At 44.4% G+C, this 144179-nt stretch overlaps 2 protein-coding genes across 3 annotated transcripts; one reads left to right on the top strand and one right to left on the bottom strand.

The window, feature by feature from the left end:
* Window positions 1-55607: 55607 nt before the first annotated feature.
* On the top strand, window positions 55608-94929 carry ATF7IP2 (activating transcription factor 7 interacting protein 2; the record flags this gene model as incomplete). The annotated part of the gene is made up of 10 exons (XM_080830689.1): window positions 55608-56448; window positions 57394-57518; window positions 61260-61394; window positions 62178-62276; window positions 65906-66066; window positions 83691-83764; window positions 84886-84951; window positions 85533-85595; window positions 93849-93934; window positions 94516-94929. 10 exons carry the CDS (start codon window positions 55608-55610, stop codon window positions 94927-94929), a joined length of 2064 nt encoding a protein of 687 aa, XP_080686815.1.
* An 18074-nt stretch (window positions 94930-113003) lies between these two features.
* Window positions 113004-143119, bottom strand: EMP2 (epithelial membrane protein 2). 2 transcript variants are annotated; one of them, XM_080829734.1, is made up of 5 exons: window positions 142985-143119; window positions 121781-121917; window positions 119636-119726; window positions 117148-117294; window positions 113004-115934 (listed from the first exon to the last, which is right to left on the bottom strand). In XM_080829734.1, the coding sequence occupies exons 2-5, from the start codon at window positions 121856-121858 to the stop codon at window positions 115747-115749; spliced, it is 504 nt and encodes a 167-aa protein (XP_080685860.1). In that variant the 5' UTR covers window positions 121859-121917; window positions 142985-143119; the 3' UTR covers window positions 113004-115746. The 2 variants fall into 2 exon arrangements, with proteins under 2 accessions (XP_080685860.1, XP_080685861.1); XM_080829735.1 differs by lacking the exon at window positions 142985-143119 and adding an exon at window positions 141383-141443.
* Window positions 143120-144179: the final 1060 nt, after the last annotated feature.

The raw sequence follows: 144179 nt of genomic DNA, 5'->3' as shown, positions 1-144179 counted from the left end.
TTTCTATAGAAACTAACTGGACAGAGAAATTGTTACAGATAGCAACAGAAAATTTATTTACCATTTTAGCCAATCAGCTCAAACAGATCACAAAGCACAAATAACTAGATAAAGGAGGCAAACAGATACTCAAACTAATTAAAATCATCAAAATACCTGTAATGGATTTTTTGGATTCTATTCTTTCTAATTCTTTATCTACTCCCCATTGTTTGCTCCAAATATTATTAATTGGATTTTTACTACTATTTCTATATTTATGCTAGAAATGTGTTGTTGGGTAAACTGGGGAGACCCCAGGAGCCCTGAGGCCTCGACCCAGCCAGTTGCAAAGACATGACCAAAGGCACTTGGTCTTGTCACAAGAAAGAACTCAAGGGCGGTGGAGACAAGGCAGGGGAAGGACACAGCAGGGAGGTACGCACTTGAGGTGTGAGAGCAGGGGCCTCAGGAGAGAGGGAGAGACAGCTGTATGCCCTGGGGGTTGGGTTTCTATCTTTTACGGACAGTTGTTAAGAAGGGGATGGAATATTCGTTACTTAGGGTGAGGATTTCTTGGAAGCAGAGTTTAGTGCTTTTTCTTCTTTATTTGGTCAGGGGCTTCCGTCTATTTTGTTAGCCATCTTGGGCCTGTCCGGTTTCATCTGGCTACTTACGGTTTTATTTCAGAGTGCTACCAGGACAAGCCTCCGACTTTCCCGGATAGCCGGCCCTGACTTCTTTTTTGGCCTCCAGGCATCCTGTGAGAACCGAACTAACTGCCTCAAACATATGTTACAAAAATGCAAAGGCAAAAACTCACCGCAAAGCACACAAAAGTTTGCACGACAATTCAGTCTCACTGAAAAAAATATATCATCAATTGCATAGCCTATGAAAGACCACACTGTTGACTCCCCAACGTACTCCTGGGCAATCTACGCCGGGCCTAGTGGGGAGAGCAAGATAGAGTCACTCATGTCAAGCAGTGACTTCAGTCAAGCAATGACGCGAGTAACCAAGGGCACTGCAGCTAAGACCAGATGTGGTGTTCGAACTACCATCAGCCAAGGACACACTGAGAACCGATAAACCAACAGAATCTAGGGGAGGTCTGCAAAGCCCAGGACTGATTAAATCCCTTTGAAAAAGGGAGGATTTATGCAGAAAACTGGCAAACACTCTAGACACTGACCCTTTCGCATCTGACCACATCAAAAAGGCAGCTGCAGGTTGTGCCCAGGTGATCTCTGAACACACCAGAGATCCTCTGTTGCCGGACCACCCAGACCAGCCGAGGCTCCAGCTCAATTACGTGCTCACAGACCCACTTGGAATTTGGTTCGTTACCTTCTTATCCACCCACCCCGTTCCACCTTATCTTCTTTGTTCTGTGACTTGCCGTTTGCTTTGCTTTGTATGAGGCGTAAGAAGTCAAGTGAAAACACCCGGCGAGAGTCACTGAGTTTGGAATCCTGAACCTACTTTATAATCATGTTAACCTTGCTATAGGACTTAATAAAGCTGATGTTGTGGACACATACAATGTGCGTGTGTACGCACGCGCGCGTGTGTGTGCACCTTCCTAGATAGCATGCTCATGACAGCTAGCATCAAGGGACACGATGCAACCAGGGCAGAAAAGCCATCATCTCGGCATCCAGGGACAAAATAATGATCATCAATGCTTTCCAGCGAAAAAAAAAAATTTTTTAAGATGTTAATTTTTTTTTAAGATTTTTTATTTATTTATTTGACAGACAGAGATCACAGATAGGCAGGGAGGTAGGTAGACAGAGAGAGAGAGGAGGAAGCAGGCCCTGCCAAGCAGAGAGCCCGACGCGGGGCTTGATCCCAGGACCCTGGGATCATGACCTGAGCCGAAGGCAGAGGCGTTAACCCACTGAGCCACCCAGGCGCCCCAAGATGTTATTTTTAAGTAATCTCTGCACCCAGTGTGGGGCTGGAACTTACAACCCTGAGATCAAGAACTGCATACCATACTGACTTGAGCCGGCCAAGAGCCCCTCGATCAAAAGATTATTGATCAGAAAGGGGGAAATGAGAAAAAAAGACTTTCTAAAGGCCTGATATATAAGGGAAGCCATTTTAGATTTCTTCCTAAGTTAACACGATTGTATATAAACTTTGTTTCACCTAAAACCCTGATTTATGGCTGGTCAAGCATGCGCTGTACATCTGCTTTGCAAACGAGTAGCCCAAGGGGGACATCCTGTCCTTCGGATACTGATCGTCGCCCCTGCTCCTTGCATTCCATCACATTAAAACTCGTGGTTCCTGCCTACATGTTAATCTGTAATCCTTTTGAACTTTTACAATGCACCTCTGACATACTGATTTATGGCTCTTTATGTTAAAAAAAAAAAAAAAAAAGAAACAAAACATATAACCCCATAAAAGGTGTTCCTTCTTTCTTCCCTCTGAAGATCCTAATGTGAGAGTGGGTTAGCATAAGTACAGCCATCTTAGCTTGGGCAGCCATCTCAGGCCCAAGAGCTGAACTTTCCCCTACTTTACTTTAGTTCCAGGGACCCCCACCCTGCTTTAAGTTCCAAGAAAGTACCCCATCCCGCAACACCCCGGCAGCAGCTAATCAACGTAAACCACCAGGGCGGCTAGGCCATTATGCCAAGGGGACCAGATGTTGAAAAGAGCTTATCTTACTAAACTACCAGGGGGGCGCAAGCCAAAAGTATGTATGGTCTCTGAAGTGATGGAAAATTACTGTGAGTTGGATGTTTTTAAAAAAAAAAAAAAAAAAAAGGCTATATAAACCCTTGGCTTTGAGTGCTCGGGGTCCTTGTTGAAACCCGCTGCGCCAGGCGGATTCTTGGACCCCAGCTAGCTGGAAATAAACCTTGCTGTGTGACTTGCATTATCGTGAGTGTCCTCTGTCCATTTGAGGGGTGGTCGACTCCGGACATAACACTATTTTCGGGCAGCTGTCCTATCTGGACTCAAATAAAACTCTGTATTTTCTTCTTCTTCTTCTTTTTAAAATTTATTTGATGGACAGAGATCACAAGTAGGCAGAGAGAGAGAGGAGGAAGCAGGCTCCCCGCTGAGCAGAGAACCCCGATGCGGGTTCGATCCCAGGACCCTGAGATCATGACCTGAGCCGAAGGCAGAGGCTTTAACCCACTGAGCCACCCAAGCGCCCCTGTATTTTCTTCTTATACTGGAGTTCTTTCCAGCCAATTTGCATCGATACATCCTAATGCGGAACGGTGAGGCGGTTTAAGAGAGGTAAGAGTTTTCTTAGACCTTCTTAGTGATGAAGTTTTGGAATGCAAGTGAGGTTCAGTGGGGTAGAGTCCGGAGCCAACGACCAAGAAAGAATTCTTGAGACGTCTTTGGTACAAAATAGTTTATTAAAAAGGCGACAGGACCCCTGGGGAAAAAGACCTGCCACCTGGGGGTTGTAAGGGGCAGCTGGATATATACTGTGGGTTGGGGGAGGTAAAGAAAAGGGAGGGTTTGAAAGAACTTTCATATGCTAAAGAGGACCTAAAGATACCAGAGGCCTTGCCATTGTCAGGTTAAGGTTGTTTTTCCCCTCTCTAGCAAGGAATTGACATTAAAATAGTTGGGACATTCCTGGAAGAATGTTACACTTGTGGCGGGCGGTCTCAGGGGGAACAGCTTCTGCTTTGTCCTCACCTAGCCTTCTGTTCCCTCATCATCAGAGCCGTTGTCTGGCTGGATCTAAAAATGTCCTCAACACAGTGACAGCATACAAACTGCTGTAACGTCTGTTTTACCCGAGGCGGGAGACTTCATAGGGAAATGAGGACCCCAAGAAACAGACCTGAGCACCTTTATGCTAAGCTTGATGAAGAGTGGGCTTCACGGAGGAACAGGACAGGTTAGGGATCAGGAGGAGAGTATAATAAACGGAGGGAAATGAACAAGACCTGTTTGTTAGGATTCTTCTCTGTGTCCCTTGACTTCAGAGAAGGATGCTGCTTTCCTCCAGATAGAAGGAGGGTGTCTCTCACAGGAAAATGTTATGGCCTGCTTTAGGGAACAAGGGCAGGAGGGAGAAGATGAGACTGACCTTCCTGTTCCGCAGTTCTCTCAAACTCCTCCAGCTTAAAATATTCAGCACATGAAGGGGCCATGTTTTGGGGGTAGCGCGTCCTGAACTCCATCAGCCGTGATCACCTCCCTGGTCTTCATTAAGCAGAGAAAGTCTGATCGCCTTACCCCGAAGTCCCTCGCCTTGGCCTCTACTTTCCCAAACCCTGATCAAGAAACTCACTCCAGGCAACTCTCTGTGCAGAAAATCTGAAAGGGGAACTGAGGAGGAAATCCTACATTTCCTCAGTGGGCCAGGAGTCAAAATACAGCAACAGTTATTGCTAAAGCGACTGCTACTCATCATGTTGTAAGACAAATCGTAAGAAAATTGCCAGAACCTATTTTATATAGTGCATTTTTTTAATACATATTTTCAGAATACACGCAAACACAACACTGTGGAGGCCAAGAAAAACAAGAAAAACCACCCCGAGTCCAGCCCTGACATAAGTGCAGCCATCTTGATGTTCCAGATTATCACGAAATAGTTCTTGGGTTCTGACCTACTCAAGTTAACACTTTCAACAGTCCCTCTCTCCTTTAATGATTGATTTAAATTCCTGGACTGGAAAAGGGTTTTTTGTCAAATAGCAAAAAAACTTATTTGAGCTTCATTTTCTTTTTGTTACACTAACCATGTTTTGCTATCTTCTCCCACGCCTCCTCACCTGACTTCAACTCCTTCGCTGTCATAACTTCCACAGATGATCCTTTCCACTTGGGAAGATCACCTGAGCAGTCTCCCCTGGACTCAGCTGCCTTTGGCTTTCATAACTCCCCTACACATTCCCCAACTGACCAGTGTTGACCCGAGGAGGTAGGGACAACTCTACGCCCCTGTTCAGCAGGAAGAAGTTACAGAAGATGAGACCTTCCACCTTCAACTACCTTAAAGATTTAAGAGTCAAAATTGTTCAGGGGGGAATGATGAGGGAGCAGGAGGCTGGCTGAGGACAAAACAAAAGCTGGCACCTTGCACCCCCCTCTCCACCCGCTCCCCTCGGTAATAGGTGTGACATTCCTCAGGCACCCCTGGCTGAGGGGTTAACAAATAGTTAACTTGCAAAGATCACAATCCTGCAAGACAGGAGTCTCCCTTGGTTTACAAATGTCCTAGTCATTTACGACAAAGAAGCTATCTTATCAATAGCCCAACTTCCAGGGACAAATACCTCAGTTCCTCAAGCCCTAATGTCGCCCTCCCCTCCATAAAACTGAAGGAGGCTGAGGCAGAAGGAAATGTAAATAAAGTTAAATTTCTTCTAAACCTAAAACTCACTGACAAGGATGTTTGATATGTGACATTCCACCAGGAAACTCCCAATTGTCTTATGTTAGTGCCTCATTAGAGGGAAAAACGGCCTTGGCTTGACAATAACTGGGCCTCCAATATCCTGACAGTCTCTTTACCGTGACAGCCCTTCTGAACACCCCCTTTGTCCTCACCTACCCAACTCATTTACCCCTGGTTCAAGGAAGGCTGACCAAAGATTTCGAAAACAACACGCCATACCAAAGATCAATCAGGAATAGGATAGCTTAACGTTGTAATAAATCATGTCAGAAAAAAAAACAGGAACACGGGGCTAGCAGTCGTGGCCCAATCACCTACTGCCGAGTCCACCCCTACTCTGCCTGTAATCTGGTTCAGGGTCCAAGTCCCTATGCCGCTGGGTCGGGTATACTTGGGCCCAAGCTTAAGCTTGTCGAATAAACCCTCGTGTGATTGCATCGGTGTTGGCTCCTTGGTGGTCTCTCGGACGCGAAAACTTGGGCACAACAAATATACTCCTGTAAAGTTTTTCTAAAAATACATAAATACGTAGAATTACAAGATAGAGTATCTTTTCTCCCCCCAACCCCCATCTGCAGCCCCCCATCCCCACTTCTACTTCTCCCTTCAGAAGAGACTCAGGGCCTTTTTTATGCATAGCAAGAAACAAAGGCCAAAGTGGTCTGACAGGTTGGGTAGAATCCTCTGGATTCCTGGATCTTTTGCACCTCAAATCTGGTCTTTGCCCTCAAATCAAAGCCCTCAGGGCACTGAGGACTGCTTCTGATGTAAGGATTTTTATTTATTTATAAGGAACTTGACCTGAAAGGCAGACCTGGCCAGACACAAACCTCCACTCTTTGACCAATGACTCACTGTCTGTGGTGCGAGGATGGGGAGGGCAGTGGGGGGAAGGGGGTCTGGTCAGGATTCGGGGCTTGTTCAGATGAACTGTGATGAACCCAAAGACACTCAGGATGCCTCTTTTCTTCCTCTTCTTTATTTTCTAACTCTTTCTCTCCCTTCTTTCTGGAGACCTAACTGACCAATCTCACACATTCCAGAGATTTCAATTACCACCTTCATGCTATGACCCCAAACCTCTGCCCTGTGATCTGGCCAAACAGCCAAGAGTGACCGTGATGTGTTTTACCAAGAGTGGCGCCACCATCTACCCTACTGTCCAAACAGAAGCCTGAGCGTCACTCCCATCTCCCTCTTCCATGGCTCCCAATCAAAGCAGCTATCAAGCCCACAGGCTTCTTCCTCCCTGACAGCTCTCACATCCAGAGCTCCCCATCCAGCGGGCCCGCACACTGGTATCCCCTGACCTGGGTGACGGTTACTGATGGGACAGCTGGAGGGGAGGGGCAGAGTCCTAGGGCCAGTGGGGAAGGTGGCATCCATCTTGTTAGTTAGGATGGAAGAATGAACACTAGAGGTTGATGTGGGAAACAAAGGCAGAAGAAAAATGATTAAATTTCCTTACTACCTACAACCCATTGACAAGTCCCTGAAACAGGCAGGGTGACATTCCTCTAGGGACTCAACTGCCTCGATGTTAATACATTGCTAAGGCAAAAGGCAACCTTGGGCCAACCTCCAGGATCCTGTAAGTCTACTTGAACATATAAAAATTCCTTTGGGAACTTCCTTCATCTCTAAACTCCCAAGATACATGTTGGCAATCATCGCCCAAGCATAAGACCCACCAGTATACACCTGAAGGATCTCATGACTCAGGTTTTATTAGACGGTGATAAACGTGATAAACGACCTTTTCCCATAACAATATATATAACAATATAACAATAGTTAGCCCCCTCAAGGTCCTCAGAAACCTCGCTTCCAGAATTCCTTAGCAACTTAGGCTCTCCCCATCCTCTCCTAACTTGCAAGTATATACTGGGCCACTCCTCATGATCCCAGGGCAGCTCTTTCTGCCCACAGTCTGGTCCCTGTGCTTTCATAAAACCACCTTTTTGCACCAAAGACGTCTCAAGAATTTTCTTGGCCATCAGCTCAGAACCCTCGGGTCTTTCCTCCATGAAGGTCACATCATAACCCAGGCCCAGCCAGACCTGCCAAGGAACACAGAGGCCTAGGCTCAGGTAGGGGGTTTCTTGCTTATCGTTGAAAGGAACACATGGGAGGCATGAAACCTCACTAGCTTACAAGTGGTCAGCACCACCCTGAAGATATGATCACCAGATGCACCTAATGAAATCTCAAACGTATGGAACAAACATATTTTTCAGATTCCAAGTCTCTCAAGATGAAACAGAGCTCCTGATCAGAGGTGAAGCCATGCTAGAAGTTACTGAGTAACAGCTGAGGGCATGACCTGACCCCTGCCCCAAGTTTTGCCTTTAAAAACCCTCACTTGCAGGGCACCTGGCTGGCTCAGTCAGTAGAGTGTGTGACTCTTGATCTTGGGGGTTGTACGTAGGAGACCCATGCTGGGTGGAGAGATTATTTAAAAATAAAATCTTTTTTAAAAATAATAAAATAAATAAATATGAATAAATTAATTATGAATGAATAAATTAATTAATTAAAACCCCTCACTTGCAAGTCCTCAGGAAGTTTGGGACTTCGGAGCATTAGCTCCTGCTTCTCCTGGGTGATACCATGCCAGTAAATAGCCCACCCTTCTTGGCTGCAAAAGCTCAATGTCTGTTCTTTATTGGCTTCCTCTGCATTGAGGGAAGGAACCCTCCTTTGCTTTTGTTACAGTGACCTCAGCCTGTGAGCTGTGACCCCCAAGTACCCCAAACATATAGGATAGATATTGCAATTTTTCTATGTGCTCTGCCACTTAAAAAGATGTGTCCAAGGGGGGCCTGGGTGGCTCAGTGGGTTAAAGCCTCTGCCTTCAGCTCAGGTCATGATCCCAGGGTACTGGGATCGAGCCCTGCATCAGGCTCTCTGCTCAGTGGGGAGCCTGCTTCCTCCTCTCTCTCTGCTTGCTTCTCTGCCTACTTGTGATCTCTGTCAAATAAATAAATAAAATCTTAAAAAAAAAAAAAAAAAAAGGTGTCCTCTCTTCTCTCTCCACGGCTACTGTGACTTTGGTCCCCACCATGTGACATCTCTGCTTTAGGATGTCTGGCAACCTATGCTCTCCACCAGAGCCAGTGGTCCTTCCCCTGACCCTGATGGCCACAGGACTAAACTTCAAAGTCACAGGCCACTAAATCAGGTTACCCGTTAACCTTTCCTGCTCACCCCCTTTCTCTCCCTACACACTATTTCCCTGCTTTCTAGGTGGCCAAACTACAGGCCCGTCAATCATCCCATAAGTGCAATTTTGAAATTAAAATCCAAAATAGTCGTAAGAACTAAAAATTTTCTTTTCTTTTTTTTTTTTTTTTTTTTTTTTTTTTTTTTTTTAAATTTTCTTTTCTTTCACAGCAAATTCATTTGGTAGCAAAGCCTGACTTGGGACTATTTATGGTCTTAATTGTCGTATACAGTGTGAATATTTATACATTTTTCTACGGGTAAGTTAGCATTTTGCATTACTCATGTTAAAATGAACATCACAGGCTCAAAATGGAGACATTTATGCTAAGACACATAATCAAAGTGGGGCTTAATAACTAAACAAATGACACTTTCACCTCCCCTAGAAATGTAGTCATGACCAGTCAGTAAGGAATTTCCTGGTCAGAAACAATAAGGTAAATTTAAAAATTTTTAAAAATAAAAAGGAAGAAAGAAAGAAACAATAAAGTAATCTGTCACACAGGCACTCCCTATTCCCCCAAAGAAAGCTGAGGCAATCAACCTACTAAGACCTTTTGTCCCTAAAGAAAGGTGACCTCCCTTGAAATAATCTTTTTTTTTTTCCTGTTTATGACTTCCCTATCCTGCCTTTTATTTTTTATTTTATTTTTTTTTTTTAAGATTTATTTATATATTTATTTGACAGACAGAGATCACAAGTAAGCAGAGAGACAGTCACAGAGAGGGGGGAAGAGGCTCCGAGCAGAGGAGAGAGCCCAGTGCGGGGCTCGATCCCAGGACCCTGGGATCATGACCTGAGCCAAAGGCAGAGGCTTTAACCCACTGAGCCACCCAGGTGCCCCTTATTTTTTTATTTTTTATTGTTATTTTTTTTAAGATTTTATTTATTTGACAGAGAGAGACACAGCGAGAAAGCCTGATGCAGGTCTCAATCCCAGGACGCTGGGATCATGACCTCAGTGGAAGGCAGAGGCTTTAACCCACTAAGCCATCCAGGCGCCCCTATCCTGCCTTTTAAAACCCTTCCCTTTCTGTGACCCTTTGGACCTCTCATCTACTTGTGAGATGGGATGCTGCTTGATTCAGGAATTGTTTAATAAAGCCAATTAGAGCCTTAAAATTTCAGTTGACTTTTTTTTTAATACATAGTGGGGATATTATGAAAATACAGTATAAGGACCACATCAAAAATTCCGAATCCTAAAGTCAAAAATCCTGAATTCTGAAATACAGCTTACCCTAAGGGTTTTGGGTAAGTGTGTCCGGGTCTGTACCAGCTATTAGAACTTTTGGGGCCCAGAATCTCCTTTTTATCCGGTTAACCAATCAGCAGTTACTGCTGCAGGACAAACCACCCTAAAGCTTAGGGCGTTGAAACAATCATCATTTCTTCAGCTCACACAACTGCAGTTGGGTCAGGATTCAGCAGAAAGCTTGCCTCTGCTCCAGACAGCATCAGCTCGGGCAGTGGGTACGGGGACTGGAACACCCATTTCCAGGATGGCAAGTGGGACTGGCTGCCGGCTGGGAACTCAGCTGAGGCTGAGGGGTGGGGGGACCCTCAGCACCCTTCCATGGGAGTCTCTCCACCCAGCCTTCTCCACGGACTGCACGGCACAGGCTTCCTCACAGCATGGCAGTTGGGTTTTAAGAGAGAGTGTCTGAGGGACAGGAATTAGAAGCTACGCACTTTTAAAGCTGTGCCCAGAAACTTCCAGCTTATTCTGGTGGTCAGGGCGTACACGGTACGTGCTGGCTGGCAGGTTTCTGCAAGCACACCCCGAGCGCCCCTGTTAATCACTGTTTCGCGAAGGTATGGATCCCATCCTTCCTCTATATTCCTGTCAAGCAGGATATGTAGAAAAACGTGTTTTTCCTCGTTCAAGGTCAAGGACTCTAGGGGTGGCCAACCTGGACCATCTTCGCACCAAAGAGTGCCTGCATGGCAGGTCTTGATCTCCTTGGAGGGCTGGCCGTGCAAGGAAGGAGAGGCTACAGGTAGTTGCTGACTATAAAAGCTTGCTGCGTGTAGATCCCAGCTGTGGAAACTGGGTCCAGTCTACTATTTCCAGACCCCCGTGTCCGTAAGCTCCCCCAATAAACCTCTGTCTCGGTCACCATCTCCAGGCCATTTCTTCGGTCTTGCCGAGTCCTTGACCACCCATGGTTTGGTGTCTGTGGGGGGTGTGGCTGCACACTAGTCACAGGTCTTCAGGGGAGGAGTGTCCCAGAATTTTGAAATCTTACTTGAAATGGCCACACTACTCCCCTCATTCTTCAATAAGCAGCTCCAACATCATCATGTCTGAGATGTCGCTGGCACTCTTGAAACAGAACAGAGCACCCCTCCTTTCTATTTGCCTACAGTGTTCAGAGAATTTCCTTTTTTACATCAACTTTAATGAGGTATAATTTACATACAATAAAATTTCCCTATTGTAAGTCTAGAGTTTGATGGGTTTTGACAAATTGTATACACCTGCGTAATCACTACCACAATCAAGATACAAAATATTTCCATTACTTTGAAAAGTCCCCTCGAGCCCTACAGATTTCTTAAAGAGCTCTGTTGAGACTCTCCTTCCTGTCTGTTTGCTTGTTTGTTTGTTTCTGGTTAGGAAAGGAAGAAGTGAGTGTTAAAGAAAAACTGATTAGAAATTACATTTCTGAATCATGGAAGTAGATGTAACCACGTGTTTGTGAGCTACAGCTAACCACAGGAGTCTGGTGGTTCTGAGCGTTGCTATACTTTGCCTCAATTAGGGAGTTGGGTAAAGCAAGCAATGACAAACGAGGCCCTCCTCTGTGGGCACAGTGCAAGTCAGAACTAATCTCTGCTTACAGTACTCCGATGGTTTCCCATTGCCTTTAAAATGAAATCTAATCACCTAGCCCCAGATCATACCACTGTGATCTGGCCTGTAGGACTCATGATGCTGTGGTCACATGGCCTTGTTCCCCGTCCTCTAAATGCAGACTGGTAGCTGCAAGGAAAGGACTTTTGGGCAGCCCCCCAGACTGATACCTGGAGCTGCGGGGTCGTGAGTGCGAACTGGGGGCAGCCCACAGTTTTAGGAACCCAAAGGGCAGAAACCTGCCTGGACCTGGAAGTGAGGCTGGGAGTGCTGCTGTGGGGCACACAACCCAGGACGCTCCAGTTCTTAGCAGCACAGACAAAAATGGAGTCAGTGTGGCTTGGAGGGCTCTCTGGAGAACAGACTGCGATCTGTCCATTGTGAGACAGAAGATTGGATATGGTCACTTCTGCTCTGACTCTTCAAACAGACGTGGAAAGCTGCCAGGGAAAGGCCCAAGACAACAAAAGCTCCCTAAAACCAGTTTTCACTGAACCCACCTCCCCCCAACAGGTGGCAGGGCAACTGTGCCCAAAAAGGGTTGCCTGAGTAACAGCACGACAGGCCCTTCCCCAGAAGACAGGCTGGAAAAACAAGAGGCCGACAATCCTAAGGTCCCTATAAAGCAGGTGCGTCTTGCTTCCGTTGTGGTCAATAATCTGGACTCTGTACATTCCTTCAACCACCCCTCAACAGAATGACTAAGAGGAGGAACCCCCAACTCAAGAGAAATTCAGAGACTGACCTCTGCCATAGAACTAATGGATATGGATACAAGTAAGATGTTGGAAATAGACTTCAGGGTAACAGTTATACAAATAGCTAGGATGGAGAACACCATTAATGGCAACATAGATTCTCTAAGGGCAGGACTGAGAGTTGATCTGGCAGAACATAAAAATGCTACCAATGAGATCCAATCTAATCTAGATACTCTAACAGCTCGGGTAAATGATGCACAAGAACAAATTAGTGATCTAGAAGACAAACTGATAGAAAAGAAGGAATAGGAGGAGGCCTAGAACAAACAGCTTAAAATCCATGAAAACAGAATTAGAGAAATAAATGACACCATGAAATGTTCCAATGTCAGAATTATTGGGATCCCTGAGGGGGGTGGGGAGAGAGAGAGGACTAGAAGATATATTTGAGCAAATAGTAGCTGAGAATTTCCCTAATCTGGGAAATGAAACAAGCATTTGTGTCCTAGAGGCAGAGAGGACCCCTCCCAAGATCAAAGAGAACAGACTGATGCCCAGGCATGTAACAGTAAAACCTGCAAACCTTAAATCCAAGGAAACCATCTTAAGGGCAGTTAGGGGGAAGAAATTCCTTACGTGCAGAGGGAGGAACATTAGAATAACGTCAGACTTGTCCACAGAGATCTGGCAAGCTAGAAGGGGCTGGCAAGAAATATTCAGGGTACTAAATGATAAGAACATGCCGCCAAGAACACTTTATCTGGCAAGGTTGTCATTTAGAATGGATGGAGAGATAAAGAGCTTCCAAGACCTACAAAAACTGAAAGAATATGTGACCACTAAGCTGGCCCTGCAAGAAATATTAAGGCAGATTCTTAAAAAGGAGAAAGCCCCCAGGACTGATATAGAACAGAAATTTACAGAGACAATCTATAGAAACAAGGACTTCACAGGCAACATGATGATAATAAAATAATATCTTTCTATAATCACTCTCATCATGAACAGCCTAAATGCTCCCATAAAACAGCACAGGGTTGTAGATTAGATAAAAAGACAGGACCCATCCTAATGCTGCCTACAAGTGACTCATTTTGAAGTGAAAGATACATCCAGACTGAAAGTGAGAACCATTTTTCATGCCAACCGACCTCAAAAGAAAGCTAGGGTAGCAAGTCTCATATCAGACAAATTATATTTTAAGCCAAAAACTGTAGTTAGAGACACAGAAGGACACTATATCATTCTTTTTTTTTTTTGACACTATATCATTCTTAAAGGGTCTATGCAACAAGTAGATCTAACAATTGTAAATATCTATGCCCCCAACATGAGAGCAGCCAACCACATAAGCCAACTGTTAACCAAAATAGAGACATATTGATAATAACATGTTAATAGTAGGGGACCTCAACACTCCACTCTCAGCAAAAGACAGATCATCTAAGCAGAAAATCAACAAAGAAACAAAAGCTTCGAACGACACACTGGACCAGATGAACCTCAGATATATACAGAACATTCCACCCTAAAACAACAGAATACTCATTCTTTTTGAGCACACATGGAACTTTCTCCAGAATAGACCACCTACTGGGTCACAAATCAGGTCTCAACCGATACCAAAAGACTGAGATTATTCCTTACACTTCTCAGACCACAGTGCTTTGAAACTGGAACTCAATCACAAGAAAAAGTTTGGAAGAAATTCAAACACTTGGAAGCTAAGGACATCCTGCTCAAGAATGTTTGGGTCGGGGTGCCTGGGTGGCTCAGTGGGTTAAAGCCTCTGCCTTCGGCTCGGGTCATGATCCCAGGGTCCTGGGATCGAGCTCTGCATCGGGCTCTCTGCTCAGCAGAGAGCCTGCTTCCCTTCCTCTCTCGCTGCCTGATTTTATTTATTTATTTGACAGACAGAGATCATAAGTAGGCAGAGAGGCAGGCAGAGAGGCAGGCAGTGAGAGAGGAGGTGAAGCAGGCTCTCTGCTGAGCAGAGAGCCCGATGCAGAGCTCGATCCCAGGACCCTGGGATCATGACCCGAGCCGAAGGCAGAGGCTTTAACCCACTGAGCCACCCAGGTGCCCCAATAAATAAAATCTTTAAAAAAAAAAAAAGAATGTTTGGGTCAACCAGGAAATCAAAGAAAAACTTAAACAATTCATGGAAGCCAAGGAGAACAAAAACACTTTGGTCCAAAACCTATGGGATATGAAAAAAGTGGTCCTAAGAGGGAAATACATAGCCATCCAAGCCTCACTCAAAAAAATGGAAAATTCCCAAATACACAAACTGTCTTTACACATTAAAGAACTGAAGAATCAACAAGTTAAGCCTAATCCATGCACAAGGAGGAAAATAATTAAGATTAGAATAGAGATCAATGAATTAGAAACCAGAAATAAAGTAGAACACACCAACAAAGCTGGTTCTTTGAAAGAATTAATAAGATTGATAAACCACTGGCCAGACTTACCCAAAAGGAAAGAGAAAGGACCCAAATTAATAAAATTATGAATGAAAGGGGAGAGATCACGACTAACACCAAGGAAATAGAAACAATCATCAGAAATTATTATCAACAGTTATATGCCAATGAGTTAAGAAACCTAGAAGAAATGGATCCATTGCTGGAAACCTATAAACTACCAAGACTGAAACAGGAAGAAATTGATAACCTGAATAGACCAATAACTAGTAACGAGACTGAAGGAGAGATCCAAAACTTCCCAAAAAACAAGAGTCCAGGACCTGATGGATTCCCTGGGGAATGTTACTAAACATTCAAAGAAGAAAAAAGACCTATTCTCCTGATGCTGTTTCAATAAAAAGAAACAGAAAGAAACCTTCCAAATTCTTTCTATGAGGCCAGAATTACACCTTGATCCCAAAACCAGGCAAAGACCCCATCAAAAAGGAGAATTTCAGACCAATATCCCTGATGAATATGAATGCCAAAATACTCAACAAGATCCTACCCAATAGGGTCCAACAGTACATTAAAAGAACTATCCATCATGACTAGGTGGGATTTATCCCTGGGATGCAAGGATGGTTCAGCATTCGCAAATCAATCAATGTGATAGAACACATTAATAAGAGAGAGAAGAACCACCTGGTCCTCTTGATTGATACGGAAAAAGCATTTGATAAACTACAGCATCCTTTCCTGATTAAAACTCTTCAGAGTATAGGGATAGAGGGAACATCCCTCAACTTCACAAAATCTATCTATGAAAAACCCACAGCAAATATCATTCTCAATGGGGAAAAGCTGAGAACCTTTCCCTTAACATCAGGAACATGACAAAGATGCCCACTCTCACCACTACTGTTCAACATAGTACTAGAAGTCCTAGCAACAGCAAACAGACAACAAAAATAAATCAAAGTATTCAAACTGGTAAAGAAGAAATCAAACTCTCTTCTCTTCACAGATGACATGATACTTTATGTGGCAAACCCAAAAGACTCCACCCCCAAATTACAAGAACTCATAAAGCAATTCAGTAATGTGGCAGGATACAAAATCAATGCACAGAATTCATTGCTTTCTTATACACTAACAATGTAACTGTAGAAAGAGAAAATAAGGAATAGATTCCATTTATAATAGCACCCAAAACCATAAGATACGTTGGAATAAACTTAACCAAAGAGGTAAAAGATCTATACTCTAGAAACTACAGAACACTCATGAAAGAAATAGAAGTAGACACAAAAATATGGAAAAACATTCCATGCTCATGGATTGGAAGAATAAACATTGTTAAAATGTCTCTGCTGCCCAGAGCAATCTCTACTTTCAACACCATCCCAATCAAAATACCAACAACATTTTTCAAAGTGCTGGAATACACAATCCTAAAATTTGTATGAACCAGAAAAGACCCCAAATGGCCAAGGAAATTTTGAAAAAGAAAAGCAAAGCTGGGGGCATCACATTCCCTGATTTCAAGCTATATTACAAAGCTGTGATCACCAAGACAGCATGGTACTGGCACAAAAACAGACACATAGACCAGTGGAACAGAGGAGAGAGCCCAGATACAGACCTGCAGCTCAACAATCAACTAATCTTTGACAAATCAGGATAAAATATCTAATGGAAAAAAGACAATTTCTTCAATAAATGGTGCTGGGAAAATTGAACAGCTATATACAGAAGAATGAAACTGGACCATTCCCTTACACCCCACACAAAGATAAACTCTAAATAGATGAAAGACCTCAATGTGAGACAGGAATCCATCAAAATCCTAAAGGAGAACATAGGTGGTAACCACTTCGACATCGGCCACAGCCGATAAAGATATGTCTTTATTCAAGACTTGGCTCCAAAGGCAATGGAAACAAAAGCGAAAATGAACTTCTGGTATTTCATCAAGATAAAAACCTTCTGCACAGCAAAGGAAACAGTCAATGAAACAAAGAGGCAACCCACAGAATGGGAGAAGATATTTGAAAATGACACTACAGACAAAGGGCTGATATCCAAAATCTATAAAGAACTACTCAAACTCAACACCCAAAAAACAGATAATCATGTCAAAAAATGGGCAAAAGACATGAACAGACACTTCTCCAGAGAAGGCTAACAGACACATGAAAAAATGTTCATCATCAGCCATCAGTGAGATTCAAATCAAAACCACATTGAGATACCACCTTACAACAGTTAGAATGGCAAAAACTGACAAGGCAAGAAACAACAAATGATGGAGAGGATGTGGAGAAAAGGGAACCCTCTTACACTGTTGGTGGGAATGCAAGTTGGTACAGCTACTTTGGAAAACATTGCAGAGGTTCCTCAAAGAATTAATAATAGAGCTACCCTATGGCCCTGCAATTGTACTACTGGGTATTTACCCCAAAGATAGAGATGTCGTGAGAAGAAGGGCCATATGGACCCAAATTTTCGTAGCAGCAATGTCCACAATAGCCAAACTGTGGAAAGAGCCAAGATATCCTTCAACAAATGAATGGGAAAGAAGATGTGGTCCATATATACAATGGAATATTACTCAGCTATCAGAAAGAATGAATATGCAACATCTGCATCAACATGGATGGGACTGGAGGGGATTATGCTAAGTGAAATATGTCAAGCAAATAAAGTCAATTAGCATATGGTTTCACTTATTTGTGTAACATAAGGAATAGTATGGATGGACGACTTTAGAAGAAGGAAGGGAAAAATGAAAGGGGGGTGGGAAACAGATAGGGAGATGAACCATGAGAGACCATGGACTCCAAGAAACAAATGGAGGATTGTATGGGGGTGGAGGGATGGGTTTGCCTGGTGATGGGTATTAAGGCGGGCACGTATTGAATGGAGCACTGGGTGTTACACGCAAACAATGAATCACAGAATACTACATCAAAAACTAATGATGTACGGTATGGTGACTAACATAGCATAACTAAAAAAAAAAAGCATCTGATTCTTGGTTTCGACCCAGGTCATGATCTTAGAGTCCTGAGATCAACCCCCACATTGGGCTTCACGGCCCTCCCTGAGAGTATGCTTGAGATTCTCTCTCTCCCTTTCCATCTGCCCTTCCCCACACTGGCTTACACTCTCTTGCTATTTCTAAAATAAGTAAATAAATTAAAATAAAATAATAAGAGAGAACGCAGAGAGACACATGACAGAGGCCATATGACAATGCAGGCAGAGATCCAAGTGCTACAGCTACAGCTAAAAACTTCAGTGACTGCCAGCAACCATCAGAAGCTAGGAAAGGAGCGGACCTCAGTTCCTCCAGAAGACACCAACACAACCAACACTTTGGTTTTGAACTCCAGCCTCCAGAACTGTGAGAGAACAAATTTGCTGGTTAGCTACCCAGTTTGTGGTACTTGGTTATGGCAGCTCTGGGAAACTAATCGACCAGCCAAGGCCAGCATGAGCAAGTGAGTGATTAGTTTTTGTTGTTGATCACTGAGATGTTGGTATCCTATTTTAAGTTGTTAAAAAGTTCATGGATGCATTATAGGAAACTGAAAAACCCGGGAAAGAAAGAACACAAACCCCACCAACAATCATAAGCACTTGAGACTCTGATGTGTCCTGCTAGGTCCTACGTGTATATACACAGAACTAAGCAAATGATTCTTTGTGGTTAAGGTTATACAGTATGTGTCTGCATTTTCACACATCACGATCATGAATAGTTACCAATACCAAGTCAAAAAGCCATGAGGGGGTGCCTGGGTGGCTCAGTTGGTTAAGTGACTGCCTTTGGCTTGGGTCATGATACTGGAGTCCCGGGATTGAGTCCCGCTTCAGACTCCCTGATTAGCCGGGAGTCTGCTTCTCCCTCTGACTCTCTCCCCTCTCATGCTCTCTCACTCTTTCCTCTCTCAAGTAAATAAATAAAGTCTTAAAAAAAAATCCATGAGTATTTTGATAGCCAAGGGAATATTATACCAATTGAATCAGGAAAAAAAAAAGAAAGAGGGGCACCTGGTGGCTTACTTGGTTAAGCCTCCGACTCTTGATCTCAACTCAGGTCTTGATCTCAGGGTCATGAGTTCAAGTCCTGCACTTTAAAAAAAAAAAGGAAGAAATAAAGAAATCCTGATTTTCTTGGTATGATGGCTTATTTTATGTGTTAACTTGACTAGTAATAGGGTTCCCAGAATAAACATTATTTCTGGGTATTTACAGAACCAATTCCAATCATTCAAACAATCAGTCAGTCCTGGTTCTCTTCCTCTGGAGTAACACTACTACTAACAGTTGTCATTAGTAATTCCCTAATACACTTGGGAACAACAATGTCATAAAATATGTATTTTTTAAAAAGTCAACAGGCCTCTATTCTCCAAAGAAGACATACAGATGGCTAACAGACACAAGAAAAGATGTTCATTGTCACTTATCATCATGGAAATGCAAATAAAAACTACAATTCGAATCACCTCACACCTGTCGGAATGGGTAAACCCAGCAACACAGGGGAACAGCCAGTGTCAGAGAGGATGTGGAGAAAGGGAGTTCCCAGTGTTGGTGGGAATGCGGACCGGGGCAGCCACTGTGGAAAACAGTATGGAGGTTCCTCAAGAAGTTAAAAATAGAGCTACCCTATGACCCAGCAATCACACTTCTGGGTATTTAGCCAAAGAATACAAAAACAGTCATTCAAAGGGATACACACACCCCGATGTTTATTGCAGCATTATTTATGATCGCTGAGATACGGAAGCAGCCCAAGTGTCCACTGACTGAGGAATGGATAAAAAAGATGTGGTATGAATACACAATGGAATATTAGTCGGCCATAAAAAAAGAATGAGATCTTACCATTTGCAACAACATGGTTGGAACTAGAACACATAATGCTAAGTGAAATAAGACAGCCAGAAAAAGACAAATGTCGTATGATTTCACTCATATGTGGGACTGAAGAAACAAATGAGCAAAGGGGACAAAGAGAGAGAGAGACAAAACAAGAAACAGACTCTTAACTATAGAGAACAAACTGATGGTCATCGGGGGTGGGTGGGGCATGAGTAAAATAGGTGATGGAGATTAAGGAGGGCAATTTTCATGAAGCGTGCTCAGTAATCTATGGGACTGCGGAATCACTAAATTGTACCCTTGAAACTAATTTAACACTGCATCTTAACTAACTGGAATTAAAATAAAAACTTTAAAAATGGGAACAAGCCTTTAGATAAGTATATTAACAGAATTACAATGAAAATACCGCATTCCCAATGCTCAGTATTACGTGAGATGTAAAGCAATAGAGTACAATGACTTTAAGAGAATTAACTATCAGATATTTTATTAAAATACTATCAAGAAAGTACATTTCCATTTAATTATTTAACAATATATTCCTGCTATATAGCTGAAGGAGTTATACACATGCACTAATGGCTATCATCCAAGTGTAAACATGATGAACACACATGCCTACATTTCTCCCTGCCACGGACCTAATGCACAAGTCCCAGCATTCCCTGCCTAGAGGGGGCTCCACAATTTCATGTCCAAGATGGTTCTGTTCCAGTAGTTATTTTAAAAAGATATTTACAAATTGGTTAATTTACTAGTCCTACTTTTTCTCATACATTGTCACCTTGAGACATCCAAAAAGCTGCAAAGTTGCGAAATAAAGACTGAACTTTGTCCCCAGTAGCCACAGGCACTTTATAAAAGACACACATACAGAACGACAGACCTAATCCAAAACTGTCCTCCAGATGCAGAGACAGTAGCAAAGCGCCCCTCTCAGCATCCCTCCTCTTTGCCCTCTCCCACCACTGCAATGACTCAAGGACAGAAACTCATCTAGTGCCAAGGGGTGGGTTAACCTGGAATCCAACTCATAACTCCACTTTTGTCACACACTTTAACACCTAGAAAGACCAGACGTTATAAATCGGAACGTGTTGATCCTTTACGTATATGACGTACACGACAAATTAAAACAATGCACAGAACAAGAGGATGATGATTACTCCCGTCTAACTATAAGCAGACTGACATCGAGCTCTTGGCACTTTCCTCTCTTCCCTCTTCCCTGGATGGGCACGAACACAATGTGTTCTGCTCAGAGAGGTAGTCTGACCGTTACATTTCCAAAATATACCATTTCGTGTGAATTTTAACAAAAGGATATTTATAAAATGTGTTATTTCACTACCTCTGCTTTTAACATACTTTATGTACTTCTAAGCATCTAGAAAAGCTACATGTCTCAAATAAGGACATAAATTTATCCACTGTGTACACAGTAGTGTTGGATAAACTACACTCCAGTGACTATGGTTAGATCTGAAGGTGACTTCTGATTAGGGATGCTATGGCCTGGAATCCTTTAATTCCTTTTCTCCAAAAACGACCCAATGAACGAGATGTGGTTTTACAATTTCACTCCCAAAACCCTTTCAGAAGACAATCTTTCTATGGACTCCTAACAACACAGTGAATAAAATGTGTTAGGTTACTAACTCTACTGTTGTCACTGTTGGGGAAACAGAATTACAAACAAAATTTCCTCCCAACCCAGAAATCCTCTCCACGAAAGTTTTAGAGAAAGAAAAGAGTTTTATGACACAATAAGGATGAACCTAGGATGTGATGCTCGTCACAGACAATCCACGGAGAGCCTGAAAAGACAGGAATAAATCCTACCCTGTCTTCCTGGCATCCCTTCTCACACTGAGCAGATACAACCCATGACTTACATGTTCTAAAGATAAACGATAATTATGCTCAAGCAAGAGGACCTGACAGCACCATTTGTCACACACAGTCCATCCTAGATTCACCTGTAATTGAGGTGGCCATCTGGGTGTGCTAATTGGCTTTATCCAGAGGAAAAATAAACTTATTTTGAGCATTTATGACAGAAGGTAGTTTTGCAACTTGGTAGGCGCCCACTGAAGCTAGGCTCCTACCCTCCCACAGAAACTGGGAGATGTGGTGTGAAATCATAGAAAAAATATATATTGGTCTCTGCCCCCAGTTCCTGGTACAGAGCTCCTAAAACCTTTTCGTTTCTTAAAGTGGTGAGAACATAAGAACATCCCTTATTCTAAGATTTGTCTTTAACCCTGTCCTTGACACAGACCTCCTAAAACCCTTGTAAATTCCTAAGTGACTCTGGGTGCCCTCCCGGAATGCTCCTGCATGGGGCTGGTCACCAGAAAGACAAAGCCAAGATCAGAAGCTTGGAAGACCCAGGCCTATCCGCTATCCTTCAGAGAGGGAAGAGGGGTGGAAATGGAGTTAATCATTGATCATGCCTATGTGAGGCAGCCTCCATGAGATCCCGCTAGTGTAGGGTTTGGGGAACTTCCAGTTTGGTGAAAAAATCCACATACTGGGAGGATAAGGCAACCCAACTCCATGGAGGCAGAAGCTCCTGCTCTTAGGACCCTCCCAGACCTGGCCCTTTGTATCTAATCACCTAGTTATTCACCTGTAGCTTTTATCGTATCCTTCAATGAACTGGTGAACATTAATACAGTAATCCCCCCTTATCTGCAGGATGTATGTTCCAAGATCCCCACTGGGTGCCTGAAACCCAGAGAACACAGAACCTTAAATATATTATGCTTTTTCCTATACATATGTACTTATAGTAAAGTTTAATTTATGTATTGGGCACAGTAAGAAATTAATAACAATAACTAATATCATAGCACATAGCACATATCCATAACAGTAATACAAGTTATGTGAATGTGGTCTTTCTCTCCAAATATCTTAATGCACGGTATTCGGCCTTTTTCTTGTGGTGTGAGAGGATAAAATGCCTACGTGAGGAGATGAAGTGAGGGGATGGCTGCAGACATTGTGGTGTAGCCTTAGGCTACCACTGAGCTTCTGGCCATCCCTCAGAAGGATCCTCTGCTTGCCAACAGTGGTTGACCATGGGTCACTGAAACTGCTGAAAACAAGGGGAGGGTTCCTGAAAATGCTTCCCTGAATTCTGTGAGCTACTCCGGCAACTATCAGAACCCGAGGGGGAGGAGGTCACGGGAACCTCCAATTTGTAGCCAGCTTGCGCTGAATTTGTAGGTAACCTGGGGACCTATCACTTGCCATTGGGATCTTAATTCTGGGGCAGTCTCATAAGCCTGAACCCTTAACCTGTGTGATCTGATGCTGACTCTAGGTAGACAGTGTCAGAACAGGAGTGAATTGTAGGACACCAAGCTGGTGTTGCAGAATTGCTTAGTGTGGTGGGGGACCCACAATTTGGTGACCAGAAGTGTCTCGACAGAAGAGTTCTTTGTGAAGTAAAGGAAAGAGACAGAGCAGGAGAGCTGGGAGGTTTTCTGATATATTGGGCCTACCACCCTTGAAGGTTACGTTTCGGATGGTTCCCAGGCCCTTGAGGAAGATATTCCTGGATGTACACACAGTACAGCAAAGTTAAATGGAATGTACATAACATACTGGGCAATATGAAATATGAAATCTTCTAGTACATTCCAGGAAAACACCTCTTGCAATTTCTTCTCTTCCACGACCCTCAACCCAATAAATAAGTACAAAGAGTCTATGGTTCACAGAGGTAGTGTAAGAATCCCATTTGCAAAGATGATGTTTCCCAACAATTTTTAAAAACTGCTTCTTGTGGTAAAATATACATGACATAAAATTTGCCACATCTTAAAAAAAAGTCTGGAGCACATGCTGACTCAATGGAGCATGCAACTCTTTTTTTTTTTTTTTTAAGATTTTATTTATTTATTTGAGAAAGAGATCATGTGAGAGAGCACAAGCCGGGGAACTGCATAGGAAGAGGAAGAAGCAGGCTCCCCACTGAGCAGGGAGCCCGATGTGGGGCTTGATCCCAGGACCCTGAGATCATGACCCAAGCCGAAGGCAGAGGCTTAACCCACTGAGCCACCCAGGTGCCTCATGGAGCATTCAACTCTTGATCTTGGGGTTGTAAGTTTGAGTCCCACACTGGGTATGCAGATCATTTAAAAAAAAAATCTTTTAAAAGAATTTACTGTGTAAACATTTTTAATTCTCCAGTCCAGTAGCCTAAGGTGAATTCATGTTCTTGGGCAACCATCACACCACCCATTTCAGAACTTTTAACCATCCCAAACTGAAGTGTTATACCCATTAAGCAAGAATTCCCAGTAGCACACACGCCCAGCCCCCGATTACCACCATTCTACCTTCTGTCTCTATGAATCTGATTATTCTAAGTACCTCATACAACCAGGGTCATCTAATGTTCCATCAACATTTAAAAGCTATTTATGGGGGGGGGGGGCTATTTATAGGCGCTCCTGAGTGGCTCAGTTGGGTAAGCATCTGACTTTCGAATTTGACTCAGGTCTTGATCTCAGGGCTATGAGTTCAAGCCCTGAGTTGAGTCCCACACTGGGCATGGAGATGAAATTACATGAAATGATGAAATGAAATGAAATGAATTAATGAAATGAAATGAAATGAAATAGCATAAAATAAATTTTTGAGTGCCTGGGTGGCCTGGTCAGTTAAACATCTGCTTTTGGCTCAGGTCATGATCCCAGGGTTCTGGGATCAAGCCCTGCATCGGGCTCCCTGCTCAGTGGGGAGCCTGCTTCTCCCTCTCCCTATGCAGCTCCCCTTGCTTGTGCTCTCTCACACGATCTCTCTCTCAAATAAATAAATAAATCTTAAAAATAAAATAAATTTTTAGGGACACCTGGGTGGCTCAGTTGGTTAAGTCATTGCCTTTGGCTCAGGTCATGGTCCCAGGGGCCTGGGATCGACACCCCCATTGGGTTCCATGCTCCGCGAGGAGCCTGCTTCTCCCTCTCCCTCTGCCTGCTGCTCTGCCTACTTGTTCTCTCTCTTTCTATTTCTCTGCGAAATAAATAAATAAACAAAATCTTTTAATAAAACAAATTTTTTAAAAAGCTATTTACAAATATTATTCTACTACTTCTAATTTTAGATCAAGTATTTCTAAACATCCAGAAACATTAGATATTTCAAATAAGGACTTAATTATACACTATATATACATAGTACTATTAAATAGAAGTGCACACACATAGCAATGCTCACAACTGAGGTATCTTCTAAATACGACCATTCGGGCCTTGAACCATCATTCCCTCCTGACTTCCTTCTCTTCACCTCAATCCAGTGGACAAGTACAAGCTTAGAAGTGGTTGAACAAACTCATATCCAAAAGTTATTTACAGAAGGTAAACTTTCCTATAAATTCCAACACAAACTGTATAAAATGTGCTAATTTTACTAAGTGTACTTTGTCATACATTGGTAACCTCTTTATATCGAAAGACTAGACGGCACAGAATTAGGACTCATTTGTCTATTACACACACTTTGTACACAGCAAAACAAGATACATACGACATATAAAAAATGGTTTTGTCTGAAACTATCCAAATATGGACATATTTGCATATGTCATATGCATATTACTTTTTTTTCTTTCCCTCCTCAAAACTACGAAACAAGGATAAACAGTAATACACTACTCACAGAGGTAGTCTGGCAATTAAATTTCTAAAAGACAGCATTTCCTATGAATTTTAGCACAAAGATATTTACAGAGTGATATTTCACTACTTCTACTTTAAGCATATGGCATTGGACACTGCAAACCATTCACATAGGCTAGCTGTTTCAAAGAAGGGTGCTATCTGGCCACTACATAAAGCAGTTCTGAGTAAAGTGCACACATATAACAACCTTTATAATCTGAAAGTATCTTCTAGGTTCTGACCTAGAGCCCTTTGTTTTTCTCCCTCTCCCCACCCACCCAGCGTATGGTAAAAGCTAGATGGCTGGTTTGTACAAGCCCACCCTGGACGCCCCTCTTAATTACTGTCTTGAGAATGTAAGTATCCTGTGCCCCATCTATATTCCCATCAAGCAGATTATGTAGAAGAACGTGTCATTCACGGTTCAAGGTCAGGAGCACTGGGTGTAGCCAACCCAGAGCATCTCCTTTGTAACAAAGAATGCCCAGATGGCAGGGCTTGATCTCACTGGAATGCTGGCTGGCCGGGCAATGAGGAAATGGATATAGATAACCTGCAAAGCTAGTTGTTATAGTTTAAAACTTGCTGCGTGTAGATCCCAGCAGCAGATTTTTTTTTTCCAGTCTGCCATCCCTGGACTCCCTGTACGTAAATCCCCCCAATAAACCTGTCTTCATGGCTGTCTCCAGGTCACTTCTTAGGTCTGGCTGGGTCATCACTCACTCCTGACTTAGAGGACACTGGAGTGTGCCTCTAAGTGGGCTATAATGTTCAAAATCTCAGGAGATAATCTTTCCGAGGAATTTTAACACAAAGCATACAAAATGTATTAGTCTAACATCTACACTCTTGTCATGAACTGCCAACCTCTTTAACAGCCTCAAAGACTAGACGCTGTCAATGAGGACTCGTTTGTCTGTTATAGGCACCGTTACATATACGGCAATGCAGAACATAATGTCTGAACCGCAGGGATGATGGTTAATCTTGCCTAAGGATAAAGACACTTGCATAGAGCACTTTATATTTGCTTCTCTCTCGTCCGACAAACCAGTGCGCAAACACAGTGTGCACTCAAGGAAGCGTTTTGGCCATTCCAAAACAACCAACCAATATTTCTTATTGTTAACTCTAACAACAACAACAAAAAGCCAGCCAGGTTTTTTTTTTTTTTTCCTTTTCTTTTACCAGCAAAACAGGTTTATTCAGGAATAGCAAAGAATTACAATCCAGGACACAGAAAAACCATAGGCAAGTCTGACAAAAAAAGGAGAGGAACTTTATTCTCTGGAGAAGAAAGGGCAATTGGGAAGGGTTGTTTTGAAAAAGTCCATTGGAGAAAAGCACGAGTTCTGGGTGAGGACAGTTTCTCATTGGTTGAGTGGTTGTGGTAGTCTATTTCTTTTTTTTTTTTCTTTTTTTTTCTTTTTTTAATTTATTTGACACAGAGAGAGATCACAAGTAGGCAGAGAGGAAGGTGGAGGGAGAGAGGGAAGCAGGCTCAGAGAGCCCGATGCAGGACTCGAGCCCAAGACCCTGAGATCATGACCTGAGCCGAAGGCAGAGGCTTAACCCACTGAGCCACCCAGGCGCCCTCATGGTAATCTATCTCTTATAGGAGAAGAAATGACATCTTTTCCTGTTGGGGCCTCGAACTGATGATTCTTTTGTGTTGACAATTTTTCTGTCGGCTTGTATAATTGACAATTCTTCCTCTAATCAACCTGGAGTAATACTGAACCCAACATCGTCTTGTTAGTTCAGCCCCTAGAGGTCTGTTGTCCCTAGGCATAGCTAGACTAGCCAAGGAACCTGTAGGCCTAGGCTCATGAGGCAGGAGTGCTTGTTTAGAATGGAAAGGAACATGAAGGAATGCAACCCCACTAGCTTATGGATGTAATCAACGCTACCCTAAAGATATAATCACCACATGTACCTAACAAAATCTCTAATCTAAAGAACAAAGATATTTTTCAGATTCCAAACCTCTTTCATTTTTATTTTTTAATTTTTATTTTGAGAGGGAGAGAGAGAGAAAGTACAGAAGGGGTGGGGAGGGGCAGAGGGTGTGGGAGAGAATCTTAAGCAGACTCCACACTGAGTGCAGAGCACAACTCCGGTCATGATCTCAGGATCTGAGCTGAAGTCAAGTGTCAGGTGCCTAACCGACTGAGCCACCCAGGCACGCCCAGATTCCAAGCCTCTTGAGATGTAACAGACGTCTCTGTGACCAGACGGAAGCGGCACAAGGAGTTACGAAGTCACATCTGTTAACATGACTTCCTGAGCCCCCAGTTGACATGGGCCTCAGGAGACCGCTACCCCAAATGGTGCCTTTAAAATCCTCACAAACCACTAGGGAGCTTAGGACTTTGACCACTAAATCCCCATTCTTCTGGAAGGCTCCACACCGATAAATAGCTTTTCCTTGCGGCCAAAGCTCAGTGTCGGTTTCCTTTTTTTTGGCTTGCCGTGTGTCAGGCGGAAGAATGCTCCTTTTCTTCAGCCACGGTATGAGCCCCCCCTGGCTAGCTTCTTGTCTCCCTTTTAGTGAGGTTTCATTTTATTGTCGTATTATAAATCTGAACCAGAAAAACTGACATAATGAATTATTGCACAAACTTTAGTCTTAACCTATATTAGGCACTTCCAGACATCTAGAAAGAAAAGATATCTCAAAAAAAAAAATAATAAACTACTTAGTGCTGTCAGTTGTATACAGTGAGGAATGAAATGCACTACATACAGAACAATGGCTTTAATGTGACAATGTTTCCTGAATATAGCCTGCCTGACCTAGAATTGTCTTCTCTTTCTCCTCGCGGCCTTTAGCTCCCTGTCCTCCAACCAGGGAGTGACGTGGAGGAGTGTCCCAAGGGATGTCACTTCTAGAGATGGTCTAACAAGGCCTAGAGGCAGCGGAAGCTTTCTTTTAAAAGGTGGGGAGAGGGGAGGGGAACAGGAAGAGCTGGTTTTCCCTGTTTCAGGCACCAGCCTTCTGCACTCAGCCAGGAGACCTCCCCGAGGACAGCCACCCTCCCCATGGGCCCAGCGTGCTGCCTTCTTCTGCCACCTGATGCTACCAATGGTTCCAACTGCTGTTGCCATGCACCTGTTTGCCTCCCGCCGGAAGGCATCTATCCACGCTATCTATAAAGAGGTTTGTTTTGTCTGAATGGGACCAAGGCATCAGGCCAAACCTGTTGGCCTGACCCAGCTGGCCCAGCTAGTGGCCCAGACCTGCCCTCTCCTCTGTCCTGCATTCCCGTGTCTCCTTTACACTTCCCGCCACGCACGCCATCCAAAGACCCCGCATCCCAAGCGGCCCGATCCACACGAGCGGCCTGTGGGGGGGCCGTGGGGTGGAGGGTTGGCCACCGCAGGCGCAGGCCTCACATCCCACCGTGCTGTGAGCCCAAAATCGGCATCCTTACTGTTCCTTTTTTTCAACTGCAACAGAGCAAACAACACTCCGCTGAAATTATTAGCATTAAATGACCTTGTGTGTCTACCCCTACGTTTTAGAGTTACTCTGAGTCCGCAGGATCTGAGTTACTACACTGGGGAAGTGAAAGGAAGTGAAACTGGCATCCATGTGGTCAGACCGGAGGAAGGAATGAACACTAAAGGTCACGTTGTCCTCAGACTCAACAGGACCTGCCAAGGAACATGTAGGCCTTGGTTCACCAGACAGGAATGCCTGCTTATTTAAAGGAACATTTAGGAACACAACCCCACTAGCTCAGGCATGTATAAATAGTTAGTTAGCTTACCCACTTAAGTAATCAGCACTACCCTAAAGATAATCTGCACATGTACCTAATAAAACTTCTAACCTAAAGAACAAAGATATTTTTCAGATTCCAAGTCTCTTGTAATGGAACAGACCTATGACCAGATGAAGTGGCACCAGAAGTTATTAATTAATATCTACTAACACAACTTCAGGAGCCTCCAATCAATAACGTTCACTTTCTCAGGAGACCCCTGCCCCAAATGATGCCCTTAACTCTCACTTGTATCCTTTGCCTTTGGAGACATGTCTTGAAAGAAGGGAAACAAAAGTGAAAATGAACTTTTGGGATTTCATCAAGATAAAAAGCTTCTACAGAGCAAAGGAAACAGTCAACAAAACAAAGAGGCAACCCAGGGAATGGGAGAAGATATTCGCAAATGAAACCACAGACAAAGGGCTGATATCCAACATCTATAAAGAACTCCTCAAACTCAACACCCAAAAAACAGAAATCCCGTCAAAAAATGGGCAGAAGACATGAACAGACACTACTCCAAAGAAGACATACAAATGGCTAACAGACACATGAAAAAATGTTCATCATCATCAGCCATCAGGGAGATTCAAATCAAAACCACATTGAGATGCCACCTTTCACCAGATAGAATGGCCAAAATTAACAAGACAGTAAACAAGTGTTGGAGAGGATATGGAGAGAGGGGAACCCTCTTACACTATTGGTGGGAACGCAAGCTGGTCCAGCCACTTTGGAAAACAGTGTGGAGATTCCTTAAGAAATTAAAAATAGAGCTTCCCTATGACCCTGCAATTGCACTATTGGGTATTTGCCCCAAAGAAACAGATGTAGGGAAAAAAAGGACCATCTGTACCCAAGTGTTCATAGCAGCAATGGCCACAGTCGCCAAACTGTGGAAAGTGCCAAGATGCCCTTCAACAGATGAATGGATAAAGAAGATATGGTCCATATATACAATGGAATATTATACCTCCATCACAAAGAATGAATACCCAACTTTTGCATCAACATGGATGGGACTGGAGAAGATTATGCTGAGTGAAATAAGTCAAGCAGAGAGAATCAATTATCATATGATTTCACTTACTTGTGGAGCATCAGGAATAACACGGAGGACATGGGGAGAAGGAAAGGAGAAGTGAACTGGGGGAAATCGGAGAGGGAGACGAAGCATTAGAGACTGTGGACTCTGAGAAACAAACTGAGGGTTTTGGATGGGAGGGGGAGAGGAGGGATGAGTGAGTCCGGTGGTGGGTATTAAGGAGGGCACAGATTGCATGGAGCACTGGGTGTGGTGCATACACAATGAATCTCGGAGCACTGAAAAAATAAAACTAAATTTTTAAAAACCTCTCACTTGTAAATCATTGGGGAGTTTGTGACTTTTAAGTCCTAGCTCCCATTGGCATGGTACCACAGCAATAAATAACCTACCTTTCTTACTGTGAAAGCTCAGTTTTCAATTTTTATTGGTGTACTGAACAACATGGGGCAGGGGGAGGGAGGTCTTATTTGGTTCAATTACAGGAACACTATTTTGTAATTACTAAGTTTTTCTAGATTTCGGGTACTTTGGGTTGTTCTTTGTTACTAGCAAAACATCCCAACTGATAAAAACCTGTCTTTTTTCCTGGAACAACTTCCCTTTTAGAACAACTTCCCTTTTAGAGCAACTTCCCATGAACCCATCATTTGGCAATTACTGTCAAAATTTGACGCACAGATAACATTTCACTGAACACTTATCACTCCTAGGTCCTTAATTTCCAGAACTAGGACAAGACTGAAAAGATATTTATTATAATAGAAAAAAAGAGTGAGAGGGTATCATTTCATGTCCTCCAGTTTTGGTATCATTTCATGTCCTCCAGTAATTGGTTAAGTAAATTATGCCAACAAAATAGAACAGAACACAATGCATTTTTTAAGAAGAATGAGCTACCTCTACACTCTGACTTGGAAGGAGCTTCAAAATATTGCTTTTTTTTTTTTTTTCTCAGCAAGTGAGATAGAGAGTGAGAGCGAAAGAAAGAGAGTACAAGCAGGGGGACTGGCAGACAGAGACAAAGCAGACTCCCCGCTGAGCAGGGAGCCTGACTTGGGACTCAATCACAGGGCCCTGGGGTCATGAACTGAGCCAAAGGCAGATGCTTAACAGACTAAGCTACCCAGGTGTCCCAGTCTTTTTTTTTTTTTCTTTTAATATTTTGTCTTGATTGATAAATAAAAGGTAAGATGAGCCCTTCCATGGAATAATAAATACTCTAAATTTGTATGTGTCTATGTATAGAAGCGTGTGCATGTATGTAAACAGCAAAAAGTCTGGAAAATCATACACTATTTTGCAATTCCTAACTTTTTCTAAATTTGGGGCACCTTGGGGTTTTTTCTGTTACTTGCAAAACATCCCAACTGATAAAAATCTGTCTTTCTTCCTGGAAAAACTTCCTTTTTAGAGCAACTTCCCATGAATCCCATCATTTGGCAATTACTGTCAAAATTTGAAGTACAGATAACATTTAACTGAACAATTTTTTTACCCATAGGTCCTTAATTTCTAGAACTAGGAGGAGAAGACTGAAAAGATATTTATTATAATAGAAAAAAAGAGGGCATTATTTCATGTCCTCCAGTTAGTAACTGGTTAAGTAAATTATGTCAACACAATAGAACACAATGCAGTTTTTAAGAAGAATGAGCTAGCTCTACATTGACGTGGAAAGAGCTTCGAAACATATTATGTCTCGACTGATAAATAAATGGTATGATGAGCCCATTCACGCAATAATAAAAACTCTAAATTTGCATGTGTCTACGTATAGAAGTGTATGCATGTTTGTAAATAGAAAAAAGCCTGGAAAGTCATGTTAGGAAGGTTAGAGTAGGGGTGTGGGTAAGTTCAGTGGTGAAGAAGAAATTTCAATGTTTTATCGTATAGAGTGCTATTTGGCTTGCATTTCATAAGGATGCATATGAATAATATCTGGGTACTTTTAAAAAATCAAAGGTATAGGGCGCCTGGGTGGCTCAGTGGGTTAGAGCCTCTGTCTTCAGCTCAGGTCATGATCCCAGGGTCCTGGGATAGAGCCCCGCATCGGGCTCTCTGCTCAGCAGGGAGCCTGCTTCCCTCTCTCTCTCTCTGCCTGCCTCTCTGCTTACTTGTGATCTCTGTCTGTCAAATAAGAAAATAAAATCTTTAAAAAAAAAATTCAAAGGTATAAAACAGACTTGTAGTGGTTTTAAAATAAGCCTATGGGGTGCCTGGGAGGCACAGTTGATTAAGTGCTCAACTCCTGATTTCAGATCAGGTCACAATCTCCTGGCTGCTGAGATCAAGCCCTGCATCGTCTCTGTGCTGGGTGTGGAGCCTGTTTGGGATTCTTTCTCTCCCTGTCACTCTCTGCCCCTCTCCACGCTCACTCCCTCTCTCTCCCTTACTCTCTCTCTAAAGAAAAAGAAAAGAAGCCTACAAATGCTAGAATATTCCACTTAAGAAGAAAATTTCATTTCCATCATGAATATCAGATGATTCGGGTTAAAACATACTCTCCTGCATAGACCTGGAATCAGCTATTCCTCCAAGAAGCTCTGGTTTCTTGCAGTAGGAAATTATAGAATGAACACTGGATTGATGATGTTCGTTCTAGAATGCCACCGGATTGGTCATTGTTTCTTGGCTTTTCTATGGGGAAATTTAGAAATACATTATTTCTTTTGTTTTCAAAAGAAAACATTATGAACTCATAGTGTACAAAAAGCTATTTGGATGAAGGTGCTTTAATGAGGTAGATGAATAGGCAGTTCCCCATTTTTTTCAATGGTATTTTTAAAGTTTAGTTGCTAAGGACACACCATCAAATAATTTTTTCTTGTGGTAATGAATCTTCTATTTTAGTTGGAAAGACAGAAACAATTATCCTCTCTTTTTCTAATATAGTTACTTGTCTCTGAATCATTCAAATTAAATTGAGCTGTTGCATAACCAAAATTAGTATCTTTTTTTGGTCTAGCTAAATATTTTTAAAATAATATTTTTGAGACAGAAAAGTAAAAAGAACAAAAGTATTCTATAATCCTGGCACTCAGAGGACCACTATTACTATTTTTAATAAAAATTATACATATACATGATAAACAGTACTTGTCAAAGCATTAACTACTTATGGTTGGAAAGACTCAATATGGTTAAGATGTCAATTTTCCCATATTTGCTTATGTATTCAATACAATCAAAATCAAAATCACTGCAGTTTTGTTTTTTGTTTTTTGTTTTTAACATAAAGTAACAAGTGGATCCTATAATGTTTATGGACCCAGAATAGGCAAACGATTTTGAAAAAGAAGAACAGATTTTTCAGGATTTATACCCTCTAAATTTGAGGCCTATTATAAAGTCATAGCAATCAAAGCTGTGGGATATTGGCAGGAGAATAAATAATTTAATCAATAGAAACACGGAGTCCACAAATAGATCCATATACATATAATCAATTGCATTTGATAAAGTTGCCAAGTAATTCAAAGAAGGAAAGAACAGTGTTTTCAACAAATGTTACCGAAACACGAAAAAACAGTCTGAACAAAAAAAATGACCCTTGATCCTAATCTCACACCAACCACAAAAATTAACGGAAAATTATCTAGATCTAAATACAAAGCTACAGCTATAAAATGTCTAAAAGAAAAAGAGGAGTGTATCTTTGCAACCTTGATTGCCAGGGTTCAGCAAACTATGGACTACAGACCAAATCTGACCCACTACCCATTTTTGTTAATAAAGTTTTATTGGAACACAGTCATGTGCATTAAATTCTTTACTATAGTTGTTTGTTGCTATAGTTTACTATAGTTGTTTTCACATTACAATAGCTGACTTGAACAGTTGTAAAAGAGACCATACGACCCACAAAGCCTAAAAATATTTGCTTTCTGGCCCTTAGAAAAAACTTTTGCTGACCTTTGAAGTTAAGCATATATTTATTATATGACCTAAGAGTTCCACTCCCAGACAGGAAAAAAACAAAAAACATATTCCCTGAAAGACCTGTATGCAAATGTTCAGGGCAACTGTATTCATAATAGACGAAACTGGAAACAACCCAAATGCCCATCAGCAGGTAACTGGATAAACAAAGCGCAGTTCATCCATACAACAAATGCTATACCCCATTAAAAGAGAAAAAAAATATTAAACACGAACAATGTGAATGAATCTCAAAAACATTATGCTGAATGATATAAAAGAGTATATACTACATAATTCCATTTATATGAAGTTCTAGAATAGGAACAACTAATATATTTTTTATTGAAAGCAAATCAGGGGTTTCTTGGGACTGGGGATCAGAGTTAGGGTGTGACTGCAAAGGGCACAAGGGAATTCAGGGGAGTAGAGTATTCTTGACCATGGAGGTAGTTACATTTCTCAGAACTCACTGTAACTTAAAATATATGTATTTTATTTTGTTATTTTTATACCCATAAAGTTGATTTTAAAAGTAAAAAAAGGGGCGTCTGAGTGGCTCAGTGGGTTAAAACCTCTGCCTTCAGTTCAGGTCATGATCCCAGGGTCCTTGGATCGAGCCCCGCATCGTGCTCTCTGCTCAGCGGGGAGCCTACTTCCTTCTCTCTCTCTCTCTCTCTCTCTCTCTCTGCCTGCCTCTCTGCCTAGTTGTGATCTCTGTCTGTCAAATAAATAAATAATCTTTTAAAAAAAAAAGTAAAAAAAAAAAACCATTGTGAATGACTCAAACTTGAACTCACACAACAGATATAAATATTAAAGCAAGGTCGCACTTTAGTACAACACTTGCAATCATCTATGCAGAAATGGATTTTGGTTCTGAAACCTACGTGTGATATAAGCACTTTGGAGATTAACCTTCGATCACATTAAGAAACTGGTCAGGAATGCTGAGTTGGTTTGTGCCAGTTACCAGCTGACAAGCATAAAATAACGTAAATGTTTCGGGTTTTGCTGTATAGATTTCTCATCAAACACACCGGAGATCAGAGATAGAAGCAGCAAATGGTAAACAGGCAGACGTATAATGTAAGTCTTCCTTCCGGGGAGGGCCATAAGGGTGTAAAAAGTCTCTCAGGTCAGGAGAGGGGTAAAGAAAAGCCTGGCAGAATCCTCATTCTAGTGGGACCTTATCATTCACAGCCATCCAAAACCACAGGAAGGCCAGGGAACCAACTCGTGGTATCTTTGCCTGTTTGCGTGTGTTTCCATAAACTTTGTCATCAAAGATACCTTACATTCTGTAACACTATCTGTGGACATCTTTTAATCCCATCACCCTCCCTAACTCTGATACCCATGTGTGGTGAATCCCCCCCCCCAAAAAATGAGAACTTTGACAGGAATGGAATAATTTCGGAATTGGCAGGCTGAATGCATCCTAAACATATCTAAGCTCGTTCTATTTTGGTTGCTAAACGGATCATCCTTGATCAAGATTAGACTTGAAATATGTATGCTTTGTTGTCTGGGAAGTCAGTAGAAAAGCGTAAGAGTAAGACAATTCTACAGCCCCAATACCCTTGTATAATTCTATTTTCTGTTCTCTATTTCATCTATCTCTGCTCCAATTGTTATTATTTCTTTCCTTCTGCTGGCTCTTCATTTTAGTTTAGGAAATTCCTCCAGTTCTTTAAGGTGTAAAGTTTGGTTATTTATTTGAGATCTTTCTTCTCTTTTCATGTAGGCATTTAGAGCTCTAGATTTTTCTCAAAGCCCTGTTTTTGCTGCATCCCCTAAGTCTTGGTTTATTGTGTTTTCACTATTACTCATCCCACAGTGTTTTCTGATTTCTTCTTTGGTCCATTGGTTGTTTAAGAACATGCTGGTTAAGTTCCACATATGTGTGTGTTTTTCCAGTTTTCCCTCTGTTACTGATTTCTAGTTTTTTTCCACTGTTGCCAGAAGAGATACTTTTGTGATATCAATCTTCTTAAATGTTTTTGAGGCTTGTATTGTGGCTTAACATCTGGTCTGTTCTGCAGAACTGTTCCACGTGCACTTGAAAATGCTTATTTTGCTGTATTGGTATGGGATACCCTTCATAGGTCTGGATTAGGTCTGGTTGGTTCATACTGTTGCTCAAGCCCTCTAATTACTTACTGACCTTCTTTTGGTTGTTCTATCCGTTGTTGAAAATGGTGTAATAAAGTCTACAATGATTCTTGCAGCACTGTCTATTTCTCCCTTCTGTACTGCTCATTTTTGCTTCATATATTTTTTAGCTCTGTTGTGAGGTAAGAATATGTATATGACTATTCCATCATCTGGATGGATTGACCCTTTTATCAATATATAATGTCCTCCTCTGTCTCTTGCAACAGTTCTTGACTACGAATCTATTTTGTCTGATATTATTAAAGCTATCCGACTTCTCTGTCGGTTGCTGTTTGCCTAGAATATCTATTTTTATCTATTTTCAATCTACTTGTGTCTTTAGATCTCAGCTCTATCTCTTAGACAGCATATAGTGGGATCATGGTTGTTATTTTCTAACCTGTTCTGTCAAACTAGCTCTGCTTTTTTTAAAAAAGGCTTTATTTATTTATTTGTTTAGAGAGAAAGGGGGGAGAAGCCAAGTGAGAGGAAGAGGGAGAGAGTCCCAAGCAGACTCTCTACTGAGCACAGAGCCCAACTTGGGACTCGATCCTGTGCCCTGTGATCATGACCTGAGCTGAAACCAAGAGTTGGACACTCAACCGACTGAGCCCCCAGTCACCCCAATCTACCACTACTTTTAAAGACAGTTTAATCCATTTACATTTAAAGTAGCTACTGACAAGGAAAATCTTATTGCTCTCAATTTGCTATTCTTCTCAGCTTGCTATTTTTTCTTTTTTTTTTTTTCCTTGTTCTTCAATATCTCTATTTCCTTCTTCTGTGTTTATATGATTTTATGGTGGACCATTTTTATTCCTTTTTCATTTCTTTTCTCTGGAAATGTTAAAAGTTATTTTCTTACTGGTTACCCTAGGGGGATTACAATTAGACTCTTACACCTATTACAATCTACTTTGTATTATTATCATCTTAACTTCAATAGTATACAGAAACCTTGCTCTTACACAGCTCCTTCCTTCCCCCTGTATGTTAACACAAATTTCATCCTTACACATTGACTTTACCTAAAGTCAACTGATTCATAGCTGTCTTTAAATCTAAAAACATATTTACAGAAACATCTAGAATAGTATTTGACAAAACAACTGGGCACACAGCCTTGCTAAGATGACACATAAAATTTAACAATCATAATAATCATACTAAAGAAAAAAACTTCAAGATAGTAAGAGATTGTCTAACTCCAGAGACATTTTTCACAATTGACAGTGCTGAGAACTATACATAATCCTGACTTCTTTTTTTTTTTTTAAGATTTACTTGTTTATTTTAGAGAGAGAATAAGAGAGAGTGATAGAGCGAGGGCATGCAAGAGTGGCGGTAGGGACAGAGGAAGAAGAGATTCTCAAGTAGACTCCCCGCTGAGAGTGGACCCTGATGTAGGGCTTGATCTCACCACCCTGAGATCATAACCTGAGCTGAAATTACCAGTCCAGCATTTAGCCAACTGAGCCATCTGGGTGCCCCTATAATCTTGGCTTCTAATGTTGTACTTTATGCCTGCTAAAACTCCCCAAAACACAAAGTAGTGACAATGTGTTTATGTCTTTTTTTAATCTTTTTTTTTTAAATTAAGTAGGCTCTACACTCAACATGGGGCTCAAACCCACAACTCAGAAACCAAGAGTTGAACGCTCTACTAACTGAACAGCTAGGAGCCCCAATGTGTATGTGTTTTTAAGGTAGGAATGTTGATGGTAGGTTAGGAAAAAGAATAAACTGGTTTTGGTAGTACCCGTTTGGTAATCACCTGAATAGCCCTTTACAAAAAAACAGAAATAAACATTTATTGAGCACCTACTGTGTGTTAAATGCTTTATTAAACACTATACATGGACTCAATTCACATAATTTGATCCATGCAATAATTCTGAGATTACCTTTTTTTTCTTTTTCTAAGAGGTTACTTTTTACCATGTTTGTGTTATTGGTAATTTCCACTCTACAGATAAGGAAACTGAGATATTGGTTAGGGTACAATCATGAAAATAGAAACCAATGTAGATCTTTCGAGCATAATGTTATTTAGTACAGAGAATTAGGGTCTTAAAAGCCTTTTGGGCGGGGGCGAGGCGGTGGAAACCCTATGGAAGGGCTGGAGGAGCTGTTGTCACAATGGTTTTCATTTGTGCCATGGCTTCTGCGGTCCAAAAAGTAGGGAAGTTGCTGCTGCTGTCAAAAAAGTTCAGAAAAAACACTGTTGATTGTCACAGCTGCCTTATATCACTGAAGCAGGGACGGGCAGGGAAGAGAGCCAAAGCTCAAACAAAATACACAGAACAATAATTTATGTCTTTCTTCTTCCAAACCTCAGGAAGTACATCCGACTTGGCAAAATATCAATGAATCTAAAACACTGGCCATAGGGCATCTGGGAAATGTAGCTCCCAGGATTCCAGGCCAGCCTTGGGAATTGCTAAGAGGAGTATGAGAAAGAATGCTAGGATTCATTTTCTACTTTTCCACAACGAGTTTCTACAAACTTAGCAGCTTAAAACAACACTCAGTTGTGTCATACTTTTATAAGTCCAAAGCTCAACGGACTCAGCCCATAGAGCATGCAGCTCCTGACCTTGGGGTTGTGAGTTCAAGTCCAACGTTAGGCATGGAGCTTACTTTAAAGGGAAGGAAAAAAAAAAGCCACGCAAGATATACTATTACCCTAAATGAAAATGACATTTCTAAAGTCTAAACTTCTCACTGGTATTAAGTCTAAATTCTCATCTGACTCCAATTCACTTGCCTCCTACACCCTTTTTTTTTTTTTTAAGATTTTATTTATTTGACAGAGAGAGAGATCACAAGTAGGCAGAGAGGTAGGCGGGGGGGGGGGGGGGGGGGAGGGGAAGCAGGCTCCCCGCTGAGCAGAGAGCCCGATCCGGGGCTCAATCCCAGGACCCTGGGATCATGACCTGAGCCGAAGGCAGAGGCTTTAACCCACTGGGCCACCCCGGCGCCCCTCCTACACCCTTTCTCTCAGCAACTCTATGTACACCCTTCAACCATGTTAGAAATTATTTTCCAAGCAAAAAAAACTTGTGTAAATACTGGCATTTACATTTTTTGCCAATTTCCTTAGTGTTTGACTTCATACAGTTGGATTCGTGTATCTGTTTCTGCATTTGACATGTTGCAATAGCACAATGACACTTTTCAAGAAGTTTCTTGAAAATTCCACTGAACGCACCTGAGACCAACAGAATGAAAAAGGCAAATAACATCTATTATTAAAATAATATTAACTGTGCGGACCCCTCAAAATCCCCGGACCACAGTCCGGGAACCCACTGGGTACGTTATTGTGTTCATGGCCGAGTTTTCTGGAATGTGTGGCCTCGTCTCATTCTTCTCATAGCCAACAGCTCTTACAAGGCCCGCAGCGCTGCCCTCAGCAACCAGAAGGGCTTTACCTCAAAACTGACGGTTGAGTTCGTTCCCTGCCTTGAGCACAGAGAGGGCACTCAGAACTGACTCAACACACGGCCATCACTACGCGGGCCATTATTTGCCTCACGAAATCTGACGCAGCCCAAGGTGACAGGATCCCAGGACCATTTAGGAAAACTCAAGAAAACACAACTGGGCAAGGCCCACTCGCCTGGGTCGCAAAATTTAAGGAGTCGCCCCCAAACTCCGTACTCCAGGTAACAGATTTTAAAGGCAGTATTCTGAAAATCCAAGTCGGTTTTTGCAAACAAAGTTTCCCTGGTCACGACTTTCGGAAAACTTTCCACCGCGTCGCGCGAGTCCCTCAGAGCAACGGACCCGGCGCGCGGCGCCACCACCGGGCGAGCGCGGGCGACAGCCGGACAAAGAGGCAGCGAAACCGCCAGCGAGATCTCCGCACCCCGCAGCCGACTGCCACTTACCGGTCGCTTTTCCCCGCCCCCGCCCGGCCGACTCCACCAGGGCGCCCCTGATTGGCTGGGCCGCCTCAGGTTCACGCTGCCATTGGCCGAGAGGCCGGCGGGGGCGGGCGCGGGCAGACTTAACCTCCACAGGCCCTCGCAGGAGCGTCATTGTGCGCGGCGGTTGCTGTTCGTTGAGCTTCTGTTGAGAGAAGCGGCCGGCGCGGCACCGCCGGAGGTACGTTGGGGCCGGGCGAGAGCCCCGCGCGAGCGGCGGTTGGTCGAGTCGGCGGTTGCGCTGCGCCGCGCGCCTGAGGGCCGAAGCTCGGGGACGCCGCGCGAGCAAAGCGGTCGCGGCGGCGGGGCCGACCGAGAGGCGCCCGCAGAGTGGCTCCGGGGCTGCGGCCGGGAAGACGCCCGCGACGGGCGAGAGCACGCGTCCGCGGCGCTTCCCAAGGGGGGCGGTGCGGGGAGCGGCGGCGGCGGCGTGCGACCCGCGTGGGGGTCGCAGCTGCGGAGGGACACGGCGGCGACCGCCGCAGGGTTTTGTCCTTCCGAGTAAGTACGGGATCGGGGCCCGGCCGGACTACTTTTAGCGGCTCCGGGGTTAAAGTGGGACCCCGCGCGGCGCTGAGCGGCTGGATGAAGAGGCGGGGTGGGGGGGGGGCGGGAAGGCTGTCATGGTGCGGGGTGCCCGGGCATAGAGCGGGTCCCCAGAGATCCAGCGGCCCAGGTCCTGGGGGGAGAGGGGGCGGCGCGCAGACGTGGGCCGGACACCTGTTGGCGCTTAGGGGCGCTGGGGATGCTGTCGCCTAGTCATGCCGGAGGTGGCTTTTCCTCTCCGGCCCAAGCTTGAATATACGTGTGTATCTACTTATGAGACCCTTTTCTCCTTCTGACCGGCTTTCCCTCCCATTTGGGCAAAGTTGGAGGATGTGTGCGGTAGAGGAAGCGTTTAGTTTGCTTTTGTCTCTGACTCCAGTCCGACTGTACTTGGAAAATTGACCTCTTCCAGCTTTGCCTGATACGGGGCCTGAAGACCAAGCTGCGGACGTGGTGAGCTGGCATCTGCCGTGGGCTCCAGGACGAGCTAGCTTTCACTGCCCTAAAGACGTCGCGGGGTCAAGGAGGAGGAGGGTGCTCGGTGGCCCCGTAAAGGAAAACGCTGGACGAATTTGCGTCTTCTCCACTGTAAACGGACTTCGTTTGCGCCAGCCTGGGATTCCATACACTTACCGTGAGGATTTTGTCCTGTGTTTACCGGTAGCCAGGAACCGATCCGAGACATGGGTATTTGCAAAACGCGGTGAAGAACAGTCAAGACAAAGGCAACTTGTGTCCCAGGAGAGCTATTGAAAAATGCAAAAATGAAGCCTCCGAATCAAGGAGCAATTACGTGGAGTTCAGCTTTTGTCAAGTATGCCTTGTAGTTTATCCTTCAGTCCGGCCTTTAGAGACGCTGAGTCTGACCGTAATCAAACTAATCTACTTAATTCTCAGTCTTACCTGCAGATTTGTACAGACCACATCCTAAGACTGACTTCTGCCTCAACAGAAATGCAAGAACAGTGCCGTATTGGAAATGACTTAGTCTCTTAAGAACTGGTGTGTCTAAGTACATCTTGAATTTTCTGCTGTTTGACTCTTGTACCTCACTTCAGCTCTCAGTTCACTGTATTTCCTTGATCCTTGTATCTTGAATTCCGGTATGAAAATACTGTGTGACCCTCCCATCTTTGTGCATATCCTGTAATTCTCTGCATTTCATTTCATGTAATCAAATTTTAAGTAATATACTGGGCAGTTGTTACCAATAAAAATAAACTTTATAACTTTAAATGTGCAAGAGTGTTCTCATTGAATTGAGATTACATTAAATATAAAACACTATCTTATTTTGTCACATATTATTGCACCATTTAAATGCTCTGCTGAGTCTTTTTTTTTTAAGATTTCATTTGAGAGAAAGAGCACATGAGCAGGTAGGGGAGGAGGGGAAGAGGGAGGGTGACAAGCAGACTCCCCACCTAATGCTTGATCCTATGACACAGAGATCATGACCTGAGCCAGAGTTAAGACTCTTTAACTGACTGAGCCACTCAGGCAGCCCTGTTCTCTGAGTCTTAAACCTTGATAGATACCTTTAAAGTGCATTACAGTAGACTCAGGTACCTAATTTTTTATCATTCTTCAGCTTTACCAATCTCAGTAAGCCAGAAAAATTGTAGTCAGGCAGTATTTGGAAAGAAATAACTGACTCTCTAAGTAGGGCAGATAATCAGATATAGTTGGCATTTTTGAACTTATGATTAAATTTCTTGGGATGTAAGGGATGTTGCTATGAACAGATCTTACTAAATTTAACAATTATGTAGATGCACTAAATGTATCTACCAAATGCAGTACCATTAATGTACCTCTGTGACACTGTGTTTAGTGCTGCTGATACGAAATAGCTTAGAGATAACTATGGCAAAAATTGCTGAGGCCTGTTTTGGTACTTTTTTTTTTTTTTAAAGATTTTATTTATTTATTTGAGAGAGAGAGATCACAAGTAGGCAGAGAGGCAGTCAGAGAGAGAGGAGGAAGCAGGCCCCCTGCTGAGCAGAGAGCCCAATGCGGGGCTTGATCCCAAGACCCTGGGATCATGACCTGAGCTGAAGGCAGAGGCTTTAACCCACCGAGCCACCCAGGTGCCCCCTGTTTTGATACTTTAAGGAAAAAATGACCCTGACTGGCTTTCCAGAAGTTAATTTTTTTAAGTTGGGTATACATTTAAGCAGCATCTTATATAGCTATATGAAAGTCCTCTTCTGAGGATATAAAAGTAAACACACCTCTCTGCCCTTAAAGCTCATCATGAAAATATATGTTTGTAATAGGGTATTTAGATAAAGTTATTCTCTTGAGGGAAAGTTTTTTTAAAGAGGTGATCTTTATTTTTTTTTTTTTTTAAAGATTTTATTTATTTATTTGACAGAGAGAGATCAGAGTAGATAGAGAGGCAGGCAGAGAGAAAGGGAGAGAGGGAAGCAGGCTCCCTGCTGAGCAGAGAGCCCGATGTGGGACTCGATCCCAGGACCCTGAGATCATGACCTGAGCTGAAGGCAGCGGCTTAACCCACTGAGCCACCCAGGCGCCCCAAAGAGGTGATCTTTAAACATGACCTTGAAGGAATGAGGAAAAAGGGAAAACATCGATAGATGACAGTTCTGGTGAATCTGAAAACAGTGAAAGGTTTATAGGAAATGATGAGATAAAATTCAATAGCTTCAGGAAAAAGAAAATAGGAAAGATAATCCAATCATGATAGTCTGATTATGTAGAAAATACTTGCCTGTAACAAGTTAAATACTGATTTAGCTACAAATCTGATAAAAAGTTGTAGAGAGCTAAATCTGATCTGTAAGTATAGAAATTTGATAATGGTTAGAATTTGTAACAACTAGTGTGAACATATGCTGAGCTATTAAAAAAAACAAGTTGCTAAATTAGTTAAAATTGACTGCCACTGAACATTAAGGAGTGCTGACAAGCATCTACTTCATTTCATTATGAGCACTTTATAATGTTTCATTTTATGGTATTACACTGATAAAAATGTTTAAAAGCAAAATTGTACTAGCACTTAGAAGGTGGCTGATGGCAGCTGGTCTGTGGACCACTTAGAGGAGTAAAAATTAGTTCATGCTCATTATGAGATTATCATCTGGCACACGATCAAGTTTTATCATTTTCTTGATCATTTATGTACCCCTGAAGATAACCCTGTCTCTTCATAATTGCTTACCTGATTTGTACTTGTGGTACAAGATTTCTTCGTGTCTTAAGATCCTGAGTTTAAATGCTGGCTCCAAACTGTGTTTCCTGGAACAAGTTATATAACCTAGTTCAGGTTGGTTTGTTTTTAAGTTTCACTTACTGGTAAAGATTTGGTTCATTGGATTTTTAAAAAATATAACAAGAATTGCCATTTATTTTAGTGCTTACATGTATTAAGATAACTGTCTCAACAAGAAGCATTATGAGAGATTTCATAATGAAGAAAACCAGTCCATCACTAGGAATAGAGAAACTCAAATCAGTATCTACTCAAAGCTTCAAACTATATAAAGAAAAAAGCACAATGATTAAATCAAAAGAAATAGACAAACCCATAATCAGTGTTTTGAGTAGCTGGAAGACTGTGAACAGCACAGCTAAAAACCATCTGAACTAGTTGGCATTTTTGTATAACACCTCCCCACCCAACAGTGTTGAAAGACATGTCCTGCTCAAGCATACGTGGAGCTTTTGGATCAACTGGCCATGAAGCTAGCCTCAACAAATAAAAGACCGAAATCATTTTGGAGGATATTCTCTGACTGCAGTGCAATTAAGCCAACTTCCAACGAAAATATAAATGGGAATCTGCAATTGCCTGGATATTAATGTTTTAAATAATTCACAAGTCATAGAAGGAATTGTAATGGAAATTGGAAAATAGTTTGAACCAAATACTAAAATTGAGGTAGGATTTATCAAAAGGTATAGAATTCAACTAAAGCAGAACTAGAGGAAAATTTTGTAGCTTTAAATGCAAAGTGAGAAGGGGAAATGAACTGAAAGTTAAAGATCTGAGTTTTCATCTCAAGCTGGAAAAAGAACAAATCAAGCCTGAAGAAAATGGAATTAAAATGCCAAAAGGAAATAATGAACACTAAGTACAACAGAAAGAAAAGCCAAAAGTCAGTGCTTTGAAAACACTGCTTAAATGGATAAATTTCTAGTAAGAATGATGAAGAAATCACTAACATCAATATTAAAAAGAGCACTACACAAGGCTCAGTGAAGCCTGGCTGGCTACAAGGGCAAAGAAGGAGCAGTGGTGGCAGCAACAGCTGACAGAGTCCCTGTGCCAGGCAGCCATGGGCCAGAGTGACTTTAGCCTCCTGGACCACTGGTGCCAGGCTTGCTGCAAAACCAACTTCCAGGGCCAGTGGGTGCCAATATACTTCACTCACTGTTCTCACATCTGCCCAGATGTGCTAAGAAGCTGGTGCAGGTGGTAAGACAGCTGGAGGCTGAGCCTGGCCTGAGCTGCCATCACCCCCATACATTTTTTAAAAAGAAAAGTACTACAGATCTTGCAAGTGTTGCAAATATAATTAGAGAATACAATGAAGAACTTCATAAATTTGAAATTCTTTTGAAAGAGAAAAACCTAAACTAAAGGTAACAAAGAGATGTAGAAAATATGAATGGTCCTGTGTCTATTTTTAAAAATTCAATTATTACTGAAAAGCTTTATCATCACTAAGTTAACTCCAAACCCAGATGGCATTATGGTGAATTATTTCTAACCTTTAAGGAAGAAGTAATACAATTTGCAAACAAACTGAAAGAATTTCCAGTTTTATGGGGCCACCATACATAACGTTGGTGTCAAAACATGATAAAGGAAAATTATAGGCTCTTCTCTCATAATACTGATACAAGATTCCAAACAAAATTCAATTGAATTGAACTCAAAATTGAATCCAGAACATGGGAGAATATCTAGGAATAAGCTACATTAATATTTTAAAATATCAACATGATGCAAATTAATAGAAGAAATGAGATTATGTGCTCTTCTGAATACATGTGAAAAGACATTTGATTGACTTGAAAACACAATCATGGTAAAATCTTAACTGGGAATGAACGGATAATTATTAATCTAATAAAGTATATCTCTAAAAATTATTACAAAAATCATATTTAGTGGTGATATAATGAAATACCACACCTTACCCAAGTTTGGTAATGAGAGAAGCATGTGCACTAACAGCATACCTATTCATATACTGGAGGTTCTAAATGTAGTAAGACAAGAAAAGACAAAAAATAAGGATTAGCAAGAAAAATCATGACATTGCCTTCATAGAAAATTCAAACAAGTGAATCTGATGACTTAATTGGAGATGTGATCAGTTAAAACAGTGCTTATATTTCTCTAATAGGCAGATGTGAAATTTTAAAAATGTTTTATTCATTTGAGAGAATGAATTTGTAAGTAAGAGTACAAGTAGGGGGGGTAAAGGGAGAGGAAGAGGCAGACTCTGCGCTGAGCGGGAAATCTCAGTCCAGTGCGTGATTTGATCCCAGGACCCCAGAATCATGACCTGAGCCCAAGGCAGATGCTAAACCAAGTGAGTCACCCAGGTACCCCATAAGTATGAAATTTTTAAATGCCACTTATAAAGCATTTTAAGCTGATATCTAGGGCATTAAAGGAAGGAATAGAGGATCAAAAGATGCGAGGCATATAAAGTAAAATGTAGACCTAAATTGAACTATCAATAATGTCAAATGTGAATGGCTTAAACGACCTAGTCACATAGAGATTTTCAGACTGGAGGAAAAACAGCATCCAAGTATGTGCTGTCTACAGGAGATACACCTTAGTTTGAAAAATACAAATATGTTGAAAGTGAGAGAATAGAAAAAGATCTGTCGTACAAAGAGCAACCATAAGAAAGAGTGGTTATACTGATGTCAAACAAAATAGACTTAGAATAAAAATTTTACTAAAGGTAAAGAGGGATGTTTTATAATAAAAGGACTAGTCCCTGAGGAAGTTGTAATAATTACATATATGTCCATATATGTGTATGTATGTATATATTATATACACCCAGTAACAGTGCCAAAATACATAAAGCAAATATTGACAAGAATTGAAAGGAGAAATAAACAATTCAGTAATAATGGTTGGTGACTTCAATACAACACTTTCATAATGGATAGAAAACTAGGCAGGAGATCAGTAAAGACTTGAGTAACGCTGCGAACCAAGTAGACCTAGGAGACATCATGCAGTCAAAATAACAGCAGAAAACAAATTCTTCTCATGTATGCAGAACATTCTCCGATATAGACATACTGAGCCGTAAAACAAACCTCAGCAAATTTAAAAGGATTGAAATCAATGAAGAACATTCTCTGATTACAGTGGAATGAAATTAAGATTCAGTGCCAAGAAGAAATTTGAGAAATTCACAACTGTACCTAAATTAAAGAACTTCTAAGTAACCTATGGGTCAAAGAAACTCCTCAAGAGAAATTAGAAAATACTTAATGACATAACATTCCAAGACTTTGAAGTGAAATTAAAGCAACTGCTTGAATGAAATTTGTAGTCAGGGAGCCAGGGTGGCTCAGTCGGTTGAACGTCCAATTCTTGGTTTCAGCTTAGATCTTAATCTCAGGATCCTGAGAGTGGGGCTCAGCAGCAGGCTCCACATTCAGCAGGGAGTCTGCTTGAGATGCTCTTTCTCCCTCTCCCCTACTTGTGTGCACTCGCTCGCTTTCTCTTGCTCTCAGATATTTTTTTTTTTCTTAAACAGGAAACTTGTAGTGACGGATACCTATTTTAAAAAAGAAAGTCTCGGGGTACCTGGGTGGTTGAGTGTCCAACTCCGTCTCAGCTCTGGTATTGATCTCAGGGTTTTGAATTCAAGCCTAGCATGGGGCTCCTACTTTAAAAAGGATAAATAACAAAGAAATAAGAACTCAAGTCAATAATATGACCTTTAGTCTTAATACAAAAAGAAGAGCAAACTAAACCTAAGTCAGAAGAATGAAGGAAATAATAAAGATTACAGCAGAAAGTAATAAGATTAAGAAAGAAAAAAAAAACCCAGAAAATCAAGGAACCCAAAAGTTGTTTTTCAAAAAGACTGACAAACCTTTACCTAGACTGAATATGAAAGAGACTCAAATAACTGAAATCAGGAATGAAAGAGGGAGCATTAGTACCATCCTTCCAGAAGTCTAAAAAAATAAATTGATGAGAATATTATAGAACAATTCACTTCATACCAATCAAATAAATGGTTGAAATAGACAAATTTCTAAAAAGACCCAAATGAACAAAACTGACTCAAGAAGAAATAGAAAATCTGAACAGGCCTATAACAAGTATAGGGACTGAATTAGAACATAGAAAAGGCCAGTATCAGATGGCTATATTGTTGAATTCTACAAAACATATTAAAAATAGCAATTTTTTTAAAGATTTTATTTATTTATTTGACAGACAGTGAGAGAGATCACAAGTAGGCAGAGAGGCAGGCGGTGGGGGGGGGGGCAGGGGGGAAAAGTAGGCTCCCCACTGACAGAGAGCCTGATGGGCTCAATCCCAGGACCCTGAGATCATGACCTGAGCTGAAGGCAGAGGCTTAACTCACTGAGCCACCTAGGTGCCCCCAAAATACCAATTCTTTGCAAATTTTTTTTAAGAAACAAGAGGAAGAAACACTTCCCTAATCATTCTGTGAGGCCAGTATTCTTCTGAAAACAAAATCAAAGACCTCACAAGAAAACTGCAGAACAGTATCTCTTTTGATGCAAGAATCCCCAGCAAAATACTAAAAAATTCAATCCAGCAACCCAGAGAAAGGATTATACACCATGACTATGTGATATTTATCCCAGGAATATGTATATGGCTGTTCTATCTTCTGGATGGATTGACCCTTTTATCAATATATAATGTCCTCCTCTGTCACTTGCAAAAGTTCTTGACTACAAATCTGTTTTGTCTGATATTATTATAGCTACCCCACTTCTCTTCCAGTTGCTGTTTGCCTGGAATATCTATTTTTATCTATTTTCAATCTACTATTTTATCTATTTTCAATCTCAGCTGAGTCTCTTAGACAGCATATAGTGGGATCATGGTTGTTGTTTTCTAATCTGTTCTGTCAAACTAGCTCTGCTTTTTTAAAAAAAGATTTTATTTATTTATTTAGAGAGAAAGGGGGGAGGAGCCAAGTGAGAGGAAAAGGGAGAGAGTCCCAAGCAGACTCTCTGCTGAGCACAGAGCCCAACCTGGGTCTCGATCCCATGACCCTGTGATCATGACCTTATCCCAGGAATGCAAGGCTGATTTCATATCCAAAAATATATTAATGTAATCTACCATATCAACAGAATAGAAAACAGAGCCATACGATTTTGTTAATAGATGCTAAAATATTTTCTAACAAAATATAATGCTCCTTTACAATAAAAACATTAAACAAAGTAGAGATAGTTGGAAAATTCCTTATCCTGATAGAGATAGTTGGGATGTTCCTTATCCTTATTCCTTATCCTGTATGGCTAATGCCATACAGAATGGTTAAGGACTAAAGATTTTTCCCCTAAGTTAGAGTAGGACAGGATGTCAACTTTTGTCACCTCTGTTATTATACTGGAGTTTCTGGTCAGAATAGGCAAGAAAAATTAAATATAAGGCATCAAGACTGGGAAAGAAGAAATAAAACTACTGACATGTGACAGGCTGTTGTTTGTAGATAATCCTAAGGAACACCCACCCCCCAAAAAAACCTAGAGATAAAAATAAGGTCAACAATGTTGCATGCAAGTGAATATACAGTTTTCTGTTGTATTTCCATGTACTTGAAATGAAAAATCCAAAGAAAAAAATCCAATAAAAATAGTTTCATTTACAACAGTATCAAAAAGAAGTGCAAAACTCTAAAAACTACAATATACCTTTGAAAGAACTAAATACCAAGGTAAATGGAAAGACTTCCGTGTTCTTGGATCAGAGTACTTGATAAAACTGAGATAGCCATACACCCTAAATTGATGTATCTAGGTTCAACAAATCCCTATCAAAGTCAAGTAGGCGTCTTTGCAGAAATTGTTAATCTGATCCTGAAATTCATATACATATTTAAGGAACTCAGAATAGCCCAAACAATCCTCAAAAACAAAGCTGAGGACTGATATCCTAAATTTAAAACTGAATAGAAAGCTACAGTAATTGAGACCTACATATCAGTGGGATAAAACTGAGAATCCTGAAGTAAACCTTAAGATTTAAATTAATTGGTCTTAACAAGAGTGCCATAACAATTCACTAGGGGACAGAGTAGCCGTTTCAAATGGTGCTGGAACAACTGTTCACATATAAAACAATAAATGGATCTCCTTCACACTATTTATAATTAAAATGGATCAAAGCTATAAAACTTTGAGACAGGAGTAATCTTCATGACCTTGGATTAAGCAGTGGTTTCTTAGATGTGACTCCAAAAGCTCAAGCTACAAATACAGAACTAGGGCACCTGGGTGGCACAGTCAGTTAAGCCTCCGATCCTTGGTTTCACCTTAGGTTGTAATCTCAGTGTCATGAGACAGAGCCACTTGTTGGTCTTCACACTCAGCTCAGAGCTACTTAAGACTGTCTCTTCCTCTGTACCCTCCCTAAGATAAATAAGTAAATCTTTTAAAAAATTAAAAACTGTAATTTTTCAAAGCATATGACCAAGAAGTAGAAAAGACCCACAGAATGTGAGAAAAAGTTTGCAAATCATAAGTGAAAAGGGACTGAAATCTAGAATATAGATATAATTCTTACAAGTCAATAATAAAAAGGCAAATAATTCAATTTTAAAGTGGGCAAATGATCTGAATAAATAAGACAAGTGGCCAATAAGCAGCATCATTAGCCATCAAGGAAATGCATATCAAACAATGACATACCACATCACTCTCACCAAGATGACACTACTGGAAAGACATAATCATGAGTGTTGATGAAGAGATTAAAACAAAATCCCTTGTACACTCCTGTTGTGAATGTAAATTGGTCCAGATGTTTTTGAAAACAGTTGTTCCTCAGAAGGCTAAATATGGAATTACAGTATGATTCAGCAGTTCCATATAGGCATATAACCAAGAGAAATGAAAACATGTTCACACAGAAACTTACAAGTGAATGTTTATAGCAGATTTATTAATAATAGCCTGTTTTGGCTCTGAAGCAGATTTAAATATCCAAAATTATTCTTGGAAGTATATCCAACATAAAAGTAAGGTAAAATCTGAGATGTAAAGTTCAAATCCTTTTTGTTTACTTAAGCAATTTCTATACCCGATGTGGTGATCCAACTCACAACCCAGAGACTGAGTCACGTGCTTTTCCAACTGAACTAGCCAGGTACCCCTTGAACACTTTAAGATAATATACATTTAAATAATATTGTTTTACTTTTCAGTAGTTACTGAAACATTGGCTGAAATGCTTTTTTTTTTTTTTAAGATTTTATTTCTTTGAGAGAGAGCGAGCATAAGAGGACAGAGGTCAGTGGGAGAAACAGACTCCCTGAACAGGGAGCCTGATGTGGGACTTGATCCCAGGACTCCAGGATCACGACCTGAGCCGAAGGCAGTCACTTAACCAATTGAGCCACCCAGGTGCCCTGGCTGAAATGCTTTTAGAAAACTTTTAAATATACTAGAATTCATGGAATCATGAAGCATATGTAGACCATATAAAAAGGACATTTTCATATTTGGGTAAAATGTGGAGATAACAACCAATAGAAAGTAAAATATAATAGCAAAAAGCTGTGAAAATTATAAGGCATAACAGCAAGTATAAGTTAAAGCTTTAGTGGCAATATTAAATGTAAATGGATTAAATTCAATTAAAAGATTCATTAAGCTAAAATATTTTCAATAACTTACAAGAGACCTCTAAAATTGATAGGATGGACAACAGTATGGTCAGCAAGATTTACATCATCAGATAAATGAAAGATAACATTTTTAAAGTTCAAAATTAACAGGATACTGTCTAACAATTAATTATACACCTGAGGGCAAAATGAAATTAGATCTCTTCCTCTCAGTATATTTTGAAATCAATTCTAGATGGATTAAGGACTTAAATTATGAAAGACAGATCTTTAAAACTTGAGAAAATATTGATGACTTCTTTTTCCTACCTTGTGCTGCTGGACAATACCATGATTCTAAAGATCTGTGTGAAATGTTGCTTATTTGACAGCAAAGGATTCAAGCTGGTTGGAGAGAGTCAGAAGTTCTGATGATAGCAGGGATCCCCAGTTAGACTGTCTTTTTCTTTTTATTCTCCCAATAATAAATTTCACTAAACTTCTCTACAATATGTAAACTGTCATTTGCTTTTAGGCAGTTACCAGTATTTAACTTCCCTTTTACTGGAGGTTTTACTTATTTTTCCCTAAGCGTACCAATGCAGAGGTTTTCCAAGTGAAAGACCTCTCCATAGTGCCCTGAGTTTTACCAACTAACAAGTTGTACGTTGTTATGACCAATTTTTCATGTTTATAAACTTAAAAATAATTCTCTCTGAGGAAGTACTCCTATCATAGATTCACTCAGGTCTTCTTTTATGTATTTTTTATAATTGTACAACTGTGGTGCAGGTCTGTGTCCTGAGATAACTTAAGTCAGAAGAAGGCTTCTGTACCACCAGTCGGCCTCACTATTTCACATATTACCTAGGGGTGGGGAAGGATTTCTCAAGAGAGATTAAACTTTAGCCATTAAAGAAAAAAAAGAAATCTCTCTATATTAAAATTAGGAAGATCCAAAGACAAGCCACAAATGAGAGAAGATACTTATAACTCATACAACAAATGACTGACAGAGGATTGTTATTCATAATAAGTTCTCTTAAAAAGTAAATGAGAAAAGATAACCCAATCAAAAACAAAATAAGCGAGATAAAACCAGGAATTTAGCAGATAAGGAAATATGTATAGCCAATAAACATAGGAAGATGCTACTAATTAGGGAAATGCAAATTAAGACTGTGACATATTTATCTATATCCAAGTAGATTTGTAAAAATTCAGTCTGGCAACACCAAAGGCTTGAGAGGATGTGGATAGTGGTAACTCAAACATCGCCCGTAGGGATGTAAACTGGTACACCTGCTTTGGAAAATAATTTAACTATCTTGAGAATTTGAACATTTGTATATCTTATTGTGACCCAACAAATCCACTCAAAAAATGTTTGTAGACATGCTCCTTGAAACAGTAGTCATAGCAGTAATGTTAGTAAGAAAAAGAAAACTGAAGTGACTCAAATATACTTTATAGAGAACCAGATAAGTAACTTTTTTTATATTGGCCCAATGGATCATTATGATGCCATTAACATTGTATAAATTACTGCTATACACAATTTTATGAATGAGTCTGGGGATATGTCTGTAGAAACATGTTAGAAAACTCTATAGTTTGTTCAAAAGTAGGCAGAATAAAACTTGATTGTTTACACATCACATTTATAATGAAACTATTGTAAAAAGTAATAGAAGTATAAACTCAAAATTTAGGACACAAAATTACCTTTGGCTGGGTTAGAGGGGGAGGAGGTATGGTATGGGAAAACTTAGATAAATGCAAGTTACTGGTGGTATTTGGCTGAATGGTGGGTGGTTCAAAGATATTCAGTGTTTTCATATGTTGTCATAGTTAATAATTATATGTCTTGTGTGTGCATCAAATGTAGAGGCATATCTACCCCGGAGTTTTCAGGGCTTTTCACTAGTTTGGGCCTTTCCTGAAGGCCCTGAGAAAGGACCATAGCAATGTATTCATAGGATTGGTAGTTTTTGTAAGATTTATAAAAGTAAGATATTTCAACTATAATCATTTACAACTACTGTCTCTTTTCATCTTGAGTTCTCCTTACTTTTGTGTCACCTGGCAGTAGAATAGCTTCAGGCAGTTTGTGAGTGGAAATATACTTAGTGTGGGTTTAATAGGATACATGTGTGGTTCATAGTCACTTTTCAATGTAGGTAATTATTGCCTGTTGGCCTGATTGTGATGGGAGTATGGTCTACAGTGCCTGGCGCCTGCGATATATGAAGAAGCCACAAACTGAAATTTATAAAGCCAGAAGGTAGTCAGAAAAAAAAATTCCAATTACCTGATGTTTAGAAACATAGGTAGAAAATTTAATTCTCATGGATTTCTAGTCAAAAGAACTCTTTTTGTTAGAAAAATAATTGTATTTAAAAATATAGCATATTCACTTAAAAATTCACATTTTTTAAATAGGAATTCTGTCTTTAAAATAAGAATCTTTGTGTTTATAGGGCACATAGCTATAGCAGTACCAGTAAGAAGTATGTTTTTACATGAAGCTGACTGGTTTATGCATCCTGTTTATCAGTTAAAATTTAATCAACCATGCTAATGGGGGCACCTGGGTGGTTTAGTTGGTTAAACTGACTTTCTTTTCTTTCTTTTTTTTTTTTTTTTTTAATTTATTTGACAGACAGAGATCATAAGTAGGCAGAGAGAGAGGGGGAAGAAGGCTCCCTGCAGAGCAGAGAGCCCAATGAGGGGCTTGATCTCAAGACCTCAGGATCGTGACCTGAGCTGAAGGCAGAGGCTTTAACCCACTGAGACACCCAGGAGCCCCTAAGCATCTAACTCTTGATCTGGGCTTAGGTCTTAATCTCAGGGTCATGAGTTCAAGCCCTTCATTGGGCTCCACACTGCTGGTCATGGAGCATACTTAAAAAGAAAAAAATTAAAAAAAAAAAAATTAATCAACCATGCCAGAAGAAAAACTTAGTTTGTTCATTCTCTCTATGGGAAATACTGCAAAAATTATGTTCATGAAGAGGCAATCAAATATGTAGTCCTAGAGGGAAAAACCTTACATTGAGCTAGGCCCTTAATTAATGAAGGTATGCTATTTTTTTTTATTTTGTGATTTTCTTTTTTAGTACATGACAGGTCTGTTTTTGTTTTTCAGAGTTAGGCTACAAGCCCAGCGTGGAGCCCAACACAGGGCTTGGACTCATGACCTTGAGATCGAGTGTCAGTGCTTACTAGCTGAGTCACCCAGGCACTCCTAGACATGACAGGTTTCTAAAATTTGAATTTGTTATGATTTTTTTTCTTGTTCTAAATAAATATTCACCTCAATTTCAGGTCTCACAAATCTTAGAACTGTTCCTGATCAAATGACATGGTAAATTAAAAGGATATAGTAAAGGAAAGCTTCAAGTATGTTACAGTGATAAATGAAAAAATTATTCAGGTAGCCTTTGACTGGGTTATTTGTGCCTCCAAAAGTCCTAGATTCTGTCTTTTCAGTTTAGTAACTTCTCTATAGTTTGTTAGATAACTGGCCTCTCATGCCTGTACCTATGTATTTTTTCTTTTTTTGTTGTTTTTATTATGCCTTTGATTGCCTTGTAACTTTATTTCCTTTAAACCATTTACCTACCTAGCTACAGCTTAGTTCAGACTTGATATAGAGATAAACAGTAAAATATTTTTCTCTGCCGTGTAGATTTTTATTAAATTATGAAAAATAATTAAAAGCTAAATTGGCTTTCTTGTGTATCTTTAAGCTCTCATTTTATACTCCTAACTATTGTGAATTACGCCTACAGTACCATTTATTTTGGAAATTTGAACATTAGGAAAGCTTTATGAAGGTGCCACTAGGTGTAGAAAATGCAAAACTCTTCACAGAAGCTTGAGTTTTGCTTTTATGAAGAAATGCAGTTAAATCTTTAGGTTATGTAAGGTATGGCCTGCTTGGATAATTGAAACCAGACTTTAATGGTTATGGCAGTGAGGTGATACAAAAAGTGGCCAGATAAAATTAATAGGGTTAGTATCAAGTAGAGACTTACTGGTGATATAAAGTTTGAATTTTTATAGAATAGATTTATAGAAAAAAAAATAAAATTACTTGTACATTTTCAGTGACCCATGAAAATAGATGTAATTTTCAAGAAAAATAATAATCTAAATCTCTAGAAATTGTCTGAACATTAATATTACAAATAAATAAGCTTTTGTCTGTTAGAGAAGTGCATTTAAATGTGGCATTTTAAATTCTAGGGTATAAAAGATGGCAAGTCCAGATAGAAGTAAGCGGAAGATACTAAAAGCCAAAAAAACAATGCCTGCAAGTTGCCGGAAGCAAGTAGAGATGCTGAAAAAGTCAAAGAATGCTGAAGCACTGAAAACAGCAAATGGGAATAATACGTCAAGTGGTCATCAGAATTCAAGTACTGGTGTCATAAATAGCAAACATGGACATTCTGAAAATGAAGCTTCTTTATTGGACTCTAACAAAAGTTCAGTATGCTCAGAGAAAAGTAAAGCATCTTCTCAAAAAGTAATGAAACCACTAGAAATTGTTGATTCAGGAACAAGATTGGAATACACTGAAGAACAAGTTGTGTGCCCTTACCAAAAGCCCAGTAAAACAGTAGAATCTTCCAAGAAACTCTTTACACAAGAGGCAAAAGATTCACAAAACACTTGTGAAAATGATACTGAATGTCAGACAGAGGTAACAAAATCCTGTTTTGAACAACACAAAGAAGATTGTAATCTGAAACCAATTTGCTGTCCATCCAGCATATTGAGTGGTGTGGTTCAAATGCCCAAAACTACGGTAAACAATACTTTGGATGATAAGAGAATTGACAAGATAGTTTCCTATTTAGAAACAAATTCCAATTCTGAGCCATGTGATAAAAGACAAGGTGATATTTTAAGTTCAGATACCCGTTTTGTGTCTGTTGATAAAATACCCAAGTTGGTGAATTCAGTCATTTCCAGTAACTGTGCTACCGACATTTTGAAAAGTGAAGAATCCCGTAGAACCTGTCATTCCAACAATTTAAATTGTGAAAGTATAAACTCAACACGGCTGCCAGCACTTGAGACTGATAGTAGTAACAGTAAGTGTATACTTAAGCATCTTTTGGGGAAACTAAAATAGTCATAGTCAACTTTCATTTTGGGTTTTGTTTTTTTTTTAAGCCTCAGATGTAGAAACCATAGAGTATATAAAGCCAGGAAAAAATTAAATGATGACAATAATCGTTTTGGAGTATCTTGTTTCATGTAGTATCTTGAAACATGTAGACATGTTTCATCTACATGTCTTCTTATTTTGAAGTTTTATTTATTATATTAATAAGGAGGCTAGCTGAAAGTGAGTTTTTTTAATTATTAGTGAACTCATTTCTTTCCATAGAATTGACCTGTATCATATGCCAAGTGTAAGCTGATAGATAATATGTATATATATACGTAAACATACATACATGTAGGCTTGGAGTGACAGAAACATCAAATAGTTAACCAATGAAATTCTAGAGTTATAAAATCATTAAAATAGCAAAAATAAATTTCATTCAAAGTAGAGTATTTTTTGTAAGTTAATGAAATATAAGAAAAAACATTTCATAGGATAAACTTTGTGTTCTTGTCTAAGCTACATAGTGATTATTTAGTAAGATGGATTTAAAATTGCTTAAAATAACCTATTAAAAATATGTCAGACTGCCTAAGTAACTGTATAAAAATAATGTGAGAACACTTAAGTAACTAGAGGTCTAAGTGCTATAATTTATTCAGTTTTTGTCAGAATTAAATAGGTATTAAATAAAGTTGAAAGGGAGGTGTATCTGATACCAGAATCCTACCTATGAACCTAAGATAATAATTTTTTTTAAGGTTAGGTTTATCACAGTTTTTTAGACAATTACATTTCTAAAAAATGTTGCCTTGGTCACATTTTAGTTTTTCTATTTCCTTAGAGAGCCCCCTGGATTAGAGAATTCCCGATTCCTTCCTTTAGAAGGAATATTTTTACTTTCTGATCTTTTCATTTCCCCAAGGCCAGAATCAAAAGAAGAGGATGTTTTCAGAAAACAAAGAAAGTGTTAAGCGCATGAAAACTAAAGAGCAAATTAATGAAAATATTTGTGTAGCTCTGGAAAAGCAAACAGCATTGCTGGAACAGGTAAAACATTGGTGCTTATATATTTGCTTCAGAAACTTCTGATTAGTATAAAATGATTAAAGTTCACTGATCTCCATGATGATTTAGTACAGAAGATTTTCACTTGGTGCAAAGGTGATACATGAAAACTGAATCAACCGATAGAGGTGTTAAAGAAAGATAATTACCAACACATATACAGAGGAACGTAGAGAATCATGTCAGCTAGAGTGCTATAGTAGAAAGATAATGGACTTTTTAGTCACTATTATGTTTAAATCTCCCAGGAAGTCAGACACCGCATGACCTGAAGCTTTGCTGAATAATTCAATCTCTTCTGTTCTGGTCTTGGGGTCCTCTGATCTGCAGCTACAGCCGTTTGTATATCTCAATTGACCTCTACTTCATAGACTCAGACAACCCAGAAGTCCTGCTGCATTTGGATTTACTTGCCCTAACTTCCAGGTTTACAGAGAGAGGTTGGATTTTCTGATACTTCACTTTATAGCATCATCAAATGCACATTTTGCTTTCATTTTGCCCTATTTTATTTCATTGTCAGACAACTTCCCATGTTTGATCAAGTCTTGAGTTTAAGTGTAATGAACTTCAATTTTAATAGGTCCTGTAATGAGGACCTGTTTTAATGATCATGTTTTGCGATTTTACTACCACTAGAATTATTCAACTGAAAGTTATTACGTGGTAGATTAATGTCTTATCAACATGATCTAATGGACCCAAATGTCTGAAGCCAAACTATCCTGCTGTTTCAGAAACAGAAACACTACTGTTTTCTAAAGCAGACCATTACAGTTATATAGTTACATATTATATGAGTATGTATTCACATAATAATTAAATGGAAACCTTTTTGAAAGAGTCTTGCAGAACCAGCATGAAAGGTGAGTCAGCAGTTTTTCCCTTTCTACTTTGTCTTTTCTTCCAGGAAGACCAAAGAAAACACTAATTTAAAAAGATGTAAATATTCTGTTATTGGCAGGAAAGCGGTAGCAGAATTACGGTGAGCACAGATTTAGCTTAAGAAAGAAGTTGGGGCTTCCAGCTGTGTCTTATTCCCATTGATTAGTAGTTGAATTTAGAAATAAGTTCTGATAGGGATATATAAAAACAACATTTAATCTTTGAGTATTTTGGTGTCACCGGCATGGAAAAATCACACTTTTCATTCATTACTATAATCTGTCTCACAAAATGCTTGGTCTGAGTTGACAGAGAAAATGGTCCCTCCAATGAGGTTTGAGGAATGCGGTTTATTTTGTTTTCTCAACCACCACCTTCCCCGTCCGCGAAGTTTCTCGCACATTCCTCAGAGACATCTTGGTTTTTAGCTAATTACTATGGTTTTACCTATCTCCAAATAGCTAGCTTTCCGTCATTTGATATTTTAATTCCTGTGCAAACAGTTAACTCTCTAAACCACATCTATTTGGGTTTTGTTTTGTTTTTTGGTTTAAATCCCAGTGGAATAGGGCCTACCATTCTGACATTATTGTTCCCAGAGAGAGTCCCAGAGCCGTTGACTCTTATTTTTTAAGGTTTTTATAAGGATCTTGGCCTCGTTGATTCCAATTAAATTACTGAAGTGGAGGAGTTTTTCTTGTAAAGTCCAAGTTACTCACTCTACCCACCATCTTAGAAAGTTGAGGCAGATTGAAAATATATACTTGCTAGTCTTTCTCCAATCTTTAGGCTACTTTCACTGCCATCTGCAGATTGTACCTAGGACTTCCATCCGCTACCATAATTTTGGACACAGTACCATCAGCAGAAGACGTTTATGAGGTATTTGGTGGAGGTTATTATGTCTTCTTTATGAGTAACACTGCCACTAAATGAGCACATATCCACTCTAACCAAAAGTAACAACCTATGGATGGAGATTTGTCCTTTTAAATAACCAAGTTTTAAGAGTCTGCCTCCATCTGAATCACCCGGAGTACGTACTTGTTTAAATTGTGGTTTATTGAGCTCACTAATAGGTGGAAGACTGTTGTTTTAGGCTATTCTTTTCTCAAACTTACCTAATAAAAATTACTGGTGGTACCTGTTAATTAGACAGCTTTCTAGGCCTTTTTCCAGGAAATTCTGTTTGGTAAATTCAGGCTAGGGCCTAGAAATCTGCGATTTTAACAAATACCCCATGTGTTACCAGGGAAGTTTCATAAACACTGTGTGATCTCTGCTTGTAAGCAAAACAGTATTTCCACATTCAAAATATTTAGAAAGTTTCTCCAAGATTCATCTGAGGATGAGCTTTACATATTGACCCCAGGCACTGAACTGGCAAGCCTGTAGTAATCCTTAAGAAACATACATGGGTCACAGGTGTCACCTGTCAGTAAAAATAGTATGTTATTTTGAGCACTTACTAGTTGAATCAAATACTTAAAAGTTTGACAGTAAAAATGGTGATCATGTCTAATGTTGAGAAATCACTGAAGAAATGTTAAGCATTACAGAAAAAATCAAGTAGATGATAATGTTGAAAAGCAAGAACAATTGAAAATGAGAAGGAAAAACCTGGGGAATAATCAAAATTGCTGAATAACTATAATCATCCCAATAATAACCAGTATAAAAGAGTTAGAAACTTTGTGTTCCAATTTCAAATACCGAGAAGCAGGAATTTAGGGGAAGGATACAAATATTGCTAATACATACCTTGGGTGTATCATGACAGGTTTTGTTATTAAGAGACATAACCAAAAAAAAAAAAAAAGAGAGAGACATTACCTACTATGTTACGAAAGCAGCTTACTGGAGAATACCAATTCAGCAAAAAATTACAGTGGATATTTCTGAATATATGGCTCAGGAGAGCTATTCATATCAGTGGGCATTGAGATTAATTATGCTTCCTGAAAACAGTCCCGTCTGTTCTCTAAAACACAGCCAGATAATGAAATGCATTAATATTTCATGTGATGGCTACTACACACTGTTAGAACAGCGTGCATTATACCAAAAAGCATTAGTCACTACCTAATTAGTCCTGACTTCCCTCCATTTTAGCAATAAAAAAGTCACCCCCTAAAAAAATCCTATGCAAGTAAAGTAGCTTATCTTGCACATTTATTTCCTTTATATTAATTCACTATTTTCTATTTTTTGGAGCTCTTTCCAATATTAACCTTTTATACTCTTATAAAAATCTTACGAGCATCACATGTTCAAAATGTTGTATTACCTACCCATATGTGGACAAGGAAGATGAAGCTGAGAGGTGTGACTTCCCAAAGGTCATAGAGCTTTGTCAATGGCTGGGTCAAGGCTCAGGCTTTCATAATTTGCTTCCTATCTACTATAGGCCAGCCAACCATTTTCACTGGGCTTGGGCATTCAGATAAGTGGAGCTCCTTTTGATGGAATACTTGGTTTCAATTATGCTCATTAAAAAATACAAATGCAATATAGGCTTTAACCTTTCCTTTAATACGTATTATGGAATTAACTGAAACTGGAGCAAATAAAAATTAGCACTGGGAGAATAAATGTATGTTCTAATGTATCCGTATATTTAGATACTGGGTGTGTTTCACTAAATTTGATATTCAAACTTCTGGTAACATAATTATAAACATAAAAATGTGAAAATTTTTATTTTATTTTATTTTCACATTCTATTTTATCGGTGACAGTAAATCCAGAAAAGAACAAAGCTATTTTTAAGGAGTAGAAAGTAAAATTGCTTTTAAATTTGAAACATGGGGTGTTCTGGTTTTTATTTTAAAATTCTAGGTCAAACATCTGATTCGACAGGAGATCTGTAGTATAAATTACAAATTATTTGATAATAAGCTGAAAGAATTGACTGAACGCATTGGGAAGACACAGTGCAGGAATAAACATGAAGCCATAGCTGATGAACTCTTCGTAAGTTTCTGATTTCGTTTGATTTCATTTGGAGTAGAATCTGGTGATATTTTACGTGGTAGGAAAGGAAAACAATAAAGCAGACCCACATCATCCCTGACAGCAGGCTCGAGGTACTATGCCATAGGTAATAGAGTCTATTAGCAATATTTTTAGCAATACTTTTGGACCGTGTTCTTCTGTTATCAATTATTCTGTGTCAGTTTAACAGGCTTAATATATAGGCAGTTTCTTTTCATTCAAAATATGTTCTATATTAGAGCTTGTACAGTATATTTCAAACTGGGGGCTTTCGTTTGTTCTACATTTCTAGGGCTACTCACTGATTGGTGTTTCCACCAACATTAATTTTATTATGGCTCAATTAAAAGTTTGATATTTTTATCTTTCATTCTTGTATGTCATGCTGGCATCAAACATTTAAATCTTTGCTTCTATAAGAATTTCCCTCTCTTTTTTTAAGATTTTTATTTATTTATTTGACACAGAGAGAGATCACAAGGAGGCAGAGAGACAGGCAGAGAGAGAGAGAGAGGAGGAAGCAGGCTCCCTGCTGAGCAGAGAGCCTGATGCAGGACTTGATCCCAGGACCCTGAGATCATGACCCAAGCTGAAGGCAGAGGCTTTAACCCACTGAGCCACCCAGTTGCCCAAGAATTTCTCATTTATTTGGGTAGACACCTAAATCGTAGAACACTCCTTTGGCAGATACATAGTTTTCCCCCATCTCTATATATTATTTAGTACTCTGGTTTTGTATTTGTTTTTCTCTTTTTCTTCTAGGCAAAAATATCAAAACTTCAAAGACGTATTAAAGCAGTATTGCAGTCTCAGAAGAATTGCTTGGAACCAAATGTATTAACCAGTAATACAGCCTGCAAGGTTGGTATAAACACATAGGAGTTTTAATTGCCTCACTGACCCACCGTTATAGGTAGTTGGATTTTAAGATATGAAATATATTTCCAAACAAAGAAGGCTTTAAAGAAAAATTTATATTTAGAATGTCCTGTGATGCTGTCTCTGGAGAAGATCACTTTAGATGGCCAAAAGTAAATGCCACCTGTATTTCTTTCATAAAGAGAGTAGAGAGGTGATTTGTGATTCCCACAATTTTATCATGATAAAATGTTTTGAACAGATACTGCAACAAAGTTGACAAAATTTTACAGTGAACGTTTGTATACACAGCACCAAAATTCTACCTTTACTTTTTTAATATGTTTAATATTTTTGTCATACATCTGTCAATCTGTTCATCTCCTAAGCCATCTTTATGTTTGGTGCATTCCCAAGTACTAATGTATTTTTTGTATCAAAATACACTTTGCAGCATACACTTCTAAAATATTTCAGCTGGGATATTATTAGAGTTTGGTATCTGTTAATATTTTTATATAAAATTTAAGTATAACCTTTAGTATACATTCAGTTAATTTTTTTTCTCGTAGTGTCTTTATTTGCTTTGGTATCATATTTATGCTAGCCTCAGTAAATGAATTGGGAAGCATTCTCTCCTTTTTGAGTCTGTGTTAAGATTTTCTTACTTCCTTAAATGTTTGATAGAATCCATGTCTGAAGACTATCTGGGCAAGGAGCTTTCTTTGTAGGAAGACTTTTTCTTGAAATTCAGTTCTTTAATAGGTAAGGGGCAATTCGGATTTTTCTATTTCTTCTCGTATCAGTTTTGTAAATTATCTTCACAAGGAATGTGTCCCTTTTATCTAAGTTATTGAATTTGTTGACATAAATTATTGACAAAATTTTCCTGTCCTTTTAACATTTGTACATCTATAGTGATACATTATTTCATTTCTGATACCAATAATCTGTTTTTTTTCTTGATCAGTCTTGACTAGGGTTTTAAAAATCTTACTCTCTCTTCCATGTCTCTTTTCTGTTTTTTTAATTTCCTTACTTTTATTTACATTGGATATGATTTGTTCTTCTTTTTCCAGCTTAAGAGAAAGAGCATTAATTTTTAATCTTCTTTTCTACTAGAAAACATTTAAAGCTATGAATTTCCCTCTAAGCACTGCTTTTTCTAAGCATTTTCTAAGCATCTTCTCAGTGATTAGACATTGCACCTTTTTTTTTTTTTAAAGGTTTATTTATATAGAGGGATGCCTGGGAGGTCCCGTCAGTTAAGCGGCTGCCTTCAGCTCAGGTCATGGTCCCAGGGTCCTGGGATCGAGTCCTACATGGGGCTCCTTGCTCAGCAGGGAGCATGGTTCTCCCTCTGCCTGCTCTGCCTACCACTCCCGCTGCTTGTGCTCTCTCTCTCTCTCTCTCCCTGACAAATAAATAAAATCTTTTTAAAAAGATTCATTTATTTAGAGAGTTCATAAACATGTGTGAGTGGGGGTAGGGGCAGAGGGAGAGTACTTCAAGCAGAGTCCATGGTGAATATGGACCCCAATTTGAGGCTCAGTCTCACAACCCATGAGATCACGATCTGAGCTGAAACCAAGAGCCAGACCGTTAACCCACTGAGCCATTTAGGTACCCCTAGACATTGCACTTCTGACTACAGAGATTATAATCTTTGATGTACTGTTTTTTGTTTTTTCTTAAGATTTTACTTATTTGAGAGACAGAGCACAAGCAGGGGGAGGGGCAGAGGGAGAGGGAGAAGCAGACTCCCACTGAGCAGGGAGCCTTACATGGGGCAGATGCTTAATCAACTGAGCCACCCAGGCATCCATTTGGTTTTCTTCAGTTAAAAATAATTTATAACATCCCTTACAGTATTGTTCTTTGACCCATGAGTTATTTAGAAGTATGTGTTTAATTTCCAAACATTTGGAACCTTTTTAAATATCTTATTTTTATTGATACCTAGTTTTATTTTATTTTGATCTGAGAACATACTGTGTAAAATTTCTGTGTTGAGAATTATTGACACTACTTTGTAGCCCAAGATATGCTTTCCTTGGTGAATGTTCCTTGTATCCTTGAATGCTGGATATAATGTATACATGTCACTTTTGTGTTAATTTTGCCACAGAGGTGGATAGTGGTGGATCATGACCCCCAAAAGAAATCCATGAATTAATCCCCAGAACCAGTGACTGTGTTGCTTTATGTGCTAAAAGAAGCTCACAGATGGGGAGATTATCCTGGTGGGCTCAGTGTAATCACAAGGGTCCTTACAAAAAGGAGTCAGGAAGGTCACAGGCACAAGAAAGAGATGGGACAGTGGAAGCAGAGGTTGGGTTGATTGCACTGAAGACAGAGGAAGGGGCTATGAGCCAAGGAATTCTGGCAGCTCCTTGAAGATGGAAAAAAGGAAACACTTCCCTGAAACCTCCAGAAAGGATGCAGCCCTGCCAACAGCGCTGGTGCTTCAGTAGTCCTTGCCCCTGGCTGTCCCAAATGAGGGATGATGTTCCTACTGCTGTTTCAGGTGTGGAGTCCTGGGGCTTGGTCCCTGGCTGGGCTTGGCCAGTACTGCTACTGCAGCCGGTTATGTCCACGGCTGCCCCACGTGTCTGGAGGGGACCAAGATGACACTAGTGCTGCAGTGAATATGGCTGCTGATTTTGCAATGTGGAGTGGAGCTTCAGCCACCCCTGGTCTAGGTTTGGGGAGAAGAATGGGTCCCTGGCATTTGTGGCACCTGTTGTAGAAGATACACGGACAATAAAAAGAAACCCGAGGGAGCTCGCTGTGCTTCCTCTCCGCAAGTTCAGGATCCTCAGGCAGTCTGTCCTTTTCTTTCCACCTTTCAGAGGCATTTTATGATTATCTGTTGAATTATTTCCAGGGTTTTTCATTATGCTTAGATGAGAGTAGCAAGAAAAAGTGAGCCACTTTGTCCTGGCATTGAAAGGATACCAATTATTTTTTGCTATTGTTTTCCAGTGTTGTTTGAACCTATTTCTACATATAGAATCTGCAACCTTAATAACGTTTCAGAAGTCTGCCTTTGTGTACAGGCATCTTTGTTCACATTATCCACCAGAAAAGCTCATGAGCTGGGCAACCAGTTTGACCCTTTTGTATTGTTTAAGATACACATATTTTTTAAATGCTGCACATTCTCAACCAAAGCATAGACTAAAACTTCCAAGTTTTAAACAAAACTCAACTGGAAGAACAAGCTGGAAATTTGATTTATTTCTGGTCTTCACTCATTATTAGTACGGTGAAAGTAAAAGTGTGCTAATGTTTCTAATGTGTCTAATGTTTCTGAGTTCCTCAGTCTAATAGGAACAAAATGTTGTCTAACTACCTCAGTATTTGTTTTTCCTTTCCACCCAAGCTAGGAAGTTGATTTGTACTGTCATTATTTTTATTTTTATAAATATTTTTTAAATTCATTTTGGCAAAGACGCTGCCAGCATTGTTAAGAGCCATTGAAATACACATAATTTAACATATGTTTTGCCATATGTGTTCAAGAATATTTTGAGAACATTTTCCAAGTGAAATTTTACCTATCAATTTTCTGTGGAAGAACACAAGTGGTAACAGCCCCTTTAACTGCATTTTCTTCACCCAATTAACAGGTTATAAGTTCAGAGACCATGAATTTGGGTAAGAATTCAGAGTCAGTCAGTAGTCCAGACGAAGGAAAGAATTCTCTGAGCTCTGAACCGTCTAACCCTTCAGAAGAAGCAAGTGAAAAGGTTAATTTATCACGGGATCATGATGAGGCTGTTTCGGAAAGGTAGGCATTTCTACAAAAATGCATAAAGTTACCTAACTATGTGCTTGTAAACATATCATTTCTCAGTTGAGAATGAAACAGTTTAAAGGTTCATGTTCATTCTTCTCTGTTACGAAGGAATGGAATTGGTTGTCCAGAGCTTATATCATGGTGGTTTTAACAGTAATGAATAGAGGCACCTTGGCTGGTCAGTCCATAGAGCATGCGACTCTTGAGCCTCTAGGCAGTGGGTGTGAGCCTCACACGGGGGGTAGAGTTTACTTAAAAAAACAATGAGGACGACGAAAAAAACCCCACCAGTACTAAATAAAATTTTGAATTGGCTAGGGGATTGGGTTTTCCATTGTCATGTGTTCAACTTTGGTATGGTAATCAGAGTGATCCCTTGGTCATTCCCATGGTTTGTGATCTATACATGGAAAAGTCAAGGTCCTATAATATAGTGGCTTACAAAAGTTACAGAGGAGAGTAAGGCTAGGAAAGTAAGGGTAGTAAAAAAGTGCCTAAAAGTATTTGATTCTTATAGGTTGAAAGCATTATCACGAATCATAACTTCAAATTACAGTGAACAGGTTAATTTATTTGTTTAATTGAGTCAAAAAGCAGCCAAGACCCCTAACTTCTGATCTGGTCTAAAAGATCCAGGGTTGTTAGGGAAGAAGTCATTTAGTTTAACAAAGAAATATGAGTGGTGATTCCTGCCTTGATTAATGTTGGGGGAGGGGCATTTTAATGAGTTGTTTTCTTTGGTCTGGTGATTTGCAAGTTTCGGAGCTTTAGAGTATTATTTTTTTATTCTTCATTAACTCCTTAAAATGTCCTCAGGTTTTCCTTTTTTTTTTTTTTTAAAGATTTTATTTATTTATTTGACAGACAGAGATCACAAGCAGGCAGAGAGGCAGGCAGAGAGAGAGGAAGGGAAGCCGGCTCCCCGCCGAGCAGAGCCTGACGCAGGGCTCGATCCCAGGACCCTGGGATCATGACCTGAGCCGAAGGCAGAGGCTTTAACCCACTGAGCCACCCAGGCGCCCCCAGGTTTTCCTTTTATGTGTTAAATTATACTCCAGCTTTTAAAAGGGGAAAAATACATAACTCAAAATAAGAAATTATTTGAAGACCACCACCCTTTCCCCAAATAGCTATGCATACTCAAGGAGGCCACAAAATGAAGGAGAGGCATTAGAAATCTGTACCATTTGCAGTGGATCCCTAGTTTGGGGGACTTTACATGCAGTTTTGACTCTTCAAAGAAGCCCTAATATTGCATGATAGTGAGTCCTGCATTTTAGTTTTGAACCAGGAAGCTGCTATGAAGAAGGCATTTATTCAGTGTGTGAATGCAAGAGTCACATTTCAGTGAGTCTTTGTTGTTACCACTCTTCACGTGTGTGCTGAAACCAATGAAGTGGCAAAAAGGAAAAATAAAATGGTAGCGATAAAAGTGAAAAAGTGTCCTGATGATTCACGGACCTGTACCTCTGGGGCAAATAATACATTATATGTTAATTAAAAAGTAACAACAGTGATAGCTTACCAAAAAAAGTGAAAAAGTGGAGACCCCATTAAGATAGCATTATTTAGACTATTTATTTATTATTTAGATTAAGTTTATCAATGGCTTCTATCTATGACATGCGCAATCTACCTGATGTTCTATAATGAAGGAAGAATTTATGAAACTTTTCCCAGGCAGCCATGCTAACAAGTATATATAACTTGACCCTGATGGGTGGATTCAATGCTGAGTTTTACAAAACACAGAATAAAGAAACAACACCAGTTTTAAACAAATTTCCAAAAAATACAAGGGAATATTTTCTAGTTTGTTTTACGAGACTAGATACTAAAATCTAGTATGATTGTGATATTCTGGTATTAAAATCAATTTTAACATTTTACAGAAATGGAAAATTATAGTCCATTTTTACCCATGAAATAGATGCAGGTATCCTAAACAAGATACTAGTAAAGCCAAGTCCAACAATCTATAAAAGTTGAGTTTGTCTCAGGAATGCTACAAGGTTAGTTCAATAGTTAAAAAAAACAATTACTCTAATTTACCAGAATAAGAATCATTAACTCACAACAGAGGTAGGATTTGATAAAGTATCCTGTTTATGATTAAAAACAAATTCTTTGCAAACTTGGAATAGGTAGGTAACTTCCCTAATCTGATAAAGAGTATCTACAAAAACCCTAAAACAGATCTGATGGCCAAATATTGGAAGTATTTTCTTTGAGGTACAAAATAGAAGGATGCCTGCTCTCACCACTTTAACATTATACTGGATCTCTTGGCTAATGAAAGAAAAAGAGGTCAGTATAGAAAGGATTGAAAAAAAATATTAGAAATATTACTATTCTTGGATGATTGGGGTAAGTATATAAGGTAGGAAATCCAAAGTAACTTAGAGATAAATTATTAGATTTAACAAGAAGTTAATAAGATTGCCAATCTCAGACATGTAAGAAATTATATCCTTGTATACCAGATACAAACAATTAGGGAATTAAAAGATATTTTAAAAAATATCTTGAAGATATTTTAGAAGATATGATACCCATCCAGCAGCACCAAACCTAGGAATATATTTAATAAGATGTATAATAACTGAAGAAACTTATAAAACTTTGAGAGTAAAGAAGAATTCAGTGGAAAATGAACAATGTTTATGGGTTGGACAATGCAGTATTTATAGAATGTTTTCACTTTTGTTCAAATTAATTTATAGAATGCAGTTTCAATCAGTTTTCCAGTCTATAATTTTGTGGAACTTGACAAGCTGATTTGATTCTAAAATGTGTATGTAAATACAGGGGATTAAGAGACCAAGATACCCATCAACTAGAAAAACAAGAAGGAAGGAATTTGCCATCAGGTATCAGGGCACTACAAAACCGCCACAATTACAATAATGTGATATTATTCAATTCAAGTGACAGACAAATAGAGCAGTGTCACAGAGAATCCAGAAACCCATGCATATATGTATATGCGATATGCGATGGAGATTTTATGTCACACCATCTGGGAAATGATTGACTTTTAGTAAATGGTGCAGTTACTCTGCTCTTCATGTTGAGAAAAATATGAGACATTGGCTCTCTGTCAGATGGCACATAAAAATCAATCTCCCATGGATTAAGGAACTCAATATCTAAAGGAGAATTACAACGCTTTTAGAAGGGAATATAAAACATCTGCATGAACTTAGGGTAAGGAAGGATTTCACAGATTCACAAATACCTTCGCAATAAAATAATGAAGATCCGTTTTACCGTATTAAAATTAGAAACTTCTCTCAAGCCACTAAAATTTTGGTGAGAAGACAGTCCATCAAGTGGGAGAAAACACTTGCAGCACACAGAACCTCTAGGGGCCCAGTACCAGAGTATACAGAAAGAACTTCAGATCAATGAGTAAAAGCCAGATAATACAAAAGAAAAATGGGCAAAAGACTTGTACATCTACTTCACAAAAGAGGAATTCCAAGTGACCAATATTAAACATAGAAAAGGTGCTCAACTACATTAGTAATCAGAGAAATGCAAATTAAAGCCACAAAGAGATACCTTTTCATATCAGGTAAGGAAAAGTAAAATATTTTAAAATCTGACAATACTAGGTGTATTGGTGAGGTTTTGAAACAAAAGGGAACTGATTTTATTTAACATTTTGTTGTTATAAGGGTAAATTGGTATAATGCTTTAGAAAAAATCTTGGCATTATCTAAAAATACTGAAGATCTGAATATCCTTTGACCTCACATCCCCATCCTTTGATATGTACCCTCTATATGTCCAATGGGATATATGTAGAGGAATGCTTATTAGCATTTTCCATAATAGTCGAAAACTAGAAGGACAAAAAGCTCATCTACAGTTGAAAAGAATAAATTGCAGTAAATCCATACAGTGGAATTCTGTGTATTAGTGGAAATGCAAAAACTGCAGTCACATGCAGCCATACAAGGTACTCCCACAAAAATATTATGGAAGAGCAGACGCAAATAGTAGGATTCCATTCAAATAAAGCTCAGAAACAGCCAGAAAAAAAAATAATAATATAGGAAGTCAAGGGTAGATGGTAAATCTCAAGACTAAAACAAAGAAATTAGCACTACAAATGCCATTTATGGAGGAGACTTATGATATAGGATAGAGGCATGTGGGTTTCTGAAGTGCTGGTCATATGAAATATATTTACGTGAGCAGTGGCTGCATCCTTAATAGTTACTTATTAACTACACTTTTTTTTTTTAAGATTTTTATTTTATTTATTTATTTGAGAGAGAAAGCTTGCGCATGAGAGGGGAGAAGGTCAGAGGGAAAAGCAGACTCCCCATGGAGCTGGGAGCCCGATGCGGGACTTGATCCTGGGACTTGGGGATCATGACCTGAGTGGAAGGCAGTTGCTTAACCAACTGAGCCACCCAGGTGCCCTACACATGTGTTTTTAATCTAATTCGAAAATAGCTAACTACTTATTAGAAAATGTAGTGGTTTTTTTTAAAGATTTTTTTTTAATTTATTTATTTGATAGATAGAGATCACAGGCAGGCAGAGAGGGAGGCAGAGTGAGAAGAGGGAAGCAGGCTCCCTGCTGAGCAGAGAGCCCGATGCGGGGCTCCATCCCAGGACCCTGAGTTCAAGACCTGAGCCGAAGGTAGAGGCTTTAACCCACTGAGCCACCCAGGCACCCCAGAAAATTTAGTTTATATTTAATGTAATCCTACTAAAATATGTGGGCTCATAACTACAATCTTACTACTTGTTTTCTTTTATCCCTTCTATTTAATGGGCCTTTTCCCCTATTTGTGTCTGTCTATCTCTATTTTAGCCTCTTTTTTTTAAAAGATTTTATTTATTTATTTGACAGAGAGAGATCACAAGTAGGCAGAGAGGCAGGCAGAGAGAAGCAGGCTCCGCACTGAGCAGAGAGCCCGATGCGGGACTCAATCCCAGGATCCCGAGATCATGACCTGAGCCGAAGGCAGCGGCTTAACCCACTGAGCCACCCAGGCGCCCCCTATTTTAGCCTTCTTATGGATTAATCTTTTTTTTCTTTCCCCATTACCTTGGTAATTATACATCTTTCATTGTTTCTTTAGAAGCTGTCCTAAAGATCATGATTTAGATTCTTGACTCTAATAATTAGAATCCAATATGAATTAGTACTTTTACCATTTTCGTAGGTAATGCTTGACCCTAGAACCCTGTAACTCCACTTACCGCTCCCCCTCCCTCTTTTGTGTTTTCACACATTTTAATTTTACACTACAGTTGACTGTCAAACAATGTAGCATTGACCCCATGCATGACCAAAAATTCACACATGACTCTTGACTCCCCCCAGATTTAACTATTAATAGTCTACTGTTGACCAGAAGCCTTACTGATAACATAGTCAATTAAACATTTTGTATACATATATTATATACTGTATTTTAACAATAATGTAACCTAAAGGAAAAATATCGTTAAAAATCATAAGAGACAATACACTTAAGAGTACTATATTTATTGAAGAAAATCCATGTGTAAGTGGACCTGTACAGTTGAACCCTTGTTGTTCAACGTCAGCTGTATTGTAATCTCACAGGATGAAACCTTTATCTTGTAGAGTCATTATTCACTGAGAGCTGCCCACATATTCACCCCTCCTGTTCCTCTTCATTTATTCCTGTATTTCCATCTTCCCATCTGGGAAAATTTTCCTTCTGCCTGAAGAACTTTGTTATTTCTTTTTTTAGTTTTGCTCAAGAAAAATTGTCAGTTTTTTTTTTTTTTGGTCTGGAAATAATTCCTTTTTGTCTTTATTTTTAAAGGATATTTTAACAGGAGTATTGAATTGTAGGTGATTTCCTTTCAGAACTTTCAAGATGTCGTTACATGTCTTTTGATTTCTATAATTTCCATTGAAAAGTTAGCTTCAGTCTTATTGTGGCTTTTTTGAAGATAATGTCTGTATTTCTGCTTTTAAGATCTTCTCCTTCTCTTTGGTTTTCATTATTATACTATATGATGCTAGTTGTGGAGTCTTGGGTTTAGTGTTTGTTTTTTAAATTATCTTCATAGGGGCTCACAGTTTTTCATGAGTCTGGTTTTATGTCTTCCATTATCTTTGGAAAATGCTTGGACATTATCTCTTAAGAATTCCTTCAGCACCAATTCATCTCTTCTCCCCTGCAGTTTCCCCATTACATGCATTTGGTACACACCATCCTCCAGTCTGGATATTTTCTACCAACCTATTTTCCAGTTTATGCATCCTCTCTTCAGCTGGATCCAAATGGTTGTTAAACCCATTGTATCGAATTGTTAATTTCAGTTTGCTTAATTTTCAGTTCTTCCCTTTCCTTCCTGTTTTTTAGAGAGAAAGGGCATGTACATGCATGAGCAGTGGGGAAGGGACAAACGGAGAAGGGAAGAGGGATTCTTAAGCAGGCTCCCACCCAGTGCTGAGCCCGACACTGAGATCCATCTCACAACCCTGAGCTCATGACGTGAGCTGAAACCAAGATTCGGACTCTTAGCTGACTGAGCCACCCACGCACCCCACCTTTGTGTTCTTTTCTGTAGACAGAAGTGGTGAAATTATTTATCTTGTTGTCCATGTGTTGAACATTTTAATCACTGTATTTTCAGATCCATTTCTCATGACCCTTTTATGCAGGTCACTTTGAGCTGTTTCTATTTGCTATTTTTTCATCTTTGTCCTGTTTGTTATTTTAATTGCTAATTTTATGTGAGAATCTTGGACATTGTGTATTGAAAATTTTAGAGATTCTAAATTATGTTATCTTCCATCAGAACAGATTCACCCTACACTCTGGCAGGCAGCAGAGAGAGGGACATAGGCTCTGTTGATGGTTTTAAAATACAGACACACATTCTTCAATATACTCTTCCTTTAAAAAAGTGGAGTCTCATTTTTGTCTTGGTCTATACTTAGTGACAGCAAATAGAATATGGCAAAAATGGCAGTATGTAACTGTATCATAAGAAGCATCATAGCTTCCTTTCTTTCTCTTGGATTGCTTGCTCTGGGGCAAGTTAACTGCCATATTAACATGGCAGCAAGCATAGTTTACTAGAGGACCTCAAGCAGCCTGTGCAGAATCCCATATGGTAAGGCGCCCTGCCAACAGCCATATGAGTAAACCATTTTGGAAGTAGGACCTTTAGCCCTCATTGAGCCTTCGGATGACTGCAGCTCCTGCCATCATCCTGACTTCGGTGACAGATCCTGAGCCAAAACCCCCAACTATAGTGCTCCATACTGCCTTACCCACAGAAACTGAGATAATAAATGTTTATTTTTTAAGCCATTGTGTTAGATAATATACTTAAATCTAATCAGGAATTGAGCACAACTGAGGCTTATTTGTAGTCCTTATAAGACTCGGTCTGTTTTGATTTTACTCCATCTATGGCATAGCTCTCTAAGACTTCCACCAGAAAGATTTGAGTGTTTCCTATGGTTCCTTTGGCTGGTTGTATATTCCAATTTTTGTCTCCCTGATACAATCCACTGTGCTATCAACCACCTTCTGCTTGGCTTCTCAGTATTCCCAAAAGGTTTCGTTGACAGATGCCCTAAGAGGAACACCATTGGCAAGTGTCTAGCCCACTTCTGCATACCCTCTTTCTCTCTGGGATCTCAGTTCCCCAAGTCCTGGCTTCCACCACAGCTTTCTGATGTCTGCAAAGATATATATATCAAGAAAATATATATATATGTATGTATATATATGTATGTATATATTAAATTTAAGATTTTTAAAAATAATAGCTTCTCAAATTGTTCAAGTGTGGAGGTTCTGTCATAGCTGTTCTATATAGCAGTTTATGTACTTCTTTATACATATAATTTATTTAAAAATTTTCAAAAAATATTTAAGAAATAAAGGAACTTTTAAAAAGAAAGCAAAAACATGTTGCTCCCACTATTATTAAAACTCTAAAGAAAGCCAGGAGGTTTTATAATTGTTTTTTTCTGTTAATCCCAAGTATTGAATGAATTAGTGCCACAACTAACTTTCTATGTCTATAGTAATGGTTGGATTTAGAAGTTTAAACGTTTTTCTTTTGAGAATGTGTAGGAAATGGGAAAGGCAGTAACAGCTGAGCTGAACAAGTTCATAGAAGAGAAGGCTTATGGACCAGAACACATGTTTGAAGAAAAGGAACTTGTTTAAATAGGAAGAAAATGCCGTTATGTGCAATCATTTCCAAAAGGTAACAGGAAGCTTCAAGTTGTAAGGCCCCCAGGAACAGACTATTTCACCAATCGTGATTGAATGAAACATTAATTATGTCTAAAACAGAAGCCTGGCATTGAACTTCATGTGAAAAACTATTTGTAGAGATCAAAGGGGGAAAAGCAGTTACCAGCCACGGTATTTTAAGAAATTTCCTAGTGTTGCATGTGCTCCTTCCTACTCATTCTTCATTAACATTAATTTAATCTTATAAAACTTCTCCCTCTTTTATAGATGAAGAAACCAAGGCGGAGTTTCTTGCCCCCAAAACCCTGTTAGTAAGTAACGAAGCCACTAAAGCCACCAGTGGAATTTAGACCCAGACCCAGACAAGTTTGTCTCCAGAACCCATAAACTGAAATTACTATATTATAACATTACCTAGAGTATTAGAATTAGTAATTTTAGACACAAATTTTTTTCCAAGGGTAAAATGCATGTAGAAAACATAGGTACAACCAGATGAACATGAAAATCATCGATGTCTTCAGTTTCCTCCCAGATATGGTCCATTTAAAAAACAGCCATCACTGGGGCACCTGGGTGCCCCACACTTGATTTTGGCTCAGGTCATGACCTGAGAGTCATGGGATCTTGCCCCGCATCGGGCTCCAAGCTCAGGAGGGAGTCTGCTTGAGATTCTCTCTCTCCTGTTCCTTCCGTCCCCCTTCCTGGCTTGCTCTTGCTCTCTAAAATAAATTTTTAAAATCTTAAAAAACAAAACAAAACAAAACCCAGCCATCGTTGGTAGCAACCAGTGGAACAGTTTTATAAAAGTAATGTATCAATAAATGCTCCCAGAATCTCAATCTTTAGTTTGCAGATAGATGAATTTTTCACGGTAAGTACTAACAACTTTACCTACACAGACATGCCCTATATATGCATATATAATTTCTAAGTAAAGTTAAATGACATAATGCCCACTGAGAATTGCACAAACAAGTGTATTACTTGGCAAATCTGGACAAAGTAAACACATTTTGTAAATATCTTCCAGATAAAATCAGTGGCATCCAGTCCACCTCATGCCTCACCCTTGGTCACTAATCCCACCCGTAACACACCAACCTAAGGAATCACTATCTGAACTTTTAACACCATAAGTTGTTTTTGTTTGGTTTTCACGTTTATGTAAATGGAGTTATACTCAGTGAACTCTTCGCTGTCTTGCCTCTTTTGCCACCATTATGCGTTGTGAGGTTCATCTGCGCTGTTGCTTAGCAGCAAGTTTATCCATCCTTGTTGCTGTATGGTGCTCATCACACAAATGTACGTCACTCTACTTACTCACAACTGTTAATGGGCATCTGGGCTGTTTGCAGATTGGGGAAACTATGAATAGTGCTGTTATGAACATTCCTTTACATGTTTTTTGGTGAATTTACATACATTTCTGTTGAACATTTGCCTGGAAATGGAATTGGTAGGTCATAGAGTGTATGTATTTTCAGGCTTAATAAGATATTACTAAACACTTTACCAAGGAGGTCATACCAAAGCTACATTCCCATTAGGAAGTACAATCAGGTTTTGTTCTTCCATATCCTTGCCACCACTTGTTAATACCTGCCTTTTGGGACGCCTGGGTGGCTCAGTGGGTTAAAGCCACTGCCTTCGGCTCAGGTCATGATCCCATCGTCCTGGGATCGAGCCCCGCATCGGGCTCTCTGCTCAGCAGGGAGCCTGCTTCCCTTCCTCTCTCTCTGCCTGCCTCTCTGCCTACTTGTGATCTCTGTCAAATAAATAAATAAAATCTTTATTAAAAAAACAAACAAACAAACAAACAAAAATACCTGCCTTTTTTGCTTCACCACACTGGTATGCTTATAGCATCATGTGTTGGTTTTAATTTTGTATTTCCTTCTAATAATGAAGTTAAGCACATTTTTATGTTAGCCATTTTCATACCTTTTATGAAGTTTCTCTAAGACTTTTGCATGTTTTCCCTTTGAGTTGCCTGTCATAAGTTTTTTGTCAGATATGTGTACTATAAATATCTTTTTCCACTCCAAGTCTTTCCACTTTTGTAATAGTGTGTTTGTATGAATTGACTTCTTAATTTCATTACAGTCCTTTTTTCATGGTTTCTACTTCTCTGATGAATGTTCCATCTGGTTTAACTACATCCATCTTTCCTCAATATTCTTAAAAGTATTAATCATAGTTCTTTTAATATTTTTGTTTTATAACCCTAGCATCTGGGTCATCTATGTAACTGTTTCCGTTGTTTTTCTGTCAGTTTCTGATCATTTGGCTCTGTCTTTTGGCCTGCTTGATAATTTCTGAATAATTGGTGAGGCTCTGGAATAATATCATCTTACTGTACACAATATTTATTCTCTCTGGCTGAGTAGGACCTGGTCACCTGATCTACTTAGAGATTGGTAGAAATTGAGGCTTGTTAATGTGGTAAGGCTCCTTCTGTCTCTGGTTAGTTCACTGTGTCTCTTAAGATACAGACCTCTGTGGATTCCCAGCTGAAAGCGTGGAGTGTTCACTAGGGTCCCTCCACCTTGGTGGGTCCCAAATTGTAATCTTTACTACCTCATCCCAATGAGAAAGCCAAAAATTCCACTCTGCTTTTTAAAGTCTTTCTGCTTGGTTTCTTAAACTCCTGAATAATGCTATATTTGATGGACTATAGCAGCAAGGAGAAATACTTTAAATATTAGAAATATTGGGATGCCTGGGTGGATGCCCGATTGGCTCAGTCGGAGGAGTATGGACTCTTGATCTTCGAGTCATAAGTTCGAGCCCCATTTTGGGGGTGGAATTTACTTAAATACATGAACTTTTTAAAAACAAAAAGTTAGAAATATTTTAGAAATGTTAAATGAAGAATTTTGAGATTGATAAGAGATTTTGACTCTAGTGTAGTGAACATCTGAAAAGAACTGCTTATGGTTAAGTAACAAACTAAATACAGTTATCAATCTATGATGAGTATTGCTAGTAGGAAAAAATGTACAAAATAAACTCTTTAGGTTTTGTTAGAGACAAAAAATGGAAAGAAGAATTAAATATTCTTGATAAAATTTAGATCTGAACGTTTGTTTTTGTTTACTGAACTTAGTAATAATGGCTGTTACAATCTCTTATTGATAAATTTGGGAAAAAACTGTTGAATTAAATCTGTTCTAAAATGTACATGAAAACAGTTCTAAAATGAATGTGTAGGAAATGTCTGCTTCTGCCCATGAAGTATGAATTGCTACAGGAATTGTTCTTTTGTTGTCAACAAACAGAAGACCAAACTAAAAAAGAAAAAGACTTGTGTGCAGACATTGTTCAACAGGGAACACGAGACTTTCTCCCTGGGAGAAGGGAAACAGGTGAAATACACCCTACCATTGTTCAAGCTTAATGCCTGGAGGCATTTTGCAGGTAAAGGACAGGGGCAGGAGGAGTCCAAACACCCTCTAGAGGTCTTGCTACATTCAGATCAAAGATTAGGGGGTCTGAGTTGGCTGGAATTTGTGAGGCAGAACAATAAAGAAAGCAAATTGTGTAAAGATAGAGCTCTGATGATCTGCAGGGGGGAACTCTCGAATCATAGGCTGAATGCAGATCTGTGCGTGCAGAGGATAAAACTACAAGAGCCTGGGGAAAGACCCACTGAAAAGAAGACCAAACATTTTTGGATATTGTACAGGGCTGGGAACATTTTGCTTTCCCACTGACTATAATGAACAATGGAATAACAGGTAGAGAGTCCTTAGGTGGGTGTAGCTGTAGTGAGGCTGGCTTAGTCCTAGACTAAAAACTTCAGTGGGCTTGCTCCCAAAAAACTAAAAGGACACAAAGGATGCGAGTAATCCTGAGCAATTTAACTGCATTCCACAGTGGTCCAGCACTATCTTTCTTTTCTTTTTAAGATTTTATTTATTTATTTGACAGAGTACAAGCAGGGGGAGCAGTAGGCAGAGGGAGAGGGAAAAGCAGGCTCCCCGCTAAGCAGGGAGCCCAACTAGGGGCTTGATCCCAGGACCCTGAGATCATGACCTGAGCCAAAGGCAGACACCTAACCAACTGAACCACCCCCATGCCCATGATCCACCACTCTTTGAAAGAATGAAACATCATCCATCATTCAACAGTGTAAATTTTACAATGTCTGACATCTAATCAAAAATTACCAGACATGCAAAGTAGCAAAAAAATATAATTCATAACAAGGAGAAAACTAAAATGCTAGAAACAGACTTAGAAACAATATGTTTGATGGACGACAACAACATAAAACAGCTATTATCATTGAGTGTTCATGTCCCAACAATATAAAGGAAAATGTGAAAATAACAGATGTTTAAAAAAAAAACCCAAGTTGAACTTCTAAAAATTTGAAAGACAATAACTGAGTGTGAAGAGTACCGATTAGGATTAACATTAAAATCAGGATAATTATTGATTTTAAAAAAAGACAGTAGAATAGCAATAGTAACTGTTCAAACAAAGGCATGGGGAGAAAAAAGACTAACAAAGAAGATGAACAGAGCATCACAGACCTTTGGAACAGTATTAAGTGGTCTAATATATAGATATATATATATCGCTGAAGTTTCACCAGGCTGTGGGAGTGGGGAGGGAGGAAAGATGTAACATCTAAAAATTTTCCAAATTTGGTGAATATTCAAAACCCATAAATGTTTAAAAAGGGAAAAAAGGGTGAAAGTAGTGACTAGAAAATCTTAAAAACAGCCAGAGGAAAAAAAAACCTCATTACACAGAAAGGAACAAACAAATAAAATCAGGAGACTTCTTGCTGTGCACTATGCAAACTAAAAGGCATCTCTAAAGCTTTGAAATGCAGAGGCATCTCTGAAGTGTTGAAAGAAAAACTATGTATTAAAATTTCTACACTCTGTGAAAATATCTTTCAGATTTTAGGGGAAAACAGACATTTTCAAACTAAAAAAAAAAGTTGGGGTGGGTGTGGAGACTATATCAGCAGCGGACCTGCACTGCGAGAAATGTTAAAGGGAGTTTTACAGGCAGAAAGAAAATAAAACCAGAGGAATTTTGAATCTGTCCAAAGGTAAAGAGATGAAAGTACTGGCTATTATAAATATGTGGGTAATGTAAAATATTTTTGTCCTTCTACATATGTTGTATGTGTGTGTACGTATGTGTGTATGTGTGTATAATAAAATCAAACTATTTATAGTGTTTCTGCATATGGGCAACAAATAGAATTTCAAATGTAAAAATCAATACTGTTTATAATAATGTCAAAGAACATGATATACAAAGGGATATGATGACCAAAACATCTGTAAGACCTAACTTCAGAACTACGAAGTACATTTCAGATATGTGATCTAGCATGATCATCATCACTGCATTCCAACAAGTAAAAAGTTCAACAAGCTGAAAAAATCAACACCTCTTCTTAGATCCATTAGAGAAGTAAGGCCACAGAGCAAAATACTGCCCCCCAAACCAGAGAGACGAACAGGCAGAAGTGGTAATCACAACAGTGGGGAACTGGAGCAGAAACCCAGAAGCAGAAGCTTCCGTAGAAACCAATGCCAGTTTAGGAAAATGTAAATTGTAATTGCTGGAGGCTCGGAACAGACAAATCAAGAGTTAAAAACTACAGGGGAGACCCATAATTTTGTGTTTTACCTCCAGGAGCTCTACCAGGTCCTGACGGTGAATATTGGAGAAAAGTCCCTTCATGCTTGCAGCAGCCAGTTGGCAAAAGGAACCTTTTCAAATATTCCAGTCCACTCTGTTCTTAATAAGGCCTTGTCCTAGGGAGAAACTACTACTAAACCGACCTGGCTGAATGAAATCCCCAACTCCAGCTCCCTCTAGCTTTCCACATGGAGGAAGTGAACACCCAACTTCAGCTGCTCCAGCCATCTGTACCACCTAAAGGGGGTGGTTGCCTAAGCAGTGCTAGTAAAATTCACACTCCAGGGGCATAGGCTTACTTGAAAGACTGAGAGCTAGTCATAGTATTAGTAAAACCACTCGTTACTAAAGGCTTGTTTATCATGGGTCCTTTTACGCAGTACATCATGGCCACCTGTCAACAACAACAAAAAAATCACAAGATGTACTAAAAGGCAAGAAACACGATTTGAAGAGACGAAATAAGCATCAGAAACACAGTCAGATATGACAGAAGTGTTCAACTTAGCAGACCAGGGATTTTGAAAAACTATTTGCTAAAGGCTTCAGTGAAAAAAAGTAGAAAAAAATGCAAAAACAGGTGGATAAATAAGCAGAGAAATGGAAATGCTTGAGACCAAAACAGTAACAATGAAGAATGCCTTTGATGGACTTAGTAGAATAGATACCTCTGAGGAAAGCATCACTGAACTTGAAAGTCTGACAACAGAAACTTCAGAGAAGTAAACAGAAACAAGACAACAGCAAAAATAATACAAGAACGTGGGACAAACTACAAAGGAAATAACTTAAGCATAGTGGGAACATCAGAAGGGGAAGGGGTGCGGATGTGCAGAGAGGAAGGAACAAAAACTGTTTGAAGCTGTAATTACTAAGAATTTCCCCCAAATTAATGTTAATACCAAGCTCAGAGAACACTAAGCAGGGTAAGTATCAAAAAACTGCATTTAGGCATAAGATACTTAAAATTCAGAAAATGAAAGAAGCCAGAAGGAAAAACACCTTACCCATAGTGGAGCAAAGGTGAGAATTGCATCCAACTTCTCCTTAGAAACTACGCAAGCAAGAAGAGGGTGGAGTGAAATATTTTTAAGTATTGAGAGAACGAAACCACCAGCTTAAAATTCTGTACTCTATGGCATTGTCCTTCAAAAGCGAAGGAGAAATACAGACTTTCTCAGACAAACAAAAATTTAGGGTATTTGTTGCCTGTAGACCTGCCATCCAAGAAGTGTTAAAAATTCTTTACAGAGGGGCGCCTGGGTGGCTCAGTGGGTTAAGCCTCTGCCTTTGGCTCGGGTCGTGATCTCAGGGTCCTGGGATCGAGCCCCGCATCGAGCCCCGCATCGGGCTCTCTGCTCAGCAGGGAGCCTGCTTCCTCCCTCTCTCTCTGCCTGCCTCTCTGCCTGCTTCTGATCTCTGTCAAAATAATAAATAAAATCTTTAAAAAAAAATTCTTTACAGAGAAGGAAAATCAGAAAATCAGATTTACATAAAGACAAGAAGATCTTCAGGGAAGGAATGAATGAAAGTAAAACAGAAATACATTTCTTTTCTTGATTTGACAAGAGTTTGTTCAAAATAATAGCAACAGAGTGTGTGTGTGTGTGTGTGTGTGTGTGTGTGTGTTTAAATGAAATGAATAACAGCAATGATACAAGGACAGGCAGGAGAAATTAGGAGTATTTTGTTATTTTAAGGTATGTCCAGTACTTGTGAAGCAGTATAGTATTATTTGAAAGTGGACTTGGATTAGTTGTAAATGTATATTGCAGACTTTAAGGGAACCACCTAAAAAAGAAGTATTAATTGACAGGCTAAGAAAGAAGAGAAAATAAAGTCATATACAATGCAATTTTATTCATAATTGCCAAAATGTGGATGCAACCAGGATCTCCTTCAGTAGGTGAATGGATAAATAAATCATTACATTCAGACAATAGGAGTATTATTCTGTACTAAAAAAGAAATGAGCTTTGAAGCTAGGAAAAGAACAGAGAAAACTTAAATGCATATTACTAAATGAAAGAAGTTAGTCTGAGAAGGCTATATACTGTATGATTCCAACTACATGACATCCTAGGAAAGGTAAAAACATGGAGACGGTAAAAAGATCAAATACTGCCAGGGCTGATGAGTAGGGATGAATGGGCAGAACACAGGAATTTTTAGGGCAGTGAAACTCTTCTGAATGATACCATAATGATGGATATGTATCATTGTATATTGTCAAAATGCATGGAATGTACACCACTAAGAGTGAACTGTGTTGTAGACTATGGACTTCGATCGTGATAATGATGTGTCAGTGTAGGTTTATCCTTTATAACAAGCATACCACTGTGTTGTAGGATTTTGGTGGGGAGGTGTGGGTGGGAAGGCTGGTTAGGGATAGTAAGTATATGGGCAAATTCATTATTAGTGTCACTTCACCCAAATCATTCTGTACATTTAATGCAGTCTCAATCAAACTCCTGGCAGCCTTTTTTTATAGAAAATAACAAGCTGATTGAAAACTTAAGTGAAATGCAAAAGACCTAGAAGATGAAAGCAGTTTTAGAAGAACAAAGTTGGAAGACACACATTACCTAAGTTTAAGACTTCTATAAAGTTATAGTAATTAAGACAATGGTGTTGTCTTAGGATGGGCCCATAAATTGGTGGCCAGATTAGAGACTATTACATATCGTCCATTGGTTTTCAGCAAAGAGGCCAAGGTAATTTATTGGAGAAAAGATCGTCAACAACTATTACAGGAATATCAAGAGGGGAAAAGTAAACCTGCCCTCTTTACCTCATACCATATACAAAAATAATTTGAAATGAACACAGACCTAAATGCAAAAGCTAAAAATTAAAATAATCTATAAAAAAGTGGTATAACTGTGCATGGAAAATTCATTTAGACATTTTATGGGCTCAAAGAAATTTGGGTCAAGATCTTAAGATAGATTTTGATGTAAATGTCAAACTCATGAAAGAGGAGTCAAGGTCAAGTGGGAGCGATAACCATGATGAGTGTCATTTACCATCTTTTTCAGTTTAGTCAATGTGTGGTCAGTTTTTTCTACTATAGTGATGTAATGTAGAATCGTGACAGGACTAATTTTTGTTTTTAAGATTTTATTTATTTGACAGAGATCACAAGTAGGCAGAGAGGCAGGCAGAGAGAGAGGAGGAAGCAGGCTCCCTGCTGAGCAGAGAGCCCAATGCGGGGCTCGATCCCAGAACCCTGGGATCACGACCCGAGCCGAAGGCAGAGGCTTTAACCCACTGAGCCACCCAGGTGCCCCGAGGACTAATTTCTTAATAGCCTTATTTGTCACAGTCTTATATCTGTAAAAGTCCAAGTGTTTTACTGGTGTTTTTTTCAGTTATACTTTTCATTTTCATCAAGGCAAGTATATGCTCTAGAGTGACATTTATATATTGTATATTTATGTATATTGTATACTTAAAGGTTATATATTTGGATTCATTGTAAATGGGTCTTTAGTAAGTTTTAAGGATCCATTATTGGACACTTTACAGTCATGTAACTGGCAACACACAGGGTTTCTTGGGTATTCGGTTTTATCTCCAGTTGCCTGCCACAACTGTTAGATTAAACATGTCAGTTATGAAATGTTAAGTCAGAGAATTCTAACCATTGATTGCATGTTTCAGCCTGATAATGCATGTTTAGTTTATTTTTGTTTTTAATTTTCTTTATCATTTTAGTAACAATGATGATGTTATGTTGATTTCTGTGGAAAGTCCTAATTTGACAACTCCAAATACATCAAATCCAACAGGTATCTTAAGTTGATTAAAATATGATCTATGAAATTAGAAAGCCTCAAATCAGTATTTGTATTAAAATGGATAATTGAATATTATCTTTCAATAAAATAAAAATTTTAATTCTACTTTCAGAAATGTTTTTATATTCATAATTAATATTATCTGAATAAATGATTCCTTAATTTAACTGAGGTTTCTTCTTAACCTCGTGATTTTATTTATTTATTTTATTTTATTTTTATTTTATTTATTTAATTTATGGCCTTTTGTTTTCTGTGTTTAATGGATTTGTAAGTTACAAAACTACTTAACCTTTCATATATTTGTTTGAAATATGAAATATTTGTTTGCCCTCGCATGTGTTGGTGGTATTGACTTGGTTTTTGTCTTTTTGTTTTATCTTAAGATTTAAAGTTTGGCTATTCTTTAGCATCTTTGATTTTTTTAACTTTATGGTTTTTCGAGTTGTTCCTCTTTAGAGTTTCTGTCTTATTCAACTTAGGTAAAAATCTTTACCCTCAGATCCCAAATAAAGTTCCTTTCTCTTGAAGTGGCTATCTTCTTGGCCTGTAAGTTCTCATTCAAAACTCCCCATTTCCTTTTCATGTTTTACTCTTTTAGTGTATTTGCATCTTGATTTCGGAAAGCTCTGCCCCCACTTACATAGCCCCTCAGTCGCCCCCAGGGCTCAGACTGTTCAGACTGTGAATCAGATATTTACAAGGGACAGTAAGCATTTATCTGAGGTTTTCTCCTGTTCTGAATTGAATGCTCCTCAGTCATCTCCAGAGTCTGGGTTAGAGGTACTGTGAATAAAGAATCTGTACATTTATTTCCAAGTCTGTTTCCTCAAATGCCATATCAATTTACAGATGGATTTTCAAAAGAGAGTTACTAATAGTTGTAAAGTTACAGAAGGACAAAATCTTTTGAACCCAAATTAGATTTTTTTTATTATTTGAATTGGTTCCTCTGTCTTTGGTATGGGTCATGTCAATTGAGTTCCTTTTTTGTGATTATGTAATAAATGGTTAATGAGCATCCTCATTGTGTTTGAGCATTCATATGTTACAAAGTTCATAAATATTTAATAGTTTAATATACTTGTCAGATGTTGGTATTTTTCTTTCAGATACTGGAAAAACCACATCAGGAAATTCTAGTAATTTACCTGGTGCTAAAACAGAAGTTACGGTAGGTAATAAATGTTGTCTCTGAATGTTGCTCATCTGAGTATGTTAGTTCTGTGAACTTAGTGTTGCTGCCTGGTGGGGGTGCGGGGGGTGACTTAGTTTTGTCATTCATTCTCTGTGACATTAATGCCTGACTAGTTAGCATACCCAGATTTCCAGTCTAGCTTAAATATTAAAACAGTTAGTGACAAACATATTTCACAATCCTACTTATTTACCAAACTAACTTGGACTTTGCTTAGTCATATTCTCAGAAACCATGTAGTATTTCCTCAGCCCCTCTCTCCTAATAATAGATTTCAATTAAGCTATAGTGTTTTCTTTTTTAAAAATACTTTCTGCAGGGCACCTGGGTGGCTCAGTGGGTTAAAGCCTCTGCCTTCGGCTCAGGTCCTGATCCCGGGGTCCTGGGATCGAGCCCCGCATCAGGCTCTCTGCTCAGCAGGGAGCCTGCTTCCTTCTCTCTCTCTGCCTGCCTCTCTGCCTACTTGTGATCTCTGTCAAATAAATAAATAAAATCTTTAAAAAAGATATTTTCTGCTATGGAGGCAAAATCTTCATTTTCTAACAATTTTTCAGGCTGTAGAGAAGAAGAAATTCCATTCTGTGATTGATCTGACGAAAGAAGCCCTATCAAACTGCAACACAGGTAAAGGATTTGTCTTTCCTTTTTTTTTTTTTTTTTTTAAATTAACATGTGATTTGCCCCAGGGGTACAGGTCTGTGAATCATTAGGCTTACACATTTCACAGCACTCACCATAACACATACCCTCCCCAATGTCCATAACCCAGCCACCCTGTCCCTGCCCCCCCACCCTGTCTTTTCTTTTTAAGAAAGAGGGAAAGTAACAGTTCAGAAAGCGTTTGACCCATTTATAAAGTCTGTTTTAGTGTGTTAGTGTGTGTGTATAGCTCTATGCAATTTTATCATGTATTCACGTAATGGTCACTACACTCAAATTACAATTACGCATGGGTGTTGTGTGATGATACAGTATGTATCTTTTTGAGACTGACTTCTTCTACTTAGCGTGATGCCCCTGTGGGTCATCACAGCTGCCTACCAGTACTATTGCTTTTTGTTGTCGAGTGGTATTCCACGATGCAGATGTATAATGGTTGATGTTTTCACTCGCTGAAAGATAGCTGGGTTGTCTGGGGCTATTATGAATCTCTTTTCCAGTACACACCTTTTTTCTTGATATCAGTAGCCCTGTGAGAGAGCACTAGGGCAGAGCATGGAAGTGTACAGGAGGAATGACAGCAGGGCCCTCTTTCTCAGATTTAAACAGGAAGAAGTAAAATGTAGTCCTCTGGGCTAGTCATCAGTTAGAAACAAGTTTCAACTCTTAATAACTGCACTTGAATGTTCTCGTTACTCTTAATAAAATCTGGGAATGTAACTTATTTAAGCATTAGAAAATTATGTACTACTTAAAAATGGGGAGTAGCATAGTAAATATATAGCCAGTTCCTTCTCCCCTTTCAACTGGGATCCAAAGGTTAGAACCATTGGAATCTCCAGGTACCCCATGATAGAACTAAAAAGCCCTTCCATTTCCAGTTCCAAGATGAAGATTAGAAATATAAATTTGAAAGATGAATTGGGAACTTATAACAATCAGTTACTTTTTAATTAAGATTATTAAGTCATTTCTAAACTATAGGGTACAGGATTTGAGATACAGTAAAATAAAAAGGACACAGATTCATTCAGTGCTTTAGAAAGCAAGTCAGACCTCTAACTTGGGGGGGCTTCCGTTTGAAATCTAGCAGTTGGACAGATGGACCACGCTCATTTACGCTGCCGACTCATGATAATGTGAATCTGTTCATCTTGTAGAGTGTCCAGTTCTGAATAAAGGTATCAGGTCAAACCTGGACTGTTTCCCATTATTCCCAGCCTTAATGAATGGTATCACCAGCTCACCCAGTTTCCCAAGCTAGACATGAGTCGCTTTTGACTCTTGGGTCGGCCTCATTCTGCTGTGGCTCCCCAGGTGTGTCTGATGACCTCACTCTTCATTCTTTCATATTCACTTCAGACACTTAGGCTGGACTGTTCTTCCAGGCTCCCCTTACCATTGGTATCTGGGGCACACCTGTATTACAGCTGTATGGCACTGCTCTGTCATTGTTTCTTTACATATCACTTCCCGAAAGGACTCCATTCTCTTTGGCCGGCATCAGTGGCTTTATTAATCTCTAAGTCTCCATCCTCTTAGCACAATGCTTAGCACACAGTATACATTCCCCCCAAAATACTGAATTAATGCATATTTTCCACTGAAGAGTTTTAAAGGAAATGTAAGTTCACATACTGTGAATGGGAGTGTAAATCTTTCTGGGAGATCTTTTGTCAACATCAAAAGCTTAACAAATATGCAAAACTTTGACCCCAAAATTCTGTGACTAGTTACCTAAAGAAACTAAAGTTAAGTATATAGGGAAGTATGAAAATGTTCGTGTGCTGTTTGTGAAAAATAAAAGTCTGGAAATCCTTAAATTTCTAGAAATAAAGGGTTAATTGCGCAAATTAGGTTCATAAGGTCTAGCAGTATTCAGCCATTAAAAAGAATGTAGTAGAAGAAATATGTGTGTCGATGTAACGTCTTAGTAGTGTAATGAGAAACAGGTCATAAGCATATACAGAGAGAGTAGTGATGGAGTCAAGGGCCCAGGCTTAACTTTTAAAAAATTCCAGATACTGCGGTATAAGACTACAGTTCCTTAGAGAGGGGGGTGAGTGAGATGAGCTGTACAGACTGCCCAGCTTTCCTCCTAGACAGTGGTGCAGCAGAGGAACTCCCAAGCAGAGAATGCCTGTCTTACCATTCCAGGTGAGGAGACAGAGACTCATTCAGAGAGGCTGAGGCCACCAGAATGAAGGGGGAGAATATAGTGTCAGAATGAGGAAGCCAGAGAATGCTTAGAGAAGGGGCTCCGGGACTCTAGCACAGAGTCCTCTCGAGTCCTTGCCACACATGCGTAGAGTGAAACCCCGTAAGTCTTGGCAAAGAATGACCAAAGAGCTTTATGCTCAGAGGTGGGAAATGTTTCAGTTCTGACCAGCTGTAGTGACAGCTGTAGTGACAGTTTCTGACAGACCATCTGGGTATAAACTCATCTTAGAACAAAGGCAGCTGTAGCCTTACCCTAATAAAACTGAAAAGCTTTGAAAGGATTGAGCTGAACTACGTATAACTTGATAGCCTATCACACGAAGCCTACTGTGTTCTATTAAAAGGAGAGAACGGAATTCAACACACAACTATTTAAAATTTATTAATACCTGGGGCACCTGGGTGGCTCAGTGGGTTAAGCCTCTGCCTTCGGCTCAGGTCATGATCTCAGGCTCCTGGGATAGAGCCCCGCATCAGGCTCTCTGTCGACAGGGAGCCTGCTTCCCCCGCCCCCCCACCTGCCTCTCTGCCTACTTGTGATCTCTGTCAAATAAATAAATAAAATCTTTAAAAAAAATTTATAATATCCATCATCCAGTAAAAAAGAAATCATGAGAGATACAGAGACCAAAAAAATGGAATCCATAACCAGGAGAAAAATCAGTCAATAGAAACAAACTTAGAAATGACAGAGATGACAGTATTAACAGACAAGGACTTTGAAGGAACTTATAGAAATATGCTCAAATAGGGCACCCAGCTGGCTTAATCAGAAGAGCATGCAACTCTTGATTTTTTTTTTTAACTTATTTATTTGATAGAGAGTGAGAGAGAGAATGACAGGGGAGAAGGTCAGAGGGAGAAGCACACTCCTCATGGAGCTGGGAGCCTGACGCGGGACTCGATCCCGGGATTCCGGGATCATGACCTGAGCCGAAGGCAGTCGCTCAACCACCTGAGCCACCCAGGCATCCCAGCAACTCTTGATCTTGAGGTCGTGAGTTCGAGCCCCACACTGGGGGCAGAGATTACATAATAAATTATTACATAATAAAATTTTTAAAGTTAAAAAAAAAGAAAGGAATATGTTCAAAGATAAGAAGTGAACAGGAAAGAATAATAGAAATAAAAGATACAAGATAGAACCAAATTTTAAAAAAGAGAATACTTGTTCCATGTATGGAATATAAATAGCATATTATACAAAGGAGGAGGAGAAAAAAATGGTACACTGGAGGAAACAGTAGCTGACCAAATAGTTTGGAAAGAAACTACCCAAATGAAAGAAGGATTTAAAAGAGAAAAAAAAAAAAAAGACTGAGAAAAAGGAATCAGACTTTCAATGAACTGTGAGATGATATTAAGTGGTCCAACATACACATATGGTCAGAAGTCTTCTAAATTTAATGAAAAGTACAAACCCACATAATTAAGAACTTCAGTAAATTCCAAGCAGGGTAAATACAAAGAAAACCGCATCAAGGTACACCATAATCCATTCCTGAAAACCAGTGATAAAAAGAAAAACCTTAAAAGTGAACAGAAAACAAAACGTTTTTTGAAGAAAAAAATGTTTTATGTCATAAAATATAGAGAAAAACAAAGAATTCACAGTTTTCTCAGTTGGAACTATGCAAACCAAAAGTCAGTCAAATGACGTCATTGAAAGGCTGGGGTAAAAAATTCCTTAACCTAAAATTCTATATCCACCAAGTATCATTCAAAAGTGGAAACAAGGGGCGCCTGGGTGGCTCAGTGGGTTAGGCCGCTGCCTTCGGCTCAGGTCATGATCTCAGGGTCCTGGGATCGAGTCCCGCATCGGGCTCTCTGCTCAGCGGGGAACCTGCTTCCCTCTCTCTCTCTCTGCCTGCCTCTCTGCCTACTTGTGATCTCCCTCTGTCAAATAAATAAATAAAATCTTTAAAAAAAAAAGTGGAAACAAAATTAAGACTTTTTCATATAAAAGTTGTTGTGGGCAAACCTTCATTATCAAAAAGGGGGGCCCCGGGGTGGTGCCATTAGTTGAACATCCATCCAACACTTTGCTATAGAAGACGTGGGGACGGCGAGTATTTTACATAATCCAAGAGAAGCCACAAGAAAATTCAAAGAACAATTGAGGCTAATGGAGAACAGAGGCAAGACGGTAGATTTAAACGCAACCAAACTGATAATTAGAAAACCATAAATGGTCTAACGTGAAAAAAAAGACATAGTTGGACTGGATAAAAAAACAAGACCAAATTATATGATAATTATATGATGCCCTTTAAATATAAATATATGGTTAGGTTAAAATTAAAAGGAGGGAAGAGGACAAACAATTCAAAAGCGTGCAAACGCTAATCATGACAAAGCTGGAGTGACTGTATTATCGTAAAACCCTTCAGAAGAAGGAACAATACCAGAGGCAAAGAAGACCATTTCAGGTGGCCAAGAGACACATGAAAAAAAATGCTCCACATCACTTAGCATCAGGGAAATACAAATCAAAACCACAATGAGATACTACCTCACACCGGTCAGAAAAGCTAAAATTAACAAGTCGGGAAACAAGAGATATTGGTGAGGATGCAAAGAAAGGGGAATCCTCTTACACTGTCGATGGAAATGCAAACTGCTGTGGCCACCCTGGAAAAAAGTTTAAAATGGAGCTACCCTGCAACCCACCAATTGCACTGTGGGGTATTTATCCAAAGGAAACAAACACAGTGATTCGAAGGGGTACACGCACACCAATGTTTATAGCAGCAATGTCCACAATAACCAACTATGGAAAGAGCTGAGATGTCCATCAACAGACAAATGGATAAAGAAGATGTGGTCTATATCTACAATGGAATATTACTCAGCCATCAAAAAGAATGAAACCTTGCCATTTGCAATGACATGGATGGAACTTAGAGAGTATTATGCTAAGTACAGTAAGAGAAAGACAAATACCATATGATCTCACTCATATGTGGAATTTAAGAAACAAAACAGATGAACAGAGGGGAAGGGAAGGAAAAATAAAATAAGAGGAAAATAGAGAAGGAGGCAAACCATAAGAAATACTGAACTCTAGGAAAAAACCTGAGGGTTGCTGGAAGGGAGGTGGGTGGGGGGAAGGGATAACTGGGTGATGGGAATGGAGGAGGGCACGTGATGTGATGAGCACTGGATGTTACATGCAACTGATGAATGACTAAGTTCTACCTCTGAAATTAATAATAGAAAAACCTATTTCATAATGATAAAGAAACCATTTCATCAGGAAGACCCAAGGAAACCTACATGTGTAGGCATGTTATTGTAGAATTTCAAAATTCCTGATGCAAAAACTGATAGGATGAAATGATTAAAAAATAAACAGTTATAATTGGAGGTTCTGTCACTTCCTTCTTGGTGATTGATAGGGCATGTAGACAGAAACAGAAGGTGTAAAACCCAAGCAACACTACCAACCCAACAGAACCTAATTGACATTTGTAGACTGCTCAACTCAGCCACAGTATACATTCACATTAAATGCATAGGAAAGGAGCAGTAAGAGAGGTTGGGTTCTGGACTGCAAAACTAGTGTGTGTGTGTGTGTGTGTGTGTGTGTGTGTGTGTTTAGAGTGCAAGCGAGCCAGTGGCGGGAAGGGGCAGAAGGAAAGGGAGAGAATTTTAAGCAGGCTTCACAGCACTGATCTCAGTTGTGAGATCTGAGATCAGGACTGAGATCATGACCTAAGCCAAAATCAAGAGTCAGACACTTAACCTACTGAGCTTCCGGGTCGCCTCTAGTCCCAGTTTATTTAAAAGGATAGTAATCCTACAGAGTACACACTCTGATACAGCAGAATTAAATTGACAATCAGTAACAGAAATAGCTAAAACATCCCCAGGTATTTGGAGGCTTGACACATTTCTAAATAACCCATGAGTCAAAGCAGTCAAAAGAGAAACTGAAAAATATTTTTAACCGAATGAAAATGGAAAAACAGCAACATTTGAGGGACGTAGGGTAAGGCAGTGCTTAGAGGGAAATGACTAGCATTAAATGTTTATAGTAGAAAAAAATAGAAAGTCTAAAATGAACAATCTAAGTTCCTATCTTAAGATGCTAGGAGAAAAAAAGGACAGATTAAGCCTAAAGCAAGTAGACGACACTTTGCTATCAAAGACGTGGGGACGGCCAATAGGCACAAGAAACCATCATCCTCATCCTTGTTGCTCATGAGCTAAATGAAGACAGTAGTGAGACACCAAAACATAGCTATTCGAATGCCTACAAGTGAAAAGAACTGAAAATATACAAAGTGTTGGCAAGCTGTGGGGCAAGCTGGCGTTCTGGTGCTTTGGCGGTAGGAACACAACATGGTAACCACTTCGGAAGTGGCTCAGCAGTTCCTCCAGACGCTCACTGTACCCTCACCATGAGACACCGTCATTGCAACCTTAGCTCTCCCCCCACGAGGAATGACAGCCTGTATCTCCACAGACTTCTACGCCACTGCCATGGCAACTGGATTCATAATGGTCCCAAACTGCAAAGAGTGCAAACGTCCATCAGCCGATAAACGGATAAATGGCTTGTGGCGTATCTGTTCCAGAAGGTCCTTACAGCTCCAACAGATTTTTTACCACCAGCAAATAAACTGACTAATGAACTGACTTGGAAACACAAGGCAGAATCTCGATTATGCTTGTCAGAAGGAAAATACAAGAGAAATTTTGTTGGGGGTGATTCAGAGTGTATATTAATCAGTTCTACTATTGCCCACACAGTAGATCAAAATGGTTTTGACGCTTCATAGACGTGCTCAAACTCAGGAATGCTTTAGCTCCCTAGCCCTACTACTTTGCACCAGGAGGTCCCATTTCTTAGCACCTCCCAGAGATAGCCTTTCCCTGGTGGTTTTCAGACCATTCTTATAGCTGCTTAAACCCTCTTCCTTTCCCTTAGCCCGCATTTCCTCTTTTTCCTTTTCCTTTCTTGCCCGCACCATCTCTCTTTATTCCATCCTCCTGTTTGACCCCCCTCCTTCCCCATTCCTTTACCGCTGACTCTGAACAGTGTGGGGATGATAACGGAACACCAGCCCCACATGCAGCTGAAAATCTGCCGTGACTGTTACCTCCCCCAGACTTAACAGCCAACTGTTGACCAGAAACTTTACCGACTACATGAACAGTCAACACCTGTCTTGTATGTTACACGTATTATATGCCATTTTCTTACGATAAAGTGAGCTAGAGAAAAGATGCTTTTAAAATCATGAGGAAGAAAAAATAGATTTACAGTACTGTACTTCATGTAGTGAAACACATCCGCGTGTAAGTGGACCCGTGCAGTTCAAGCCTGTGTTGTTCAAGGTCAGCTGAGCATCTGATCTCCAGGCTAACACAGCCTCAGAAACAGAGTCCTTTAACCCCCAGACTGCCTGGGTTGTAACCCCCAGACTACACTGGGTTGTAAATGGCTCTGTGTTGGCAAACATCCTGTTGACCTAAGAGAGCGCAAGGCACCTCAAAGAACGCTTCCCAATGATCCCTCTCCCACGTGTGGTTTCTCCTAGTTAGGAAGTCTTACATGTTTATCTTAAGAGGGGAATTTTTGTCACATTAAAGGGAAACTCTCTGTATTTGACACCTTTGGGTCTTGAAGTTTTATTTTAAGGTTTTATTGATTTATTTCGAGAGAGAGAGAGCGCGAGAGACAGAGCGTACAAGTAGGGGGACAGGCAAAGGGAGAGGGAGAAGCAGGTTCCCCGCTGAGCAGGGAGCCCGATACTGGGCTCGATCCCAGGACCCTGAGATCATGACCTGAACTGAAGGCAGGAACTTAACCGACTGAGCCCCCCAGGTGTCCTGGGTCTTAAACTTTTATCAGAAGTTTATCATCTTATTTCACGGTTTTATGATTTTAGTTCATATTTAATTACCACCTAAGACATAAACTAGTTTTGCTTAAGGCTATGGAATTGATTACCGCAGACAGATTTTACTTCTCAAATCTTGTGTTCACAGGAAGTTCAGCATCCACTGTGGAGTCACCTACAAAAGCTGCTTTGATCTCAAAGAAGACAACCCCCGTGGTACAAAATGCAGCCCAGGTATGGATCACAGCCGCTCTGTCAAGGAATGCGCATTCCAGATTGAGTGGACGTACCCACTGTACTCGCACAAAAACACTTGGGTCACATTTCGGCTTGTGCTTTTTCAAAATGTGCTATTGTGCCTCTACTTACTTGTGGAACCAAAATAATTTAATTGAATTTTCCAGAAACTCTGGAGGTTAAATATGTATTATTTTTTTAATCCAACAAAAGGTTTTTAAGAGGAGCAGCCATTGTCAGTGAGGGTGGAAGGAAATGGGTGTTGGGACACTCACACTTTTCATGCAAATTAGCACAACGTTTGGGGACACAGTTTGGAAATGATGGAATATTTATCGCAGAGTGTCTGGGACCTAACCCATTCTGGATCAGTGGTGTTGCAGAGCATGGAGATCTTAATGCCAAAAGCAGCTGATGCTTAAAAAGACTGCACCCAGCCCCACATAGTCTTGAATCCTTTTCTCCTCATGATTCCGGTAAATGGGCCAGAGAACAGGCAGTGTATTTAGAACTACAGTTAAGCACTTTAATCAAAAATGGCCAGTCCCGCTTGCTAAACTTTATAAATGTCTTTCTAGGTTCCTGAGTCCTTTGAGCACTTGCCACCTCTCCCAGAGCCGCCACCGCTACTCCCTGAACTGGTGGACAAAATCCGGGACACCCTTCCTCCCCAGAAGCCCGAGCTCAAAGTGAAACGGGTGCTGAGACCCAAGGGCATTGCCCTGACTTGGAACATCGCCAAAATCAACCCCAAATGTGCTCCCGTGGAAAGCTATCACCTCTTCCTCTGCCATGAGAACCCTAGCAATAAGTTGATTTGGAAGAAAATTGGAGAAATTAAAGCTCTGCCCCTCCCCATGGCCTGTACTTTATCCCAGTTTTTAGCTTCCAACAAATACTATTTTACTGTCCAATCAAAAGACATTTTTGGGCGATATGGACCATTTTGTGATATAAAATCCATCCCCGGGTTTTCTGAAACTCTTACCTAAAAAAAAAAAAGGCTTTGGTAATTATATATTGTACCACATTGTTTTTTTCATGTTTGAGTTGCTGGTTTACGATGTTCCTCTAACACGGTTTGCCATCTTCAAGGGCCAGTCCAGATTGTGAACCCTTTGTGTAGGGACAGTCCTCTTCCCTGTGTTCAAAGTGGCCTCTCGTTTCATGAATTTCTGATTTGCACCCCGTAAGTACTTCCGGTGGGTATGTTCTACAACATATTGTCGCTGGGCAGTGCTGCGCACAGTACCGCTGCCCACGAACCCTGGCTATGAGCCGCCCCCAGCACCTCGGCTGGCAGTCCGCTGACGGGCACCTGCGTCTGTGGTCAGTGCAGGTTGGTGAAAAACCCGCTCTTTGGAGGCAGGCTCGTCTGTGGGGTTCATCTCCCCAAGATCTTATGTAAATAAGTGGCTTCTCATTCTGTTCAAAATCTAAGGGCCATGAATTTGCCCCCTCCCTTATTTTTCTTCTTTGGCTATTCAGTCACTTGGGAAATGAGTCTGGAGGTTTTCCCTAAATCTGTTTGTATATTTAGATATTTAATAAAATCAGTTAAACACCGTGTGCTGTGTACACAAAACCTGGAGTACGCCTTATAAAACCATCATCCAACCCGCTGTTTCAGCTCCAGACAACGGAGTGGCTTGCCGTAGGTTTAAGGCTTTCATGCGTCGATTCTTCCAAGCTACTCTGTTCTCCTGGTGCCGCCGTTCCTCGGAGGAACAGGGCAGTAAAGGCCCTGAGAGCGGAGTCCCGGGCGCACGTCTGTCTGCGGCGCGGGAGGGAAGCTGTGGCTAGCCCGGCTCACCCTGGAACTCGACGGGCCAGCAGACTGGGTGAGTGTGAGTCGGGGCCGGGGATGCTGAGCAAAAGGCCGTCACTGCTAGTGGGAGGGACAGTCTGTTCGCCAGAGGCGGGCTTTCCGGGTCCACGGTGGGAGTGCAGTCCTCGGAGGCTCCGAGATTGCAAAAATTGAACGAGGAGCAATTTTCTTTGGCATTTTATGAATGCCGTCACAGCTTCAGTCCTAAGTAAAGCTATTATTTTTCAGTCTCCTGTGTCTTTCTCTTCTAATACACTGACCCTGGAAAAGCCAGATTCTGACTGAATGGATGAGACGAGCTGCCCTCCGTGAGGCCCCGTTTCCAGCTCAGAGCAATGGCGAGCCCCCTGCGGCTCAGGACAAGGGCTTCACTAGGGGGCCACTGCACCCGTTGGGGGGCGCAGACCAGACACTCGGGTACATGCCAAGCAAAGCCCGAAGACTTGACACCTTGAACAAGATCTGGGTGTGCATCACCAAAGTGGAACTCTGTCCCCAGCCGGCCTGCTTCTGGAATGGGGGTGGGCGCACAGGTCTTACGAGCTTTCAGGATACCAGGATGAGGGAGGAAGGCTGACAGTCAGCATCTTGGGGCTGGTGCCTCGAGCAGCACTGTTTTTTGCCTTTTGGAAAGTGTAGGGGCGAGATCCTCGAGTGTTATCCCCTCGGTGGCACCAGCAGAGAGCCAGCCTGAGGACGACACAGATCTGGTACCTAATACGATCGCATCATACACAAAAGGAAACGGATGCCCTGACTTTGGGCAGGAAGGGTGAAGCACAGAGGTCCTCGGTGCCTGTTTCTTGGTGGCGTTCGACTCAACGTGACCCTCATGCCCAAGCACATCTGGATGTCCTCCAGCACGGGTGGAAATATCAGGTAGTTGCATCTCTCCCCTGACAGAACTCTCGTATGAACCGAAAGACAGGAACCGACGGAACTAGATTGGCTGCATGACAGGCTTTTTTTTTTTTTTTTTTTTAAGTCCAATTTCCCTCCATCCTCTGGATTTTTGGGGTAGTGGGTCAAGTGTAAAAGTGTCGATCTCTGAATTTCTGTGACCTCAGCTTCTGTAAAGACTGCAGTAAGGCCAATCTCAAGGGACACAGCTGTGATCTGCTGTTAGCAATCCCTGGGCCAAGGACCCATCTGGAAGTTTCTTTTCCTTTCTTCAAGGGAGGGAAATACCGTCTGATCTCTGAAGATAACATTTCTATACTCAAGAGTAATAGTTAAAACTATTTCCAACCCAGTTCTCTCTCCCTGGATTAGTGGGTGCAGTTGGACAGGCGGGACAGAACGGATTTAGCCAGGATAACACAAGAGGCAGAGGATACTTAATTTTTGCAATCGCACGTTTTCACTCCTTGGATGCAGGGGAGTACTCAGTTTGGGGGAGGAAGCACCTAATGGTAGGCGCAGCCTGTGGGACTGACGTCCACAGTGGCCTGAAGAGAGGGTACAGATACAGCACAGGGCGGGGGGAGCCACACATGGGGGTAATTACTCGGGGTCATGGGGTATTTTCTGGCCTGTCTGCACATGAACCCGATCACCACAGCCCGAGGTCAGCTCCCGTGGGTGAACTATGCATCCTTCTCCATGAAAAAGGAATTGTCCCATAGCTAGGGACACACCTGTCTCTTGCTCACAGATGGGGACCCACGAGTGGCAAGCAGAGATACTTGGGTAGTTCAGCGGTAGGATATGACTTTGTTTCAGCCCAAATGGGCTCTGTATAAAACCAATTTGGTAAATTTATGGGCAGGGGTTATTCCTCTGAGCAAAGCAGAGGGCAGACATAGGTAGGCTGGGCAATAGCCCAAGACAGAGTAGAAATTCTTAGCAGCCGTGCCAAGAGGTTTATGACATGGTAAAAAGGTTTGGGACATGAAGCTCAGCCAACCCAAAATTGTTTTCACCAAGTCATTGAATTTTCCCGTTGAAATACTCATGTATTCATTCAAGGAATTACTGAGCATCTGCCGTATGCCGGACACCAGGCCAGGGACTAACCAGGAGAACGAGCAGATACTTTCCCGGCCACCTGGCTGGCCCCGTCAGTCGTGCTTCTGCCTGGGACTCAGTCATGATCTCAGGGTCCGGGGATCGAGCCCCACATGAGGCTTCCTGCTCAGCGGGAGTCCGCTTCTCCCTCTCTCTGCCCCTCCTTCCCCCTCGTTCTCCCTCTCCTTCCCTCTATCTCAAATAAAAAAATCTTAAAAAAAAAAAAAGTAGATACTGTCCCTGTCCTTTTGGAACTGACCTACAGACATTAACAAGTAAAAAGTAAACACACAAGATTTTCAGAGAGCAACACAATGTGACCATAAGGAAACTGAGCAGGAGATGCGGTAAAGCATGATGGGGCAGGGGAGGCTAGTCGAGGAGAGTTTCTTGGCGGGGGAGGCACTTGGGCCTGAAGGATTAGAACAGGGCGTGAGGATGTCTGCGGGAAGGGTCTGTGCCAGGTCGAGAGGTTTAACCCTCACTCAAGAAAGTCTTCTAAAGCAAGAGGATTTGGGCGTAACAGGGGATCCCATGGGCCAGTGAAACCCACTGCATGATTCTTAGTGGATCCTGATTCAGAAAAACAGCTCTAGAGGCCATCATCTGGACAACAGGCGAAGCCCCAGCGACAGACTGTATAGGTAATGGCGCTACGTCCATGTTAAATGACGGACATTTGACTCCATGCCTTGATGCCTGTGACTCACAAGTGGTTCAAAAAGATGCGCGCACGCACGCACACACACAGAAAGGCCAAAATAAATATGACCACAATGTTATTAGTTGGAGAATCTAAGTGGAAAGTCTGTGGGTGTCATATTGCAACATTTCTGTAGGTTGAAACTTTTCAAAGTAAGTTGGGGAACAAAACAACGGGTCATTGGACTCTTACACTCCATGGAGGGTCTGGAAATCCTGATTTAGGGGAGATCTGCAAAACGGGTAGAGCTCACCAGGTTAAGAGCACAGAGAAGAACATGCGCAAGAGGCAGGGGCATCAGGATAGTTCAGGGAGGCCCACGGAGGCTGCCGGGGGCTAGACCGTGGACAGCAGAGCATAGAGGACCTCGCTGGTCTCCTGCAGCTCCGCCTTGCCTCCCTTCCCCACCCCCCTCCCCCGGCTCCACACTGAGAGGGACAGTCTGTCTCTACCTCCTTGACTCTGGGCAGGTCTAGAACTGCTCTGACCAATGAAGCACGGGGAAGCGACGCCGCGGCAGCTCCGGGAGCTGGCCTGGCAGCTTCTACTTTGTTTCTTGGAAGCCAGCCACCATCTAAAAAGTGCAAGCACCCTAAGATCACCATGCTGCAGGAAGCCCATTCAGGAGACCCTGGAGGACACGATGTCACATGGTGGCAGGTGGGAGGCCCCCCGTGAGTGAGGAAGCCGTCTTTGAAGCAGATCCTGGGATTCAAACGCCCCAGCGGAAGCCATGGGGATCGGACAAACAGTTCAGCTGAGCCCCACTCACTCAAACTCCCAACCCACAAAACTAACCAAAACGAAAGTTATTCTAGGCCTCTAAATTTGGGGCTTGTTTTTGAGGCAGCAACCACACCTGGGACAGTGTTAGAGACTGAAGCTGGGTCGTTATTGTAAGTAATGCTGCTAAAACGTAGGGGTGCATGTATCCCTTTGAATTTGTGTTTGCATTTTTTAGGTAAATACCCAGTAGTGCGATTACTAGAGCACAGGTAGTTCTATTTTTACCTTTTTGAGGAACCTCCTTACTATCGCAGTGTTATTTTCAACAGCCGAACTGTGCAAACAGCCCAAGTGTCCACTGATTGATGAATGGATAAAGAAGATGCATTATAGGTATATAACAATATTATTCAGCCATAAAAAGGAATGAAATATTGCCATTTGCAATGACACAGATGGAGCTAGAGAGTACAATGCTAAATGAAATAAATCATCCCGAGAAAGACAAATACTGGAGGATTTCACTCATGTACAATTTAAGAAACAAACGAGCAAAGAAAAAAGACACCAATCAAGAAACAGACTCTTCTTCACTACAGAGAACAAACTGATGGTTCCCAAAGGAGAGGGGTTGGGGGGATGGGGATTAAGGAGGGCACTTGTCATGATGAGCACTGGGTGACAGATGGCAGTGTTGAATTACTGTATGGTACACCCGAAACTAATATAACACTGTATGTTAACTATACGGGAATTAAAATAAAAACTTTAAAAAATTTTAAAAAGTTGGGTATCTTGGGCGTTATGGAGAGCCAGCGAAGATTTCAATCAAGATGGTAATAGGGGAAGACAAGGTTAAGGAGATCACTTTGATTGCTGTGCAGAAACTAACCTAGAGAATGGGTGTGGGTGACGGGTAGACCAGGGAACCGGGGTCTTGTGATTAGTCAATTACAAGTCTATTGCCGTGTTCAGAACAAGAGGACAGCAGCTGGGCTGGGGTCATGGAAGTGATGTCCGGGGGCAGGAGAATCAAGAACCCTTTCCTGGGAACCTTGAAAGCACATAACCAGGCAGACCTCAGGATCCACTTACTCTGCCCTGAGGCCAGTAAGGAGGGCAGAATAAACGCACACACTGTCCGTCCTCCAGGAAAAATAACTTGGCAGAGGAAAATGCCAAATGACCATGAAAGAAATCACTAGAATCCTTTCTCTTCCTTGGGGACTATCTGATTTTAAAAAAAGAATCTTTACCAGACCAAACCCAATTGTTTTGGTTCATAATGAAGATTTTGGTTGGATATAGAGATGTATCTATCCCAGGTCTAGAGCCAAGGTCTAGATGCCCAGGTCTAGGGCATTGGAATTTTTGCATTTCACCTCCTACATTCAATGTCACAAATTTCTTCCCTAAAAGGCCCCAGCAAACAATTTGGAAAATTGGCCACCAGGTGGCAGTAGGCCTCTTTCTCACCTTTCTGAAACGGACGCTAAACTTTTTTGTCCTTTTCACGTTGAAGCCAAGAGTCACAACACTACAAAATAACATACTTGAAATATGGTGCCAGTGTGGCAAGTCTCTTACTTAATATCTAGATACGACATGGTCCTTGCCTCCCAGACCTCCACATTGATTCTGCAGGGGTTCAGAGCAAATCTCCCCCAAAATGTGCCACTTTGGCATGTGGACTATTTTGAGCTGAAGGCAGTCAAGACCCAGCAGACTCAAGAGAAACTTTTATCTCTGCCTTAAACGACGTAAGAGAATTTAGATAGGGAGCCTGGCCCAGAAAGAGAGCTACTACCAAGAGACAGCTTTGTAATCGGAATGACCTATCTGTATAGCAAGTCAGCCACCTAATTACCAGACGTTTGCCCTTTTTGTCCTGTGAGTCACCCTCCTCCGCTTTGAAGCCCCGGGACCCTAGCTCATCCCTCAGCTCCAGATGACATGTGAGCCTCAACCACCTGGGTTGTCCTTGGGTCTGACTGTCTTTGTGGGGCTCCGGTACGTACTAATTAAATTTGTTTTGCTCCTGTTCATCCGTCCTATGCTCATTCGATTATTGGACCAATCAAAAACACAATAACAAGGGCAGAGGGAAAATGCTTGCTTTCTGGCAGTGTTCAGTTGATTTCAATTTTGAACTTCATTCACAAATTACAAAAAAAGCCAAAGTCAGTTGGTTTTCCAAAAGCCCTTCCCTGACTGTTTTCGATTTTAGAGCTTCGGTTCTACTTAGAAACAAAGCCCTTGCGGGTGGATTTTATCATCTTTCCCGGTCTCTTCCTTCTCCCCTTTTGTCACATTAGCATTGATTGATGTAGATTAAAACTAATTACTTTAAGCTGAACCCAACACGAGGGGAAGAAGACTCATCTCAGGAAGATTCTAGAAGCAACTTTCTCTATGTTGTCTGCCATGAAAATGGGACCCTCCTCTGGTGGACTATGTTGAATAGGGCAGAGGAATCGCACAGCAATGATTCCCGTTATCACCCCCACCCCAGCGCCTCCCCTTTCCCATGACAAGATAAAAACAAAACGAAGCTTTCCAGAACTTTGCAGTGGCACCCAGATAGAGATAACAAGAGAGACCTTCAGAGTTGTCAAGCAGATCAGAACTTAAGGAGCAGGGGGATTTAGACTGACCTACCGTGGCTCAGTTGTGGTGTCAAATTAGGGAAGGCTCAGAAGGGGGCGAAGATAAAGATCCACCTGTTCCAGGGAATAAACACCGACAGGGTTTTCCACCCTCCCCAAGCCCAGGAGGGTCTAAGAAAGAAAGGTTGACTGGTCTGGTGTGGGTCACATAGCACAAGATACCTCATGGACTTGCCCATCAGATTTGCCCACAGGGAAGGAGAGATGATTCTCCAAAAGGAATTTGGGGTGTTATTACCAAAGCAGGGGGGACTGCAAATTGGCCACCAAAAAAAAAAAAAAAGGCAATAAATATCCACACGGTTAATGGGTTTTTTGACCATCAGCAGACCCTGCATAGGAAGGACTATTTCCTTTTTTTTTTTTTTTAATTTCTCAGTTTTGGTTGGACCACGCTGAAGTCAGGTCATGGCACTTCCAAACCACCTTTGAGGCCCGCTCTGCATTTCTCCTGCTCGGTGAGAGCAGAGACCTGGCAGAGAAGGAGGAAATTCCTGGCGGGCTGGACCATCTCTGCCTTAGCAGACCCGGCTCAACAGCCTGTGAAACACTCCCAGTTGAGCCCCAGCACTGCCACCCTTCCATCACGATCCCTGCGAGCTTGTCAAGACAGCGGATTCCCGGGCCCCACCCCTGCAGGGACAGACTCAAAGCCTGGGGTGCAGCAGAGGAACGTGCAGCTCAGCATACCTCCCCCCCAGCAGGGAGTTCCAAGCTAGTGAGTCTGCGGACCCTTTAAGAAAGGCCCTTCTCCCCATACCGCCCCCAGCCATTATAAAGACCTTTTCCCATACAAGGAGGCAGATGTGAGGCCAAACTCGAAATCGGGGGCGCTGCGGGCCCCATCGGGCTAGTCGCCCATTTTGCCCCGTTTGGCCCCATCTTGCCTCCTGGGCCTCTGCCTCCCTTGCTGAAAACCAGCCGAGGAAGATGGAGGCTGGAAGGGGAGGCTGGAGGGCGAGGCTGAGGCATCACCCTTCATTAGATACTCTGGTTACTGTGCCAACTCACCCAGCGGTGGGGAGGCGGGACCCGCAGCTCTTCGGAGCTCCCATGTCCGGGTTCACACCGAAGGCTCCAGATCCCTGCTTGGCGCGCCCGGCAGCCCGCTGCTCCCATTCATTTCCTGGGAAAGCGTCCACTCCAGCGGCTGCTCCGCACGTTGGCTCTACGCTTTCCTGCTCTCCGCGGGGGCGCCTCTCCTCCCAGAAGGTCCATCTCCATGGTCAGCTCGGCCACCGCCTCCTCCAGGAAGCCCCTTCTGATTCATTCAGTCCTGCTCTCTGGGGGCTCTGCCCACTCGGGAGACTTTCACACTTCTTTGAACCACCCAACTGTTTAATCGTGGTGAAAAATAAAACATAGGAGATCTACCTCCTTAGAGTTTTGAGCGTCCACTATCATTCACCATAAGCACGCCGGCGTACAGGACCTCTCTAGAATGTTTCCAAGCTGCATGAGCGCAAGTCCGTACCCCCTTCCCCCAGCTGCTGGCAATCCACATTCCACTGTCTGTTTCCTGAGTCTGACTCCTAGAGATCAAGTGGCATCAAGAGACGGTAACAAAGTAAAGGCCCATCAACAGAGCCCAGTGGATAAAGCGAAGACGGGGTGTACGTGCAATGGAGCATAACGTGGGCACCAAGAAGAAGGAAACCCGGTCACAGGCCGCATTGTGAATGAATCTGGAGGACGTTACGCTAAGTCACACGAGCCAGTTGCAGAAGGTCAAATACTCTAGCATCCTGACTTACTGCGTCACACCTAGGTTACCACGTGGACCAGACATAGGTTCTCTGCCCCAGGCTACCCATTAGAATCACCTGGAGAACTTGAACAACTTCCACTCCCAGACTGCTCCCCTAGACCAGTGAATGACCCCTTCTGTGGGATCCGGGTTCAGAAGCACCCCAGGGGGGCTCTGGCACATGGCAAGGGCGAGAACCCGGGATCCAGGGTCAGACAATCTAGGTTCAAGCCTTGAATCCACCACGCACTGGGCAGGTGGCCTTGACAACAGTAAGAGATTAACAGCCATCACTGAGCACCGACTGTATGCCCCCTGCAGTTGCTGCCACCACCAATCCCATTTTAGAGGAAGCAGAGGCCCAGAGAAATCCAGCAGCTGGCCGCAGGGCACACAGCACCGAGTGGCTGGGATACAATTGGAACAGCTCCGTGGGGTGACCCCAACCCTTGGTCCCAGAGAGCTCCTTTCTCGTGATCCGGTTGTCACACCTTATCCGGAAAAGGGCTGGGGGGCTTTCAGGATCCTTTCTTCTGGACTCAAGTCCACCCATCCCAGGCAGCCGCGGGAGGACAGAGGATGAAGGAGGAGGGAGGTGGCTGGTCTTCTGGCAGAGCTCTGGTCTCCAGCAGCTCCCTCAGCCGTCACCCCCTCCTGGACGAGGCAGCAGCCTGTCCTGGCAATTTAACTTCTCCTTCTGGAAAAAATCGAAAAATCTGTTTTTCAAGGTAACCCTGTGCCAAGGTCAGGTCACACCTCCCTTTCCTCGCGTGTGTCCAAGCCCCTGGTGAAATTATGCTATTATCCTTCTACAAACACGGAGCAGCAATTTCTTCCTGGTTCCTCCTGTCTCTGTTTGTTTCAGCTGATGACAAATACTGAGCAAATGTGCAGCTGCAGCCTGGGGACCAGGAACATCTTGTGCTGTTCTCCCGGGGGTTCAGACATGCCAAGGGCCACAGTGGGGCAGGCTGTCATTGGCTTTGCCTTGTTGTCCCAGGAGGAGCAGCAGCAGGACCGGCCACCCTCAGAATTTCCAGCAGTGCCCTTGCAACCTCCCAGAGGCTCGCCCGTCACCGTCACCGTATTTCCTGTTATATAAAACCCCTCGGCAGTAGGGAGCTCCCATCTGAGGGCAACTCTGCCTCCTTTCCCCAGGGGACATCTGGCAAGATCTGGGGACCTTTTTTGCTGCCACAGTTTGTTGTATGGGGAGAGTGTCTCCTGGCATCTAATGGGTGGAAGCCAGGCATGCTGGTAAATGCCAGAGAGGGGTAAGACAGCCCCCACAAAACGGAGAATTATCTGGTCCCAAATGCCCACTGAGCCAACGCTGAGAAACTTTGGTCCATACTAGGGAGCTCTTACAAGGACAGATTTTGAAAGAAAACATTCACAGGTACTTTTCATAACAATTATTTAAAATGACTTCAAAGTGGTTTTGCACTGGAAAGATATTCTGGTCTCATGGAAGAAGGGGTAACTTCTAAACTGACATCTGGTTGTTAAGTGGCAAATCTCTCTCAATGTGGTAATATTCTACCGACTGAAAATGGGGGTACAAAAATCACATGGCTGGGACGCCTGGGTGGCTCAGTTGGTTAAGAAGCTGCCTTCGGCTCTGGTAATGATCCCAGTGTCCTGGGATCGAGTCCCACATCAGGCACCTTGCTTGGCGGGGAGCCTGCTTCTCCCTCTGCCTCTGCTCGCTCGCTCTCTCTCCCTCTCTCTCTGACAAATAAATAAAAATCTTAAAAAAAAAAAATCACAGGGCTGACAATACGCAAAAAGCCCAGATGTGCATCGACAGATGAACGCATAAAGAAGAGGTGGTCTATATACACAATGGAATACTAGGCAGCCACCAAAAAACGTCTTGCCATTTGCAATGACGTGGTTGGAACCAGAAGGTAGTCTGCTCACCGAAATCAATCAATCAGAGAAAGACAATTATCATACGATCTCACTTATATGTGGAATTTAAGAAACGAAACAGAGGAGCATTGGGGAAGGAAGGGAAAAATGAAACAAAATGAAATGAGAGAGGGAGATATACCATAAGAGACACTTAATCATAGGAAACAAACTGAGGGTTGCAGGAGGGGAGGGGGTGCGGGGGTGGGGGTAACGGGGTGATGGGTATTAAGAAAGGCACGTGATGTAATGCGCACTGGGTGTTACGTAAGACTGATGAATCACTGACCTCTACCTCTGAAACTAAGAATACCTTTATGTTAATTAACTGAATTTTTAAAAAATTAATAAATTGAGCTAATGAAAATCGTCACATAGCAATGTTCTGGTAGGATAGATTTAACTGTTCGGTAAGGAGGAACACGCAGGTTAGCTTTGATCAGCTGTGTAGGATTTGACTAAACAGAATGTTGAAAGAATCTATCATCGCCGGCGGGGGTGGGGGGTATTGACATGTTATGCGGTTATGCGGCCACTCACCACTAGGGGGTGGTAGTAGTACCTGCTTTTTCATTTTCTGGCCACTGGGCCTTCCGAGGTCTGTAAAGCAAACGCCCTGGAAACAGGGTACATTTGGGATACACATTTTTTTGGAGGGGTGGAGGATATATTCATATACATGTTCTAGTGTTTACCTCCAAATGTAAAATTAAAACACATCTGCTTTATGGACCTAGATCTGCTCCCTGAAAATGACGATCTGCAAACTTTGGAATCACCCGAAAAACCTGAAGTCCTAACATTCAGATACTGGGCCAGTCCCTTCAAGATTTAACAGATCCGGAATCTGCTTTTGCACAAGTATGCCTTAAATGGTGTGCGCTCTGGGTGGTTCCATTTTCTCTCTCTCTCTCTCTCTCACACACACACACACACACACACACACACTATTTTATGGCCCCAAACAGAAGTCTGTGCTAACAGATTAAACTAATGGCCTCTATCCTTTGCTCCCTCCCACCCGCACCTTCTCACCCCCATCCTCTGCCAGGTGACTGTGTGGTCCTCTCCCTGAAGGAGGGAGCTGGTTTCGCCTCCTTGCACCCAGGTAAGATCTGTAGCCCGTTTGCCCGATACGAGGCAGCAGGAGTGGCATCCCAACTGCAAGCCCAAGAGAATGTCTATGTTTCCCTTCGCTCTCCTGTATCTCTGCCATCACCATGAGTCTATATGCCTGAGCCAGTCTGATCCAGGACACGAGAGCTACAGAACACAAGGTTGTGTGCCCCAGCCATCTCAGACAAGGCCAGTCTTCATCCGCCAACACCCAGACGTGGGGCCAAGTCCACCCAGGATGAACAGAGTTGCCCAGCCCACCTGAGCTGAGCCCAGACCCATGAACACCAAACACTAGCTCATCCACTCCCGTCTTGCAAGGGGCCACTATCAATCAAAGGAGGTGGTTTGGGGGGGAAGAGAGACCAAAGGAAACCACTTTGCTTCCTTCCTGTACTTACCTGCTCTTCTCGCTTTCCCACCAGTAACAGGAGTGCACGGCGTCTGCTCTGTTTGACGGGTTGCCATGAGAATCAAATGTAATGATACAATTCATGGGAAGACGCTCTGTCAGCAGGGGTTCTGGGCAGCTCCACGAGCACTCAAGTGTCCTCCGCACGTGTCCTGCACGTGGGCTTCCTCACTGAATCCCCACAACCCTGCATTAATAGTGGGTCCCACGGCCCCGTCCTTTCCGTCCTCAAACCCTCCTAATGCAGTTCTTAGTGTCAGCGTCATGCCAACAATGAGTCCTCGCCTCCTGAGTTGCTGTCTTCCCATCACCCTGCCTCCTTCACCGGCTGTATCCCAATTTGTAATTTTATTTTTCTTGCTTGCAGTCTGTTTGTCCTCGCTACAATGACGTCTCCAAGAGTGTGTGGGACCTGTCTGGTCCATGCTTGTGTCTCTGTGCCTACCCCACTATACGGTGCATAGGAGGTGCTCAACACACATGGGCAGAACAGGAGACCAGATGGCCAGAGCATTACCCCATTTTGCAGATTAGGACACGAGGTCTGCAGCGTCTTGGTCACTTGGCAAAGACTCCATGCAACTAGGTGCTGAGTCAGATTGGAACCTGGGCCTGTGTGGTTCTGAGGCCCAACTGTCTTAGGTGGCCTGGCCTTTCCTTCCGGGGAGGGTTTGGTTGGTCGCAGAAGTCCGGGGCCATGGCCTTGGGTGGGAGTGAAAAAATGCAGCCATCAGAGAAGACAAATCAAAGCTCTGGCCCCAGAGGCAATGAGTCAGAAACCTCAGCCCCTTTAAAAGCCGGACACGCTCTGTAATTAGCCATCTGCGCGGGATTACACATCGCCCTCCTGGGTCACTGCCGTCCCAGAAGCTCGAGTGGGGCGTGTGGTCAGAAGCGGGGGTGAGAGTATGGGGCGTGCCGGGCTTCCTCGGAGGCTGGAAGCCTCTGATCGTGCACACCCAGGTATGGCCTCACTGACATCCGTGTGGGATTGGGCCGTATCACTAGGCCAGCTTGAAAGAGGAGACTCAGGAAATCCCGACCGGGAGGAACCGGGCGCACCCGTGAATTCCCTCACACCAGCAAGAGCATCGGTTTACGGGTTTTTTACATTGCCATTACGAGGCAAATACCCCCAGTGTTACCCAGCTAGATCAGGTGATACCTACAGTCACCGCGTGGGGGGCAGTCACTGTCTTCTGACCGAGCAGCTATGGTCCCGACCCTATTTTAACGCCTCTCCATCTGTTCCTGGCCTCCCTTCTTCCTTGGAAAGGGCCAGTCCTCGGGCTCAAAACCTCCACCAGACTACACACTTCCTAGCACTCTCGTTTTAAATCATATCCAGGTCACTTGGGACAACCGACGCTGGTTTTCAACTTACCCGATACTTTCCTTCGGAATCAACGCATTTATGTTAAGAAACAGTTGCTTGGAAGAACAATGTTCGGCAAACAATAGTGCGGACTGTACATGTCTACAAGCAAGGAGCCGTGGCTGAGAGACGCGTCCATAAAGCTTGGGAAGCACGAGCGGGTAAACGGGGAACGGGATTCCGGTAGGATGCAGCAGGCTTTTGGCATTGGGTTCGACCGCCCGGCATTGGAACTTCCTTCCTCTGTCGGGGAAGTCCCTTCCTTCCGAGTCTTCGTGGATGGCCGACCTGACCTCCCCCTGCAGACGCTGACAATGCCCGCCGCCTATTTCCCAGCCTCCCTTGCAGCGAGGGCGTGGTCACATGACTCCCTTGCAGCGAGGGCCTGGTCACATGACTCCCTGCAGCAGGGGCGTGGTCACATGCCTCCCTTGCAGCGAGGGCGTGGTCACATGACGCAGTCTTCACCAATCAGGTGGACGCAGCATGCCGGCTCTGCCCCGGGAGGAGTGAGGCTCGCGCGGATAGATGGATGCCTTCCGGCGGAGCGACGGGCTGTGTAAGGTAAGTTCTCGGCGCAGTGCACCATCTTGTGGGGCCCGCAGTGGTCTCCCTGGCAAACGGTTCTCTGGAAGGATCTGAGGCAATGCGCGGGGGCTTGGCTGCCTTCTTCCGAAGCCCGTTTGCCGCCTGATTTCCTTTTACGGATCTCCTGTTCGGGGTACATCAGCCGGAGTCACTGTGGCTCGCGACTAAGTGATGGGACTAAACGCGGGCACTCCGAGCCATGGACGCTCTACGGAGCCGCTGGCCGGCGGAGGCGGCAGAGCCGAGGGCGGTGAGCATCCGCTCTTCCAGGCTGGTATGGTCTCTTGGACCACCAGATCCTCTCTGCCGCTGTTCTTTTGTTTGGGTTTTTAAGATTTTTCTTATTTATTGGGGAGAGAGTGAGTGACAGCACGAGCAGGGAGAGGGGCAGCGGGAGAGAAAAGCAGACTCCCCGCTGAGCAGGGAGCCTGATACGGGGCTCGATCCCAGGACCCCGGGATCCTGACAAATGTTCTCCTATCAGGGAAAGTTTTAGAAACATATCGGGGCTGGTGCCCTGTGCAGCTTCCTAGTTTTCACTAAGCTCCTGCGAGAAAACGTCTATTTGAGCCGAAAGGTGGTTCATCTAATAGCAGAAGTAGAAGAAAATATGACTTTACTGAGATTGTTTCTGCCTGAAGCCCACAGTCTAAAGTCCAAGGATTCAGAGATTGGCAGGGATGGACGACTCAAATTCTAAGCCAGGAGTCGGCCCCTTGGCCTGTAAAGGGCCAGACGGTAAAGAGTTTAGGTGTCCCGGGCCCCCTAAGGTCGTTGCTGCATTCTTCTCCACATTTTGTAGCACTCTTTAAAAACCAAAATGCGTTCTTTGCTCTGGGGCCTTAAAAAAGCAGGCCTTTGGCCAGCGAGCCCGTTATGTGCCAAGCCCTGCGCTAAACCACAGGTCAGGTGCGTGGAGGCAGAAAGCCGAACAGAATGGGTGAGATAACTAGAAAAGATAGGCCAGGTCCTTGCCTTTTCACCAGACAAAGGGCCAAGCCCAGGGATGTAGCTAGGATGATGACAGCTTGACGGTATGGCCTCAGGAGACACAGCCACCGGTCGAGGAGACAGGTGTCCCCCAGCTCAAAGTTTACCCTGCCTCATAAAAGACCATAAGGCAGAACCACCCAGCTATGCTGTCACTGGAACCTTCAGCCACTGGGCATTGATTCTCCTTCTGCTCATGCATTTTCCAAAGAGGATCATTTATGATAGACATCCTGTTCCTTTCCCCCATTACATGTTGGGGACATCGGGTGTCTAGAACTTAGCTTCCTGTCACAGACTGCCAGGCCAGGAGGTGCCACATCTGATAAAGAGGATAATCAGTGTCACCAAATGCCTCCCCCCCCCACCCCGAGTTGGAAGTACTAACAGGTTTGGGCTTCAGGCTGTGTACCTCTTGGGAAGGGGTTAGTTCATTTCATGAATATATAAGAATCTTAAAAATTCTTACGGAATTATGTGTGCATGTGGGGCAGCCCAGGGATGGACTGGGGCACACAGTGTCCGTCGCCTCGCCTCTTCTCTTTTCTAAGAGCATGCTTCCTGAGTACATCCCTCGCTGAAGGAATCTGATCCCCAGCTAAGATGTCGGTGTTCAGCGTGGTCATTTTAATGACCTCTGCCAGTGTCTGGGTTAAGCATGAAAACTGGAATTCTCAGTCCAAGGGCATCGGGAAGAGTTTGCCAGAGGGTTCTAGGAAAACTCTTCTTGTTTCTAAAAGGAGACACACAAAGAGAGTTCCCTTCTTGTATTAGACCAGGGGATGGCAAACATTTTCTGGAACAGGCCACATAGTATTAGGACTTTGCAGGCTGTGTGTGTCCTACGGTGACTCTGCTAGCAAAGCAAGAGGGTAGCCTGTGATAGCGAGACAAGAGGGCATGGCCGTGTTCCAATAAAACCTTATTTATGGACACTGAAATTCGAATTTCATGTAGTTTTCATGTGTCACCAAGTATGCCTCTTTTCACTTTTTTTTTTTTCTAACGGGACTAAGGTAAGTCTAGAGCAGGGCCGAGACAGTACCTAACATCGAGCACAATGCTTAGGCTGTAATATACACATAGTTGGTGAATAAATATTTATGACATCTTCATGATAAAGTGATCCCTTTACCGTAAAAACGAATGCACCATCATTAATGCAACATCAGAGCACCTAGACACAAAGCAGTATTAACAGATCCCAAGGGAGGGATACAGTAATAGTAGTAGACTTCCGAACCCCACCGTCAGCAAGGGATACATCATCCAGGCAGAAAATCCCTAAGGACACATTGGAATGGAACCAGACTTTAGAACAAATGGACCAGACAGACATCTCAGAACATTCCCCCCGAAGCAGCAGAATACACGGTCTTCTCAAGCACGTGTGGAACATTCTCCAGAAGGAATCAGGCTAGGTCACCAAGATTTGGTGAATGAATGAATGACAGGCTTTCTTCCAAATGGAAGAAATAGATAAAATTGAGTTCTCTGGGGAGACCACCATCTACCTGCCACGTGGACCAAACCCCAAGCCAGCCAACCAACAGAAAACCCTAGAAACACCAAAAATACAGACAGTAACCACTGAAGGTTTTAGTTTGCAACTCCCGTGTAGGGACAAGGGAACGTAGGTTCCCCAGATAGATTGCTTTTACTACCTTTGGCATTCCTTAGGTAAAAATTCAAGATCTCTCTCTCTCTCTCTCTCTCTCCTCATTTATCTAGGTACCTACCTACTGACCTGCCTTCCTACCAACCTACTTATCTACCTATGTATCCAGCATCTTCTTCTTTCTGGCTGCATTCTTCATTTTTGTAGCAGAGTGTTCCGTGAAGATAGTCTGATTTTCATCATCACTCAACCCCTTTAAAGCAACAGTCTTTATCAAGCAAACTGGAGAACAGGGCTGTCTCTGCAATCCTTGGAGACCACGGCAAATAGAAAATGGGGGGCTGCTGGCTCTGCTATCGTGGAGAACTTTCAGATGGTACTACCAGATCACTAACCAAGCATGGGGTCCCGAGCCCCTGCGGGTCCTTCTTCCAGGAATCCGGTTCCATGAGAGGCAGAGGGCGCTGGAGGCTGTCCTGTGATGAGTTGTCAGACATCAGTTGCTCCCTGCAAAGACCTCACCTGATTGTCTTGATGAGAAATCACATGGCGCCTGTCTCTCGAAACGGCAGCCTTGTCCTGACTTTGGGACGGTTGGAACACTAGAGGCTGATGGCCTGGGTGATCTGGTTCCAAACTTCGTCACACACAGTTTCACATTAATATATAATATAGGAAATAGACTACTTTAAAGGCACATGAAACAGAACATACCCAACTATCCTAAAATCACAATTTGTCCCCAAACCAAGATTCAGATTTAGCCCTGAGGCCTTTCCCTCACATTTCCCCCCAAAACCACTGCCCCCCCCCCAGTACACAAAACTGTCACCTGTTGTATTGTGAAGTAACCTTTCAACTATTAGCAAGTTATTTCCCCATCCAGGCAGAATTTTTTTAATAAAGATTTTACTTAATCATTTGACAGAGACACAGCAAGAGAGGGAACACAAGCAGGGGGAGTGGGAGAGGGAGAAGCAGGCCTCCTATGGAGCAGGGAGCCCGAAGCGGGGCTCGATCCCAGGACCCCGGGGATCATGACCTGAGCCGAAGGCAGATGCTTAAGGACTGAGCCACCTGGGTGCCCCAATCCAGACAGATTTTAAATGAAGCCACAGCTCCTGTGGCTTTTCCAGCTATGTTTAGTGTGTGTGCCTACGGCCTTGGGATCAGGATTTCTCCATCACCAGTAAATACAGAGCATCCCAGGACTCCCATACACACAGACACACAACCTACAGCAGAGAGGATGTGGCGTTGGGGGCCGGGGCAGAGGGAGGGCAGTTGGGGGGGTAGGGAACATCCCCAATTCTCCTGTATTCAGGTCTGAATATACACATTCACTCAGGGCAACAAATCAGTCCTCCAAACTCATCTGAACAGAGACCCAAAGTAATTTTAATGCAAATAACAAAACAAGTTAGTCTGTCTCCATCCGTAGCCCCTCCACGCGAGAATTACAGTACTTTATAAAAATGTTCTAAAAGGCGCAAACTACAGTTCCTTCAAATACGGTTGTTACGAGTAACATGTTTGGTCCTAATATTTGCTTCTTGGGTGTCTCAGCTAATTTGCTGTGTTGGGTAACTGATAACAAGCACCGAGGGAGGGCTGGTTCTACCTACAGGTCAGAAGTTCGGACAGTTTTGTCCTCCCCGCTTTCCCGGTGCAGGTCACACCACCGGCGGGGTCGGGGGGTCGCGGGGGAAAGCAGCTCTCATATTTCACAAAACCTTGGTGTCACAGATGGATGTGGCGACCAGCTAGAAAAATTCATGGGGTCGTCACAGATGCTCAAGTTTGGGGGAATGATATTCACACACTGCCTGGAGGAGTAGGCTTTCCAGATTCCTGGCTCTAAGGCTTTTTGTTTGTTTCCACTGTGGCTACAAGAAAAATCTAGAAAAGCCACCCGGTGAGAAGCTCTGGGGCACGTCGCTTTCCTTCCTCCTCGAGGCTCACGTAGCATCTTGCAAACCCCAAGGGTGTGACCAACCCTCCCTACCCACAGCAGGGCTAACGGGAGTTTTCCGTGGAGGCACGAGGTGGCCACTGGTCCTGTCTCTGTCCCTATGTCACCCTGCATAGTGTTGGGGTCCTGTCTCAGAGAGGCTGTCTGAATTTGCTTGCCCTGTGTTTTGAGAGCCTCACCCAGTGCCTGGCACATAGTAAGCATTGACTAGTCTGTTGAAAATGAACGAGCGAGTGAATGAGTGGATAGGGAGAGAACCCAGTTCTGCTCTGGTGTCCATGGTGGCCCTAAATCACTCAAACCAGACATCTTCCCAGCTCCACGGGACCCAGGCTGATGAAGGTCAAGGGAAAAAGCACATACATGGCACCAGCGCAGAGAGGGAGCAGGCAGGTCCCCCACACGGCCCCAGCAGCGCACTCAACAACTGGGAGGCTACGGACAGCGAGGGGCGGAGAGCTTCTCCACGGGCCCTTCCCGGGGTCACCTGCCTGGCCGCACACGGGCACACTGCTCCCACACTTAAGGGCAAACTAACCCCCCCGCCCCACCGCCACCACCCTGGCACCCCGCAGGATGGTCTCAGAATTGCCCGGAGCGCCCTTCACCCAGACGCTAACAAAGCACGTTCCCTGGGGGGCAGTGTGCGTACCAAAGTAGAAAGCCACGGCCATCTGGAAGCTTCTCACAGCTTCGTTTGCAGTCGGGACGCCGGGACCCTCCAGATCCAGAGAAGCGTCCTCTGGGGGTAACCCAGACCACACCGCCCAGTGAAGGCACTCCGCGTGGCTGGCTGGAGTGGTATTTTGGCCCATCTAAGTGCCTCTGGGACGGGCAGGGATAGAGCAGGCTCCCGCCCACCCACGAGCCTCGCTTTTGAACCCCTGGTTGTGTTCTCTGCCGCCTTTCTCAGTGTGCGATTACTTTTCCTAAGTTTCCAGCTGCCCTCTCCACGGGACGGCGAGCCCCAGAAGAGCCTGCCCTCATGGCATCCCCGGTGCTGGGCAGGCACCAAGCCCTCTGCAATTTATGCTGTTGAAGGAACGGTGGGTGGGTCCGCTGAGGCCGGCAAGCCTTAGAAGGCAGGGCAGGAGGAGGAGGGCGGGGCCTTCCTACTGAGAGGAGGAGGGAGGCAGCAGCACCCCTAGGCTGTCTGGCTGGCTGTGGGGGTGCGGGGCCGGGCTGCTGTTGGGAAGGCTCACCTGTGAGCAGCTGCGGGACAGGTGGGGAAGGCCGCGGCGATGGAGGCCGGCAGAGGCCAGCATTCACCATCTGGACACAACAAGATCTTTAACATTTATGAGGCGGCTCTGCTCGCCTGGCCCCAGGGCCGTGGTCCTCAGCTTCAAGGCGCTACGTGTCCCCAAGGAGCTTGTTAGAAATGCAGGTGCCCAGGCCCCGTCCCTGAAGCCTCTGATTCCACAGGTCTAGGGAGGGCCCCCGTTACTACTGTTGGCTGGGGATCACGCTGAGATTCTTTGCTTTAGGAAGGTGAGCCTAAATCCCACCCCAAGTTAAAGACTGCCTCCCCTAAGGCAAGCTGGTAACAGTGTCACCAAAGGTGGGTGGCACTTTCTCGACCCAGCCCAGCACAGGAGGGTTGGGGCTTGGTCTGGATATAGACACAACGCAGGGGTGACACCTGTTCCTCACATGGAACTTGGCTAAACATCTGAGCAGGCTTCACCCCTCACCCCACCTCCAACCCTAACACAGAAGGGGGAGGGGAGGCTGAGCTGGGGGGGAGGGGCTCAGCACAGCTCACACCTAGAGAAGGATGTCCCCCTAAGACCTGGAGTTCTTGGTCTCTTGTCACATCACATCACACCCCCAGGGTTAAGAAACCTCCTGCTGAATGTTTTTGGACTTGAGCATCGCTGGATTGGGGGCTTGGTCTCGTTGAGACTTTCCGATGGGCAGGAATTCCGCATCCCAGCCTTCATCGTCTATTCTCTGATCTCAAGAATGCAAAATTCTTCTCTCTCTCTCTCTCTCTCTCTCTCTCTCTCTTTTTTTTCTTTTTGGCTTTTAAAGGAAACAATATGTTTGCTAGAAAAACCGCACACAAAAAAAATTGATTATATACAAAACGGTTATCTGAACGTAGATTTTTGTACTGCAGCAAAAGCGACCTCGCTCCCGGGCTTCTATTTGCGTTTCCTCAGGATCAGGTACATGAGGCCGCTGATGAAGGTGAAGGCGAAGGCCACCCACGCCAGGATGAAGGAGTAGCCGTAGCTGCCTTCCTGAGCTTGGTGGTAGAACTCCGAGTTGCTCTTGTGAAGGTCTTCACACCGGTCTGTATATATGGAAGCCGCAATCATGACACAAAGGCCTGCCGAGAGCAAGCAAATAAATCAGACATAGACCACGTCACAGCATGCGCCATGGACCTGAGGGGACCGTGGCCAGAGAGGAAGCACACGTGAGCTCTGATTATTGGCGGGTGTTTATTTTAGTCCAGGGGAAAGAGCACTGCTGCTATTTCATCGCAGGTCACAGCTGCCCACTCTGTATGGCTTCACTTCCCGCTCGCTGCTAGCTGAGCCCGATTTTGCCTGGGCAGCTGGAAACCCAGCCCATAACTGGTCTAAGGCCACGGGTCAGCCGGACAGAATAGTTCAGGGTCTGTGCGCCACATACAACCTCTGTTCCAACTACTCAGCTCAGCCGTGGTTGCGGTGGCTGCGTGGACATAGCCGCAGGCAGTATGCAAATGAATGGGCGGGGCTACAGTCCAGTAAAATGTTACTTACAAGACCAGGCAGTGAACCAGATTTGGCCTGCGCACCATACTCTGCCAGCTGTCCCCCACCCCCAGGCAATCCTGTTCCTGTTTATTTCTAATATGTTCCAGTTCTGGCCACAGAGAAACGCTTCAGTGAAAAATATTACTCCCTGGAAAGAGACAGGGAGGATAAAGCCCCTTTTTTTTTTGGTTGCCGTGCTTTCCCTTGTTAACTGCTTCAGATACTGTGAGGTCAGGAGGAATGTTCGGAGCTACAGCAGACTTTTGGGGGCCATGAGGAGGTCATCGCTGACACTGTGAGGACGAAAGCATCAAAGGATCAAGCGGAGGTTCTCGCTGCTGCTGCTGGGCTGCCAGACCCACAATGGCACCTTCCACCTTCAAGGTTTTTGTTGTTTCAGGAAAGCAACAGTCTTTGGGGCTGAAGTCATTGTTGGATTTTCCTCTTACTTGAAGTCAAAAGCATCCTGAGTGAATCACCAACGGACGTTAGTGGCAGGATGAGGTCAAGTACCCTGATCTTCCCTGGGGAACCTGTGCCTCTTCCCTCCGTACCAAGATAGCACATTCTTGATGGCAGCTCCTACTTACCCTGCAGATCTTGGCTGAGGCTTCCTGTCTCCGGCACGCCTGCCTTGACCCTCTGTCTAAATCCCAACTCTGCGGTATAAAATGTGAGGCCCCAGCATGGCGGCCGGCTTCTCCTTTCCAAAGCCCCCCCTGCTGCACGGCTCCTGGCTCCTGCTCACGGTGGCCGGGAAGGGAATGCTTATTCCAGGAAGCCCGTCGCCGTACTTACATGACATGAGCTGGATGATGGAGGTCAGCACGAACCTCTCTCCCTGCTTGAGGCGGAAGAGTTGGAGCACAAAGATGAGGAAGGCGATGCAGCAGAGAATGGTGGACAGGATCATGGTGGCCTGGACCGCCTGCATCGTGGGGTAATCTGTGGGGAGAGCGCAAGACCGCGGGACTGAGGACCGCAGACCCCTGGGCCCCTCCAGTGGGCAGAGTGACGGGACAGCTCCAGAGTCGGGGACGATGGGAGGCAGAAGTACGTTTGCACAGTATGAGCACAAGAACAGCCAAGGGGTCATCCCGACATCCCCTTCCCCGGTGTCCATCTGTGCACTGGACCAGGGGGTCCCCAACGTCTTTTTCTGGAAAAGGGAATGAGAACCACCTGCTCTGTCATTCTTCTCAGCACATGGTTGGGGATTTCTTTTCTTTTTTTCTTTTTTTTTTTTTTAAGTACAAACCCCAAGGCTCCAACCTGGCAAACTCTGGTTTGGGAAGTCAGGATGGATGGATCAGGATTAGGGGTCTCCAGAGGGACTCTGGGGAATCTGGGGCTCACGGGGCTGAGTGACCTTCAGAAGTGCTCTGTGATCTACCTAGTACACCCTGAAAAGAAGAGAGTTACCCTTGTGACCACTATTTAGGAAAAAAGAGAAAAGGAGGAGCTCCCTTTTGGAGAGCAGGGGTCTGCAGAGGGAAGTGTCAGCGGAGAAAGGAGCTGGTCTCGGATGGAGGCATGGCACTGTGGAAGCCCCACACTGCGGGTGTAGAGAAAGGGTCAAGGACACAGACTGGAACCACCTGCACGGTTCTCAGTTTCCTCCTCCGGAAAACAGGGATGATAACAGCTCCCCCTGCCTCAGGCAGGGGAAGTGGAAGGAATTCATCCATGCAAGGATTTTAGGGGGTGCTGCCAAGAGGGGAGTCCCGGGTAAGGGCTGAAGGTTATCACCAGGACGCAGCTAAGAGGGGTGAGGAGACAGTGGCTAAAGTTGCCCAGAAAAACCTAAGAACGATCCTTCTCCTTTTTTCCAACTTGTGCCTGAAATTGACAGGAGGGAAGCATGATTCCTAAATCCTTCACGAAATGCTTGGAGCAACATGTGCTGGTTCATCCTGGCCACATGTGGGGATCACCCACAGGGCACCCAGGCCCTTGGCCCATTCCTTATGCTGAGGAAAGAAGCCTGACCACCTCCCCCCCGACGCACACACACCGTATGACTCTGTCTACGCAAAGTCCAAGAACAGACGGAAGGAGACTAGGGTGACACAAGTCAGAAGTAGTTGCCCTTGGGACAGGACTTGTGGGAAACCAGTGGAAATGGGCCCAGGGGAACTTTCTAAGGTAGCAGGAAGATTCTCTATCTTGCTTTGGATTGTCGTTATGTGGGCATATATGTAATTGTCCAAACTCCATAAGTTGAGCCCTTAAGAAGTACATTTCTTGTTTGTATATTATAGCTGCATGAAAAATACAGATCCAGCACACTATGTGGAGAGGATGCAGGTCAGAATCTCCGGTGTTGGAACCAGGCACAGGGGTGAGGTGGGTAAGGTTCCCCCAGGCAAGTCCAATGTGGGGCCAAGGCTGTGACCCTCTGGCTAAGAGTGGTGTTTCCCAAATTGGCCCAATCTCGGAAATCACCTAGAGGCTTGTTAAAAATACAGATTCCTAAAAAAAAAAAACAAAAAAACAGACTCCTAGACTCCCTCCCTGAGATGAGGGCACAGTGGTTCCAGGTCGGCCACCAGGAATCCGTATTTGGAATCCCCCAGGGGCAGTCCAAATACAGACACTGCAGATCGTTTCCATCTCCTTAAAATGCCGATTTCGAAATCTTTTTTTTTTTTTAATTTTATTTATTTATTGGACAGAGAGAGATAGATCACAAGTAGGCAGAGAGGCAATTAGAGAGAGAGAGGAAGAAGGCTCCCCGCTGAGCAGAGAGCCCGATGCGGGGCTCGATCCCAGGACCCTGAGATCATGACCTGAGCCGAAGGCAGAGGCTTAACCCGCTGAGCCACCCAGGTGCCCCCCGATTTCGAAATCTTAACCCCCAACGGGATGGCCTTGGGACATGGGGCCTTTAGGGGGTAAATCAGGTTGTGCGGGCGGAGGACCCATGAATGGGATGAAGAGTCGGAGCCCCGGTTCGGCTCTCTGCCCTCCGCCCTGTGAGGCCATGAGGAGAGGGCGGCTGCGCACCAACCAAGAGAGGCCTCACCGGACGCCCGATCTGCCGGCACCTTGAGAGACACAGAAGCTCTCCTGGGTCCGGGAACAGGGAAGGGGAAGGTGCCCCCAACTCTGCAGTGCCCCCAGCCTCTGGGTTCTGCACACCCCTCCTGTCTCCAGCTTGCACGGAGCCCTTGGCCACGCCCCTCTGGGGGACCCCGAGAGTGCAAGGAAGGGCGTGAAAGCAGCGAACAGGGGTTCACTATTCACAGGGAACAGCTAAGGTGCGCTGCACCGGCTCGCCACTCACCCTGATAGCTCGCGTCGATTTCTGTACAATTCGTGTTGTTGACACACACTCTCCAGACGTCTGCAAAAAACTCTTCTCCTACCCACCAGGCCTGTAAACGCAAACGGAAACACAGTACGGGCTGTTGGTTAACCAGGAAAACGCTCCTTCTACTCGGCTTCGAGGCACAGTGGCCGGTCAGTACTCGGGACCCGCGCTTCTCCGTCTGCCCTGTGCATGCGAGTCACCGGAAGTCGGGTTGAAACGCAGATGCTGACTGAGAGCTCTGGGGCGGGGACCAGGATTCTGCACTTCTGACAGGCTCCCCTATGTGTGGGGTGGCTGAAAAGTAAGTCACGGGCCGGGGACCGGGCCCTCCCAGGGCACAGGGGCACAGATGAAGCTCAGTGGGGGTCACCGGCATGCACTGCGGTTCATCCAAAGAACTACAGGGGTGAAGTTGGGGGCGGGGGAGGGGTCAGAGAGGCTGAAATCTAGGGGCAAGGCCTGGTACAGAAGGAATGATCAGACAAAACCCTCCTCTTTCTGTCCAAGTGCCTGCTTCCTCTTTGTGCTTCTGCGGCTCCCTGCCCAGTGGGCCCTCTGTACGCCTTCCACCCACCCAAACACGGGAATCTCCCTCTCCCATCCTCCAGTCAACCGACGGTCGCTGAACTGCCACCATGTGCCGGCTACGTGTCAAGTGCAATTCCTAACTCCTAACGACACCCGCTGACTCCCTGAGAGGCAAAAACAACACTTGTGTCTTCTCAGTAGTGCACAGCAACACAAACACCCTAGGGCACCCGAAGGATTAACGGGGGTCTGGGCTGATGCTTTTTGGCCCCTGAGGTCTGTCCGTCCCTTTTGCCATGTCTGGGACCCTTTCAGGATCCCACAGGGGTAGAGGCAAGAGACATTGAAAGGGGGCTTGGAAAGAACGTTCACGGTAGTGAATTTATGTTGTAGACCGTGGGGTCCTCTGGGTAATGGCAGGCCCAATGCCTTAAGCCGCAGTATCAGTGTGAGAGCTCTGTCCTGGACACTCACTTCCAGAACCTTCAAGAACCCAAACTGATCACTTCATTTACCTGCCTAACGAGATCGAGGGTGGAGAGCAGTTCGAATCCCAGCTCTGCCGCTTACGGCCGCCTGCACTCCACAGGGCTCAATCCCTACAGGGCAGGTGTTGTGATGGTCTGTTTGTTACGTGACGATAAATTAACAGGAGTCCCAGACGTAAGCAGAGCTGGTGGCCACTCGTGAGGTGCACCTGGGGGCTCTGGGAGCCGGGTTTCTGACTCTAAATGCCTCTGAGGCTGAACTGATTGGGATTGAAGCCAGGCTTTTGGATCAAGGTGTGAGCCATTGAGGACCTCGGTACAAAACTTCATTTCCTGCTGGGACAGACAGTAATCTATACCAATGGATCATTTATCAAATGCATCCTTGCCATATGGCTGCAAGCTGGGTACTTAAGCCAAAAGTTCCATTTTTCAGGGGAGCCTGGGCCACCGGGAAAGTTCCAAGCATGAGCTTTGCTAGGGAAGGCATAGCTAGGTGGCTCTCAATTGGGTTCCTGATTTGTAAGAAGTCAAAGGCAGGAGGGGCAGAGATCACCTGGCATGGGTCACCTAGGGGATCCAGGGCAGCAGTCCTCAATTGAGGGTGGTTTTGTTCCCCCTCAGGACATCTGGCCATGTCCAAAGGCATTTTTGGCTGTCACAAGTAGGGGTGGGAGTGCTTGCCATCCAGTGAGCAGGGACCAAAGATGCTACTAAGCATCCTACAGTCCACAGGATGGCCCCAGAGCAAAGAATGATCCAGCCCCAAATGGATCCAGCCCCAGTGGCTGAGGCTGAGAAATTTATCTAGAGGAGGGTTCAATCCAAGCAGCATCCTCAAAGAGCTCCCTAAGTCCCAGCCACCATGCCAGGCTCTGTGGGGGGCATCAGGGATGAGAGAAGCCAGGTCCTTGCACACCCACACTTGACCATAAGATGCTCCCAACCTCCACATGGAGGCCGAGTCCTTGGGCCTGAGCCGAGATGTCTCCATAGGGAGGACAACCCCATATCCTAATCAACTAGGGGAAGTTCTCCATCCTGCTTCTATGGACGGCAGGATCCAGGGGTTGTGGGATGGCTGGAAGGAAAGGGAACTCACATTGTCGATGGTGGCGACAAACAGCAGTGCGGCAGAGGTGATGTGGAAGATGATGATGAAAGCCAGAAGCACCAACATTTTCACCGGGCGCGGCGGGGCAAGGAGTCGTGCTTAGAGCCCAGAGAGACAGAGAGATGCTAAAGGGGATGCAAAAGAGAAATACATTCGTCAATGACAGAGCAGAATTAAATGAAAAACAGGCAATTTTTAGTGGGGTTTTAGAAAATCAAAAAATGGGGCACCTGGGAGACTCTTAAGCTTAAGATGTTAAGCATCCGACGGACTCTTGATTTCGGCCCCGGTGGTGATCTCAGGGTCATGAGGCCGAGCGCCATGTAGGGCTCCTCATTCAGGAGGGAGTCTGCTTGGGAGTCTCTCTCTCTCTCTACCTCTCCCCACCCTCGAACTCTCTCTCGCTCTCTCAATAAGTCAATCTTTAAAAAAAAAAAAAAAAAAGGCGAAAACCACTCTTCTCATCATTCCTCGTCTGGAGAGGATTTACTGCACAAAATCTGGCAGGAGGAGCTGCTCCTGGTTGCATCTAGATGCCAAATATTCCTCGTGGTGGAGGACAGGTGAGGACCAATTCAAATCTTGAATTCAGAAAAGCATCGCACCTCTTCAGAGTGGCTTGCTCGGTAAAGACGCCAGGGCAAGAAGGAGTGACCCTGTGCCTCCTAAAAGGACTGCATTTCCCAGCTTCCCCTGCGGGGAGGGTGGAGCCTTGTGACTAACTCTGGCCAATGGGCTGCAAGGAAGGCAGGCAGATGTCATTCCAGGCTGAAGAGCAGGTGTGAGTTCTCCCACATCCCTCCCCTATGAAGTCGTTAGCATGGTGCAGCCCCAATTCCTCGAAGCCTCCCACTTTGGACAGATAGAGCGATGGACAAATAATTCCTCTAGATGTTAAACCACTGAAATTTGGGTGTTTTTTTTTGTTTTGTTTTTTGTTTTTTTACTATGGCTGGACAGTCTGAATAATATCCAATAGGAAGTGACTGCAAAGCGAAATTGGAAATCTGGCAAAACACCTGGGGTTGTAGCTGGTTTTTAGAAGTGATGCTGGAGAGCTCTTCAAAGGGTGCCAAAGGCATTCATCCATGAGGGCTTGTCCCATGTATGACCATGCTTATTCTCACTCATGGGACTCATTATTATTCCCTCATGGGGATGGACTCTTGTGGGCTCACACAGAGTGACTCCATAAGACCCAGGACTCCCTAACACCGCGCCAGGAGCCTTGGCTGCAGAGCTCAGCCTGGGCGGTCCCAGCTGTGATTCTGCACATCATCAATTAGAACCCAACGAACCAGCTCAGAGATTCTCCCAATTCTTCTTAAAAGGACAAATACTCTTTTATTGATGCCTGCACCATTCTTTTAAAAACTTTTTTTTTTATTTATTAGAGAGAATGAGTGGGAGGAGGGGCAGAGGGAGAGGCAGACTCCTCGCTGAGTGTGAAGCCAACATGGGGACTCAATCCCAGAACCCTGAGATCATGACCTGAGATGAAGGCAGATGCTTAACCAACTGAGCCCCCCAGGTGCCCCACACCTGCATCATTCTTAAATGTCATCAGAGGCTGCTCCCAAACAGATAGATTTCTGACCTTTGTCAAAAAGCCAACCTCATCGGGGAGGGCTATAAACGCCAGGGTGATAACAGACCTCATATGTTATCCAGTTCAGATGACATAAAAGCATATGGACATATAACTGAAACTTTCCAGAAGACGGGGGAAAGGCTGTAACTCGGTTTTCTCCAAAATGTGGAACTCAAATGCTATAGGGCATGATTTTTGGTTGGAACATTGGTTGATATGGCATTAAATAACACTGAACCACAGAGTGAGAAAGTCCCCTTCTAATCCTCTGAGTCGACCAAAGAAAAAGACCCAGTTTGGTGCTAGCCTGTCTCAAAACCTGCCATTCAAAAAAGAAAAAGAAGAGGAGAAGAGAGAAGGAGAGAGAAAGAAAGAAGGAAAGAAAAGAAAAAGCAGAACTTTAGGGAGGTCAGTGCAGCTAGAATTGAACAATGTCGTTTAGATTTTAATACGTTCATTTTTAAGGTTCTTTTTATGAGAAGTAAAGCTATTTATAGACAAATTTGAAGTTTTGAAAGTGAGTCATTTAAGAAAAATATTATGTAAATAAAAGGAATGGTGGCCTTTAGTGTGAACAAAAATCCTGAGGCTGGTTCTCAAACGCCCAATTCTGGGAGGCATTGCTTTAACACCTGGAATTCCAGACATTAGCAAGGAGCTCCTGCAGAGAAAAGAGTTACGTTTTTACAAGAGGTCTTGAGTTCAGTGTAAGAGAAAGATCGAGGGGGCATTCGAGGGTGGCTACAGATTGGTTTCAACTGATAGATGTCCAGGAAAACGAGGGCATAGAGAAGCAAATGCCAACTACTCAGTGCTCCCCCGTGATGACGTCTGGACCTCCTGTAAAAAGAAATGGGGGTAAAAAGAACTTGGGCACCTAGGACATGGCTCGTGACCTCATCAGGGGCTTTGGAGGATATCATTCATAAGGAGAAGAGATCCCCTAAACCTTTAAGAGGGGCCCTTTGCTCCTGCGTCCTTACACCAGGCGTCTCTTTAGCTACTATCCCTGAGGCCGCCGTCCCACTCCCTTTCCTTCGGGGAGCCAGTCTGCAGGTTTGCCGTGCGTCCCACCAGGAATGGGGGCTGGGTGGGAACACTTATTCCCCACTCTTCAGGTCTCCGTGTGGAGGGAACAGCACAAGAGTAGCACTTCTGGCCTCATGCCCCGCCCTTCGCTCCTGATTGGAGGGGACCCCAGCGTCCCTTTCTGGATTGGTGGAGCTCGGGGGTTAAGGGCGCGCTGCCGGCTGTGCTCTCCCCCACACCTCCTCCCTAGCTGAGGGCGGTGGGAGCGTTTGCGCGCGGGGAGCCCCGCGTCTCCCTTTCTTGGGGCGGGGTGTGGAGCCGAGAGCCTGGCTTCTCCCCGCACCAGTACCCTCCAGCATCCTTCCCTTTCAGCCGCTGCCCCGCCTCGCCGGAACGGCCGCCTGCCTGGCGCCGGCCTGTGAGGCCGAAGCGGCGGTGGGCGGCTCGCTGGTTCCCACTGATGGCCACCGCGGTCCTCTCCGAACATTCTTCGGCTTCGAGCTGCACCGCCAGTGCACATCCTTACGTTTCTGTCTGTCTTTCACATTTTACCTTTAACTGTTCTCTGCTCCCAAGGTGGGGCTCGAACTCACGACCCCGAGATCCGAGGTCGCAGCTCCACCGACCGAGCCGGCCGGGCGCCCCCGCTTCCACTCACGCCCCTGCACACTTGCGTCAGTGTATCTGAGGGGCAGAGTCCTCGAAGCGGGGGTGCTGGGCGGAAGGCCCTGCACCTAGAGCTGACTCTGCTTTTACCCTTTTTGTACTCAGCGTAGCCTCAGAGGATGGTGCTGTGCCATCTCCATCCTCAAAGGTGACCTAGTGCACCCAGGTCACCTCTTTGACCCATTCCCGCCCGGAGTTCCCCAGGAAGCGTCATCCTCGCGTCTACACACCAGCCTCTGCCATCTCCTGGGCCCTTCCCAGCGGAGCATCCCTTCCCACGACACCCCACCACCCCTGTGCACCATCTCTGCAGACACCGAAGACACACCGGCCCCTGGGCTGGGGGGCGGCATGAACACAGACCCACCAAACCCAAGGTGGCACGGAACCGAACCCTGCCGTTCACAAAGATGTATTTTCCCTCCCAAAAAAAATGTCACACTGAATGCCGATCCGTCTTGGTCCCCTTGTCCTTATGGGCTTCGGGCGCGGTCTCAGTTCCCCGGAGCAGAGTTCTCTGGAGGACTCCCGCACCCTCAGCTGGCTCTCCCGAGCACGGTCTAGGTCTCAGTTCCAGCACCCCCTCCTCAGAGAGGCACCCAGATCACCTGCTGTGAAGCACCCACTCCCCCCCTCATATGGTCTCTCCTGTCCCCCTGGCTTATTTTCTTCCAGGGACTTCCGTGGTCTCAAAGTACCTCCTTTGTTCCCACATTCCTCTCTCTCCCTGTCTGTTGGCTGCCGAGCTCGGTGCACAGAAAGCTATTTCTCATCATTCGTAGTTTTAAAAAACACGTAACTGTGCCTGCTCTTGAGAAGCTCAAAGCCCTGATAGTCCAGAGGCGGGAACTGAGACCAGGGAGGGCCACAGCTTGCTGCCATCCCACAGCGAAGCAGAAGCAAGGTCAGGATGGGAGAGTGTCCTGACCTCTCCCTCCAATGACTCTTTGGACCTCACTGGGGGACCCCTCAGAGGACGGGAGACAGCCTGCCAATGTCAGTGAGCATTTCCCAGCGGCCTCTGCCCTGGGCCCCCCAACCCTCACCAGGCAGCGCCAGCCGCCGTGCCATTCCTTGGGCCGTTTCTTCAGGGGCCGAGCCAGCCCAGGTTCGGAAAGGCCGCCTGGATTTGGGCACGGACCTGGCTGCGTTTGGTGAGATTTCCAAGCTCCTTTCTAGAAATCAAAGTCTTTTTTTTTTTTTTTTTTACAGATTTATTTATTTGACAGAGAGAGACACAGCGAGAGAGGAAACACAAGCAAGGGGAGTGGGAGAGGAAGAAGCAGGCTTCCCATCGAGTGGGGGAGCCCGATGTGGGGCTTGATCCCAGGACCCGGGGATCATGGCCCAAGCCAAAGTCAGACACTTAACGACTGAGCCTCCCAGGGACCCCTAGAAATCAAGGTCTTAAGACTTGCAGGACTTCTCTTTTAAACACACATGTTGAGGGGCGCCTGGGTGGCTCCGATGGTTAAGCTTCTGCCTTCAGCTCAGGTTGTGATCTCCAGGTGCTGGGATCGAGCCCCACGTCAGGCTCCCAGCTCAGCAGGGAGTCTGCTTCTCCCTCTGCCTCTCCCCCTGCTTGTGCTCTCTCTGTCTCTCTCTCAAATGAACGAATAAAATAGTTTTAAAAAAATACGTTTCGATCTACATAATACATGTGATGACAAAGGGGGGAAAAAAAAACCCAAAGATAAAAGAACCAAAAGCACGTGGTGAAAAACCACAGCCTCTGCCTACACCCCAGTCCAGGCCTCTGGACACAGTCACTTTTAACCCCTTCAGCTGGGGTTTTCCCCAGAGTTCCATATTTCCAGACAACATTCCTGTACTTCTATTTCCTGATTCCTCTACCGTCAACACTGATTTCCTGCCCCCAGGGGGAGTTTCTTTGTCACTGTCACCCCGACCCCCACACCTGCCCACTCCCTCAATCCCCGCACAGTCTGGCCATCCCCATGTGGATCACCGCCCTTGACATTATATGATGATGCAACTGTTGTAAACTACGGAGTACATCGGGGGGCTGTGAGGGCTTCTTCTCTTCCCCGAAGAACCCTTCTTGTCCTTGGCGTGGCTAGCTGCCTCTCCCACCCTGCAGGGGCTCCATGGGCTGTCCACACATCTTTAGTTCTCTGCAAAATTGTATCACTCTGAGCCCTCAGTCGCTGCACAGCAGGTGCTAAGCGAACGCACTGTCTCAGTTACAAGCCCGTGGTCGGACGTCCCTCGTGGGGCACCCGATCCAGGCAGGCCCTCCCTCCCAACCTGGTCCCCTCTGCTCCCAGCCTCAGCAGCTGCTACTGAGGACCAGCAAAGTCACCCTGGACTGGGAGCAGGGTGCAGGAATGCCGGCATGACCCCGAGACACGGAGGAGGGAAAGCAGGTCCCGGCGGCAGGAAGGGGGTGCTCCGAGGGCTCACCCCACAGGACTCTCCAGGATTAAAGGTGGAGCAGCAGTTAATCATGGCACGTCTTGTGTCGGACCTTCACATCAACCCTGTGAAGCTGGCGGGGCAAGGTATCATTATCCCCACTTTACAGATGAAAGGCTGAGGCTCACAAAGGCGTCAGGTGATTTGTCAAGGTTGGCAGAGATGGATTCCAACCCCCAGATTTTCCAACTCGGGCTCCGGGACATTTTCTGCTACCCTCCCTCCTGCTCCCATGTTTACGGCTAATGAAAATCACACGGGGCCCAGTCTGCATCAGGCGAGAGGTCACAGGCAGTGTCTGCACCCTTGACCTTCGGCGGGACTTCCCCCAAGCTCTGTAGCAAGCCAGAGGGATCTGGGGAGGCAGCGTCTCTCTGCACTGGCCCGTGAGCCCAGGCTGGGATATGACTGGGGCGTTATTCGAGGGGGCCTGATGGAGAACCGCACATAGGTCTCCATTTGCCTTAAAAATAGCGCTTCCTGGGGGGACCTGGGTGGCTCAGTGGGTTAAAGCCTCTACCTTCGGCTCAGGTCGTGATCCCGGAGTCCTGGGATCGAGCCCCACGTCGGGCTCTCTGCTCAGCAGGGAGCCTGCTTCCTCCTCTCTCTGCCTGCTTCTCTGTGACCTCCATCTGTCAACTAAATAAAATCTTAAAAAAAAAAAAAAATAGCGCTTCCTGCATTTTTGATCCCGGTCGCTCACGGGCCTGCTGAAGCCAGCATTGTCTTTATTGATCTGCTTGGGAGGTGGGTCTGGATTCTGGAGAGAGCTTTTCCTTGATCACTGAAAGGGTTCATTCAGAGAGTACTCCGACTCAGCTCTGTGTGCTACATTTATCCCAACACAGCCCGTTCTACCCGGAAACTCAGGTGGGTCTCGCAGACCCCTCAGCCTCGATTTAAAAGATGCACTGGGAGAACCACGAGACAGTGTCTTGAGACTGAAGGCCTACATGCTCTCCATTCTAGAAAATACCCTCAAAAATAATCACATAAAATAATAGCGAACCCAGGACACGAGAGAACGTAAGGTGCAAAAGAATTTTTTTTCAAAAGGAAAAAGAATCAGGAACAGGCAGAGGAGGAGCAGTGAATGGGTCTCTGTGGGCCAGTCCCCTCGGGGGGGACCCGGAGTTGGGCGGGGGTGAAGCACCGGGAGGTGATGGTGGGACTCTGGGAATTCCGTGCACAGAACAGAGTATCTGCAGCTGGTGAGTTTTAAGTTTGGACGGTGGACGGGATGAGGGACAGCACTCCCTGAAATGTCCAGACCTCAGGGACCAAACAGGACCTGCCAAAAATTGGCATCTCCTTGCTGGCTCCAGGGAGAGATGCTGTCCTGCTTTGCCTCGGCCCGATGTTTGCCTGACGTTGTGTGTGTGTGTGTGTGTGTGTGTGTGTGTGTGTGTGTGCGTGCACACTATGCATGTCTAGTTCTGGGTGCGGACAAGCCCTTGCTGGTCACTCACTGGTCCTCCCTCCCCTGGGAGCGACACCTGGTTTGCTGCTGATGGTGGGGCATCACCATGAGGTCTCGCAGGTGACAAGGAGGTTATGGGGCCCGCCCAGGGCAGAGGAAGGGACCCTCCTCTCCTCCCCTCTGTAAAAACACCGCTCCCCACTGCAGCCCTGGCCTCTGAGACTCAAAGGAAGGGGCTCTAGCCCTTGCTGGATTCCGTGCTAGGGAACCAGAGAGCCCACCGGCCAGCCTCCCGCGGGGACAACCACGCGGCCCACCCGCTTCCACTCCCACCCTCGGGAGTTCTTCCTACAATTTAAACCACAGCCCATTCTCAGGCTGAGTTGGAGCCCGTTCCTGGAATTGTAAGCAGGGGGACAATCCTGAGGGGTGGAACTTGTCAAAACAGACCTGAGAAGTCTGGCGTCTGCAGGCCCGGGGTCGTTCCCTCGACCCAGAAGCACTCCACCCACAGCTCTGGCTTGAAAGGCTGAGGAGGCTCCGGGTTGAACCCCGGGGGGAGGCCAGGAGGCCCGCTGCAGAGCTGGAGGTGCTCCCCCTGGGCTGGCTGGCAGGGAGCCAGGCTCCTCCCACCACCCACAGCGCTCCGAGGGGCAGCGGCTTTGGCCTTGGTTTTCAGGAAGGCAGAGGTCAGCTCGGCCTCCCGGCCTGGTATCTGGACACCAGCCATACTGGGATATCCAGGCGTCCCAGATGCCCTCGGGCTGGCGGAAGCCCCTTTGCCCTGGGCGGCCCAGCTTTGCGCTCACTGTGGCTGGGGCTTCTGGGCACAGCGCCAATGCTGGGCTGGCGGCACAAAGGGTAACAGGCGGAACCCTGGGATTTAGCAACGCTCCGGGGCAGAAACCACTGAGGCTGACCCTGCCTGCGCAGGCCCGAGTCTTTCCGTCTACTGGAATAATCATGACCGCAGCAGCCCAGCAGCCAACATTCAGTGCCTCCGAAGCTCCTACTCATTCCTCACCAAAACACTGTGATGTCCGCGCTACAATGAGCCTCATAGAATAGGTGAAGAAAAGGCTCAGAGAGGTTATGCAACGTCCCCAAGGTCACACAGCTAGTAAAGGCTGGATCTGGGACTTGAACCCAGGCAATCTGGCACTAGAGAAACTACCACGTTGCCCACCCGAAATCTGAATTTCTTTTCTGTCCTGGGGTCCTAGTCCTTTAAGGTCTGATCAGATGGGTCCGAGATCCCAGGGCCACTGGTGGCTCTGGATGCTGGCCAGCACTGCATAGCTTTACTCTAGGCCCCACAAAGTGAGGCACAGGTCACCCAGAGTCCCCCAGGCTAAAAGCACCTCTCTTCATGGCACGCAGGGTCAACACGTGTCAGTGACGTGACAGCCCCCCGTCGAAAGGCACGGGCTATGATCCCCTTTGCAGCCTAGAAGGTGAACCTGGACGATTTGCCCAGATCATGAAATTAGCAGGTAGCAGAACTGGGCTCAAACCCTAGCCTTCCGCTCACTGTTTTTAAAATGGAGCGACGACTCCCACAACAAGCACATATCGAGAACCCACCATGTCCCGGGCAACGGTGATACACAGCAGAGTCAGGCGGGCCCGTGTCCCCTGGGCATGGCCGGGCCAGTGCAGAACACCAGGGCAGGTTGGTACGTAAGCCGACGCGACATGATGGCAGGCGTGCTGTGAGAACACAGAGGAAGAGGGAGCAGCCCCTAGGGGACAGCATCCGAGTCTTCACGGAGGAAGTGACATCGGAGCTGGGTCTCCAAGGGGAGGGCGGGAGCACGGGCGGTTTGGCAGGAGAGCCATGGGGACGGGCGTGCTCAGAGGCCGGAGGCCGCGCAGCACAAGGGTGAGTAGGGTGTATGCGGGGCATGGCCTGGGGCTGGGCCAGAAGCGTCATAGGCCTTGGAAGCTTGCACATTGTTCTAGGGCCTGTGGGGGGGGGGGTGGGCAGAAGGCTCTTGAGGAGGAACATAGTGAGACCTGCCTCGGGAAGAAACGCATTCCACAGTCAGAAGATGGGTTAGGAGGAGGCAAAGTGGGGCGCCTGGGTGGCTCAGTCGGCTCAGCATCTGCCTTCAGCTCAGGTCGTGATCCCAGGGTCCTGGGATCGAGTCCCACATCAGGCTCCTTGCTCAGCGGGGAGCCTACTTCTCCCTCTGCCCCTCCCCCTCCTTGTGCACCCTCTCTTACAAATAAATAAAATCTAAAAAAAAAAAAAAAAAAAAAGGAGGAGAAGCAGGCAGGAAAGGGGCAGGTCCCTGGTGAGATACAAGAATGGGAGCTCCCCAGAAGAGTCACAAAGCCTGGCACTGGGTTTGGGGATCGGGGGCCCCGGCACGAGCACAGTGGATGCTGGTTCCCCTGATGTGCGTGGGTTGCAGCAGGAGGAACACATTTGCCGGGCAAGGGTAAGGCTGACAGCCCACTGGGAGAGCCAAGTCTGGTAACAATGTGGAAATGGGCCCCGGCAATGGGAATATGGGCGGGACCTTCCCTCCACCGAGACCAGGAGCAGCCAGCAGAGCCCCCTGTCACGGGCGTGCAGGTGGGGTATGCAGTCACACCGGGAAGAAGACTGGGGAGGGGGGCACCAGATGGGGAGAAAGCCCAGAGCAGACAGTGGGACGCAGAAGCAGAAGCCTCGAGAGGAGAGATCAGAGAAGAAGGCGTCGAGCAAACTTGCTGATGATGTGAACTGAAGCCTTTCTCTACTCTTCTCCCATAGCACCTGTCCTGGCCTGATGCTACGCTGTCGCTATCATTGTTTACCTGCGTGTTCTCGCTTCCCCACCACTGACCCCTCGTATGGTGCACAGACGGTCCTCCCAGTAGTCGGAACAGTGCCCAGTTTGTAAACGGTGCCCAATAAATAGGTGTCCAAGAGACAGCTGATTGAGCTGGAGAGCTAAGAAGAAGAAACAGAGCTAGACATTTCTATCCAGTTTGGTACTGGAAGGAAAAAGAGATCCTTATCGAGGGCCGGGAGCCCCTTCCCAAAGATAAAACTCCGGGCCCAGATGGCGTCACTGGTGAATCCTGACAAACATTCAAGGAAGAATAATACCAAGTCTATACAAAAAACACCTCCATAAAATCGAAGGGGAGGGTTTTCCCCCACCACACCCAGACACCCGCTCTCATTCTACGAGGCCGGCATGACCCTGATTCCAGAAGCAGGCAAGACATCACAAGAAAAGAAGAACGCCGACCAACATCGCTCAGGTTCACGAGCACAGAAGATTTTAACAAAATTTTCGCAAACTGAGCCCTCCCTTTGAGAAGGAGAATCCAGGGCTGCCTGGGGGGCACTGTCAGTTGGAGTATCCAACTCTCGGGCTTTGGCTCGAGTGGTGATCTCGGGGTCATGGGATGGAGCCCTGTGTCGTGCTCCCACATTCTCTCTCCCTCTCCCTCTGCCCCTCCTGCTCAAGCTCGCTCTCTCTTAAATAAGTAAATAAATCTTAATCCCCCCCAAAAGGGGGGTGGAATCTATTTCCCCACCCACTGAACCCTGGCTGCCCTCATCAGTTCTTCTATCAATAAAAGGCAGTGGAAATGACTTGAAGCCAAGAGGCGTCACACGCTTCCAATCTCTCTGCTCAGTGACCGCAGGTTCAAGCCTGGCCCAGCCCGCTGGAGGGTACGAGACTGCACAGAGCCCAAAGGAGCCTTTCTGGCAAAGACCACGCTGGACCAGCCAGCCCCGGGCCGACCGCCAGCTGACCCCAGACACGTGAGGGAGCCCAGCTGAGCCCAGCCCGCACAGCCCGCCTGCAGAATCGTGAACTAAATCAGCGTTTTCTGTTTTAAGCTAGTATGTTTCAGAGTGGCTTGTTACACGGCAACAGCTAACCGGTACAGTGCTTTAACAGATTCCATTCTCAAGGACAGAGATCAGGCCTTACCCATGTTCCTACGCCCAGAGCCCAAGGCTACCCAGCAAATATTTGTTGAACGTCTGCTAGTTTGGGCAGCTTTTGCGGAAGAGCTAATAGCCGCCATTCTGCCGATGACCGTGCCTGAGCCCTCAGTTAAAGATCTCCCTGCTGGCTGCTGTCATCTGAGGAGCTCCTTGTAATTACGCCACCCGGCAAACCCACACCCCAGCCCAGAGAGGGTTGGTGGTGTCCCTGCGGGCTCACGTGTCAGCCTGGGGGTGAGGCGGATTTGGATTCGGTGGCTAGGGGTGAAGCAGGTGTCAAACACAGGGCGTCACCCGTCCTCACAGCCATTAGGCTGCGGCTGTGCTCTCCTTCACAGAACACTCTGTATCAGTGCCTTTCAAGCAATCCCTGGGGGGATCAGTGGCGTTCATGATCACAGCCTTGTCATCTTTCCTAAGTGACCAGGAGCTGTCCTTTCTGTAAGTGCATTCTGCTGGCAAGTCCGGGACCAGAAATCACTTCCTATAACTTCACCAGGCCAGAGGAACCTTAGACCATTAGGGGATATTTCAGACACCATCCCAACCCACTAGGCTTACGTCCATTTTCCCAAATCCGTCACTCCTATTCCCGCCTTCAGAACTCAGGGGTATCCCCATACCACCCTTGCTCCGACAGGCTTCCTCACCTTTTAAGGTCACATCTTTATAAAAGGAGACCTGGGATCAAGACTCACATGGAAAGTCAGCCTTGCCTGCCATTAATCGAGGGTGCCGGGAAAAAGAACCACAATGAAAACAAAACAATGTGATCAGATGCCCAGCTAGAAACAGTGGCCGCCGAAAGCTCATGACCAAGGCCAGCTGTCTCTTCTTGCTGAAACAGGATGTCACATGTGTTTGGGAAGTGTTAAAGACATGCCTGCACAGCCCTGAGACTTTCTCCTTGGAAGGCTGGGCGGGAACTCAAAAGGGAATGATCTTAAAGGGGTTCTATTTTATGTCATGCTACGCGTCTATTTTCCCTAAAACAGCTGTGATCGTCAGTTGCGTGTGTCCACCTGGTTGAGCCACCGTATTTGTGTGAGGGTGTTCTTTGCAAGGGATTGACGTCTAAACTGGTGGGCTTGGAGAAAAGCAGATTATGCTCCCTCCCACGGTGGGCCTCATCCCATCAGGTGAAGGTGTGTATAGAACAGAAAGGCTGACTTTCTCCAAGCAAGAAGGCATTCAGTCCGTAGACAGCCTTCAAGACTCGAGCTGCGGCTTCAGCTCTTCCCCAGGTCTCCAGCCCACCAGCCCACTGGGCAGACTTTGCACTCACCAACCTCTATAACGATGTAAGCCAATTCCTTAAAATAACTCTCTTTCTCTCCAGAGGCACCTCCTGAATTCGTTCTGTTTCTTGGAAAACCCTGACCAACACTGCATCTCCCCTTCTCGGTTCCCCGCCCATACAGATTCACTAACCTGAGAGCTGGCAGGCCAGGCCCCTTAACTGGGGGGTCAGGAGGTGGGGAGAGGGGGAAGGACAGGAAGAGAGTCCCTCTGTGAAAGACTCAGGATCAGGGCAGACGCTGAGCCAACTGGGGCGTGAGCCATGGCCATGAACTTGAAATCGCAGAGTACCATTTCCCCGCCAGGATGCCTGGTGATGGGGGGTGGAGGATGGGCTGTGAAGGAAAGGCCATCCCCCAAATCCCTTGCCCTTCTGACTGGGGCACCTTTGATGACGTGGCGTCTGCAGCTATGACACCATTGAACCGTGGAATTGGGAAAGTGACCCCACACAACAAGAGTCGCGAACTCACGCAGTCTCAGGGGAAAGGCGCTGGGTCATCACGCAGCCTCTGCCTGCCTCCTCCTGCATTCTTCTCCCAGCGCCCAGTTCCCATCCGCACGTGCCCTGGGACTGGGGACCTCACTGCTTCCCGACCCCACATCTGATTACTGGGCCCTACCATTCAGAACAAGCTTTTCCGAGACTTCATTTGCCCATCCCCTTCTCGAGGTGGGCAGTGGGATTCTACCGCCTATTGGTCCTTAAATAAACCCACTCTCTAACAGAAATACGCGTGTTTTTAAAAGCTGAAGCGGAAAATCAGCATCATTTGCCACAAATAGAGATCGATTGGGGAAATAAATACCTCCCCCCCCACCCCCCGCCACAAAAGCCCACAAGTTCTGGCTTCGATGCTGGGGTCTGTCAAAGGGCTGAGCTGGAGACCTGCTCTGTCTGGTCGAAGGAGGCAAATGAGGTCGGAAAGGCACGAATCATGTCAGCCCCAGCTAAGACGCGCTTGCGGTGGAATTGGAACCGTTGAAAGAGAACTGAAAAGGGGACCACGTTCTCACAAAGTGCTTTAACACCATTGAACGTTGTGTCCAGAGCCACCTGAAGTCACACAGAAATGCTCGGGTAGCCCCTACCCAGGGGACGACAGAGCATGCGCCCCCCCCCTTCCTTCCACACACGCCCCCCTCCACCCACTCAGCTGGACCAGCCGGTTCCAGAGCCTTCGATGGGTCTAAGGGGCCCCAGCCCCCAGGAACCTGCTGGAGATGGACAGGAGCCTCACCAGCACAGGCTCCCAAGGAGCCAGCTGGCAGGGACAGGACAAGGTGAAGCCACTTTGCATGACAGTCTGGTGGCTCTTCATGCAACTACGGTCACCATGGGACCCCGCAATCCCACTCCCAGGGATTTACCCAAGAGAAGAGAAAACCCATGCCCAGACGGGGACGTGAATGTTGACAGCAGCGTTATTCGCAATGTCCAAGAGATGGGAGCAGCCCACGTGGGACAGGCTGGGTCGGGGCTCAGACCAAGCTCCGGGACACGGCTGGGGGGATGCCCTGGGGTGTGGCCCACCAGCCCTGAGGCCAGGAGCATGACTTTCTGGGTGCCTCCAGAGGGATGGAGGTGGGGGTTCTTGAAATTCTCCGGAGCAAGGGAAGCTGTGTATCATCAGCAGCCAAAGCTCACGGCATCGGGGTGGAGGGGGAATGCCTACCACGGAGGAAAGGGCACACGCATGGGCACCCACGGTGCAAGGACACCGCCACTCTCGTTCCTGCCCTGTGTGTCAACACCTGTACTCCACGTGGTCCGTCACTGTCTTTACAACCATTAGCTTAAATCGATTGAATCTTTACATGGGTATTACTCCGTAAAAGGGAAATCAGTACCCCTTGCCAAGGGACTGACATTTCAGTAATCCACTTTAAAATAAACGTGAGCACACCCCAGTTTTTAACGTCTGCTCATGTGCTTGTAGAAACCGTCGCCAGAGGCCCGTGCGTGTGCAGACCACACTCTGGGCGTGGCAGTAATGAAGCCACTTTCGGGCTCCAGCCTGGAAGAATGTGACCCCGTGTCACATCGATATAAATGGACGCTGACCGTGCCACCCGGGCCTGACCCGGCTCCAGGCAAAGCCAGCTGCAGGAGGGAGAGAGAACAGCTGCCCGGCCCCAGTTACCCTCACACCCTCCCAAATCTCTCCCCTTCCTTCTCACTCCCTGCAGCCTCTAGCTGGCTCCTCGCCCACCCAGGGGGCCCTCCTTCTGGGACTCCTCCCCTGGGGCCGGCTGAGATGCAGGGAGCCCAAGACGCCGGGTGCCTACCTCTCTCATGGGACAGAGCTTACCGGGTCCCTACTGTGTACTTAGCTCTGGGCTGGATGCCGGGGGTACCCCAGTGAACTCAACAGATGGTGGTCCCTGCATCCACCAGCTGTCGCCTCCCTTAAGACAGAGGGGTCTGTCCTCCATGAGACAGGTTGGGGGGCAGCAAGGTCATGCCTGGGACCCTGGGGGCATAGACGGCTGACCTTGGAGGAGGAGCGCCCACCTCCCAGACACCCAGTAGAACATCCGTAACAAAGGAACTTTCCTGGCCCCAAAGGCCGGGATTACTTCAAGAGGAGGACACAGATGCTGTACAGAGAGGGAACAGACAGGATACATCAATTGTAACATGGTCTGTGGGGTCCACAAGGCTTGGATTCAAAGCCAAACACGGCCACTGGTGGTTTTAGGCAAAAATGTTAAGGCTCCACTCTTCCATCTATAAACGGGAATAATGACAGTCCCTACCTCATAGGTGGTTGTTCACTTTAAACGAGATAAAGGCTATAAAGCCCACGGCCCAGGAGACTGCTTTGCGCCCTACAAATCCTGTAATAACAGCAATGCTAATTATTATTCTCGCTCCTGACAACACTGGCAGGATCGAAGTCGTTTTCTCCTACCCTCAAATTCCAGCCGAAAACACAGGTCCAGGCCTGGGTCCTTGTGTGTCTCTGAATGCTCTTCACAGCTCCAGACTCCCATCCCCCACGGTGTCCTGGACACCTCGCTGGCATTCTCAGGATGGCCCTACTGCAGCCACTGTCCTCACTGCGGCCCCCTATGCTGTTCCCAGCTCCGGGACAGGAAACCCATCCCACCCACGTGGCGTTCACAGCAGGATGTCCCAAGGGCATGCTCCCTGGGGGCTGGAGGGAACTTCGAGGGCTAAGTCCCCATGACCTCAGCCCCCCTCCCCCGTGACCGCCCAGCCCCCACCCCGCCCCTCTGTCCACAGAGCCTCCAGCAGGCCACCCCTCAGCTCCTAAAGCTCCCCTCCCCCAAACCTGCAGAACACAAGCCGCTTGCGGAATTCAGGGAAAAACATTTTACTATTCTTGAACTTCAGGTACGGAGGAAGCTCGTGAGTCCAGTCTCTCCGGTGTGGATGAGGCTGGAGTCCCTCTGTGCCCGCCTTCCACTGCTGCTCCTCCCTCCACGTGCCCTGCACCGCGGGCGCCCCTGCCGGCATCTTCCGCCTCCCCTCTCTGTGCCCGGCTGCACACCCACAGCCATCACTGCTGGACTCTTCTCAGCCCATCCCCGGTCCCACGGGCGGCAGGAAAGCCTCGCCTGCCGCGCGACCATGGGCTTCCCCGAAACCTCATCTCTTGACCTGGCTCCCAGCACGCGTGTCCTTGCACTCATCGTCCCCTCACTAGACGGCAGCCTCCTTTAAAAAGAGGGAGATCTCCCTTTGCTCCCTGCACAGAGCTCTTCAATAACACCCATCGAGATGAAAGTGGGCTAGCCAGCCTCCCCCTCGGCCTTCCCTGAGTTCAAGCAAGCCGCTTCTGTCTTCATCAATGCGCCAACTTCTCCGATACCTAGAACAACGTCCAAGGTCATCCCAGCAGCAAAATGACCCTCACTAAAGATGGAGAGACTCCCTGGGAAGCTGAGGGGCTGGGAGGGGAACACAGGGGCGTCTCTGCAGAAGAGGAGCTTGGGCAAAGAGCTCACAGCTGCTCCTGGATCGGACGTGTTGTCTTAAGTGTGAACTGTGTCTGTCCCATATGCTGACTCCAAAATGTCAGTCACTCCAGACCTAAGATTTTTGCCCCGGGTCACCGCGCTGATTCATGAAATCCCCTGATTACTTAAAAAAGAGTTTTAAAGTTGGGATGCCTGGGTGGTTCAGTCGGTCGAGAGTCCGACTCTTGATCTCAGCTCAGGTCTTGATCTCAGGGTCATGAGTTCAAGCCCTGTGTTGGGCTCCACACTGGGCATGGAGCTTACTTTAAAAAAAAAAAAAAAAAAAAAAGAAGGATTAAAAAAAAAACTTTTAAAGTTGAAAGCATCCACTTTAGTTTCACTCTACCCAAAAGTATCTGGGATATTATGGATCTGAGTGCAGTTTATGTTTTTTTTCGAAATACCAACTGAGAAAAAGACATTAATTGATCACAAGTAGGCAGAGAGGCAGGCAGAGAGAGAGAAGGGGAAGCGGGTTCCCTGCGGGACTCGATCTCAGGACCCTGGGATCATGACCTGAGCCGAAGGCAGAGGCTTTAACCCACTGAGCCACCCAGGCACCCTCCACTGCAAATTTTTTAAATTAATTATTATTATTATTATTTTTATTTTTATTTTTAAGGGGAGGCCGTTTGCCACATAAGCTGGTGATCAGAAGCGTCAGAACAGGAAATCTTCGAAGTGCCTTCTCTACGGGAGTCTGCACTGAAGGACTGAACTGTCCATCCCTCCATCCTCCATAGTGACAGCTGATGAAGTCACACGTGTATTTCTCCAGATCACCTTGATGCTGAATGTCCCGCTGGTGACCCTTCCCCCAGCTCTAGACCTAGGAGTGCGAGGAAGCTTCTAGAAGCTGAGGTCATCCAACCCGTCCACAGAGGGCGGGAGTGTGGGCCACCTCTTCACCCTCAGTTCCCTTTTAGATCAACAGAAGCCCTGCTTCCCAAGGACGGTGAGGGCCAGAGCAATTCAATTATTCTGGTTAATGACGACTCATTAGGCAGACGAGATACTGCGTGAACAAAACCAACAGTGTCTTCAAAGGGGAAAGAGGGAGGGACTCATTTAGCCGGTTCGCCTCCAGCCCCACTCCTCGCTACATCCTACCCCAGGATGGGCCAACATCTCCAGAGTCTGCAGCTGTGCCCGAGAGTGACCCAGTGCCCAGTGGGAAGTGACCCACGGCCTAAGCATGGCTTCCTGCCCACCTTGCTCCCATTAGTACGTAAGCGTGGAAACCTAGCATCCCAAGTGGGACCCTGACCCTGGGGACCTGGCCTGGGACCCCAAGGACCAGTCCTAAGCCACTGGGCTCCTGGGCACGGAGTCCCTAGATCCAGCTATAGTCCTGGTTCTACTGCCAACCTCCTGGGTGATCTTGGGTGACACACCCCCCACCTGTGGGTCCCTCATTGTCAGACTGGGACTTTCTAAGGTTCTGATGCCCTTGAAATCCCCCCAATCTTAGCCCATGGCTGGCCTGAATGCAGAGAGCTCTCACCGCCAGGCCTCACCCCAGGCCTCCGCCCAAGGCTTGGCTGCCTGGAAGAGCCCAAGTGACTGGAACAGAGCTCCGCTGGTTCTCCTGCGTCAGAGACACCCCCTCAGCCCCCACCCAGGGTATCAGGTTACTAGCACAGCACTTTCTCTCCCTGGGTGGCAGCTCGGTCTCTGATATTTTTAGACTCCCCCCTTGGCCTGTCCCTAACGAAAGCCAGATGCGTCTGAACACGATTCCACTCTTTGCCCTCTTTGGGTAACTCCTGCAGGAAGCCAGACTCCATCCCTCCTGGGGCAAGAAGGGGAGCCTCGTCTTCCCGCCACCCCAAACCCCACCCCCATTCTTTCCCCGGACAAGCCGAAGCCAACCTCCAAGAGTCAGGCCTCTAGTCTGTCTGTGGCACCAGCTGCCTCCTGTCCCCAATTCCAGCTGCTGATGCCAACTGCCTACTCTCCTAAGCCCTGTCAGGCGTCCAGAGCCAGTTTTTCCTCCCAGAAGGCTCGTCACGGACTTTCACCTGCCTCTTCCGGGAGGGTTCTGCTCCCCAGTCCCAGCACCTGGGACCCCAACCTCCCTTTGTCATCCCTTTGGGGGATGGCTGCCACCACCTTGCTCTGCAGCTCTCCGTGGCCTGTGTCAGAGGCCCCAGCTGTCCACGGAGCTGGACAGTGGCCACAAGTTACAACACACACACACACACACACACACACACACACACACACATTATGTGCCCCCCAAGGACAGTGACTGGACACTTCCTCCCCAGCAGACACACCAACCAGCCAGCAATCCAACGCCATCCCATCTGGCCTGGAAGGGGATTTCTGTATTTTTGTCTCGACAGACTTCCCCTCCTGGTCGTGTCTGGCCGAGTTTACTATGGCAAAGGACTGGCCTCTGCTGGGCTCCCCATCCACCCGGAAGGCGGCAGAGCCGGACAGGAGAGTCCCCAGGGATGAAAATCGGCTGGTCACGTCAACCTCTGAATCACCTGTTGCCGTAAAACGGAGAATCTGTGCGCGCATGCACATGGGTTGAGCTTCTGCCTGGAATAGCACAGGCGAGGCAGAGAAAGGAAACCTGGGCAAAACTTTTGCTTCCACTCCAGGAAGAGAGGGCCTTATAAAATAACGCGTGTGTGCGGGGCAGGGTGACCAAGCGGATATGTCCTGCGCTTACAGTCACATGCCGGGGCCCTACTTGCCCCTCGTGAGCTGTGCCAGGGACGCGGGACCACGCCAGCCAGACACGTGTCACCTCTCCCCCTGGGTGGGGTGCTGCAGCAGTCGCCCCAGAGCGTCCCCACCAGGCTGGCCACCTCTGTGCCTTCCAGCACCAACACCGGTCCCTAGGTCTTACGTGGATCTCAGTTTCCCCACTTTGGGGGCAGAGGGGGCTCCAGGCTATGTGGCCAGCTCTCAGACTCTCACTCCCACTCCCCAATTCCTGGCGGGGGTGGAGGCCGTGGATCACAAATCCCTTAGTGGGAAAACAGGTTTGGTGCCTTCTTGCCACCCCCATGCCCCTCCCTCCGCTGTGGGCTTAGCATCTGCCAAGGCCCCCCTGGGCATCTGGGCCCTGGTTTCTCCAGAAGTTTCTCCCCCGCATTCCAGGAAACCCACCAGGGCATTGCCAGGTGGATAAAGGGAAGGCTTGGGGAGAGGCTGATGGGGGTTCAAAGTCTGGCTCTTGGTACTTACTGGCTCAGTGATCTTGAGAAACTGACTTCATGTCTCTGGCCTGGCTCTCCCCACCTGCCACCTGGGAGTGGGGATGGAGGCAGCTGGGTGAGGCTTCTAGAAGGGGAGAGTGTGGGCGCCCTGCACACTGCCAGGTGCCCTGCAAATGCTCCATTAGCTTTGGTTCTCATCTTGGTCCCTTCTCTACTCCTGGGGAAACCCGGGCTCCTGCCCCGTCCTCAGCCTCCTTCCACTTCCTTATACTGAGGCCAAATTCTGGGCAGAGGTAACCTGCAGCAGCCAGTACCTCTGGGACTCCTCACTAATTCAGACGGAAGCAGGGAGGGCACTGGAGACTTCTTTTTTTTTTAGAATTGTGGTATAATATACATAACCTACTATCCATCATTTAACCACCTGTAATTGTACATTTCACATACATTAAATATACCAAAAATGTCACGTAACCATCATCACTCTCTACATCCCAAATGTTCTCACCCAACAAAAACTCCAGACCCAGTAAGCAATAACTCCCCACCCCCTGCCCCAGGCCCTGGTAACCTGTACTTTCTGTTTCTGTCCCTACGAATGTGCCCTCCTCAGTGCCATCAGCGGGATCACACAGGATCTGGGCTGCAGGTTTCTCAAACCCTTCACTTCTCCTCTGTCCGTCCCTTTTCAGGCTGGTCTCTCCACAGCAGACACAGCCAAGGGTAAAGATCCCCCCGCCCCCAACACACATCTTTGGAAAGATGTAGAGAAGCTTTTCCCAAACCTGAAACTGGGCTGTCTGCCTCATTCCAAAATAAGGTGTTGGGTTCTTTGCCCTGTGGGGTATCTGTCCTATCCAAGTACCCTCCACTGGCCCCTGATTATGTTCCCCTGCCAGCCCCAAATTAGGACCTCCCTGGGGGTGATGTTTAGGACCCTGGATTTGGAGAGTGTATAGTCCCTCTATACATGAGCTCTGGCCTCCCCTTTCTCTGGAATCCACGCGTGGGGTCTTCAAACACCCACCCCCAACCCCAACCAGAGTGGGGAGCGAGAATCAGTCATCCCAGGGGCGCCCCCAGGCTCCTCCAGCGCTCCAGACCTAAGGAAGTTGCTCCTCAACGCTGGGGAGCGCAACGGAGCTGCCGCCAGGGCCGAGGAGGGGACCCACCGGTCCCGTGCGCTCCGTGAGGCTGGGGACCCTGCGTCGAGGCGCCCGGGACCTTCCCGCGACGCCGGACTGCCCTGGACTCCGAGAGCCCCGGGAGCGCGGCTGGCGGGGGCGAGGGGAGCCGCCCTGACTTCTCCCCAAACTTTTCCCGCCCGCCTCGGCGCAAAAGGCGCAGGAAGCAGTCCGGGGGTGGGGAGGTGGAATTCGGGGTCCGGGGCGAACTCGGCGCAGTAGTGGGGGGACGTCCGCGCCATGGTCGTCTGGCGGAGGACGGCGGGTTTTCGGTACGGATGGGCCTCGGCTCCTCCCTACCCCCCCCCCCAACGGCAGAGACCCCCTCCGTGGGTGCGGGGGCTCGCGACCCGCTCCCCAGGGCGCACGCTGCCCGCAGCCCCTCGACGTGGCCCCCGCGCCCCGCGCCCTGCGCGCGCCTCCCAGGGAGGGCGAGCCCCACTCACCGGGCGGTGGCGGCTGGACGGACGGACGGGCTGGGGTGCGAGGCGCGGCCACCGGGCTGTTTTGAAGCTCTGGGCTGGGACTACGCGCTCTCCCTCCTCCCTCGCCGTGGCGCGGAGCCTCCTCCCCGAGTCCCCTCCTTCCCGGATCCCGCCTCCCGGGGCGTGATGTCAGGGGCAGGGAGAGCCGAGTGGGAGGGACGGCGGCAGGCGGGAGGGGGACGCTGGCGGGAAAGGCCGCAGCCCCGGGAGCGCCCCCGGTCCCCCCTTGCCGCCTCCCCGCGTTCCTCGGGCCAAGTTTGGGGCGGAGTCTGTCGCGGGGTTGGGGAAAGAGGGAGAAAAGCGCCGCTCCTTCGAGCCAGGAGTCTCTCCCCTGCGTCCTCTTTGACGGGTTTCCACTCCCTCCCCTCCCTGGTCCCAAGGCTCCCCTTTTCTTCTCTCCCCTTCCTTCCCGTAAGGGTGAAGAACGAGGGTTCTGGAATCCGACTCCCTGCTTCAGAACCCTTCTCGGGCGCTCTTCTTCGTGATCCTGTCTTTCACGCGTCCCGCCTCAGTTTCCCCATTTGGAAACCGAGAGGACTCATGTGCTCTGGAGGTTCTTGGGGGGGGGGGAGGAGGCCAGAGGGACCCAAGACCCATCCGTGGAATGGGGGGTGGGGGGGCAGCGGTCAGTATATGGAAAAAGTGAAGAAATTCCAAAACGGGGCCACAACAGGACAGTGTATTTCAAGCTTTTAATTTAACAGGTTAATGCTATCTGGATACACCCCAAAATACAAGGCAGAAGATTGTGCTACAGAAGAGAGAATCAGAAACACCTTTAGGAAGTACTAATTCATTGTGCACTAGCTGGTGGGGCTGGAATGCCATGTTTAAATTGGCTGGTGCAGGATACAAGGGTGGCTCAGATGGCTGGGCGGCTGCCTTCCGCTCAGGTCCTGACCCAGGGTCCTGGGATCGAGCCCTGCATTCGGCTCCTTGCTCTGGGGGAAGCCTGCTTCTCCCTCACCCTGCCACTCCGTCCCTGCTTGTGCTCTCTACTCTCTCGGACAAATCATTAAAATGTTTAAAAATAAATAGTCTGATGCCTGTCTTTTTTTCAATCCTGCTGGGAAGCTCTGCATGGGAAAAGCCTCCCTGGGTGGAAATTAGAGATCCTTAGGACATTCGGGTGCCCCTCTAAAGGGCCACCCCCCCC

This window comes from Martes martes (assembly GCF_963455335.1).
Source record: "Martes martes genome assembly, chromosome: 18".
NCBI lineage: Eukaryota > Metazoa > Chordata > Mammalia > Carnivora > Mustelidae > Martes > Martes martes.
The sequence above is the reverse complement of the archived record's forward strand: the minus strand, read 5'-3'. Positions and strand labels throughout refer to the sequence as shown.

Coding starts and splice junctions, on each gene's coding strand:
- EMP2 (XM_080829734.1), bottom strand. CDS start 121,858: ATGTTGGTGCTTCTGGCTTTCATCATCATCTTCCACATCACCTCTGCC. Junction 119,727..121,780: donor TTGTCGCCACCATCGACAAT/GTGAGTTCCCTT, acceptor TTGCGTTTACAG/GCCTGGTGGGTAGGAGAAGA. Junction 115,935..117,147: donor CATCATCCAGCTCATGTCAT/GTAAGTACGGCG, acceptor TGCTCTCGGCAG/GCCTTTGTGTCATGATTGCG.